Source organism: Cricetulus griseus, chromosome 4 (genome assembly GCF_003668045.3).
Source record: "Cricetulus griseus strain 17A/GY chromosome 4, alternate assembly CriGri-PICRH-1.0, whole genome shotgun sequence".
NCBI classification, from domain to species: domain Eukaryota; kingdom Metazoa; phylum Chordata; class Mammalia; order Rodentia; family Cricetidae; genus Cricetulus; species Cricetulus griseus.
The window spans coordinates 68,257,209-68,400,998 of record NC_048597.1 but is presented as its reverse complement, the minus strand read 5'-3'; the positions used below and the strand labels follow the sequence as shown (position 1 = coordinate 68,400,998).

The window sequence follows — 143,790 nt, the reverse complement described above, 5'->3', positions numbered from 1 at the left end:
CACAAATGTCATGCTTCTCGATCTCAGATATCTTTTGAAAGGCCTGCTCTCCTATACCAGTAGAGGTATCTCATGATTTCTTTGAAAATTTTATATGTTCCGGGTTTGTAGTGATGGCTGAGCAGCAAAATGCTCTCTCTCAGAGGACCTGGGTTCGTTTCTCAGCATCATAATGGCAGTTCACAGTGGTCTGTAACTCCATTTCCAAGAGACCCAGTGTCCTCTTCTGGCCTCTTCAGACATCAGGCATGCAAGTGGTACAAACATATACACATAAAATTAAATTTTTTTAATTTGTAAATTTCAGAATAATAAATCAGGTTTTTATGGAGTACTTAAATAGTATTGCCAGATGCATTGAATCCTAAGAAAAGAAAGGGGATAGCATGTGCAGTGTGGCTAGGCAACAGGAGAAGATAGGTCATTGCAGTTGGTTTGGGGTAAACAGGAACCTAGTAGTTTCTATTTTATTTTATAAACATTACAATAGAGACTTTGGGAGCCCATTTCACATAGAGGGATACTCCCTCAGCCTGGATACATGGGGGAGGGCCTAGGCCCTATCCCAAAGGATAGGACAGACTCTGAAGATCCCCCCTCTATGGAAGGCCTCACCCTCCCTGGGGAGCAGAAATGGTATTGGATAGGTAGGGTGTTAGTGGGGGCAGGGGAGGAGGGGAGGGAGAGGGAACTGGGATTGACATTAAAACAATCTTGTTTCTAATTTAAATAAATAATAGAGATTGCATGTGAAGGCTGGGAGACATTGGAGTCGGTTCTGTATCTTCTACCATTCAGGTCCTGGGGGCCAAGTTGCTCATCTGACTTGGTGGCAGGCATCTTTCCTGCTGAGCTTCTCACTAGTCCCTGGAGAAGCTCTTTTCTACGTCCTCCCCTTGTTGCTACACAGTGATAGAATCTGACGTCTTAGTTACGTGGTTTATTTTGGTGCACAGCTATTAATTTTAAAGTTTAAGGGTTTAATTTTGGTTCAAAACCTTTTTAAGTGGCAAAGGGCAATGACCGTACGAAAAGTGTTACAAGAAATCCTGGAGAAGAATCCAAGATTCCACCACCTGACACCCCTAAAAACCAAGAACATCGCTCACTGGTGTCGCTGCCATGGTTACACTCCACCAGACCCTGAGAGCCTGCGCCATGATGGGGACTCTATTGAGGATGTACTGACTCGGATTGACAGTGAGCCAGGTAGGCCTTGGGCTGTTCCAGGGTTAAGTGTGCTTGCCTCTTTTCAGCCCTACAGCTCACTTGGCATCAGGCTCTTCCCTTGAGTTACGGGTGAGGGAACACTGCTCTAGATGACAAGACCCTTCTTCTTACCATGACACCCCAGACAAGCACACCCCTTCAGAACTGTTCATACCCTAGCGTTTCAAGTGTCGTGCCCCAGCCAGGAATGTTTACTTCATGCCATCTGGTAGGCAAGCATTGTTCCTGTGAGTCTCCTCAGCGTTACTTTGAAGACTCCCTCTTTCTCTCAGAGAGAAGTGACTTCCCCTTCTCTGTGACGTTAGGAACCCCAATTAGGCAAGTGTGCTTATTTTCTTAAAGAAATATTGGGTGATATCGCACCCCAAAACCTGGGGAGGGTGTTGGAGGAGTTTGAGAACAATCAACAGTGTTAGGAAATCTAGTGAAGAGGGCTGGAGAGATGGCTCAGCCGTTAAAGGCCAGGCTCACATCCAAAAATATAGGGAACATAGTAAAGAATAGGCAGCTGCTGAAGATGACACTAGAATCGGAGCAGCATCTGACTGTGCCTTAAACAACAGAAGACGTCAGCCAAGTGCCTGCCCCTGTCTGGGGGAACCTGGAGCACAGAGGGGGATAAGTCTTGTTCTCTGCAGAAAAACGTCCTGGGAGCCTGACGCTCAGTGGCCTTTTCTCTCATCTCCTATGGCATGTAGTATCTGTGCTGAGAGTTTGTCAGCTTCTAGATCTGTGTCCTTGGTGAGCAGGGACCACATGGTCCCTGTTTCAGTGATGCTCTGTACAGCATGGCACATCACTGACACATGTAGTCCGTAAAGCAGGGAGCCAGGAGCAGGTGAGCCACCAGCATCATGCTGCTCATAAAAGCCTGGACCTCACATCCTCCTCCATAAAGGAGTACGCACATGGCATTCTTGAACACAGCCTTGCCATGTCAACAGTACTTCCCTCAGAGCAGTGAGACAGGGATGATTTCTGTAAGTCAAAAGTCTCAGGTGGCCCAGGATGGCCCTGAACACACTGTGTAGCTGGAGATGAACTTGTCCTTCTGATCCTCTTGCCTCCACCTCCCCCAGTTTTGTATAATAGGCACCTGCTACCACACTCAGTGCAGTTCTTTTAACCACACTTGGGGCTTCTTGATCCCAAGTCCTCCTGCATGCTAGGCAGGCACTCTTAACCAACTGAGCTACATCCCCAGCCTGAATAGAAGTGACTTCATGTTCTTCACTGTACATTTCTAAGTCTTCCAGATTTAAAAAGATGAAAAAAACTAGTTTATTGACTCAGGAAGTGGGGCAATGGCCTGGTTTCCAATGGAGTGAATTATGGACTGTCTGTCTCTTTGGCTTTAATGGCAGATAGAATACATTTAGAATAGGACACCTGTCTGCACTTGTACTTCATGAGGCTCTGGCTCTCGTGAGATCCATGGAATTTGAACTGGAAGAAGGGTTAGCTGCCTGCAGACTCTGCCTGCCTCAGACGAGGGTCCTGCAGAGTGTCCGAGCCCAGACCGCTTCCTCTCCTTTAGAGTGCCTGTCATCCTTCTCCACTGCTGACGACCTCTGCCGGAAGCTGGAGGATCTGCAGCAGTTTCAGAAAAGGGAGCCGGAGAATGAGGAGGAAGTGGATGTCCTCAGTCTCTCAGAACCGCTGAAGACGAACATTAAAAAGGAACAGGAAGAAAAACAGGAAGAGATGAGATTCTACCTGCCGCCAACTCTAGGCTCAGGATTTGTTGGTGACATTACACAGAAGGTAGGAGGCCGAAGCCGTCAGATCATGGGCCAGGTGCAAAGTCCAGACACCAGTTTGCCTGAGTGACGTGTGGTTGGCTTCTGCCCAAAGCTTAGGTGTACTCCCACTCTCCCATATCAGAGCCTTCTGCAAGAGCAGTCAGTAATGGCATGGGAAAAGGTTGCCTGTGGAACATGGCTGTGAAGCAGAGGGCTAGACACAAGCTTTGTCCTGGGCTCATTTCTCATCTGCCTCAGGAGAAGCGCTTCTCCTTCACGAGGTGTAGCCTAATATTTCAGTTCGTACTTGCGTGAGCAGTCTCCTCCCAGCTGCACTGCAGTGGTGGAGCATTCTTAGAGAGAGCTCTCGACTCCATGACACCTTGCAGCATTAAGTATTGCATGCACTCTTCTGAATTGGGATTCCATGAGACCCCTTCTTCAGCCAGAGAAGTTCACTTGCTCAGGAAAGAGGCCTGCTAATGCTGATGGAACAAATCTTTCTTCTGCTCTTCCAGATTGGGATCACCTTGCAGCCTGTGGCACTGCACAAGAACACATACGCCTCAGTAGTAGAGGATATGATCTTAAAGGTGGGTGCCTGATGGCAGCAGAGGGACCTGAGCTGTGACCAAGGCTGGCCAGGTTGGATTCTAGGCCCTTGTGAGTAAGGAGCTAAAGGGAACAGAGAGGATGTCTTTTCAGTCCCTCATTTACTTAGGCTTTAAGTTTCTTTTCTGTTTTCCTCCTAGTTAGGACTAAGGCATGCCCCTCTAATTGCTGAGGGTTTGTTGTATTGAGTATAGACCCTCCAGGCCTCATGTGTGCCAGGCAAGTCATCTGCCATGGAGTCCGCAGGGTTCCACCAACGTCAGTGCCTTTTTAGCGCTCATTACGAAGTACCTAGGGGCTGGAGAGATGGCACTAGCTGCTGAGTTCAATTCCCAGCAATCACATGGTGGCTCACAGCCGTCTATAGTGGGATCTCATGCCCTCTTCTGGCATAAAGTTGTCCATGCAGATAGAACATCATCTACATAAATAAATAAAATCTTTAAAAAATGACTTAAAAGAAGTATCCTAGTGTGAGAAGTATCTGTGCTCTTACTATTTTAGAGAGGGGGGAGAACAGCCTTGGCTTTTCCCTGCCTGTCACAAGAAAGAAGCAGCCACAACTGTCCTGTCCTGGGCAAGAGGTTAGAGAAGCGTCAGCTTCCATGCCCACCTGGTCCTTCCCTCAACAGTTCTTTTCCATTCTGCATCCTCTCCAAAAGGGAAGCTTCAGTAGCAGCCCTCACTCAGTATTCTGTTTCCTTAGAAAACAATGTTTGGTTAATGAAAACCCCTTCACCCAGTTTATAATTTCTCAACATGATGGCCTCTGAACAAAATTCAGTTTTTCAGCCAGGCAATGGTGGTGTATGCCTTTAATCCCAGCACTGGGGAGGCAGAGGCAGGTGTATCTCTGTGAGTTTGAGGCCAGACTGGTCTACAAAGCTACACAGAGAAACCCTGTCTCCAAAAACCAAAACAAAACAAAAAATCAGTTTTTCCTGAGACCTTTGAACACTTAATTGGTAGTTATTTCAAAAGTTTGGGTAAAAGATGAAGTATGCTGCTTCCCTCCCACAAGCAAGCCGATGGCTATTTTGTCAATACCAGTCTTCTATTGTAGGCCACGGAGCAGCTGGTGAGTGACATCCTGAGACAGGCGCTGGCAGTTGGATACCAGACAGCATCTCCCAACAGGTACTGCTGCTCAGCTGATAGCAGAGGCTTTGCAGTTTAGTTCCTCTTGAGGGTGTTTTCTTTTACATGTAATTTACATGTAATTTAGTGTAGTAGGAGATAGAGTTGCTGTGCTTGGGACATTAGAGGCAGATTGAGGGCCTCTGTAGTTCTGAGAGAGCCTCTTGGTATGAAAGCCTAGCTGTGCCCTTCCAGCCATTGCTTCATAGACACCTGGCTTTGTTGTGTCACAGGGTAGAGCAGGCAGCACATTCTCACACTGAAGACAGTAACTTCTCCCGTGGCAGACTCTAAGGTCAAGTTTGATAAGTATGTCCTAAGGCATTTGTCATTGCAGACACACTGTTCTTAGAACCTGGGAAACTAAGCTCTGAGTGGGAGCCCTTGAGCTCACTGCCACTTCTGTCCTGATACGGTCATCTCTGCCAGGGATGCAGAGTTCTCTGGTCTAAAAGAATGGTAGCCCACATCCTCTTTTCCTTTCTGTAGTGCTGAGGGCTGTCATAAAATCCTGACACTGTAAGGCAGTACCTGAGGTGATGGGGCACAAATGAGGATGTTAGGTCAGACATATATAGAAGTCTTGAGTGAGAAAAAAGAAGCAGGGACAAAAATTGCCAGGCCTGCTCCCTATTGTCCGTTTGGAAAGAAGAGGAACCATGCTTTCCATGTCCCTGACTGGAGACGTGGGTGGTTTGAGTGAGAGCATGTAAGCTCACGATTGGCTGGCCAGGGCTGCCTCTCGTTTTCTGAGATAACAGATGGCCCATGTTTTCATGGGCTTTGAAGCAAACTTGAGTCTACTAAGACTTAGCAACATTCTCTTTTGCTATCTACTTTGATTCCTCTCTCTGCTCTGCTGACTACTCATTGAGCCAATATGAAGTCCTTCTCGTTCCTGTGACAAGGGGGTAAGATTTGAGTCCTGCCTAGGGCTGGGAAAGAGAATGGCCCCAAGTCATTGCACAGTTTTTGCCGTCGTCTCCTTCAATAAGAGAAAGATCCCTTTAGTAAATTAACTGACTAAATTATTACTGAATGCATTTGACACATTAAACCTAATTATAATTTTTTCTTTTTTTTTCTCTTTTTTTTTTTTCTTTTTTCTTTGGACTAGGGTTCCCAAAGAAATCACAGTGAGTAATATTCACCAGGCAATTTGCAACATTCCTTTTCTGGATTTTCTCACGAACAAATACATGGGGAGACTGAATGAGGACCAGTGAATACAGTGAAGATGGTTCCCAAAAAGCAGGATGGGAAGCTGTTTCTGAAGTATGCAAACTGTGGTGACCCTTGTGTTTGAGGAAAGGTGGTTTCTGTGCATTAAAATGCCATGGCTACCATACCATTCCTTCCATCTAACTGTGTGTCACAGGGCATTGAGTCCCAGGTGCAGCCCTTTAAAGACTGACTTGTTTCCCAGTTCTGGAGGGAAGCTGAATGGACACAACTTTGTCAGCTTGCGTGTCTTTACTTCGTACAGGCTCTGAAGGGGTCTTAGCATGAGATAAGGCATAAGCACAAGGTGCTCCCTCTTTGGAGTGTGCTTGGGTTCACCTGGGGCCCGCTTTCCAGAAGGCAGAGATTAACCTGACACGCTGGTCTGGGGTACTCTAAAGAAGAACAGAGCAAGCAAGTATCTTGGCTCAGTGTGGAAGGGCTATACTCTTGGCCAGTGTAAGTCAGCTACAGAAGGGATAATATGCCATGTGGAAAACCAGAGATCAAGGAGGCTACAGACTGAGACTTTCATGGAATCCCGATGCCAGTGCTTCTGTGACAGCCAGTGTCAAAGCAGTGTTGAGGATCCCAGCAGAGATGACAAGGCATCAAGCCTGTGCCCGTGTAACCCAGGAAACTGTCACTGTTAGTGTAAGCATCATCCACAAAGTCAGGCACTTGGTCAGTGGGGATCTGAGCACTGGGGCCTCATACCTATGTGGGCTGCAGAAGCTCTTGCTGCTGCCTCATGTCCAGGGGCCAGGGGGGCAGCCCCAGGGCAAGCTTTCCTGGGATTGTCCTCTCGGTGAACCTAGGGTCCTGTCCTTCTCTGCCAAAGAGTTTTCCTGAGTGAAAAGGGTTGAAACACCTGTGAGTGCCTTACCATGGGAGAGAACTGCTCTAACCCAGTGTGCCAGTACTTGGGAGCAGAGCCGCTCCGTGAGGGGCAGACAGGAGGTTGGTAGCAGCAGTAGAGTGTGTAGACACTGGGGACTCTCCAGGCTTCTAACTATTATGGGGGCAAAGGAAAGACCTTAGTTTCCGTTGCAAACCTTCTCTTACTCTGCTCAAAGCAAACTTGAAAAGTCTGAGTCAAAGGCAGACTTAACCTAAGCAGCAGAAAGCCTGTTCTCCCAAGTCCTAAGATAGGTGTGTGTCAAGAAATAGAGCGGGAAGGTAGCTGGATAATACATGCCTGAGAGCTGCAGGTACAGAAGGGGTCTTCCCAGCAGGGATAAGGTGAGCACAGTATAGCTGGTATATAACACTTAAGAATTTGGTCTGTAGACGACACAGCAAATTGATAGGCCCACACACAGATTTGTTCAGAAGTGGACAGAGACCTACATGGTAGAATATCCAAATGAGAGCAGATTCATTTACTGTGATAAAAACCTAAAGAAATTGCTTTTGGCTTAAGAAATATCAAATGATTTAATAGTCTCCATGTATGTTAATGTTTTAAGTGTTTTTCTATCATAATGTGTAACATAATTATGTATCATTTTGTCTACAATAAAACTTTTAGTATTTGTGATTTGTTTTATGAGCTGGAAGCGCCATACTTAAATGGGCTCTTTGGAAATCAGCCGTGGTATGGGTCTTTGTGAGTTTAAATTACTCTCTCCTTCCTTCTAAGGAATCTGCAATTGTGTAATGTAAACGGATCATAGTTACATTAAGGTCACATAACAAAACAGAAGACACTTCACTTGGTGACCATGGTCTTAATTATTTCATACAAGCAACTTGGGGTTAAGAAAAATGCATGAATGGGTTCAGTTTCTCAAAAAAAAAAAAAAAAAAAAATCAGAAACCTAGTCTAATAAACTGGTTTATCTGTCGAGGTAAAGTTGGTCTGGAAGCTGAGGTCTGGAAGCCACTCCTGTGACACAGTCCTTTTATTGGCATCTGCAATTACCAAAAGGTGCAGACACTGCAGAACTGAAGGCTCTGAAATCTGTGGCTTTTGGAGGGAATGAGGAGGCATAGGGATATAGTCCTCAGAGGTAGCTTTCTGGGAAGCAACTACACAGAGGCTTAGTGAGAAAGCAGAGCCCTGCAGAGTAAAGTTCGATGGAGCATAGGTCAGGGTGGGTGCCAACAGCCCCTCCCTGGGCCTCAGGTGGGCGGAGCATACTTCATCCAACAGAAGCCTAAAGTCCTGGAGTTGTGTCTTGTTCAGCATGGAGAGGTAAGAGCTTCCTTCACTGTGTGAGAGGACTCAGGGCTTTCTGCTAGTCAGCCTCATAGTGTACACAGCTGATTGAGGCCATTCCGACATGGGTCACTGGTGGTTATGGGATAAATTAATATTGAACACTCTGCTCAGATAAACAGATTAAACTGCTCTTTATTTTTAAAAACTTACAGAATATAAAAATTATTAAATTTTATAGGAATTTTAGCAGGTTTGATAAAGTATTTTTAAACATTAGGGCTGAAGAGATGGCTCAGTTGGTGAAGTGTGTGCAGTACCTGAGTTCAGTCACCGGAACCCACATAAAAATCCGAGAGGCAGGGAGAGGCAGATCCCTTGAGGTCTGCTGATAGAGTCAGCCTCACCTACTTGGTGGCCTCCAGACCAGTGAGAAAAGAGAAAGATACCTGAAAACACACTTCGGTGGTTCTCTGTCCTCTACATGTGTGCCTGCACGTTCAGGAACACACAAACATACCCACACATAAAGGAACACACTGTGTATCTGCACATACTGGAACACACACACACCCCTACACAAACAGGAACACATACATAATGGAATACATACATGTACCTAAACATGCAGGAACACACAAAACATACCCACGTAAAGGATTACACACATGTACCTGCACGTACTGGAACACATAAATACTCCTCGGAGATGAGCCCTGCTGATCCTCGAATGCATTTCTCTGGTCTTCATGCATATTGTGTGTGTGAGGTGGACTCGGAAGAGCAAGAGAACATGGGTGACACTGGTCCTGGTTGCTTTTTGGGTTGCTCATGGAGCTTTGTGGCCTGATGAGGGCTGGTGGAAAGAGCTATGTGGCATATTGCTAAGGTTCTAAACAACCTGCGACCTAGCAGAGGTCAGCGTCACTCCACGGCCACTACAGTGCCAGAAAGGGACAGGCATGCTTTATGCTGGCCAAATGCAACAGGGCCGTGTATCTCTACACGGAGAGAATGAATGCATGCAGTGGGGGGGTTGCTGGGCATATGGTATGGACATTGGCAGAGTTACAGCCAGAGGCTACAGCAGGGCCAAGGAGCACCTGGAAGAGAAGGAAGCAGGAAAGGACAATTCAGGAGCCATGCTTGGTTGACTTTACTGTGCTAAGCATTGCATGTTCCTAGCAAGCCAGCAAAGTGTAGGAGATAGCAGCCTCACTTTCAGATGCAGAAATGGAAGCTCCCATTGTCCCAGCTCCCACTGTGGAAGCAGCAGCGGCACAGTGGTCCCTTTTCCCACTTAAGGGTGTAGGAGAGCTGAATTGGGAAGAAGGTACCACCTGTAACACTGGAGTCAGCTGTAGCCCTCAGCAGGAAGGGCTTGAAGTTGGTAAGGGTCAAGGATATTAGCATAGTCACACTATATTAAAGTCGTTATTGAGAGACCAGATGAATAGGGAAGAATATACTTGAGTTTATAACTTAAGTTACCCAGCACATTTTTGCATTTTAGTAAATGGTTAAACCTGCTCACTGCCTACATGTAGGTGCTCAGCAGGCAGTCTCTTCCCTCTTAGGAACACTGGGCATGCAAACTGACAAATAGATAGTAACAGGACCCTTGGTGTACACATATGGTTTCAATTTTTCCTTCAGAAAGACTAACAGCATTTCCTGGGCTGGCAAGAGGGAGGCTGGGCCTGCTAGCACCTCTGAGGAAATTCTGTGTGGGAAGCCTGAGCTGCCTCCCCTGCCTTGGCTTTGAAGGAAACCCTTACAGTTCTTACCAAACCCTGAAAATCCTCTCAGAAGGTCCTTTCTAATGTCTGAGAGGTGTCTGTGCAAAGGGGAGTGAGCTGTCCCCACAGTGGGGTAGTGAGTGCCTAACCAAAGTTGGAGGCCCGCAGGCAAGAGGTGAAGGTCCCTGTAGGGGATGCTTTCCAGGAATGCTCCTAGCTCCTCACAGGTGTGCATGGTAGTTCCTTCTAGTCCTTGTGTTGTGGGGAGACAACTGAAATTGGTAGCACAGGGCTCAGCCTCCAGAAACATGGGGTGAATGCCATTCATGCTTGCAACATCTCACTCATCCTGGAAATTGTTTCCCTGAAACATGGTCATCTTAGCTGTAAAGTAATTTCGCCACTGTGTGTGTGTGTGTGTGTGTGTGTGTGTGTGTGTGTGTGTGTGTGTGTCCTGGAACTCACTCCTTAGATCAGGCTGCCCTCAAGATCACAGAGATCTGCCTGCCTCTGCCACCACTGAGATTAAAGGTATGTGCCACCATTGCTTGGCTAAGGTTTCTTAATGTAAGCATGTGGACCACTGCGGAAAGATGAGAAAACTACCCGGGACTACCATAGGTTATCAAATAAAATTAACATGCATCTTGGGAAAAACCACCCAAAGTGGGTAACTGGTCTACCAAAGACTTGATCGGTGCCTGTTTCTCAGTCTGGAGCAGTTCAGGTCACAACTGAATTGATCCTCATTTAAAAATTGAAAAGTGCCAAAAGGTAATTTAAAAGCTGAAGTCTCCTTTCCCCCACTGCTTGAGGAGGAGGGCAGAAGAGGCTGAGTGCAGCTGGGGGTAGTCTGCCCGTCTGCCTCCACTCCACACCACACCACAGCCAGAGCCAGCCATACTGCTCCAGTCTGCAAAGGCCAAGCCAGGCCCCCTTCTGGTAGGTCTGGGGGTGCTCCTCAGCTTCCCCAGCAGCCATGAGTCTAGTGGTCACACATGGAGAGTCCGGGGAGCTGACGTCTGAAAGATGGCTGAGGGATTTGGTGTAAATTTCCTCACTTCCGGAACCTAAAAAAGAAGTGTGGCCACATTAGTGAGCTCTTTCCTCCACTCGTCCCAATCCCTGGCTCTGGGGAAAGAATTCCTTGCCCCTTGCAGGAGCTGGCAGTGGAAGTTAACAGAGTGAGCTATGTCACTGCTGTGGGGTCACATAGGGAGCATGAGCTCCCTCTGTCCTTTAGTTGGGGTAAAGATGCTAACTAGCCCTGCAGTCCCGGAAGAGAACGCCAAGCCTCACATGTACAAGCCTTGCTGTACCACAGAGTTATGCCTAAGTCACATAGGTTTTAGTATTTTTTTCAAGGAGCAGGGCTGTGTTGAGGCTGGAACTCAGGGCTTTGTGTATGCTCAGTCTACCACTGAGCTACACTCCACCCTTGAAAGTCATTAGCCCTATTAGTCAGGGAACATGACAGGGGGCAGACAGATGCTCTCACCAGAGCGGGCAGTTAGATACAGTTGGTCAGGCATGGCTGTCCTTAACCATCATGCCATTCCATGCCACCAGAATCTATTTCCTGACCCCTGCCTGGAGAACAACAAGTGTCCATCTTTACAGCCCCAGAAGCACAACCCTGAGTGAGGCTGACCTGGAAGTTGGCCCCAGGGCTGGGGTCCCATCCAGAGCTGTGAGTTGTGATGACTCTGGCTGATCTTGCCTTTGTGGATCTTGAGGGCTTCACTCCAGTCCAAGCTTGGAATTCCTGCCTGCAACAGAATGCAATCACAACCTTGCACAGGGTTAATCATTTCCTGGGCCCCAGCTTCTTAAAAGACTAAGCCCTGTTCACTGCTGGTCCTGCTTCAGTTCCTAATGATCTTTTATCCTCCTATGCAAACAGGACCAGAAGCACCAGGTGCAACAGGCAGATGGGCCAGCTCAAAAAGGTAGCGCTGAGCTAGCCTGCCCTACCATTCTGAATGCTCCACCAAGAAACCTCAGCCACATAGGCTGGAGAGAGCAGTGGCAGAAAATTCTCATGCAGGTGAGCATCAGGCAGCATTTGGTACACACACACTTGCCTTAGAGATAGATAAGCTCCAGTGCTCAAAGCCCTCACAGACTGGAGGCTGTCCTTTTGGATGCCAGGCCACTTAGGAGGGGGCCAAGAGCCAGTGAAAGCTGTCACCTCCTTCATGCCTGCTTAGGGGCAGAAGAAATGTCATCTTAATGCCCAGCACAGCAAAGGTTCATCTGCTTACAAATTGGAAGAGAGGGCTCAACCATACCTAATGACCTGAGTTCATTTCTCAAGACCCGTGTGGTGAAAGTAAAGAACCAACTCCCACAGATCTTCTGGCCTCCACGTGTGTGTCGGGATGCGTGCACATACATGTACATACACACGCCCAACAACTGTTTAAGAAATGAAGGTAAGTGACAGGCTGGATGGATGACTTAGTTACGTGTATTCTCCTCTGGCAAAGGACGAGTCAGTGCCCAGCACCCACATCAGGAGAATCATTGCCAGGCACTCAAACTCCAGGGGACCTGTTGCCCCTCTTCTGGACAGGCAGGCAACTGCACTCACACGCACAGACACAAATACACGTGATTTTTAAGAATACAACAAAATCTCATAAAAATGTGGTTTTTTAAAAGAATCAATTACAGTAATAATCTCAAACTTCCAAACTGGTCTGCAGGTTAAGCTCCCATGAGCCATTTCCCTGGAGGGAAAGGACAGGCTAAGCTAGCCCCATACCTCTCACTGAAGAGGTTCAATTCTTCTATTCCGTGTCAGTGCAATAGGCAAGGAATAATAGGCAATGGAATACTTCCTCTGTATCTTGTCAATGTCTGTACTAAACGGTAAACTTGGTAAGGCAGTTCCTCCTTTGACTATAAGCATAGGGCTTACTCAGCCAGGGCCAGTGCCTGTCTGTGCTAGGCCCTTTCCCTATGCTGGCCCAGCTCATGCCCTGAAGTCAACAAAGGAGTCTTTTCTTGGCAGCATCAGAGCCTCGCCTCACTGGGCAGGCAGATGGCATGGGCAAGGGGACCTGGTGTCTGTTGTGGCCAGCACTCAGTCTTGGGTGTAAGGAAGGGCTGAGCCAGGGCCTGTCAGATAATTTTTGCTTCTGAAGCATCAAGGTTTCAAAGACCAGCTGTCTAAATCATATGCTGTTCTCTTTCTTCTGGGAAGGCAGGGCCTCCCCCCACCCCACCCTAAGCATGTCCTTCTGTCACCAGGCAGCTTAAGTCAGCTGCACTAAGGTGGCAGCAGGGACTCAAGGAAGGGAGAACCTACAGCAGTCCCTGGGGTGGTGGCAGGAGGCGCTCCAGCAACCAGTGCTGTGAGGGAATTGAACAGGGACAGAGTGGACTCATCAGAACCCAGCTACTCATAGAGGAGAAAGGTGCACTATGGCTGGCACCACGATACGGAAAAATACAAACTGCACTGTGCTTCTGAACAAGCATCAGCCACCTCTGTTTGTCCGTTTTGCTATTTGAAACGAGGCCTCAATATGTGGCCTTAATTGGCCTGGAACTTGTTATGCCGACCAGAGCTGACCTTGAATTCATACAGATGCACCTGCCTCTGCCTCCCAAGTCCTGGGATTAAATGGTGTGTTACCACACATGGGTCCTTTTTTTCTTTTTTTTTAACATCTTCGATGGACATGATCAGCCTAGAAGGAACTATGGAAGCAAGGCAAGGCTCTGGGAGGAGCTAGCAAGGTTGAGAGCTCCAAGTTAGCTATATAGGGCTCCTATGCCCATCTGGCCAGAGAAACAAGGCAGATTAGTCCTTCCCAGGTGACCAGAAGCCAAGTGAAGCAGGACCTGTTAGCAGGGACAGACAGAAGTCTACAGAGTCTATGGTACACTATGGTCAGGTGTGGCCACAGACCTGCTCTGGTATCTATGGGGTCCCTGGATCTGGTTTCTGAGTGCCTATAGCAATTTGCTTGGATGAAGTACCGTCTTACAAGATGCAAGGCAGGATGGGATTACTCCAGCCTGGTCTTAACAGAGGACCACCTCTGGGGGGGTCCCAGAGGCTAGATGGTTTGGTTCTGGGGAAAGTCAGTAGTGCTCCTGGGCTTTGCGGTGAGTGAGGGCTGGCAGCCAGTCTCTTGCTATTCCGGCTCTCCAGGGAAGAAAGAGGTTCCAAAGGCAGGGTTTACACTTGGAAAAGCAAGCCCCATATGTCAGTGCTTTTCCACTGCTGGCTGTGAGAAACTGGCTCCAAGGAGGTAGCCAAAGACCAGCTGTCTAAACCATGCTAAAGAGTGAGGGCCTGTGGGGGCTACAAAGTTGTTGCCTGAGGCCCACTCCTTTCTGTGCTGTTTAGAGCCATGTGGCCACACCACCAGCTCAATTCCTCATTTATAGCGGGACAGCCATAACAAGAGGTCCCAGGGAGTGGAACCATGTATGCTCAGTGGAGAACAATAGCAACAGAGCTTAGAGGACGCTGGGGGACACTTGGGCCTACCATGTTTCCCATGTGGGTTAGACAACTTCGCATAAACAACCTTTCCTGGAATATTTATCATGAAAAGGGCTTGCACCAACATCCCCAAGCTGCTCAGTGGTTACGAAGGATGGCTTCTGTTCTTTCTCTGTAAGCCCCACCAATTGTTTGACTCCTGGAAAGACCTCCCGTAGAACCAACCGCTGGAAGGACCATGAACTACTGAGACCTCTCCTACTGTGGATTCAGGTTTCCAACACCAGCAGTCAATTCTGCCTGAGACTCCAGCTAGGCCTTGAGAACAGAAGGCACTAGCAGGGTCAATCAACTTCTAAGAGTTCAGCTTGAGTTAGAGAGCACAAGGCCTGCCCTGCACCACACAGGCCCTTTAGGGGGAAGCTGCTCTGAGCTTTACTTCTTTGGTACATATACAATTCAATCTGTGCTCACAGAGCTTCACAGTGTCCCATCCTATGACAGCCTCATAACTAGTGCATCCCCAATATTAGGATAGTAGGTCTGTGACCATTGACGTGTGCCGAATTATTGTTTTAAAATTTATTTTTAATTATGTGTGTGCATCTGTGCATGGGTATGTGCAGTGAGTGGGGGTGCCCCAGATGCCAGAGGTCTCGGATCTCCTTGAAGCTGGAGCTACAGGCCATTGTTGGACAACTCTGCCTGGCCAGAGCGCTGGAACTGAACCCCCATCCTCTGTAAGAGCAGGGTGCTCTCTGAATCTGTGAGACACCTCTCTGGCCACCATGTTCCAGCCACCATATACCTGTTAGTCCCAAGTTCCCATTCCACCTCCAAGGAATCTAAAATGATGAAATTCCTAAAAGTATTTAAACACCTCTAACAAAGGCAGTAGTAGTGTTTTAAATAGTCCTAAACTAGGGATCCCAAATGAGACAAAAAAAATAATTGGGATATATAGCTGTATGCCTAAGAAAAGGCTAACATACAGCACAGTTATTAACATTCAGACTATCTATTCATGGTCAAACATCACATCGGGTCTAAAAAAAACTAATGTGTGCCAGAGATGGCCCAGAGGGCCTGGCACAAGCTGACAACCTTAGTTGGATCCGTTGGATCCTTGGAACCCAAGGCAGAAGAAGACTCACTCTATCAAGTTATTTTCTGCCTGTGCTCGCTCGCTCTCCCTCCCTCCCTCTCTCTCTCTTACACACACACACACACACACACACACACACACACACACACACACACACACACAAATATATATTAAAGATTTTTAAACAAGATGACAGCAAGAATGGCATCGTGGAAGAAACTGAGTGTGTATGCAGTCATTGTACTTTAAGAATTAGAAAAGATCCATCTGTTTGGGAGAGGTGGTGTGAGGGTGTTAAGGCGGTATCTGTTATTTTTGTCATTTCTAATTTTCCCACTTATGAGTAGAAGGAAGTCCTTAGTTGTCCAAAGCAGAGCTGCTAAGGGAGCTAAGGACCTTTGTGCAGTGGGATCTTGATGAGAGCAGGCCCTGGGCACTGGGGGGTTGGCTTGTGCACAGCCCTCTGTGCTCACCCCACCCGTTAAAGGGCAGAAGTCTGAGAGGGAAGGAGGAGGAACCGGGAAGGCGGGGGGAGGACTCCCTTTTGAGGCATCCTTCACCTTGGATCCCAGGGTAGGGAGCAGCAGAGAAGGCAAGACCATGCCTGCAGAGTCAGAAGACCAAAGAGATGACCAAGAGGCTCCCCTGCCACTCTTCAGATCCTGTGGTATCCAGGCTCCGTGTCATCCCCTCCCCCACCCTGCTTTGGGACTCAGTTTCCTCCCTCCCACCACCGGTGGAGAGATTTCTCCTGCCGTAGCCAGAGACCCACCTATAAGACGTGGTCGCTACCGCAGCTGCGTCCGCGTCCCCGACTGGCAGCACGTAGACCGCCCGGGCGGGGGGCGCCGAAGACTGGCCCCTGCGGCCGCCCGGCCCGGGCACGCGCTCCTGCGCCGCATCTCGGGTCCCAGCGCGCGCGGTCCGCACGCCGAAGTCGCGCTGGTACTGGGTGAGCGGCACGGCGCGGCTGGGCTCCCGCGCGCCTGCCACCGACGGGCTCGCCCGGGAGGCGGTGCAGTCCGCGCCCGGCCCCTCGCTCCCGGGGTCCGAGTAGCCGTGCAGAGTCAGCGGCACCGCTACATCCGAGCGGTCCAGCTGGTTCCAGCGCCGGGCCAGGCAGCACAGCCGGCTGATGCAGGGCCACGCCATGCCGCTCGGCCACGCGCCCGCGCCGCGCGCGCTCGCCCGCCCGCCGCCCGCTCGCCCGCCCGCCCGCTCGCCCGCTGCCCCCGCGCAGCCCGGCGCCCCGCAAGGACGGCCTCCGGGCAGCCTTAAATTGCCTGTCGCCCTGGGTGGTTGAACCCCCCCAGCTTCCCCGAATGTGACCTCATAAATCAGACCTGGGTTTCTCGGAGAGCGAGGCCGGAGGGAGGCAGTTCCTCGCTTTCACTCTGCCTGAAGCTGGGTGAAGCTGGCATGAACAGAGAGAGGACTCTGCTGGGGCTGTGGACACCGAAAGGAGCTAAGCTGTGCCGGGGGGACTCCGAGGTCACCCAGGGTGGAAGTGGGGGGGCAACACACAAGGGGGGTGATACAGGGAAGACTTGGGGCCATGTTTCCTGAAAAACATTGAGTCAACCCAGGACTTTGCCATTTACCAATCCAGTTTTCGTTAAGAACTGCCATTAGCTTCCAGTCGGCCTCTCCCTAGGTTCTAAAACCCCAAAATTGCTTCCGCTGCTTTGCATGTGTGCTATATTCGGGGTTGAAGATCAGTTTAACACAGAGACAACACCAGCTGCCCTGGGAAGCTTTCTGAGTGTATCAGGTCTGCACCCAACCATACAAATGCTGTTAGTTATACGAAATTCTGCCTGAACTTGGAAGGTATCCACTCCAGAGGATCGCGCCGCCCCGGCCAGTTGGTCAGTTCATCTCCCTAAATTCATCAGCTGGAAGTTGTGCCGAACTGGCATACCACTGCCAGTTTAACAGCCCAAGCCTGCCTATGGCCCCATATTGACAAAAGTTAATACCAAAGGTGCATTCATGGGGACCCCGAAAGCATCTGCTCACCCAGAGTAAACTGACTTTGTGAACTGGGAGCTGGGCTCTGGGTTCGTCAACCTGGAAGAAGAAGGCTAGTAGTTATGAAATAAACCACGGGAGAAAGCTACAGACCGCTGCTCTTTCCAAGCCAATTGAGGGTACAGTGAGTCCTTTGATTAGCAGGCTGATATAGGGTCAGAACGCCTCAGAAGGGCTCTTGGTATGGCAGCAAGGCAGGGTAGGGGTCTCATTTTTGTTTGTTTTTAGATAGGGTTTCTCTGTGTAACAGTTCTGGCTGGTTGTCCTGGAAATCACTCTGTAGACCAGACTGGCCTCGAACTCGTAGAGATCCGGCTGCCTCCGCCTCCCAAGTGCTGGGGGTTTAAAGTCATGTTACCACCACCACTGCACAGCAAGGGTAGGGTTTTTAAGTCAAAAGGAAGAAATCACATCATACCAGGGGCAGGCTGAGTCTGGGGTGTTTTTTTTGTTTGTTTGTTTGAGGGGGGGCTATGTTTTGTTTGTATTTTTGGCTTTTTATAATACACTGCTTCACAGCTCGGAAGGAACGACACTTTAATCATATAAGGTCATTTCCTGGAGGAAACTTTTTTATACATCCAAGATACTTTCCCAACAGGGAAGAGGAATCCCTTCCTTCCTTTCTTCCTTCCTTCCTTCCTTCCTTCCTTCCTTCCTTCCTTCTTTCTTTTCTTTCTTCTTTCCTTCTTTCCTTCCTTCCTTCCCTCCTTTTCTTCAGAAGACAAAATATTGTTTTACAAGCTGGGTGAGGGGGCAAGGAGGGGGAAGGTATATTGTCAGTGCAGCCTCACTTCTAGGTCATTTAAGTTAAAATACTGTTTCATGACCAGTGAGATGACTCGGGGTAAAGGCACTGCCCACCAAGCTCAGGGCCCTGAGTTCAACCCCGGGGACTCACAAGACAGATGGAGTACTGACTCCCCCATTGTCCTGTGACCTCTGAGTGAATTATGGTGCATATACCTACACACAAAGGCAAGATAAACAAGCAAATGCGATAAAACATTTTAAAGATGTGTTTATTGTGTGTGTATGAGGACATGTATGTGTGTACACCATATGCAGAAGCCAGAAGAGTGAGTCAGAGCCCCCAGGCTGGACCTATAGATGGTTATGAACTAGCATGAGGATGATGGGACCCAAATCAGGGTCCTCTGCCAGGGCAGCTAGCACTCTTAACTACAGAGCCATCTTTCCAGCCCTGTAAAGCATTTTAAATTAAAATTTTAAAACAGATAGTATAGGGGACAGTAAGCCACACCTGCTAGAAGCTGGCTACAGGTGTGCCTGACCACGCCTGTCAGAACGTGGTCAAGGTGAGGTCAGGATGATGCGTGATAGGCTTTTAAGGGGCTGCAAGGCACATGGGAGCCCCTTTTATCTGGCCTGTCTGCCTTGCTGCCCCTGGCACACTCTGGCTTGCGTTTGGCTGGTGTTTATCTGAATAAAGATATCTTAACCTTACAGACTATGGGTCATCTCGTCATAAAATAGTTTTACAGAAAAGTTATGCTTGGAATTAGTGGTGCCTGTCTATAATCTCAGCACATGAGAGGTGGAGACGGGGATCAGAAGCAAGCTCAAGGCCCACCTAGGCTGCATAAGACCCTGTCAAACACACACACACACACACACACACACACACACACACACACACTCACACACACACACACACACACACACACACACACACACACACACACAAATCCTTTAAATTGTGTTTTTCATTGTCAAGAGATTGAATCCAGGACTTTGTGCACCCTTGAGGTATCTCCATAGACCCCTTTCTTTACTTGTTCATTCATTAAACTTGCATCATGCTAGGGCCGATGCCGTATGCCCTCAAGATTTATTGTGTTAGATGAGAGAAACGTTAGCCCAGATGGTATAAACGGGGAGGGCTAAGGCTAGGCTCACCTGTGCAAGGGAGGAAGGCTGGTCCCGGGGAGGAGTCCGGGAACCATTGAGGGATAGCAGAGGGTAGAGCAGAGCTGGCCTTGGTGGACACACAGGAGTTAACTTTTTCTTGGGTGACAGTAGAGGATGACTTGTATTTCTGGTACTCTGTCAGTGACATTTTCAGTGCCAGCTGGAGAAATAGCCTGGGGCTGGAGAGATGAGGGACTTCAATAGAGCCTCAGCACATGGAGTGGAGAGGAAGGGCTAGGTTCTCGGATTAAGAAGCAAGGCAAGGCGCCGCCGAAGACTGACCTGGAACTAGGTGAGTGAGCTCCTGCCCGCTCCCGACCCCAGACCAGAACACCCCACCACCCCCATCCCACCACCCCCGCCTGAGCCTGCCGGCTTGGGCCAGACACGCCCAGAGAGGGAGGAGCCCCCTGCCCCACCAATCTGCTAGCACCCCATTCTTACATTCCGCCGCCGCAGACTGACCTGGAACTAGGTGAGTGAGCTCCTGCCCGCTCCCGACTCCAGGCCAGAACACCCCACCACCCCCATCCCACCACCCCCTCCTGAGCCTGCCGGCTTGGGCCAGACACGCCCAGAGAGGGAGGAGCCCTCTGCCCCACCAATCTGCTAGCACTCCATTCTTACATTCCGCCGCCGCAGACTGGCCTGGAACTAGGTGAGTGAGCTCCTGCCCGCTCCCGACCCCAGACCAGAACACCCCACCACCCCCATCCCACCACCCCCTCCTGAGCCTGCCGGCTTGGGCCAGACACGCCCAGAGAGGGAGGAGCCCTCTGCCCCACCAATCTGCTAGCACTCCATTCTTACATTCCGCCGCCGCAGACTGGCCTGGAACTAGGTGAGTGAGCTCCTGCCCGCTCCCGACCCCAGACCAGAACACCCCACCACCCCCATCCCACCACCCCCTCCTGAGCCTGCCGGCTTGGGCCAGACACGCCCAGAGAGGGAGGAGCCCCCTGCCCCACCAATCTGCTAGCACCCCATTCTTACATTCCGCCGCCGCAGACTGACCTGGAACTAGGTGAGTGAGCTCCTGCCCGCTCCCGACCCCAGACCAGAACACCCCACCACCCCCATCCCACCACCCCCTCCTGAGCCTGCCGGCTTGGGCCAGACAAGCCCAGGCAGGGAGGAGCTCCCTGTGCCCCAAATCTGGTAGCACCCCACTCTTCCATTCCGCCGAACGACCAAGAAACTAGGAACTAGCGAGGAGACCACCAGGAGCGTCGAGATCATCTAGAGTTGTGGACATCGAATTCCTAGCCCCCACACACCACTGGGCCACAAGAGGAGATAGAGAGAACCCACCCGCACCCACTAAAAGGATATGGGGAGAAGACAGAATAAGATTTCACTCAACAACACAAAGACCAACATGACACCACCAGAACCTAGGGACTCCACTCCGGCAAGAGCTGAAAAGCCCAACACAGAGCATGAAGATGAGATGGACCTCAAAAATTATCTCAGCAAGTTGATAGAGACCTTTAAAGAGGAAACAAGAAAATCCCTTAAAGAAATAGAAGAGAAAACAAACAAAAAATTAAATGAATTGGAGGAAAAGACAAACCAAAAAATTCAAGAAATAAATAAATCTCTTAAAGAATCCAAAGAAAGCCAAGAAAAAACATCCAAGCAAGTGAAGGAAGCTCTTGAAATAGTTCAAAACATGAAAGCTGAAATACACACAATAAAGAAAACACAGAATGAGACCATGTTGGAAATGGAAAGGTTGGATAAACGATCAGGAACTAAAGATGTAAGTGTATCCAACAGGATTCAAGAGATGGAAGAGAGAATCTCAGCCACTGAAGACTCGCTAGAGGATATACATTCATCCACCAAAGAGAACCTCAAGTCCAACAAAACCCTAACACAAAATATCCAGGAAATATGGGACACCGTAAAAAGGCCAAACCTAAGAATAATAGGTGTAGAAGAAGGTGAAGAAATACTGCTCAAAGGTACAGAAAACATATTCAACAAAATCATAGAAGAAAACTTCCCCAACCTACAGAAGGATATGCCTATGAAAGTACAAGAAGCTTACAGGACACCAAACAGACTGGACCACAAAAAGAAGTCGCCCCGACACATAATAATCAAAACACCAAATCTACAGAATAAAGAGAAAATATTAAGAGCAGCAAAGGAAAAAGGCCAAGTAACATATAAAGGCAAACCAATCAGAATCACACCCGACTTCTCAATGGAAACTCTGAAAGCCAGAAGGTCTTGGATAGATACCCTACAAGCACTAAGGGAGCATGGATGTCAACCCAGACTACTGTACCCAGCAAAACTTTCAATCACTATAGATGGAGAAAACAAGATATTCCACGACAAAAACAGATTTAAACAATACATATCAACAAATCCAGCACTACAGAAGGCTCTGGAAGGAAAACTCCAACCCAACGAACATAACTACACTCACAAAAACACTGTCAGTAGTTAATCGAATTTCACCAAACACAAAAAGAAACAGAAGGGCAAAATCCACACGCAATGATACCACCAACAATAAATCCAAAACTAAGAAGAACCAATGAACAATGGACGTTAATATCCCTGAATGTCAATGGTCTTAACTTACCCATAAAAAGATACAGGCTAACAGAATGGATACGAAGACAGAATCCATCCTTCTGCTGTTTACAAGAAACACACCTCAAATTCAAAGACAGGCGATACCTCAGAGTAAAAGGATGGGAAAAGATTTTCCAATCAAATGGGCTCAAGAAACAAGCTGGGGTAGCAATACTAATATCTAACAAATTAGACTTTAAACTGAAAGCAATCAAAAGAGATAAAGAAGGGCATTTCATACTCATCACAGGAAAAGTCCATCAAGACGAAGTCTCAATCCTGAACATCTATGCCCCTAATACAAAAGCATCCACTTTTGTAAAAGAAACATTACTAAAGCTCAAACCACACATAAAACCACACACACTTATAGTAGGAGACTTCAACACCCCCCTTATACCACTGGACAGAACTACTAGACAGAAACTTAACAAAGAAACAAAGGATCTGAAAGAAGTTATGACACAACTGGGTTTAACAGATATCTATAGAACATTCCATCCAAACACAAAAGAATATACCTTCTTCTCAGCGCCACATGGAACCTTCTCAAAAATTGACCACATAGTTGGCAGCAAAGCAAACCTCCACAGGTACAAAAGTATTGAAATAACCCCCTGTATCTTATCAGACCACCATGCATTAAAGCTAGAATTCAACAGCAATACGAATTGCAGAAAACCTACATTTACGTGGAAAATGAATAACTCCCAATTGCACCATTCCTTGGTTGAGGAAGAAATAAAAAAAGAAATCAAAGACTTTCTAGAATTTAATGAGAATGTAGACACAACATACCCGAACTTATGGGACACCCTGAAAGCAGTGCTAAGAGGGAAGTTCATAGCACTAAGTGCTCACATGAAGAAACTGGAGGAAAGTCACATTAGAGAATTGACAGAACAACTGAAAGCTTTAGAGCAAGAGGAAGCAAACTCACCAAGGAGGAGTAGACGCCAGGAAATAATCAACCTGAGAGCCGAAATCAACAAAGTAGAAACTAGGAAAACAGTACAAAGAATCAATGAAACAAAGAGTTGGTTCTTTGAGAAGATCAACAAGATAGACAAGCCTCTAGCCAAACTAACCAAAAGGCAGAGAGAGAGCATGCTAATTAACAAAATCAGAAATGAAAAGGGAGACATAACAACGGACACTGAGGAAATCCAGAGAATCTTTAGGTCATACTTTGAAAACCTGTATTCCACAAAATTGGAAAACCTAAAGGAAATGGACAACTTTCTGGATAAATATCACTTACCAAAATTAAATCAAGATCAGATAACAGTTTAAATCGAACTATAACCCCTAATGAGATAGAAGCAGTAATCAAAAGCCTCCCAACCAAAAAAAGCCCAGGGCCAGATGGCTTCACTGCAGAATTCTACCAGAAATTCAAACAAGAGCTAATTCCAGTACTCCTCAAACTGTTCCACACAATAGAAGCAGATGGGATATTGCCAAACTCTTTCTATGAGGCTACAATCACTTTGATACCCAAGCCTCACAAAGATATGACTAAGAAAGAGAACTACAGACCGATATCCCTCATGAACATCGATGCTAAAATACTCAACAAAATATTGGCCAACCGAATACAAGAACATATCAGAAAAATCATCCACCATGATCAAGTAGGCTTTATCCCAGGGATGCAAGGATGGTTCAACATACGAAAATCCATCAATGTAATCCACTATATAAACAAACTTAAAAAGAAAAACCACATGATCATCTCACTAGATGCTGAAAAAGCCTTTGACAAAATCCAACATCCCTTCATGATAAAGATCTTGGAGAGAACAGGAATAACAGGAACATATCTAAACATGATCAAGGCAATATATACCAAACCAATAGCCAACATCAAAGTAAATGGAGAGAAACTCAAAGCGTTTCCTCTAAAATCAGGAACAAGACAAGGCTGTCCACTCTCTCCATATCTCTTCAATATTGTACTTGAAGTTCTGGCTATAGCAATAAGACAAGAAAAGGGGATCAAAGGGATACAAATTGGAAAGGATGAAGTAAAACTTTCACTATTTGCAGACGACATGATAGTCTACATTAGTGACCCGAAAAACTCTACCAGGGAACTCCTACGGCTGATAAACACCTTCAGCAAGGTAGCAGGATACAAAATTAACTCAAAAAAATCAGTAGCCCTACTATACACAGATGATAAATCCAATGAGAAAGAAATCAGGGAAACTTCACCTTTCACAATATCCACAAGCAACATAAAATACCTGGGGGTAACACTAACCAAAAAAGTGAAAGACCTGTACAATAAGAACTTTGAGACCTTAAAGAAAGAAATTAAAGAAGATACCAGAAAATGGAAAGATCTCCCATGCTCATGGATAGGTAGAATTAACATAGTAAAAATGGCAATCCTGCCAAAAGCAATCTACAGATTCAATGCAATCCCCATCAAAATCCCAACACAGTTTTTCACAGACATTGAAAGAACAATACTCAACTTTATATGGAAAAATAAAAAGCCCAGGATAGCCAAAACAACTCTTTACAATAAAGGATCTTCTGGAGGCATCACCATCCCCGACTTCAAGCTCTACTATAGAGCCATAGTTCTGAAAACAGCTTGGTATTGGCACAAAAATAGACTGATAGACCAATGGAATCGAATTGAAAACCCTGATATCGACCCACGCACCTATGGATACCTTATTTTTGACAAAGGTGCTAAATCTATACAATGGAAAAAAGACAGCATCTTCAACAAATGGTGCTGGCACAATTGGATGCGGACATGCAGAAAATTACAGATAGATCCATACCTGTCACCATGCACAAAACTTAAGTGCAAATGGATCAAAGATCTCAGCATAAATCCAACCACACTGAATCTTCTAGAAGAGAAAGTGGGAACAACCCTTGAACAAATTGGCACAGGAGACCACTTCCTGAACATTACGCCAGAAGCACAGACATTGAGGTCTGCAATTAATAAATGGGACCTACTGAAACTGAGAAGCTTCTGCAAGGCAAAGGAAACAGTCAGTAGGATAAAACGACCACCCACAGAATGGGAAAAGATCTTCACCGATCCCACATCTGACAGAGGACTGATTTCCAAAATATATAAGGAGCTCAAGAAGCTAGCCACCAAAACACCAAACAACGAAATTAAAAAGTGGGGTGCAGAACTAAATAGGGAATTCTCAACAGAGGAATCTGAAATGGCTGAAAGACACTTAAAAAAGTGCTCAAAATCATTGGCCATCAGAGAAATGCAACTCAAAACAACTCTGAGATACCATCTCACGCCTGTCAGAATGGCTAAAATAAAAAACACCAATGACAATCTATGCTGGAGAGGATGTGGAGAAAAAGGAACACTCCTCCATTGCTGGTGGGAGTGCGATCTTGTAAGACCACTCTGGAAATCAGTATGGCGGTTGCTCAGAAAAATGGGAATCAGTGTACCTCAAGATCCAGCCATTCCTCTCTTGGGTATATACCCAAATAGGGCATGTACTTACAACAAGGACATATGTTCAACCATGTTCATAGCAGCATTGTTTGTAATAGCCAGAACCTGGAAACAACCTAGATGCCCCTCTATTGAAGAATGGATTGAGAAAATGTGGTACATTTATACAATGGAGTACTACTCAGCAGAAAAAAGCAATGGAATCTTGAAATTCGCAGGCAAATGGATGGAACTAGAGGAAACCATCCTGAGTGAGGTAACCCAGTCACAAAAAGACAAGCAAGGTATGTACTCACTGATATATGAATTTTAGACATAGAACAAAAGACTACCAGTATATAATGCTCTTCACCAAAGAAACTAGGAAACATGAAGGACTCTAAGGGTTAAATGGTCCCCAGGAATGGAAATGGCATGAACTCCCGAACTAATTGGGGGCATGAGGGTGGGGGGGGGAAGGAGCTGCTACAATAAGAGCAAGAGAAGAGGAGAAGAGGAGAGGAAATGGAGGGGCAGAAACATTGAGTTGGGGGAAGAATAGAGGAAAGAGAGCAAGATGAGAGAAACGATATCAGAGGGAGCCACTGTAGGCCCGAGAAGGGATCAGGAACCAGGGAGATCTCCAGAGACCTACAAGGATGACACGATCTGACAATCCAGGCAATGGTGGAGAGGATAACCTAAAAACCCTCCCCCTAAAATGAGATTGATGACTTCTCTTTATGCCATCCTAGAGCCCTCACCCAGTGGCTGATGGAAACAGAGACAGACATCCACAGATATACAATGAGCCGAAATCGGGAATTTAGTTGAAGAGAGGGAGGAATGAAGAACGAAGGGGTCTGTACTAGGATGGAGAAACCCACAGGAACTGTTGGCCTGAACAAGGGAGAGCACATCGACCCCAGATGCTGTCCAGGAGGCCTGTACAAGACTGATCCAGACCCCAGAACATAGATGTCAATAAGGAGGCCTCTGCACTCCAGGGAGCCTCTGGTAGTGGATTAGTATTTTTCCCTGGTGCAAAAAGGGACTTTGAGAGCCCATCCCATATGAAGGGTTACACTCTGGCCCTGGACACATGGGGAAGGGCCCAGGATCAGCATAGGAAGACTTGGTGGACTTTGCTGAGCTCCCGTTGAGGGCCCTACCCTGCCTGGGGAGTAGTGGGTGGATGGGGTTGGGGGGATGGGCTGGGGGTGGGGGAGAAAGTTTGGGGGTGAGGGGAGGGAGAGGGAGAAGGGACTTGAAATAAGCTTGTTCCCTATCTAGAACTAATAATAAAATAAAATTAAAAAAAAATAAAAAAAAAAAAAAAAAAAAAAAAAAAAAGAAGCAAGGCAAGGACATCTGGAATAGCAAGATGGCGCTTGGATGGTAAAGGCCCTTGCCGCCAAACCTGATAGCTTGAATTTGAGCCCCAGGCCCCATGTGGTGAGAGGAGAGAACCCACTCTTACAGATTCTCTTCTGACCTCCACACACATGATGTGGATTCCGTCCATACAATAGATAAAGTGCAAAGTGTTTTGAAGATGGACTTTTTACTTGTTTGATGTGTTGAGTATTTTGTCTGCCTGTGTGTATGTGTACCACTCTGCGTAGTCCTGGAGGAGGCCAAGAGGTTGCTGGAGCTCCTGGAGCTGGAGTTACAGACCCCTGTGAGCCACCATGCCGGGGCTGAGAACCAAACCAGGTCCTCAAGAAGAGCAGTCAGGGCTCTTAACCACTGAGCCATCTACCTCTCCAGCCCCCAAAGATGGAAACCTTGAAGAGCTTAGGTGACTTCACTTCTTTCACCAGCAGTGCTGAGGTGCACCCAGGGGGCCTCACAACCTGTAACTATCACAGTGCCTCTAGGGACACATTGATTAGATGACGGCACAGAATGCCTGGACTCAGAAGACCCACACCACAACGGAAGCCACAGAGGTTCCTGTTAGGAAATGACACTGGAGGGAGGTGAAGCAGCAGCCAGGGGATTCTTCCCTTCAGGGACAGCATAGCCAAGTAGCACCCAGGGAGAAAATGGTCTTGGAGGCAGAGATCAAACCTCAGCAGAGAGGCCAAGCTAGTGGTGCTGAATACCCACCATGTGCATTTAGGAGAGGAGCCATGGCTGGCCTCATGCAGGCTTGTGTAGGCAGCAGGAGACTCCAGGATACCTGTGGCAAACATGGCCTTCCTAATGCTCTAGCGCTGAACTTGGAAGGATCCCATCCTCACCTTCATAGAACTTAATGTTTAAACTGTGTTTTATTCAGAGAGCCAGCAATTTGGGAAGCAGGGCAAAACCCACCTTCAAAGTTTAGTCTTCTCCCTTTGGTCTTGTGTTCCTTCATGGTCGAAGCCTCCCCCGCCACTGTGTGTGTGTACATGCATGCATATGTGTTGGGGGGGCATGTAGGGGTAAGTGTCACACCACCAAGTCTTGCATTCCTTTGATGAGGGAAGTACTTCTGTGTATGTTTATCTTATTGATTGTTAAATAAAATACTGTTTGGCCAATGAGACAGCAAGTTAGATGGGACTAGGAGTCAAAGAGGATTCTGGGAAGTGTAGTAGAGAAGCGGTGATCCAGGCAGGAAGTGACATAGCAAGGAGACTCATATTTGAGCAAGGAGGAACAGGAAGGGTCCTTTTTCCCATTGCTGCTCCAGCGGCACAATGTGATCCACCTGCAAGGAGGGACGCCAATAAGGCATCAGATAAGATAAGTCTTATAAAATATATAAATTTATGATAATTAAGACTGAGCTAGAAGATGAGAATCCTAGTCATTGGCCAAGCAGCATTGTACCTAATACAAGTCTCTCTGTGTATTAATTTGGGCCCTAACTCAGGTGGGTGGCTGGAGTAGAGCGCACATGTGATGGTGGGGCTTGACAGCTTTTGGGGGAAAGATTTATCTTAAAATTCCTTCTCAATGCTGGTTGGAGAATATCTAGGTTAACACTAACTCAGAGCAAATAGCAGTGTATATTCACTAAGGGGCTTCCACAATGTACATTCCACAGTGAGCTCTTAGGACTCGCCTGTATTCTGTCTCTTGACCAATGCTGAGGTTACAGACATGTACAGCAATGTCCAGCTTTCTACATGAGTGCTAGGGATCGGAACTCCTGTCTCATGCTTCCAGACAATGTACATACATGGTGTCTCCTTTTGTCTTTCTTTTCCCTGCCTCTTTGTTTGGAATTCCCACCTGGCTAAATCCTGCCTGTCCATTGGCTGAAACAGCTTTATTCATCAACCAATAAAAGCAACTCATATTTGCAGCATACAGAAGGACCCCATCACTGCAGTTAAAATCATATGCTGTCACACCCCCACAGCATTCCACATAGCGTTCAGACAAGAAGTTGAACTACCAGCAGCATTACAAAGACCACCATAAAGACAGGTGTACCTTATCCTCATAGGTCAGTGGCAGGACATTGCCCTCTGAATTCTCACTCCTTGGATCAGGCAGGCCTTTGGGGGCAGGAACACTGTGAGTCTTCCCAGGCTGTGATTCTGTGCTCTTCATAGGCACAAAAGAGTAAGCCACCCACCTTAGAACACAATAAGAACCACCCACGACATGAGTCTGCCTCAGATGGCCCACAGCTGGGACTCCAGAGGTCACGTTATTTCTCCCTAGTAGGTTTAGATAATTCTCAACACATCCCATGAAAAGCAAGGTAGACATTCTCCCTATGTTTCCAGTTATAAGTCCCCAGCTAGTGATGTCAGAGTCGGCCACAAGCTTTTTAAACCTTGAAATACAGCTTCATTTCGTAGGCTCAGGGGAGCATAAACTCTCACAAGCATAGTAAAAGGGTCTGCTCAGAAGACATTTAAAACTCACTTTACAGAGGATGAAGAGGTGGTTCTATAGTTAGAAGCATTTGCTGCTCTTGCAGAATCCTGGGGTTAGTTCCCAGTAGCCACATGACACCTAACAAGCCCCTGTGACTCCAGTTCCAGTGGCTCTGATGCCCTCCTTTGACTTCTGTGGGCTCCTTCCTGCTCATGGTGCATATGAATATACTCTGGCATGTACAAATAACAAAATACAAATAAATAGACATTAGAATATTCAGATGTGGTGCCACACGCCTTTAATCCCAGCACTGACGAGTGAGATACAGGCTGATCTCTGTGAATTTGAGGTCAGTCTGGTCTGCATAGTGAGTGCCAGGTCAGTCAGGGCTACATATTGAGAACCTGTCTCAAAAATAAAACTAAATAAATAAACAAATACTCTTTGCCAAGTACGTGCATACATTTCCATCTTGGTTAAAAGGTATGCCATGGGCTGGAGAGACGTCTCAACAGTTCAGAGCACCTGCTGCTCTAACAGAGGAACTGGGTTCAGTTTCCAGTATCCACATGGCAACTCACAACTTTTTATAATTCCGGGGGATCTGGTGCTCTCTTCTGACCTCTGTAGGTTCCTGCACACATGTGGTGCAATACATACACTCAGAAGCATACATGTACACTATATACATACACACAATTTTTAAAGTCAGGATCTAACTATATAGCTTTGGTTGGCCTGAAACTCATTGTATAGACCAGGCTTCCCTCAAACTCATAGAGATCCACCTGCACCAACACACTGACTATAAATATTTATTTTAAAAAGGTTTGGCATTTGATGGGGAGGTCCTTCTGTGTATGTTCATCTTATTGATTGTTGAATAAAGTACTGTTTGGCCAATGAGGCAGAAAGTTAGGTGGGACTAGGAGTCGAGGAGAATTCTGGGAAATGTAGTAAAAAGAAGTCTTGTGATACAGGCAGGAAGTGACATAGCAGGGAGACTCATACATAAGCAAGGGAAAGAAGGAAGTCGTTCCCTTATCTCTTCCTCCTGGTCTCTGCTCTGAAGTTGCCATGTGATCCACTGGCAAGAGAAGGCACTAGCAAAAGGCATCCTCTATAAGATAAGTCTTATAAAATATATAGATTTATGATAATTAGGACTGAGCTAGCAGATGAGAAATTCTAGTCATTGGCCAAGCAGCATTTGTACCTAATATAAGTATCTGTGTGTTACTTGGGACCTTAACATGGTGGTGGACAGAACTTGGGTGGCCTGGCAGAAAGCGCCCACATGGCGGCAGGGCTCAGGCGGTTGGAATAAAGACTTATTGTTACAGCCATTGTCCTAGTTAGGGCTTCTATTACAGTGAAGAGACACCATGACCATGGCAACTCTTATAAAGGAAAACATTTAACTGGGACTGGCTTACAGTTTCAGAGGCTTAGACCATTGTCTGTAGGGAGCCGTCCCTGCATTCTCCATTACAAGATGGCGCCTGCATCCGGCAGGCACCAAATGTAAACAAGTTAATGCGCGCAGGTGCTGGGTAACTTTCCATTCCTTGATCTCTGCCTCTTCCGTGGCTTCATATGGTCCGATGAGCTGCAGCCAATCATGGGGTGACACATCCAAGGCGGCGGTTGCCAGCCTTTATTAGGGGACGGGATTCTTGGCTCAGGGTCTCCGCTTTTGTAAGCTTATGCTCTCTCTCAAGACGCATAAAGCTTTACTGCAGAAGGATCCGAGTGTCCTGTGTTGTTCTTGCCGGCAAGATGATCACACGGGACAATTGTCATGGCCGGAAGCATAGTAGCATGCAGGCAGATGTGGTGCTGGAGAAGGAGCCATCCAGATTGACAAGAGTTCTACATCCAGATTGACAAACAGCAGGGAGAGAGCATGACACTGGGCCTGGCTTGAGCATCTGAGACCTTAAAGTGACACACATCCTCCATCGAAGCCACACCTACTCCAACAGGACACACCCCCTAGTAGTGCCACTCCCCATGGGCCTATGGGGGCTGTTTTCATTCAAAGCACCACAGACATTTTTATTTAGATGACATGGCACTGACATGGCTATCCAGTATGAGTCATCTAAGACTTGGCTGACACCTGACATTCAAGGGATTGTATGAATCAGCACAAAATGACTGACGCTGAATGTCAGGGAACTCCAAAGTAAACAGTGATTGGTGTGAGCTCTTATGTAACTAATTTTGACGGAGTACCACTTTTGAGTAGTTAGGTATAAATACAGCGCTGAAGTCAGAAGCCTGGACCTGCATCTCTCCTCTCTCTCTCTCTCTCTCTCTCTCTCTCTCTCTCTCTCTCTCTCTCTCTCTCTCCCTCCTCTCTCTCTCTCTCTCTCTCTCTCTTTCTCTCTCTTTGTGTGTGTGTGTGTGTGTGTGTGTGTGTGTGTGTGTGCAGGTTTGTGTACAAGCAAATGTGTGCTGGATTATGCCTGAGTGCCTGCTGTCAGCTGCTTGCCTAGTGATTTATGTGGCAGCATTAGGCCAGAGTGAATAAAGTGTGTCTTATCTACTGGTACCTCCTCATAATCCCTTCAACCTCCCATGATCCTCCTCTTCTCCTGACGCTGGAGCATTGTCCCGGGTGAACAAAGCCCTGGTTATTAGTAAGGACACAGACATCATTGTATCCTTAAACACAGCTTTACATCTCTAATTTGTTTGTCTGTGTGTTGATCTTAAGATGTCTCCTTCATCCTGGTGAGGGCTGAACTCTATCGAGTCCTACTGGTGTCATAAGAAACCCTTCCCATGGTTCAGTCCACCTCTCTATAAGTTGATCTGGGCATCTACTGTTCAGGTTTTCAGAAGCACCCAGTCATACACTTGAAGCAGTGTCTAGAAGATGTAAGGACCAAATCTCACATAATCAGATATTGTAGACAGGTTTAAAATCTGTCCTGATAGTGTATATAACCTTTCATTTTTTTTTTAAATTTATTTATTGGTTCCAGTTAGGGAACAAGCTTGTTTCACATGTAAGTCCCTTCTCCCTCTCCCTCCCCTCACCCCCATCCCTCCTCCCCCACCCTCAACGGGGGCTCTGCAAAGTCCACCAAATCTTCCTGTGCTGTCCTGGGCCCTTCCCCATGTGTCCAGGGCCAGAGTGTAACCCTTCATATGGGATGGGCTCTCAAAGTCCCTTCTTGCACCAGGGAAAAATACTAATCCACCACCAGAGGCTCCCTGGAGTGCAGAGGCCTCCTTATTGACATCCATGTTCAGGGATCTGGATCAGTCTTGTACTGGCCTCCCAGACAGCATCTGGGGTCGATGTGCTCTCCCTTGTTCAGGCCAACTGTTCCTGTGGGTTTCTCCAACCTGGTACAGACCTCTTCGCTCTTCATTTCTCCCTCTCTTCAACTAAATTCCCGATTTCAGCTCAGTGTGTATCTGTGGATGTCTGTCTCTGCTTCCATCAGCCACTGGATGAGGACTCTAGGATGGCATAAAGAGAAGTCATCAATCTCATTTTAGGGGAAGGGCTTTTAGGTTATCCTCTCCACCATTGCCTGGATTGTCAGATCGTGTCATCCTTGTAGGTCTCTGGAGATCTCCCTGGTTCCAGATCTCTTCTCGGACCTATAGTGGCTCCCTCTGATATGGTATCTCTCATCCTGCTCTCTCTCCTCTATTCTTCCCCAACTCAATATTTCTGCTCCTCCATTTCCTCTCCTCTACTCCTCTTTTCTTGCTCTTATTGTAGCAGCTCCCTCCCCCCTACCCTCATGCTCCCAATTAGTTCAGGAGTTCATGCCACTTCCATTCCTGGGGACCATTTATCCCTTAGAGTCCTTCATGTTTCCTAGTTTCTTTGGTGAAGAGGATTATAGGCTGGTAATCCTTTGCTCTATGTCTAAAATTCATATATGAGTGAGTACATACCATGTTTGTCTTTTTGTGACTGGGTTACCTCACTCAGGATATAACCTTTCATTTTTAAGATTTATTTTTATTTATGTGGATATGTGCATGGATTGGTTGCCTTTCTGTGGCTATGATAAACACCATGACCAAGACAACTGACAACAGGAAGGTTTTAGATAGGCTTTTAGTTCCAGAGGTCTGAGCCCATTACTACATGGTGCAGAGGCATGGTAGCAGGCAGCCATTGTGGCTAGAGTGGCATGCTGAGAGCTCACATTTGGAATTGAAAACAAGAAGCAGAGAGGACAAACTGGAAAATGGCATGAGTTTTTAAATCTCAAAGCCTGCCTCCAGTGACATACTTCTTCCAACAAGGCCACACCCCTAAACCTTCCCAAACACACCACCAACTGAGAACCAGTGTTCAAATGCAGGAGCCGAAATGGTTTGGAGGTACATGACTCACTCTACACGGGGGAGGCAGGTGCAGGCTGAACACTGTGAACTCAAAGCCAGCCTGGGCTACATAGTGACTTCCAGGCCAGAAAAGGTCATGAACACATGGACCTCCTGTAGAACCTAACACCTACACTGCACACTGTTTATCCTTGCTTCTGGAAAAAGAAAGCAAGTGAGTCCTAGAAACCATCCCCAAGTCCTTACAGACTGGGTGATGAGATAATGACTCTGCCAGGCTGGCACGTGGTCCATCTGGAAGATAGCAGTGAGACAACCCCTTCCTGCACCAAGGAAAAGGAAATGCTTTGCTTATAAAGTTTAAGCACTTCGGAGAGATGGCTCAGAGGTTAAGATCAGTGACTTCTCTTCCAGAGTTTCTGAGTTCAATTCCCAGCATCCACATGGTGGCTTATAACCATCTGTAATGAGACCTGGTATCCTCTTCTGGCATGTAGGCATAAATGCAGGCAGAACACTATATACATAATAAATAAATATTTAAAAAAATAAAAAATAAAGTTTAAGCACTTCACTAAAGAAGTGAATTTTGAGTGCTTTATCAATCTTCAACTTAAAAATCATAGACACTGTACATCAATTATATATGGGCAGTACAAGAAGTTCTTATTGTTTTTTAAAAAGAACATGATGTTGGAGGTTAGAGAAAGGGCCGCAGGACTGGTAAGATATAAGAAGTGGCACTAGGGTCAAAGCACGCACTAAATTCTCAAAGAACCAGCAAATAGTTTTCAAGTTAAAACTTCTAGTATAGCAATGTGACTTATTAGCTAGTGCTCTTGTTTCAAGGCAATGTGTCTGACAGAACAATTCAGTAGTGTGTTTCAGCCAGTAGTTTCTAGGGATACAGCCCATGGGGAGGGAATGCATGCATGGAGCTGATGTGCTCTGCTCACAACGACACAGTAAAGCACATGGCCACCTGGGACTCCTGGGTGGACTGTTGGACTAATCGGGCTACTGGCAACCTGAGATTCCTACCTGCACTAAGCTTCATGTTCATTGGACACTAAGCAATGGAATGAGTTTTTCTGCCCTAACTATTAGCAATTCCTTTTCGGTAGACAATTCCTATTTAAACCGTTCCATTTTCTGTCCAGGCGTGAGACTGAAAAGGCCAATCCAGCCAGCACTAATTGAATGCACAGGGAGACAACAGTCCTCTGAGTGTCCACGTCCTGAGAATTGACTAGTTACTAACTGATGCATGACGTCACGTGTACTCATGGTAGAGACTTGTGCAGTGAGGAATGGCTCGCCAAAGCCAATCAGATGTCAGTCAGAGAATCAGCTGTGTGAGTCCTCTTAGCAAGCAAACTCCTCCTTCTTTCGAATCCCACAAAGGGGAGTTCCGGAGGACAATCAGGACTCCAGTATTCTCTCACTCAAGTGGCACACTGTCTTGCTAGTTTATTAGCTCTTCACTGTCACTTTGATTTGGAGTAGTTTCCTTGTCACTTTGCAATTGTTATGTTCCCTGGGCCACGCATTGGTGGCACACGCCTTTAATCCCAACACTCGGAAGGCAGAGGCAGGCAGATCTCTGTGATGTAAGTTTGAGGCCAGCCTGGTCTCCAGAGCGAGTGCCAGCATAGGCTCCAAAGCTACACAGTGAAACCCTGTCTCGAAAAAAAGAAAAAGAAAAAGAAAAAAGAAAAGAAAAGTTCTCTGAATAAGATGTAAGAACCTACAAGCACAAGGACTGTTGGTCCAGTCTTGGGAACAGGACCAACAGTATGTTTGCAGTCTCAGAGCAAGTAGATTAAAGCTGCTGCTTGGGCGATTTCTGGGTTTCTCCATTTTATTAAAATATTTTCTCTTTCTTTTCTTTTTTATTTTGTTTTGTTTGTTTTTGGTTTTTTGTGTGACAGGGATTCTTTGTGTTGCCCTGGTCATCCTGTGAATTTCTCTGAACCCCAAGCTGGCTTTTATACCAGAGATCTGCATGCTAGCAGAGTGCACCAGATCTCATTCAAGGTGGTTGTGAGCCACCATGTGGTTGCTGGGAATTGAACCCCAGTCCTCTGAAAGAACAGTCAGTGCTCTCAATTACTGATCCATCTCTTCAGCCCCACACCCTGTTTCTTGCACTCTTTTTCAGCTAAAATTTTCCTCTTCTTTATTTTGAGAGAAAAGAGGACTGCTCTGTGTAGTCCTAACTGTCCTGGAGCTCTCTGTGTAGACCACGTGCTGGTTTGAACTCGCAGAGATCTTCCTGTCTCTGCCTCCTGTGTGCTGGGATTAAAAACATGCACCACCACCGCTTGGCTAAAATATATTTTAGGAGAATATATTTTCGTCATATTCTTTCCTCTCTTTTTATTCCATCTGGAACATGCATCAATGGGATTGTGTACCCAAGTTCAAAGGGACTCTTCCCTCCTTGTTTGAGCATTTCTGGAAACATCCATGCATCTACACCTCAGTATGTGTATATGAGTGCTTGCTGGATAAAAAGTATGAATGTCTACAGAGACTGGAGACACAGCTCCGGTGAAGAGCACACATTCCTGCAGAAGAACGAACGTAACACACTTCATTACATGCCTGGAGATGCACATCTGCCTGCAACTTCATCTCCAGGACGTCTGATGCCCTAGTTTGGCTTCAATAGGCACATGCACTCTCATGTGAAAACACACATACATACACGCAATTAGCTGCCACAGGGAGAACACTGAAATTGCTCCTATTTATTGAATTGTGTTGTACTTACTGTATTATTAAATATACTCACCATCTTCCTGAAAATAGCTTAGGCTTTCCTAGGAATAAACAGGAACATATCTTTTCATAGAATAAACATTTCTCTCAGAATTCTGGATTTAATATTTTTCATCATTTCAAATGTCAGAACTTGTGTGTTTCACATTTCTCTAAAAAAATATTAGGAGGACACTACCAGGACATTCACTAAGGACAGCTCACAGGGTTGCAGTAACACAGCCAAGGCTTCAGAATCCCTGAGCAATTCTACTGACTTTGGTGATATGAGGCTGCCAGGCATGACGACAGTGGCTGTCAATGTGCGAGGAGCTGTCCAATGGATAAGGTCGCATCTCATCCTCTTCATGAAGAGGGAACCCAGGTAAGAGAAGGGTTATATTGTCATGAAAGGAAAGGAAGGATGGCATCAGTTCCCTAATGTCACAAAGATGCCCCACCATCAAAAGAGCTCGAGTACACATCCTGTTAGGACAGTGTGGGGGAGTCATTTCAAAGAACATTGTAAACGGAAACTACAAGTTTATGGAGTGTGCTCCCGGGAAAGACTGCATGAGACCCCAGCACACTGCCTGCTGAGTTTCTCTTTCTTCCTCTAGTCTCTGAGACAAAGAGGACCTGGGGTCTAAGAAGTGCTTGCTTTCCCTCCCTCCCTTCCCCCCCTCCCCTTCCCTCCCTCCCCCCCTCCCCTTCCCTTCCCCTCCCCTCCCTCTCCCTTCCCTCCTCCCCCCTCCCCCTCCCTCCCCTCCTCCTCCCTCCCTCCTCCCCCTCCCTCCATATCTCCCTATCTTTCTCCCTTTCTTCTGTTCTCCTTCCCTCCCCACCTCCCTCTCTCTTTCTTTCTCTTGATCATATTAAAAAAAATGACTTGACTTAACACCCAGAACTCTGGAGGACAAAGCCATGACCAAGTTTGTAGAAAATAGACGTACCTTGAAAGACAACACAAGACCAACTAACTGCAAAAGCAGGAGAGAGGAGGGCTCCATCACCATGGGCATTCTTCACTCACTGTCCTTTAATACACTCTTTTAGTGACCATTTTAAATAACTGTTGTCCTAGTTCTAGGATTAAGTAAAAACAACTGAAGATAGAATGATGCATTTGGCGCATGGTCCCAGGGAACAGCCTATCACGTCAGACACACCATGGTGGTAGGATCTTGAGGAAGCTGTTCTCATTGCATAAAGAGGAAGATGAAGCCTTGTACTCGGGTGACATCTCCAGTTGTTAGGTGTCCAGGACACAAGGCTAGGGCGTGGATGCTGAGAAGTTTGGGGTGGATATTCCCACCTCTATGGGCCTAACCATGATAATACCTCACAGCATGGGCAAACACTGACCTGAACTAATCACTTACAGCTGTGCCTATGGCAGTCCTTCCTTTGAGGGTCCATATACTGTCAATTTGATATTAATCGTCACAGATTTTTATTGCAAAAGTGGCAGGGAATTTGTCTTAGGAATGCAAAGTTACAGCAGAAATGTTTAAAAATCATTCTCTTTATTAAACATAAACTATTCATGGCATAAACATTTATGTAAAAGGTCAAGAAAATAGCTTGAAATTATTACATTTATGGTACTTGTCCCATCACTGCTTAGAGGACAAAGAAAGCCATAAACACTCACTAATATTTAATGACCTACCTAAGGAAAATGGAGCTCTGTACATGAATAGAGGGTCTATATCCTCAAAACATAGGTGACCAAAACTGTCACCATCAGTTCAAGCATGACCATTGAAGTGTCAAAGGGAACCACTGGATGTGAAAGAGTCTTGTCTTAGCAATAATTGTACAGGCCGACTTTCTGCGATTAGATAGCAGAGTGTAACACTTCCAAAGAGCAGAATGTTTAAATAGGGCCTCTGTGTATGCTGCCCTCTAGTGGTAAATTAGGCCTCTGTGTAGTTATGTATGCTGCCCTCTGGTGGTACGTTCTCAATGCTATCTATCTAATGTAGAGAGGGAGCAAAAGGGTCAAGACCATGCTGGGGAAACCCACAGAAACAAATGACCTGTGCAAGTGGGAGCTCACAGACTCCAGACGACAACTGGGGAAGCTGTATTAAACCGAACCAGGTCCCCTGAATGTGGGTGTCAGTTGGGGGACCTGGGCAGTCCTGGGGTTGCTGGCATTGGAAACAGTATTTATCCCTAGTGCATGAATGGGCTTTTGGAGCCCATTCCCTATGGAGGGATACTCTCTCAGCCTAGATGCAAGGGGGAGCGCCTAGGTCTGCCCCAAATGATGTGACAGACTTTGATGATCCCTCACGGGAGGCCTCACCCTCCCTGAGGAGTGGATGCAGGGTGGGATGGAGAGATGGTGGGGGGAATGGGAGTATGGGAGGGAGAGGGAACTGGGATTGGTATGTAAAATAAAATTGTTTTTAATTTAAATAAAAATTATTTTAGAAAAGGAAGTGAAGGAACTTATACAAGTCCTTAGGACTTTTTTTTTTCATGCCAGGAACATGGAGCATCTTTGTTTCTTTTCCTGTTAATGTGATAACAAATTGTGGGAAAACAACTGATTTGAAAGCAATTTATTAATTTATTGTTGTTTTGTTTTTATGTTTGTTTGTTATTGTTGTTTTTATTCTTCTCCCATACATTGCATCCCAAGTACAGTTTTCCCCTCCCTTCATCTCCCTCTTCCCAAACCCATCCTCCATTTCCCTTTTTAAAAAAAGGAAAAAGAGCAGACCTCTCAGTTATATCAACAGGATATGGCATAATGAATTACAACTACACATAAACCCTCATATCAAGGCTGAATGAGACTTAATGGGCTCTCATTTGATGAACACAGTGCACCATGGAAGGAAGTTCTAGGGGCAGGAACATGAAGATGCTGCTCCCACTAAATCTCCATTCCAGAAGCAGAGAACATGCCACGGCCATGCTCTGATGGCTCTCTGGGTTTTGTGCCATGGAATTAAACAAGCCCAGAGAAGGGAACTACATGGATTTAGGGTATATCAGCCCTACCCTACAGAAACCATGTTGAGATTTTCATCTGGAAAAAAAAATTAGTGTTTGACTTTGGTTCTTATGACAACACTAAATGCACCCAGATTTCTTCCTAGAATATCACACAAAGAACAGTTGGCCTGGTTCCTGATCAGGTCCATGTTTTTGTTTTGTTTTGTTTTGTTTTGTTTTTATGAGCTTGACCTCCATCATCTCTGCATTCTTGTCTTCCAAGCTCACAAGAGAATAGCCAATGAATTTCTGCTTTCAACATGCTGGGCCTTTACTTGCCCCAAATCTCCACATTCTCTTTTACAAAATACAAAATCAGTCTCAGGAATCTAAGATTCATTTTGTTAGGTTTACCAAAACAACAGTGTCAGTCTTGGCTTGATGTTTCTGTCACAGCTGTGGTGATAGAATACTCTAGCATGCTACTTACATGAGCACTGATTTAGGTGACTGCATATGGGGGAATAATGTGGGAAAATTACCAATACAGAGCCAGATAAAAATACAAGGGATTTTAATGGGGAAAAAGCCTTACTTACAGAGTGACCTAGCCAGCCGGCACAGCAGCAGTCCATACAGCAAGCCGAAAGGAAAAACCGAACATGAAACCAGCTACCTGAATGCCCCTCACTCTACGTCACTCTGATCACGCCTGCACGTGGTCAGGCACGCCTGTAGCCAGCTCCTAAGCAGGCATGGCTACAGCATCCCCTACAATTGCCCTTTTAGTCTAAAAGAGGATTAAAACTTAACAGTGTAAAGTATCCAAAATTAACAATCATAAAGGTGAAATATAAGAAGACACAACAATCTGCTTATGTCATATCCTATCTATTTTAACTAAACCCTAAAGTCATTGGAAAGAGGTGTCCAAGCCTGAACGCCTCCTTCCAATCCCAACTATAAACAATAGGAAGCTATCCTTAACTAGGTATATACACTATCCTAAGTGACAACAATGGGGCAAAGGGGGTATAGCATTCTCCAAGTTACTTCCTGCTGAAATGGGACGATGACAGCCTTGTTGGATCCTGTAGGAAGAAGATGTTAGTATAGTGAAAGTCTTGAATGTATCCAGTCCATGTTAGATGGGATTCGCTTTATTGAAGATCTCGCTTGAAATCCTCAACTTGATTGAAGTCAGTACCCGAAGCTCTGGCTGGAGTGTCAGTTAAATGGAGAAAGTTGGATCCAGTGCAGTTGAGAGGTGTGACCCATTTTCTTTCCGGGGTGTCAGGGATTGCAGTCAGGCAGATCTTCATTGGCTGTGTGTGACACAAACATAAGTGTTAGCAGAGAAATGTTTGCTTGTATATGTATGCATACTGGGAAAGGCAACCATGGGTGAATAACGATTACAAGAGGGTATACACCTTGAAAGAAAGAGCCAAGAAAAGACAAAGACAGTCCCCAAATTCTTCTCTTATTCTGTATTACATCAATTGGCTTCTTAATATAATACAGAAACTCTAAAATTTAGTTAAATAATGTGCTTGGACTTTAGAGGAGGAAAGCCAAATCCACTTCTAAATCCAGCATTGGTTTAATTGAATAGGGACTAGGAAATAAAGAGAAATAGAGTTCTCTGAGAGACAGAGCTGTAAAGTTTACCGTATGGCATGTTCCTTTTGTTTGATGCTTATAGCTACCTTCTCTTCTTAAGTACCTACCCATGCAGTGTCCTTTGCCTTCTGGAGATGAGTTTTCCTGTGAAGATAAAAGCAAAACACTTCCCTTTCCTTTGGGAGGTTTCTATTTAGTTTATAAGATATACCTTAGTAGAATACCTGTCATTTGTCCTTGTCAAGAGGTTTTTCCTTTTCCACTCGAATCTTGATCAACTTTGATGGTATCCAAAGTTTTTCTTCTCCTGTAGAAACCAATGCAAAACCCCTACCCCAACATAACACATGTCCTGGTTTCCATACAGAGGTTAGTACATCTTTGAAGTATACCGGCTGATTGAGTTCAGCAGTTTTTTCCATAGTCCAGTGTCTTTCTGTAGCTGTTTGTCCTTTTTCATTGGCATTAAGAAAGTTTAGTGTTAATAAAGCATTATGCAACCTGTGTTGGGGGGGTTGACTTCCCAGCCTATCTCTGGAGCATTTCCTTAAGTGTTCTATTAGATCTCTCAACCACTGCTTGTCCTATAGGATTGCGTGGTATACCGGTGACATGCTTTATGTTATATTATTTGAAAAATTGTTCTAATTTTGTGGAGACATATGCTGGAGCATTGTCAGTTTTTATTTGTGTAGGTAGACTCATAACTGCCATCACCTCTAGCAGGTGTGTAATAACAGAATCAGCTTTTTTAGAGTTAAGAGCAGTAGCCCACTGGAACCCTGAGAATGTATCTATAGTATGATGCACATATTTTAAATTTCCAAATTCTGTAAAGTGAAAGACATCCATCTGCCAAACCTCATTTCTCCGAATGCCCTTAGATTACAACCTGCTGGCAATGGAGTTTGATTTTAAAAGGAACAAGTAGGACAGTTTTTCACTATCTCCTTGGCTTATTGCCAAGTGATAGAGAAGTCCTTTTTTAAACCTTTGTTATTTACATGATGATTCTTATGAAATTCTGAGGCTTCTAGCACACTTCCAATTAATAAACAATCAATCTCATCATTGCCTTGTGCTATTGGGCCTGGCAGACACGTATGGGATCTGATATGTGTAATGTATAGAGGATTGCTTCTGTTTCTGATTGTTTTCTGTAATTGTAAAAACAGTAAGGTTAATTCTGTATTATCAGGAACGAACTCTGCAGTCTCAATGTGTAACATGACTCTCTCTGTATATTGAGAATCAGTAACTATATTAAGAGGTTCTGTGAAATCCATTAAGTACCATGAGAATTGCATATAATTCTGCCTTCCGTACAGATGTATATGGACTTTGAACTACTTTACTTACCTCACCTGCTTTATAACCTGTCTTACCTGATTTGTTGGCATCAGTGTAGAAGGTAAGAACTCCAGAAATGGGAGTTTGTCTTACAATACGTGGAAGAATCCAGACTGCCTCTTTTTATGAATTTAATTCTGTCAGTTTTGGGATAATTGTTGTTAATCGTTCCCAAAAAGTCAGTAAGAGCTATTTGCCAATATTCATTATCCTTCCACAAGGAGGAAATTTCTTTATTAGTTAAAGGTACTATTATTTCTGTTGGATCTTTTCCAGTCAGTTGACAAAGTCTTAATTTGCTCTTTAAAATCAAATCAGAAATCTTTTTTATATATGTCTTGAACTTTTTATTCTGTTTATGTGGGCAGAAATATCCACTCCAATATAGTGTCTTCCCTCTGTATCAGAATCCCAGAAGGATATTCTCTGGATGGCAAGATAACCAGAATACAGTCTAAATCAAGGTTTATGTGATCTACATGTGCATCCAATATTCTGTTTTCTACCCATTGTAACTCTTTTTCTGCCTCAGCGGATAATATCCTCAGACTGTTTAGGTCCTTATCATCTTTAAGGGCCATTTTTAAATGCTTTAAGTCATGTCCTTCTACCCCAATAATCATCTGTAATTGAGAAATTTCCCCTAATAATTTCTGAAGAGAATGAAGAGTTTGATAACAATCTCTCTTAATTTGTATCTTCTGTGGCCTGATTCTTTGTAAATCTATCTTGTAACCTAAATAGTTAATAGAATCTCCTCTTTGTATCTTTTCTGGGGTAATCTGTAACCCCAATCTAGGCAGAACTTCCTTCATCATTTCAAACATATGTTCCCAAGTTTCCTTATTAGAATCTGATAAAAGAATCTCATCCATGTAATGATAAACAAGAGATTGTGAAAATTTCTTACAAATTATTTCCAAAGGTTGCTGTATAAAGTGCTGACACAAAGTAGGACTATTTAGCATTCCTTGTGGCAAAACCCTCCACTGATATCTCCTAACTGGCTGAATTTTTAGAGTTGGTACATTAAATGCAAATTTTTCTCTATCATTTTCCTGTAACGGTATTGTGAAGAAACAGTCTTTTAGATCAATGACTATGATAGGCCATTTTTTAGGTATCAAGGAAGGCAATGGTATTCCAGGTTGCAGAGAGCCCATTGGTTGAATTACCTTATTTATGGCTCTCAGGTCTGTCAGCATTCTCCACTTACCTGACTTCTTTTTGATAACAAATACAGGAGAATTCCAAGGACTGGTAGATTCCTCTATATGTCCAGCTTCTAGATGTTCCTGTACTAACTTTTCTAAAGCCTCTACCTTCTCAGAGGTCATAGGCCATTGTCCTACCCAAACAGGTTTATCTGTAAGCCATTTCAATGGCAGGGCCTTTGGCTCCTCTGAAGGTCCATCATTTGTACCTAGTTTCTGTACAGCCTGGATGGTTGGTAACCGTTTTCCATAGCGTCTTACCAGATCTTTTTTACTATGTAAAGATTGTACATAATTTGTAACCGACACTGGAGGAATATTAATCTGAGTATTCCATTGCTGTAAGAGATCACGACCCCAGAGATTTATAGATATATCTGCCACGTATGGTTTCAGTCTCCCTTTCTGTCCTTCCGGTCCAATGTAGACCACCGAGTTAACACTCTGCCGAACTCTAGATAGAGTTCCAGTTCCTAAAAATTGTACATTTGCCTCTTTAAGAGGTCATTTCCGAGGCCAAGACTTTTGGGTAATAATAGTCACATCTGTCCCAGTGTCTACTAAGCCAGTAATAACTTTATTATTAATTTTTACTTTCAACTGAGGCCTTTTATCATTAATAGAAGTTTGCCAAAATATGCGTTTCTCATTTTGTCCATTCACATTTGATTCCTCATCACTATTCAAACTACCATCTAGAGCAGTATCATTTTTCACAATAGGCAAAGAACTATCTATTCATCCTGTGAGAGACTGTCTTCCACTGCTACTGAGAATGACCGGACCTTTCTTGATGTGGGTGCCTTCTTGAGGCCTGCCTCGGGGTTTCCCAGCCTTAACGGGTTTCCTTGCATGACCCTGGTCGATCTACATTCATTGGTCCAGTGTCTGCCCTTACCACATCTTCTACACAATCCAGAAGGCAGTGGCCTTACGTATGAGGCATTGTTAGAATTCATTTGTCTACAATTTCTCTTGGTATGTCCCATTCTACCACAGATGAAACATCTAGGTTCCTGGCGCCTTTGTGGTTTCCTGGAGAAGGCTCTTCCTACCCAAGGTACTGGTTCATAGTAGTAGTAACCTCTAGTCTATTGGTACCTATGTTGACCTCTATAAGGTGCTTCTCCTTCCCAAGCCCTGCTTCCTCACCTCTAGAACTTTTAATCTCCTGTTGCCTTTTTAAACCTTTCGAGATGTCTTCTCCTACCCAAGCTCCATTGTCTTGCACATTATAGTCAATGTTGGCTGCATGCAAAACCCATTCTAGTGGAGCTGATCTGATCTTTAAAGGCAAAAGTATTCTTTTGCATATTAGGTTTGCATTTTCATAAGCTATTGTATATATAATTGATTGTCTTGTTTCTGGATCTGTTACCTGTAATTTTACTGCCCTAGTTAACCTTTGTAAGAAGTCCTGGAACTGTTCTGTAGGTCCCTGTTCTATCTGGTATAAGAATTCTAGGCATTCTCCTGGCTCATGAACCTTATCCCAGGTGTTTAATGCTGCTTTCCTGCATAGGGACAGTATATGGTCATCATATTCAGCCTGAGCCTGTGGGTTAACATAAATACCCTCACCAAGAATCTTACGGAGGGGGGCTTCAAAATCTTCCTTTATGCCTTGACGCTCAAGGAGCTTCACTTCTTCCCTGAACAATGCCTTCCATTGGATTTGGCATGAATTCTCAAGTACAACTGCTACCAATCGTTCCCAATCTGTGGGTGTCACCCTGTTAAAGGTTGACAATGAATGTAATAGTTGTTTTACATGTGGGCTATGGAGACCATATGAGACAACTGATTCTTTAATATTTTTAGGATCCTTCAGCTGTATAGGTTGTCATACATAAGCCATCTGTCCCTAAGGGTGTTTCTTAGAAACTGGCTTTTCTACCATGGTAGCTGGGTAGACTAATGGTGTACGAGGAACAACCTTAGAGGAATAGTCATGATACCTGGGTGGAGTAGGTGCCTCAGATTGGAGTGATTCTGCCTCTGAGGCATCCCAATGATCTTTAAGCCTAGTAATGATATCTTTATGAAAAGTTTTAAGCTCCTTAATCATAAAAGACTCCAATCATATTAGTGAATCTGTAAATTGCTATAACTGCTCCTCTACATGTTTTTTCTAGGTCTTTAATACAATTGTCCTTAGACAGCATCTGGATGGTATGGAAACTGCCTTCTAGGTATTGGAGTCTAGATTCGAGGTCATGATTTGTTGATTTTGAGTCCTCAGCAATCAACCATATGGACCTATCTAATCTGTCAGCCCTGTACTGTAAATTATCTTTCAAACATTCAAATCTAGATTCAAATTTGTGATCTGCTACTTTAGATCCTTCAATAATTGATTGAATGGCATTGCACAATTCTTCAACCCTATCCTGGGTATTTTGCGCCTTTGCATCTAGTTTCTGAGTAACAGTGTCTATCTGAGTTTCTAGCTGCCTACAGATATTCTTTAGTTTGTCATGGTCCTCTGACAGCCTAGCCTCTAATGCCTCAGACATGGGGAGGATCTCTCTCTGTTTATCTTATCATAAATATACTGCATCTCATCTTGGGTAACAGACAGCTCTGTCTGTAGCATATGGGACACAGAGCCAAGCTTATCACCCAATTTATGTTCCACTTGCTGCACAATTGTGGTCTGACCTAATCTGTTTTCCAAAACCTCATTGCATAAAGCTGTTATTTCCTGCAAACAGGTGGTGAGGTTATCTTTGTCCATGTTCCTGAGACTTCTGGCTAGTAATATTATTTGTACCAGCAAGCTAACTGCCATTATGGCATATAGTCCGGTAATTGGCAGATTAGCATCCTCCTCAAACATTGAATTCATGTAATAAGCAAAAAATATTACCAATTTTAGCAAATGATAAATATTCTGCCATAATTTTACCTGATTTTTACTTCAGATGCAGTAACTACCTTTGACCAGCAGGTGATGGCAGCGTTCAGCTACTTGGTGCAGCGTTTGGCAGAGGTCGGTCAGGCAAGATGGTGGCAGTGGTGGAGAGAGGTCACAAAAGTGGCTGCACTTATCTTAGAGAGTATACAGCCTTGTGGCCACAACCACTAAAAAAGATGCGGCTTTACCACTGCTGTGTCAAGGGGAAGCCAGCGGCAAGGGGAAGCAGAGGACCATGCTGAAAGCCAAGGACTACTTCCGAGGCCTCCTGGCTAAGTGCAGGAGGCCTCCGGGCACTGGTAGGCTGCAGTCTGAGCCGGTCTGGTGCCTGCAGCTAGAAACTCCAACAGTAATCGTGCGGAATTGGGGAGTCTGTGGATATCTCCCACCTGGACAGACTGTTTTGAGCAGCTCAGCAGCAGCTGGAATGCACTTGTGTGCAGGTCACAGCGGGTCAGCTGCGAGCCAGGAGCACCTGTGGAAAGAGGGTGCTTTCCCGGCCTAGGCCGCAATCCCAGTGGGACCCTCAGGCTGTCCCAAATGGAGGTTAGGATTACAGATTACAATATCCCACTCCTGACACCAGATAATGTGGGAAAATTACCAATACAGAGCCAGATAGAAATACAGGGATTTTAATGGGGAAAAAGCCTTACTTACAGAGCAACCTAGCCAGCTGGAGCAACAGCAGTCTGTACAGCAAGCCAAAAGGAAAAACCAAAAATGAAACCAGCTACCTGAATGTCCCTTACTCTATGTCACCCTGACCATGCCCTCACAGGCGTGGTCAGGCACACCCGTAGCCAGCCCTTAAGCAGGCATGGCTACAGCACCCCCTACAGGGGAATTCTGTTGTCAGGAGATGATGGGGCTCATCAAGCTGCTTACTCAGGTAAGAAGCAGAGAACACTGAATGCTGACACCCATCGAGCTTTCTCCAGGAAACCATGGAACCATGGACAAGGCTTGGTGCAGCCTACCTGGGGTGTAGTTCTTCACACCTCAACTTAATCCATATTTTCCTCACAGGCATGGCAGAGCCTGACCTAATTGAGATCATTCTTCACAGTTGCGCTTGGAGTCTTGTCTCATAGATGATTCCAGGTATAATTGAATCAAAAATAAATGATAATGACCCACAGGTTGAAATTAACAATTAAAATTTGGAGAAAATTATCTAAGGGCTTGAAGAGATGGTTCAATGTCTAAAGCACTTGAGACTTGACCTGAGTTCAGATCACCAGATCTTCCAGACAAAACAGATAACGATAGAAATGAGGACATTGTAGCTCAGGCATCTCTAAACCAGAAGCACCTCCCCAGGGGTAGAAGGTAGAGGCAGGAGATCACCACACACTGTGAGTCAGCTATCCAGATGCATGAGCCATAGCAGAGAATAAAAGAGAACCTGTCTCAGATAAGAAGTGAGGCAAAGACCAAACATGGATGCTATCTTCTCATTAGGCTCAAACCTCCTCATGTGACCCCCAAACCTGCATACCATCATTCATGCATACACACACATTGTATATGTCAAAGCGACACACTCAAATGAGCACATGTGCATGCACACACATGAATACATGAGACACTTTTCTGTCTCTCTTTATGAAACCAGGTCTTTATCTCAACATGGTGAGTGCCTTGCCTATGTACTCACTGTCTTCCTAGAAAGGTTCTAAGAGAAATTCCTAGATATTTTTAATTCCTAGAGAAAACATACAGTAAAGAAAATGTTATCAGTATTATCAGTTTGCTGCTTATTTAAATTTTTCCTCCTTATCTTTCTCCTCCCCCTTTTTTTGAAACAAGAGTTTCCCTGAGTAGACCTGGCTGTTCTAGAACTAGCTCTGTAGACCAGGCTGGCCTTGAACTCAAGAGGTCTGCCTGCCTTTGCCTCTGCAATCCCAAGTGCTAAGATTAAAGGCATGTGTCACCATGCCTGGCTATCTCTTTTTTCTTAAAAATGTATTAATACAATGTATAATGATTACAGTTTAATCTCTTCCAACTCTTACCAGATGCTCCCCACCTCCTGACCTACTCAACTCCAAAAGTTCATGTGATTTTACAGCATTCATCAAATCACAGTATTGTAGACATGAAGAATGAAGAAACTTACTTCAGGAATTAAGAAGATAGCAGTTATGGGTTGGCAATTGTGGCTATGATTGTAGACATAAAAATGTCCTAATCTTAATTCTATTGGTTTTTAATTAACAACTTTCTCCTACCTTGGACATGATTATTGCCTCAATGACTAATACGTTGGCATCTTGGTCCCCATGTGGCAATACTGAGAGGTGGTTGTACTTGTAAGAGTCAGGGCCTACAGTGAAGCCACCCTGCTCTCTGGGACCACTGCTCTCTGCAGGCATTAAGTTTGTTTTTACCTATAACCTGCTCAAGCCTTGCAGGAGGATTTTTTTTTTCAGAGAGCAAGACTAGTCCCCGGTTATAATGTCTGGCTTCCTGTCTGACCATATCTCTCTCAAATATGCCCCCAATATGTCATTTACTGTGGTGTGGCATTAACAATTTGGCCCTAACCAGAGTCCAAGTTCTTGAGACAGTATATTGCCTCTTGTTCATTGACCACTAAAACAGTTAAAAACGGACAACAATCCAGTATGTAGGGTCATGAGAGTGCATTAGAGGTTTGGGAAACAGGATATAGTATTGTGAATCTAAAAATATCTCAAACATTATTTTAAAAGCTAGCATACAGATGGACAGTAAATGTGTGTCATTTTGTCAATTATGACATGAGCCTTCCAATCCTGACATCACAGTTGTCAGCCACCCTAACTACTGCAGAATCCTTAGGTCTCAGTGGTTGGTCTTCCAACTGCTCTGGCTGTCTTTGGTTTCTAGTGCCAAGGATAGAGAGAAGTTTAGTCTATTGAAAGACTCTCCATTCAAGGCTTCACTGGAAAGGTATTCTCTTAAGAACTAGTTCTGATCCTTATGATAGGTGGGTGGACTCGAATTATTCTGTCTTGTTTTCTCCAGATCATGTGAACTTGTTCTCCACTCAGCACAGCCCTCATGAGAAACAAATCATTTTAATGAAGTTCAGTGCTGATCACCTCAGAAAGGAGACATTATGATGTCAGGGGCAGAGGTCCTGGGAGGCGTGGGAGGAAAGTGCTTATAAATGAACATGCCTGTCCAAGTTAGGAAAGAGGATTTGTGCTCTGCTGAACTTGGTCACTTTGCCCAATATGAGCACGAAGGCCAACTGAATAGCGGTAGGACCTCAACCAAATATCTAAGAACTTTCTGGTTCTCAGAAAAATTTTAATGTTTCTGCATTTATTATTGTTAAATCTGAACTCTGTTTTACCTAAGATAGTAATGGCTTTTCCAAACATCCTTATGTACTTGAATTTACATGGAACCACATCTGAATTATTTGGGCCTTCAGGCAAATTAGACAACTGTTGTTTTCCACAATATATGACTATCACTCTGGCAAATAGAGGGGATATGGTTGGTAATGTGGAAGTTAAAGTGCGTAAAGGAGTATTTCAAGTCAGATCCAGATTTCTTCTGAGTTTGTGTCTGAAATTGGGGTGTTTTCAGCATTATGGACTTAGCCTCCACCTCTGAGAGGAAAGCAAGCCGCACAGCTATAGCCTGTATTGTTTTTGTAGTCATTTGTTTTGTTGACCTTAGCCATTCTGAGTGGAGTGAGATGAAATACAAACTTGTTTTGATTGGCACTTACCGAACTGATAAGGAAGTTGAACACTTGTTGAGATGTTTGCTAGTCAAAACTATTTTATTTGAATCTTTCTTGAAGATTGTATCACAGTGACTTTCATGAACATATACTTATGAAAACGTATAAATAAAAATTAATATATCCATATATGCATGTATATACAAACATACATATATATCTCAGCAAGTCCAAGTGAAAAAGATACAAAATGAAAACAATGATTTAGTTATATTTAGAAAACTACGGCACTTGCCACATTTCTCATAAACTTTATCCTGCTGCCCTCTGACTACTGGTGGTGACCTCTGGCTAGCCTGCTGATCTTTGTTCTGTTAGTGTTTGACCTGTCACAGGAGAAGCCTCTTTACTGAGATGGAAATTCTAAATGGGAAAGTCACAGATTCGGAAATCAAGAATCAAACCCTGAGGCTCCATGGAGCAGTGGAACTCAGAAGAGGCTGTATCAGTAAGAAGTGTCACCTCTACCTGTACAGAGATTTCTTGGTTGTGACAAATAGTTGGTATGTTTTACTTCAGATTCCTAATTATCAGAGGTTACAATGTGTCACCCCTACTGTGGGACAACCCAAGGGGATTTGCCCTTATGATTTTACAAATGTTTTGATTCCTTACTTATTTAACAACCCATGGAGCCCTTGTTTTGTCCAGTGCCCTAGTAGAAAATAAAACTAAGAATCTATACTAGCAGCCATGCTTGTTTGCACATATCAATAACACAAACATTTTGGGGTGTTATTAGCAAGATCAACTAGATCTTGCTATTGAGGGGTGAGGGATAACAAATGGCAACCTGGGAGGGAATGTTTGAGAATAAAATTTTGTTGAGGTACATTATTCATACTTCCAAGATGGCTTGTTGATTTAAAAATCTCTTAACAAGTTCGTGGAATTTATCCACACACTCCAATTATAAAAAAGCAATCCCAGTGCAAAGAATACTGGCCCTTGGGAAGAAGAAGCCCACGCTGGGTGGAGGAGAGAATTACTTCCCAGAGCTGTGTTCCCACAGGGATGCTGAGAACATGGATGAAGAGTTGGAAAGACCCAGCAGTTCTGAGCTGTGATTGGCTATTACACTTCCTGGCTCCAAACCCTGTCTCTGTTGCTTTGGGCTATTAGCCATCCTGACACTTCCTCACATAGCAAGTGGGGTTAATAGAGATTAGCTGATGTTGGGTTTTTTTTTTTTTTTGAAACAAGATTCTTTTACATATCAATCCCAGTTCCCCCTCCTTCCCCTCCTCCCTCGTCTTTCCCTCCATCCCAATCTCTTTCTGCTCCCCAGGGTGGGCGAGGCCTTCCATGGGGGATCTTCAAAGTCTGTAATATCATTTGGAGCCAGGCCTAGCCCTCCTCCGTGTGTCTAGGCTGAGAAAGTATCCCTCTGTGTGGAGAGGGCTCCCAAAGTCCACTCGTGTACTATGGATAAATATTGATCCACTACCAGAGGCCCCATAGATTTCCCAGACCTCCAAACTGACATTCTCACTCAGGGGGTCTGGAACAGTCCTATGCTGGTTTCCCAGCTATTAGTCTGGGGTCCATGAGAAACCCCTTGTTCAGGTCAGCTGTCCCCTGATGTTAAGATTAAATTGAACAGCAATAATTTTTAGGTTTCTTAGAAAATGGCAGGTAGCTATCCATCACTTCAGAGCAGAACGCATGACCTGTTCTTTAAAACTAACTGTTGGCTTGGTTTTAAGGAAGTGTGAAAGCTGAGTACATCATTAAAATAAGGCCAAATTATTGAAATGAATGTTTCCTCTCTGTACATATGAGAATGGATAGTTAAAACAGTATGTTTCAAATACATAGTATAGTCTATACTCAATGCAGATGTGGAAAAGGTACTGTCAGAGTCTTCCAGAGGCACCCTGCCCTCAGTGAGGCTTTATTGAATCCCATCTGCCCAACTTGCTGGGCTGTGCCTGGAGTGATAGAGACAGATTGGTGCCGATTTGCTCACGCCATGAGCACAGCTCCCCCATTTAAAAAACAAACTAACACAGATCTTCTTTAATTCTTTTTTAGGTATAAGATAACCTTTAAGATAAAATACATCATCCCTCTGACTTCCCTCTGGATTGGGGACGGTGTGGTCACAGACTATGTAGGCCCCAATCAGGCCAAGAAATCCATTTTCCTAGGCTGGCCCATGGAGAACTTCATCGCCACCTTCCGGTAATAACCAGAACTTGTTCCTTTGGTGGCACTGGGTGTGTATGGAAGGACACAATAGACTTCATATTATCTAGTACACACAGACAATTTAAATGTAAAAACTGTTCTAAGAACTTAAAAGTAAAAAACCTATTTTAATCTGATTGTATGAACACTGTCTCTTTATAACCCACTGCATTATTTTCTAAGGGATATTTCAACATGTTTTCATTTTAAAATGAATCAAAAGTGGGAGTCACTTAAGGAATATCCTAAGATACTGATCTTTGGGTTTTTAGCAGAAGAAAATTTCCTGGTAGCCAGACTGAAAGGGTGTACAGCTTCTACAGAAGGACGTATAGGGAGGAAGGCTGTGACCTCTTTTCCAGCATCTTAGATAATCAGGTGTTATCCTACTAGTTGAATATGTTAGGTTTGTTTTTCTTCAGTAATATTAACTATGCCAGTCAGCATCAAAAACTCCTTTGATGTCCCAAAATTATCAGGATCTTACTGTACTAAATTATATTTCTATCATAAATGTCAAGAACTGCAAGTGTGTGTTTATCAAATTATGTATTTGATGAGTACAAACAAGAGGTGAGACTGGCATTATTAGACCCTCAGGGGTGACTTGTGGGGAGCAGGCTAGTTCCCCATTCTCAGGCCACCATGTAGATAGGGATTGTCAGTGTGTCCTAGAGTGCTCTCAAGTGACACTGATCTGAAGGACTCCCAGGGATTGCATGGCAGCACAAGCTTCTGTGGACAGCCACACAGTAGCACTTATACTAGTGACCACATGAAAAGTTCATCCATGAGGTCCACTGTTCTTTCCTCCCATCAATCCTCCTGCAGACCTCAAGCCTCATCCCAGAGTTCCCTCTGCAATACAAACCTTCATGCTCTGTAACATACTAAATGGGGCCACAGCCCAATCTCATCCCAGATTTCTCTCAGCTAACACACATGTCTTCATGCTTTGTAACATTACTCAATACAGCCTCAGCTCATTACTTAAGGAAAACATTCCCAGAGATTTTTTAGGGAGAAATCCATGACTGTGTCATTCTTTCAATCTTTTCTATTTTATTACTGATTTGTCAGATTATTACATTTTATGTTGATTGTTTCCTCATGTTTGACATGTGATAAAGCAGTTTAAATGCACATGTGTAATGAGTTTGATGAGAGATTTCCAGGATTGGTTCTTACATTGAGTGACTGAACTTTAGATGTGTTCTTTATGTGCTAGGTTGGTTGTTTTTAACACTGAGTATCACCCATTTGTAACAATGCATGTGACTCAGTGCATTTCATCTCTATTATTTTCTTTATATAACTTTGTGTGAGGAATTAGAAGTGGTATACACATACATTGGGGACCCTGTGGATGGCTGGTAGACCCCTCTGATGAACACAACCCCAGAATAATACAGATGGGAAATCAGGAGCACTTGGGGAGCTGTTAGTGGTGTAAGCAAGAAATGTGCTCACTGTTGGGGAAAAGGACAATTGAATGGTTCCACGGGAAGTTCAACAACTATTCCATGTGACTCGGCAGCTCCAATCCTACTTGTAGACTCTTGGAAAATGAAAACACACAATTACATTAAAAACTATGCACAAATATCTTAATAGCATGGTTCACTACTACCAATAGTGTAAGAAACTAAATACTCAACCATTAAATGGTTAACAGAAATGAAACACTTTCAGGAAGTGTTCAATTTTATATATCTCTAGTATGATCCAATGCAAACAAATCTGCATTTGCAATCTCCTCAATCAGCAGGAACACACAAGGCTCAATCTCCCTTTTATCTGTGGTAAGCATCAAGCTCAGAGCAGTTGCCTCACCAGACAGGGGCCAGTTAGCATGGATCACACAGCTGCAGTCAACCAAGTTCCCCACTACTGCCCAGCTCCTGTCACTAGCAGGTCCTCTGTCAAGGGGCAGGTCTGTCAGATTCCCAGATGTGTTCAGGACACTCACTTGATAACCACAGACCACAGGATTCTAATATTTGGTCATGAAAGATACTCTTCAAATTCAAACATAAAGGCTTTATATGATTTTATTTTTTCTCCATCTTTATATTACAGGTCTGTGGGCCAAAAAAGAGATTGGTGTTGTTTCCTTGGAAGGTAGTTTGTTATGCATTTTTAATTCTGTAAATAGTGATGAATGAATAAGAGTCTGTGCAACATCCAAGTCTGTTCCCCTCGTTCTGACTAGAGCTTGTTATTCTGTCCCTAGTCATCTTCTTGGTTAGATGGTCTCTGGTGTCTATTGTAATTTACCTGTGTTTGAGGAAGTGTTGGCTGACATTCTCATAAGCTCCTCTTCTCCCTCCTTTATGTTGGAGCAAAGATTATTCTAGAAGATAATAGTACTGTCCAGACACATCACTCAAAGCAAATGCTACTTTTTGTTCATAAATTATGTAGAGAGTCATCTTCAGTAATGCACACAGGAATGTTTGAGAACTGGCACTGTTTCCTGAATGTCAAAACCTAAGACTTACCCTTTCATTCCAGACCGTGTTTTTCATTTGATGTGCCACACTATTTCAGCTTAGTTCATCCATTTGCCTTAAAAATGTTTAAGCACTGACAAACTTGATTAATGAACAAGTTCATTTCATACCTTTGTCTTTTTTGTTGAATTTGAGCAGATCTATTAAACAAACAAAGGAGAAGTACCACGGGATGAGTACTGCATTGGAGATATTCACAGATGGCATCCTGAGCTCAAACTCTGTATGTACCTTAGACTAAAATGTTATTGTCCTATAGTGGTAGGTGCAGAAAAGGAAAAGGGGCAAGGAGGAGAAGTCAGGGGAAGAATGGGGGGAAGTGGGATGAAAAGAGGGAGAATTAGAGAGATAAAATGACAGGACATTGAAAGTTTAGTCAGTGCTACCAGGAAATAAGTATTTGCTTGTACACAAATGCATCTTTGCCTGTATAAAACTACTACTAATTAACATGAAGCAAGGGTAAGCCATGCTAGCTACATTACACAGACATAGCAAAATGGGTCATACCAAATGACAATAAATTGAGGGTTGGTGGTGTTCTTATATTTTTGGTTGTGAGCCTAGCCTTTAACAGCTAGCCATCTCTCCATCCCTGGTGGTGTTCTTATAAAACCATTTTCATAAGCAGGCATTTATCACTGGACTTTTTCCAAATTCTAAGGGCTCAGAAGCTGATTAGTTGTTGCTATTTTCTTTTCAATTTTTTATGTAATTCTTAATGTTAAAATTTCTGTGTAAGATCTCCCCTTACCTGTAGGTATAAGGATAAAATTAAGAGTAGAGTTGAGAACTAGGCTGGTTTAGGAGAGTGGTTCTCCCCTAAATTCCACATCCTCAGGAACCACATGAAATAGACTAGATTTACCGCACCTTGTATGAGTCTCCTGTTAAGTCTTGAATCCAACCAGACAGCTGTTGGTGACTGCCATGACGTGAGTGCCACCATCACAGCTTTAGAGATACCTTATCAAACTGCATAGCTATTAGTCTTCACATATGAGTAGGTCTGTTGTTTGCTTCCCCTGCTTAGTAGTTTTAGTGAAAGTGAATCCTCAGGGAAGAAGCTTTCCAGTCAGTTCCACCTCAGATCCACTTAGTCCTTGTCCAAAGTGCATGCTGATTTATCTATAGGGACTTGTCTGTAAATCTGTGGAGGCAGCTCATGGCAGTAGCAATGGTCCTATATTGTTCTGGGAGTCTTGTAGACACCCCACACAAACAACCCAAAAGGAAAATTCTCATTCCCGGTACAGGGGTTTTTAATAAATAATTTATGGCTCTGAGTGGAAGCATTGTGACCCCAAATGGTTTGACTAATACATTATATTTCACTTACATGTATGTAATCTAAGTAATTCTTAGACTTTTTCAAGCATCCCAGATGTTATTTACCCCTCCTCTCTCCCTCTGCTTCTGTATCTTACCCCAAAGGAAGTGTACCCTGCTCTGTTTTCCCCCATTTCCCACTTCATATCACAGGTACCATCCTGTTGTCCTCTCTAGAGCTCCTATCACAGTCCCTCTTTCCTTTCCTGTTTTCTGAAGTTACTCGAGTCAGGAACCACAGAAGAGAGAGAACATGCAGTCTGTCTTTCCGGATCTCTGTTACAGCACTAAATATAATATCTAATGGTTTCATTTATTTACCTTCAAATTTCAGCTTTTCTTTTGCTGTTGTTGCTATTATCTTGTTGTTTTTTTTTTTTTTCAAAACAGGGTTTCTCCGTCAGATAGCCCTAGCTGTCCTAGCACTTGTTCTGTAGACCAGGCTGGCCTCAAACTCAGAGATCTGCCTGCCTCAGCCTGGGATTAAAGGTGTTCATCAGAGCTCCCAGACCCCAGTGTTTCATTTTTTATAACTACATTGTGTATATATACCACATTTTAATTATCTATTTATTAATTGAAGGACATTTTCATTGTTTGCCAGGTATTCTGACCAGGGCAGCGATGAACATGGCTGAGTAATTATCTGTGGAGTAGGATAGCTAGGTCTTTGTGGATATTCCAAGAAGTGGTACATCTTGTTATGTGATAGATTTATTTTTGGCTTTTTGAAAATTATCCTTACTGGTTTCCATAGCAGTTGTCCCTGTTTCCAATCTCACAACAATGGATGAGTGCTCCCATTTTTCTGTTTACAATCTCACAACAATGAATGAGTGCTCCCCCTTTTCTGTGTACAATCTCACAACAGTGAATGAGTGCTCCCCTTTTTCTGTTTACAATCTCACAACAATGAATGAGTGCTCCCCTTTTTTCTGTTTACAATCTCACAACAGTGAATGAGTGCTCCCCTTTTTTCTGTTTACAATCTCACAACAGTGAATGAGTGCTCCCCTTTTTTCTGTGTACAATCTCACAACAGTGAATGAGTGCTCCACTTTCCCCCATCATTTCCAGCACTTGTTGTCAGTTGTTTTCTTGATTTTAGATATTCTGACCAGGTCAAAATGATACCAAATTTGTTTTTGTTTTACATTTACTTAATTGTTAAGGACAATGAACAAGCTTTAAAGCATCCGTTAGCCATTTTTATTTCTTCTTTTGAAGACTCCGTTCAGATGTACAACACACTTTTCAATTGTGTCAGTTTTTTTTCCTTGACACTGTTTTCTATAATCTAGATATTCTCCTCTGTCAGATGAATGCCTGGCCGTGATTCTCCCCCTCCTCTGCTCTTCATCTTCACTCAACAGATGGATTCCTTGGCTGTACAGAGGTTGTTATCCATTGTTGGCCTTAGTCCCTGGGCATCTGGAGTTCTATTCAGAAAATCCTTCCCCACACCTACATAAAGCACTGCCTGTTTTTTCTTCTACCACTTTCAGCATTTCAGGAGCCACATTGCGACCTTTGATCCATTTAGATTTAATACTTTTGGGGGGTAATAGATCCCATTATAGTTTCTCTATTTCTGCATGGGGACATCCAGTATTCTCAGCACCATTTTGTTGTGGTTTTGTTTTGTGACACAGGGTGTATAGTTCAGGCTGTCCTGGGACTCTTTGTACAGAGCAGGCTGGCCTCAAACTCAGAGATCTGCCTGCCTCTGCCTCCTGAGTGCTGGGACTAAAGGTGTGCCCACCACTGCCCCACTCTCAGTGCCATTTGTTAGAGATGTTTTGATGTCTTTGTCAAATAGAGGATGGCTGCAATTGTGTGTGCTCATGTTGAGGTTTTTGTTTTGGCTCTGTTGGTCTACATGTTTGCTTTGTGCCATACTATATATATTCGTCTATCTTGAAATCAGTAATGGTAAAACTTCCATCATCAATTCTTTAACCAGAATTATTTTTGTTGTCCAGGATATTTTGTGAATTCCGTAAATTTTAGTTATTTTTTTTACATTTCTCTGAAAAACGTTGTGGGACTTTGATATGGGTTATATTGACTCTGTAAGTAGTTTTGTGTACAATGGATATTTTCATAATATTCATTTTACTAATCCACGAGCGTGGGAGGCCTTTCTATTTCCTAATGACTGCCTCAATCCCTTTCTTTCAGAGATTTATAGTTCTCATTTGGGGCCTTTAGCCTTCTTTGTTAGATTCATCCCAAGATACTAGATTTGGGTTTGGTTTGTTCTTTTTCTATATTCTTGAGTTGTATCACAAAGTCCTTGATTTATGCACTTTTTGATCTTTTTTTAAATTAATCTTTATTTAAATTAAAAACAATCTTATTTTACATACCAATCCCTGTTCCCTTTTCCTCCCATCATCCATTAATTATTCCTACCATCTCCTCATCCCAGCCCCCATCCACTCCTCAGGGAAGGTGAGGCCTCCCATGGGGGAATCATCAAAATCTGTCCCATTATTTGGGGCAGGACCTAAGCCCTCCCCTGTGTATCTAGGCTGAGAGAGTATCCCTACCTAGGGAATGGTTTTCCAAAGTCCACTCGTGCACTAGGGATAAATGCTGGTTCCACTGGAAGTGGCCCCATAGACTGCCCAGGCTCTCCAACTGACACCCATGTTCAGGGGGCCTAGATCAGTCTTATTCTATATTCTTGAGTTGTATCACAACTCCAGCCAGCCTGGAGTCCTTGAGCTCCCACTTACTCAGTTCAGCTGTTTCTGTGGGTTTCCCAAGCATGGTCTTGACCACTTTGCTCATCACTCTTCCCTCTCTACAACTGGATTCCAGGAGTTCAGCTCAGTGCTTAGCTGTGAATCTCTGTCTCTGCTTCCATCAGCTACTGGATAAAGGCTCTATGATGGCATTTAAGGTAGTCATCAATGTCATTATAGGGGAATGGCATTTAAGGTACCTCTCCACTATTGCTTAGATTCTAAGTTGGGGTCATCCTTGTGGATTCCTGGAAATTTCTCTAGCGCCAGATTTCTCGTTAAGCCCATAATGGCTCCCTCTATTAAGGTATCTCTTTCCTTGCTCTCCTCTGTTCTTCCCTCAACTCTACCTTCTTGATCCTTCATGTTCTCCTGACCCTCACCCTCACCCTCTCCCCTTCTCTCTCTCCTCCCTCCCTTCCCCCATCCTTCTCCCCCACTGCCCCAGTCTCCTAATTTACTAAGGAGGTCTTGCCCCTTTTCCCTTCTCAGGAAGTCTATTTATGTCTCCCTTAGGGTCCTCCTTGTTTCCTACCTTCTCTGAGGTTGTGCACTGTAGGCTGGTTATCCTTTGTTCTATGCCTATGTCTATTTATGAAATTATTTATTTATGTTTGTCTTTCTGTGTCTGGGTTACCTCACTCAGGAGGGTTTCTTCTACTTCCATCCATTTGCCTACAAATATCAAGATGTCTTTTTTTTAACTTCTGAGTAGTACTCCATTGTTCAAATATACCACATTTTCTTTATCCATTCCTCGGTCCTGACTATTACAAATAATGCTGCTATGAACATAGCTGAAGAGATGTCCTTGGTATGAGTGTACATCCTTTGGGTATATGCCTAAGAGTGGAATTGCTGGATCTTTTGTTAGACTGATTCCCATTTTCCTTAGGAACCGCCATACTGATTTCCAAAGTGGCTGTACAAGTTTGCACTCCCACCAGCAATGGAAGAGCATTCCCCTTTCTCCACATCCTCTCCAACATAGACTGTCATTGGTGTTTTTGATTTTAGCCATTCTGATAGGTGTAAGATGGTATCTCAGAGTTGTTTTGATTTGCATTTTCCTGATGGCTAAGGATGTTGAACACATAAGAAATTGCTCATTTTGATATTTTATCTTATGCAATTAGAACTATAAATTTGCTCCTAAAACTGCCTTCAGTATGTCCCAGATGTTCCGTTGTTCTGTTTCTATTTTCACTTAGTTCCAAGGTTTGTTTTTATTCATTTCTTGATTTTTTTTTGCTTTATCTACTTATCCTTCAAATATGAGATATTTTATCTCCATGAGCATTTTTTTACTTACTAGGTATTTGTTTGCTATTCATTTAAAATCTGAGTTCATTATGCTCAGATAGAATGAATACGTTGAGTGATTTCAGTTTTTCACAGTATCTGAAGAATTGTTAATGACCCTTCTCGTGATCTGATTTAGCAATAATTCTGCGGGCTTCTAAGTACAATATATATTGCTTGATGTTTGTATGGAATATTCTATGTCTTTTAAATGGCATTTAGTTAACTTTAAATGTTTTCTCTTTAGGTTGACATAATTATATACATTTATTAAAGTACAACTATTACAAAGTATACCATATACTTCAGTATATATTCACTTGTTTGGTAATAATCACTTATGTGTGTGTGATATGGTATAAATACCACAGCTCTTGAATGCTTAGCAATCTCCCAAGCAAAACTACTGTTTTGCTGTGAACTCTTAAGATGCAACATTGGTGTGTGTGTGTGTGTGTGTGTGTGTGTGTGTGTGTGTGTGTGTTTCTGCGTCAGTGACTGTGTGTATAGGTCAGAGGACAAGCAGATTTGGTTTTCTCTTCCTACCATGTTTTCCAGGAATTTATCTCATTCACCAAGCTTCAGAAAACACCTATTGTATTTTGAATTCACTAAGGCTTTTGAGCGATCCCCATTAGATTGCAAAACTTCTCACTGGCTTCAGGCTATATGAAGGAAAGAAAACCATAATCAATTCTCATGCTTCTATATGCTTGTCTCTGTCATTATTTCCAGTAAGCTTTGGTCAGGGTATGGTAATAAGTGGGTGAATAACTGTTAAATCAAGGGATTTCACCTTGTTAATTGGTAATACTTTTCTCTGTGTTTTCTACAGGCGTTCACTGTAACAGCAACACATTTGGACACAGTGAATGATATAATCAGGAAGTTACAACCATTGCTGGGAATACCTGTGAGTGACCCCAAAACTCTATTTACTTGACTTACCAACTTTTATTTTTGTGGTCCATACATGTTTAATGCCCATATAAACAGCATCAGCAGATACCTGGTTATTCTGTGTCAATTTGCTGTTCTTTCATCTCCACTTGAAGAAGCACAGACAGCCAACATGTTACCTGAGCCCCTATGTAAGCACTACTCTATTATTCTGTGAAATTTCACGTGAATGAAAACCCATAGCATGCTGGGCGTGGTGGTGCACACCTTAGATCCCAGCACTTGGGAGGCAGAGGCAGGAAGAAATCTTTGAGTTCAAGGACAGCCTGACCTACATGGTTCCAGGACAGCCAGGGCCATTACACTTATAAACCCTGTTTCTTGAGAGGGGAAAAAAAGAAGAAAGAGCCAAAAAAGGAGAAATAAAAATAATAGAACAATAAATGAAACACATGTGTATGGTCAAGTGCAAAACCAACATGAATTTTGATGTGTATGTTTCATATGAACATATTGTATATATATTTTTATATATGCAATGTTTGTACATATGTTTATATACCCATGAACTACTTGTTAATATCACTTTCCAAATGTGTTTTTCAGTTGCTGTTTCTGTATTTTCTTTTCTATTTCCTACTTTTTCATACTATTTTGTTCCTTGAGGACTGTTTCAATAATTGCTTAATAACAGGTTTGATACACAATTTGAATTATCATGTGACTAAAGCCATGTGGCCTGCAAGCCCAACAAATGATGCCTGAATTGACTGGTAAAGAGGGTAATGATGACTGAAAGAGACCATGGACGTAGTCACTTAATTATTCCTTTACTCGTGCATTTTAATTTGTGTGTGTGCATGTGTGTGCAGGTGTGTATGCAAGTGTATGTAGGTGCGTGTGACCATCAGGTGGAAATGCATGTCAAGGACAACTTGATGGATTTGTTCTCCAGGTTTGGAGGCAAGCACCTGTACTTCCTGAGCCAACTCTTCCCACCCACTTATGCCATTGGCTTGAATACTTGTTTGTCATGTTTTGCTTTGCAGTGTATCTCTCTCTAGGCTGTGAGGGGACTGCTGTACATGGTTGGCATTGTTGGTGGCAGACATGGGCATGTCTGAGGAATCCAAACCCAAAAGAGGAATGTCCAAAGGACCAAATCATTTTAAAAACCACTTTTGCAGGATCTTTCCTAATAAGAAATTTTCACTGTGAAAATTCCTTGTTGTAACAACATATCTAAGATTTATATTTAAATTTTGTTGGAGTGATAAGATTAAATCTCTTGAATCAGTATATGGCATAATTAATCACTTCTACATATGTGTATAATGAAATAGTTATTTAAAGCATACAGATTTTTATATTTTATAGCAGACATTTTAACATTGATATCCATCATGCATGATACATGTGTCTTGATAAGAATTGACTGTTGGGAGTGAATCATATGGTTCTCCTTGGGTACACTGACTATCAATGAAATAAACATTCACACTCATGAATTTTTTGTGTAAATCGTTTGGTCTCACCAGCAAGAAAAGAAGTGTTTTAATGTAAAAGCCATGATTATTTGCTCATATTTGTATACATGATTTGTGGTATTCTAACTCTTTTTATTAGCATATTAGGGAAGTATTTTATTAGATCGTTCTTTCTGCAACAATTTTGGGGACATTACTGTATCTCTCCCCATTCCTCACTGTGTGTGTGTGTGTGTGTGTGTGTGTGTGTTTGTATTTGTGTGTGTTCTTGAAGAGCACATGTGTGAGTTGCCCTTGCGAGCCCTTCTAATTGAGTCCTCACTCTGCAAAACCAAGCTGTAATTTTAATGAGGAATCAAAACATCTTCATATACTAATAAACAATAATACCTTGTGAGGAGTATTCATTCCATTCCAGTGGAGCTGTGATATAGTCCAATAGGTTCTATATAATTTAAGTATACTTGTTTCAAATGTATTCCAGGTGTGGACAGTAATTCTGTGGAACTTACTTACTTCATTGGGACTATTTTGGCTGCCAGACCCTTGCCCCTTCCCTTTGCAGAAAGGGGAGTCCCTGAAGGAAACCACATGCTGACTTCACACTCCAGTCTCCTCCAGGCCTCTCTGGCCTTTGTCTCTTTTGCTCAGACTTGCTGAAATTCCAGGATTTCAAGGTTAAATTGGCTTTGCCATCATAGTCATGGTGAGAGCATGGCTCTTGGGCAATAATTTATTTAGAGCTGGATCATGTGATGGCAAAACTCAATGTTACTCAAAGAGCGTAGGAAAGCAAGTGACAGGGATCTTGGGATGCTTTTTTCCTACCTAGAAACTGGGAACAAAGTGAATTTTAAAAAATTCCTACACTCACAAAATAGTGACAGCCTTATTGCTTTGTAGCTTCTCAGCTCTTTGTGCAAGGGAAGAAGAAAGCAGGGACTTTTGTGTCTCTGCAAACTCAGGGAGGGGACTGAGGCCTCTGAACTCTCTCCACTCTTCACTCACAGTGACAGACACCTCATAGAACAGAATTATTGGCCGCAATATTTTCTAGCTTTAGAGACATGGAAATGGAAAGAAAGTTTGCACTTCAAGTGTCTCCTGAGAAACATGCTTGGTGACACTTGTTCTTCTGTCTCCCAGAATGCTGAAGAGGATTACCAGCTGTGGTTCTCTTCTGGCCAGGAAGAAACGCCATGCCCACTTCTTGGTAAGTGTGTGGCATCCTCTGAATTCAATCTTGTAACTCTACACTGTCAAAGTTTGTGTTGTTTAGTCTCAAGATTTAATACCCTTAAAGAAAATTTCCTATGTGAGTGTGTTCTATACATCTATATGATAAAGGTATATGATAAAAAGACATTTATGGGAATTTGTTTTTGCAATTGGCTTTTAAAATATATTTTATTTAGTTAAAGTAAAATTCCATCATTCCTTCTCTCACATTTCCAGTTGTCACTCCCCATCCCAAATGAAGGGATTCCTCTCTTTAGCTCTTTTAGTTTTTTTGTTACATATACATACAAGAGAATAGAAATATTAATACAATCTGCTGAGTCACTTCAGTGTTTCCTGCTTCTATACAGTTGGACTTCTATACAGTGTTTCCTGCTTCTATTCTTGGACTGAATACTTGGTATCTGAAAACCAATCAGAGGTCGCATCCCTGGGGAAGGCTAATAACACCCAAAAGTTGTTTCATTGCTTGTAGCTCTTCACACAGTTGTGGAGTTTCATGAGATTTCCCAGATTCACGTTGTCATGTCAACTATCCTATTTATATTTTTTAAATTCACATTGGCATACCAGCTGTTCTATTTATATTTTTCAGGCCATCATGTTGCTGCGATTTCATGACTGTAATCTTATATAGAGAAAACACAATCTCACAGCAGTATTCCTAATTATCTGGCTCTTACCATCTTTCGCCTTCTTTTTCCATGATTTCCCATGTCTTAGGCATAGGAGTTCTGTTGTATGTGTATCCATTGGTGCTGGGCCCCCAAAATCAGTTGTTCTTTTCATTTGACTAGTATTAAGGGTTCCTGCTACTGCAGAAGGAAGCGTCTCTGATGACAAGTGAAATCTATACCGGTCTGTGGATGTAAAGATAAATTTGAGAATTCAGTTGTAATTATTATAGTTTAGGAAATGGCAGCAGCAGGTCATCCTCTAGTATCCATGGTCACATCAGTGTGGAGTTGGCTAAGTTTACAATATCAGTTACACTTTCCCTCATGTTTACCAGAACTTAATACTTCTAGTTACAAGTGCTACTATGACAGCCTTATAGATATCCCACCATGCTGGTCATTGGTGTGGTTCATAGGCCATTGACTGAGTGAACTATTGAATGCATCCCAGTACCATAAAAATTCTAAAACAGTGAATCTCAACCTTCCTAATGCTGTAACTCTTTAAAACAGTTCCTCATGTTGTGATGTCCACCAAACAGAAAACTTTTTTCATTGCTATTTCATAAATGTAATTTTGTTACTGTTGTGAATAATAATGTAAACATCTGTTTTCTGATGGTCTTAGGCAACTCCTCTGAAAGGGTCATCAAGGGGTCACAAGTCACAGGTTGAGAACCACTGGTGTAAACAGAGGAGACTTTCAGGTCAGGTGCAGTTCAAATCATCAGAGCCCCTTGTCCAAAGTGTAAGGTAGCATCAGCAACGGGAATTAACTTCAACTTCTGGACAGCATGCCTCATTTAGCACTTGTATTGAGTAATGGATTTATATCCTTTTCAGCCCTTTTCTCTGGCTCCTCACACTCTCGCCATGTCCATCTCATTCATTCCCCATCAAATACATTAGCTTTTCTTCTGTAATTTTTCTTGCTGTATGTGTATGCATACAAAACTCTCTAAGCCTATTTAGTGTTACTCAAATGTGTATCCAATCCACTTGAGTTTGGATACCCTCTCAGGAGCACATTCCTGAAAAGCACCGAGTCTCCCCCTCTCTGCAAACATTCATTGCCTGTGGTACTTGATGTACGTGTGAGGCCTGGGATAACCCCCACACCCTGGCCTCTCAGTTGGTGTTTTCATTCTTTCAATTCCATTTAGGCAATCAAGTTGTTGAGATTTCGTGGGTTCAGCTTCCCCCACATATAGAAGACACAATTTCCCATCACCCACCATGCTCCTCCCTTAGAGCCTTCCTTCTCTTCCAAGGACATTTTCTGAGCTTTAGATGGAGAAGTTGCATTGTGCATGTACCAGGTGGGGTGTGCACTCCATAGTCATGTCTTCTCTAATCAGTTATGGATTTCTATGTATCATAAATCTCTTTATGTACAAGGTCTTTTTGTAATATAATTAAGAAAGTTGTTAAATGAAGTGAACCTTGATAATAAGATTTTTTTTCATATAATGTTTGTTGTCCCTGTTAGAATTCAAGGAGTACCCAGGACCAAGTAAGGCCAGCTGCAACCTCACATTTCATAACACTTTTAGCTTGTTTGATATAGGACAAGATGTTCCTATGTCTTTCAGGGCAGCTTTAAAACTTTTCCACTCTCTACCTCAGAATCTTGTGTTCTGGAAATACAGGCATTGGCTAAAACACCTGGCTATTTTTGATTTTTGTATTGTTGACATAATTGTAAGTCTAATTAACAAGAAAATATGTGCAGAGAGAAAGGAAATCCAGACTGCAATTATATTAATTAAATAGTATGCATTAATTTGTTAGGATTTCATCTTGATATAAAAGTTTGCAACAGCTTCATACAACACAGGTTTCCTGAGAAATACTAAGAACCTTTATTCCTGGTCACCACTTAGCAGACATTTTTAGCTACATTTCTTAAATATGCCTAGGTCTCAAATGTGCATCAGCTGCTGACTGTCCCGAAGCCCGGGTTGCTGTTACTATGCTCATTCTACAGTTTCCTGTGCCCTAAACATTGAGTGCTGCTGCAATATTTGGCCCAAATGTAGCATTGCATCTGTGCCAGATGGAAGGAAATGCAACCGCTCACTGTGACAACGGGGATGAAGAAATGGATGGAAGAGAGTTTCACTCAATTCCTAAAACACAGAAATCTATAGTATGGAGAATTCTTTGTACAGTGAGGAATGAAAAGCACAAATGAATAAACCAAAAATTGTAAACCAGGGTATGGAAGGAATATCAGGCAACACAAACCCAACATATTTCCTCTTGTGTGAGGGATTACTGAGATGGAAAGGATGAGTGTTTAAAAGGATTAGCAGAGGTAGGCCTACCAAAGGTGTATAACTCCAGTGGAAGTCAGGAAAGTAGAACACCATAAAGAGTTTAAAGGATAATCGTAGCAGAAACCACTATGGTTTGGTGCTCCAATGCTCTGTGCATTCCGTGCAAGCCAATAAGATCATATTATTTTCCTCTGTGTTTTTAAAGCCATGTGCTTAAACATCTGCTTCACTAGAGCATTCTCAGTGGACGCTAGATACTTTAGGGACAACAGCCTTCTAATTCCAAGAGCGTGGGGAGAACTGTAGCGCACTGCAGTGTATTCACACACTCACAGGCAGGGAGGCGTGATTACTCATCATTGTTTGCATCAATCAATATTAAGAATTTTTTTTGTGTAGGACATGAGAATCCATATGCTATCAAAATGAATGAACTTCGAAATGATGCATTTATGGCCCTGGGTCCAAGCAACTACAGCGCTTATCTCAACATCCAAAATGTGATCCAGGAGCTGCAGGACCCTCATGTGCCAGGAAAATTCATTATAAAGCCCAAGGAGCCACCCAGAGATAATCAGCAGAGCAGTGAGTATCTTCCCTTCAAGTTTTCATGTTCCATGGCTTTTAAATCCTTCTATTGCCTTTTTTCCTGGGACATTTCCAATGATACCCAACTAATAATCACTTTTTCTAATAAAAGGTAGTATTAGCTTGTAATATATTTCACAAGAACAGATATGTGTGAATGCAAAGCTAACTTCCATTTTTCATTCTTCATCTCTCAGCTTGCACAGTGGGAAGTCAATAAGTTTTTTTTCTAGAATTATTTAATTACCCCAATGTTTCCTGATACAGTAGCACATATTTCTTTGGTCGTCTCACTTAAAACCCATTTTATCAGGCTGGGACAACTGAATGTATATTTGAGGAAGTAACAATTGAGTGTTGATTTCTGTCTTTCCTCATTGAAGAGCTAAGTATGTGGTTCAAAATCAAATGACAGATTTTATTTAATAAAAATAAAGCTAAAGATGGAAATACATGTGGTAGATTAGAAATGAAAAAATCAGGTTAGAAGAAATATGAAGGTTGCTTAAAAGCATTCAAAATGTCCTTTCCCTTATCAAACATCAGTACCTGTCAACATGCAGAAAACTCCTCCAGAGTGTAAGGGTGGCTGTGTTTTCTCCTTTCATGTTGGTTGGGTGTACATGCCAGTAGAATGAGAGCCTAACTTCAGGACCATGGACAGCTGCTATCCCAAATGGAGAAGAGCAAAGTGTTCTGTTTTGTCCAATTTCCCTAAACCCATCTATATTAGTGCAGACATTATTAGGGTTGGCAATGAGATCTGTGGTGAACATTATTATTACAAAGGCTTCTGAGACCATGCATTGAGCTGAGCAGTGATTTAGGTGAACTGTATAAATAGTACACGATTTTTATTACTTCTTTGAAAGTTTCATATAGTGTGTTTTATCACATTGAATCACATTTTCCCAACTGTTCCAAGATCAACTCCCCCTCTGCCAGCACACTCAACTGTTGTCCTCTTCCCGCCTCCTTACAACAGTTGTTCTCCATGTGGTGACCATTTAATATACTTTCTTGTGTTGTGTTGACTCCAACCATAAAATTACTTTGTTGCTATTTCATATCGCTAGATTTGCTACTGTTATGAATCATAATCTAGATATCTGAAATCGACTCCAAATGGGTCATGACCCCCAAATTGATAACCAATGCCTTCAAACATAACAATATCAAATCAGATTTGTGTTTCCCATGTGCCCTTGGGTAGGGGTCATCCCCTGGTACATGGTCCAGCTCTACTACAGGCCACACCCTTAAGGAAAACAGAATCTCAATATTGTAGCAGCTACCAATGGCCTACAGTGCATGGGACTTTCTGCCTCCCTCCCTCCTTGATGGGAATGGGGCTTGGATATATTGTAACAACTGTTCAGAGTTCATAGCTGGAAGTGCTGTGTTGTCTACAGAAAAGGTTTTGTTGACTCCAAAACAAAACTGCTACAAATTTGACCATCTTTCTGCCCTCTTTTTGTGATGATGAGGAAATAAAATATAGACACAATATTTAGGGATCTGCCTTCCAAAGACACTTATTCTCAGCACATGGGCCAGTTGAGGAAATCTGTGTTGATTATCATCAACTGCAAAGACACTTCTCTGACAGGAGCTGTGTGATGCACTGATCTATGCGTATAAAAACACACAATTAGGAGTCACTTTAACACTATTCACAGTTAGCATAATAATAGCAGTAGCATTTCCACTATGACCTCTGACCCATGTACCAAAACAGGTGCCTTGTATGGGGTCCGTCTTGTCTATTGGATTTTAAATCCATTCAGAATGAGATTGGCAAGCCCCATGTCACCTATGACCCTATTGCTCCACTGACTATACCCTTCCAGAGCAGTGTTATAGTAGTTCATAGGGTCACAACTGGGAATTTCTGCTACTTTTCTCTTCCTGTAGTGTACATACACACAGTAGAGCTGAATTAAAGCAGCATATCAGTTTCAGATGAATTCTCTGTCTCTATGAGTCCAGCATCAGAGTCTAACCCAAATTCTGAAGGGTAAGCAAGATCACTGGCAGTGGTCTGTATGTTTGGGGTCTGTGAGCTCTCTCAGTCCAGCAATTTCAAAGTGTTAACCTATTTCTGGCATTGGACTTTTTATTTGTTAGCTTGTAGAGTCTAGTAGGGGCATTATTACCAAAATATAAGATAACTCTACTTAAACATTTTTATAAATAAATGTATATATTTCTGGAAACATATAAAGTAATATATTTTCATATCACATTTTCAAAAACATGTTTAAGATTAATTACCCTTTCTATGAACTCTGCTATTCTGCCTTCCCATACTTACTCTATTTAACCTTTGTGTTACATTACTCCCGTTTCCCCATATGTTCAATATCCCCTGTTTTGAAAATTCCCTGCCATAGTCCTCACTTGGTTCCCAGCTTCTGTATCAATTCCAAATAAAATACACTTATCTACAGTTTTGAGTAGCCAGCTTACTGTTAGGTTCCAGAGCCAAGATGAACTAATTACCCTCCTGTGTATTGCCTTGTACAGTGAGCAGAGTTGATTTAAGGAGTAACCTCCCCAAAAGCCATGTGAACATTTAAATGATAGTATTTGGTGGAATTGCAACATCTTCTACATGACCTATCTGGTCAGGTTTACCTACTTAGCATATGGGACCATTTATGCACATGTTATGGTGCTCTACTGAGAGACCATCAGACTTCTGAAATGATGACCTCCGTTCTCCTCAGATTCAGAGAAAACAGTTAGGAGATTCTCCCTCCTAAGTCGGATATTTCACCGAGGAGCGTCCACCTGCCAAGACTGTGCGTGTTACCACACTGCAGCCCCAACTCATGGTCGCCTCTTTAATAATCCTCTAGGGGCTATTTGTCAAGACGGCAATCTGCCGACATCAATTCTGGTGAGCATGGTGTTTTTCTTCTGTGGCCATCTGAGCAGGAAAGTCTACGGATGGGGAAGCATTCTCCTTAAATTGTACCTAAGTTGACATCATAGACAAACATCACTTGGATACAGAAGTCTCCATTATCACTCTTTAGGAAAACTATCCCGAGATTGTTTTGATGAGTCATGGAAAGCACAACAGGAAAATACCTTCTAGTTCCTTCTGTCTGAGTCTCACATCCAGTTTCTTCCTTGAAATCTACACTGGTATCAGGCATAATTCCATGGCCATTTCACTATTGTCTGATCATTCTTCCAATCTAAATATCTGGCATCTTTTGGTTTGCATTCTAAGAGCTTAAATATAAAAACTTAACATTTGCTAAATATTAATCTTCTCATCCTGACAAATTATGTCAAAAAACCCAAATTTAGGCCTATGCCATTCTAGAAAGTAACCAAATTGTCAGTAGAAACACAGAACACCCAACACCTTCACCGTAGTGATGTCTACACTGCATAGGAACCAGTCTATCTCATCAGACTCACGAATGATAGTAGAGTAAACCTTATGTAAGTCATAAAATGTGGCAGTAACCATGATGTCATCATCCAGCCTGTGGCAATTCAATAACTAAAAGCCCCAGTCGCACTGTGTATGGTACCCAAGTTTCCATGGTAAATCACAGTCTGGATAGATTGTGGTTCCCATGGTTTCCTGGCATTGCCAGCATCATCCTATCCCAAAAGCTGAAACTAGGAAGACAGATCAGAAGGAGATGACGGGCTGACTCAAAGAAAATACAGTTAGAAAGGGGCCCTTGTAAATGTCGATTTAAGCCTTGTTATAAAGAGCCCGGGACATAATGAAAGTAGGAATAGGGTCATAACCAGAAAAGAACCCAAAGGGAAATGGGATGACACACTGGGAAAGGGCATTCATAGGAAGAACAGGAAAGTACAAGAGACGGTGTCCAGGCCTAGAGACAGATTGGTTTAGAGCATCCATCACTGCGGATGAAAATCTGCTTCAGACGTGTTCCCAGTTCTCAACATGAACTGCTAGAGTGGTTCCCAGAGAGGAACACCTGTAGGATCACCAGATTCAGTCGGGAAGAGACTGGGCCTGGCATAAGCTTTTGAAACCTCCATCCCAACCCGAGTGACACATTTCTTCCCACAAGCCACACCTCCTAATTTTCTCAAATAACACCACTCCCTGGTGACTGAACATTCAAATACATGGCCCTGTGGGGCCACTCCCATTCACACCACCACACACCCCATTGCTCTGGGGCTCATGAAGACTCACACTGCTGCTCTGCAAGTGTGGATCTATAATGGCAGGTGCTCATCTTTTCCCACACAGGATATGCTGTCTCTCCTGGAGGAAATCGGACCTGCGGTTGAAGGCATTTTCAGAAAAGCAGGAAGTATTACAGAATGCCAAGACGTTAAGGAGAAGCTGGATTTGGGAGAAGAAGTAAATTTGAGGGAGGAATCCATCCTTGTTGTGTCATCAGTTCTAAAGGTAGGGGAAGTTGCTTCAATCATTTAATTATTCATGCCTGAGAATGATGACAGGCATGGCCAGTGCTAAACAATTTGCAGAACTCACTAATGAGTACTCAGTCAGCAGCAACCTGAACTTCCCCTGAGTTCTTTTTTGTTTGTTTGTTTCGTTTTGTTTTGTTTTTTCAAGACAGGGTTTCTCTGTGTAGCTTTGGAGCCTGTCCTGGCACGCGCTCCGGAGACCAGGCTGGCCTCGAACTCACAGAGATCTGCCTGCCTCTGCCTCCAGAGCTGGGATTAAAGGCATGCGCCACCAACACCCAACACCCTGAGTTCTTTATAAGCAGTGGATCAATGAAATTTCCCTTGGTGTAATTTTTTTTGAGTGGCGTTATAGAACTGCTTCGTCTCATCAATGAACTCTGCAGCCATTGCCCTAAAAATCCACAGAAGAGATCTATGCTCTGAGAGGATTTGTGTTAATTCACATGATGCGAAATTATAACTGATGTCTCCAAAATTCTCAGATAACACCGTAGCTACTGGGTCCTCTGCCTCCAAACACTGGGACCACAAATAGAGAAAATCATGGCACAGCTCTAACTTCTACAATGGTTTTATATCATTAATAGTAAATGGAATCTGTTGTGTTTATTTTCTCCCTTCTTCTATCGTTACATACCCTCAGCTCACAATTAATATTATGAATGAGCAGTTACTAAATTACATAATCATGATAATTAATCAGAGGGTATTGCTGAAGACAGACAGTAATAAGCATTTTAATGATATGTAGAAGGACCAGCATAAACACAGTATTGGGAAGAATCTGAAAACTCAACAAGAAATCACCTTTTCATTGAAGAGATAAATTAAGACGAAAACTCAAGCTGGCTTCTAAGTCGAGCTATCTTGCCTCAGCTTCTTGAGTTCTGGATTTAAACCTGCATGCTGCCAAGCTTGCCTCAGCATCACAGATTTGAGGAGGTGGATTTGCTAATTTATGATTTAATCGTCACCTTTACAAAGTGACACACTTCCTATGTACCACTGAAGCACCCAGCATGTTGATAGGTTAAATGTGATATTTAATGGTCCAAATCTGAAATTGGCCTAAATTTTGATTGTCCTCTTTAAAGATTATTTTGTACAATGTCTTGTTGGTATTTTGCCAACAAGCTGCTACTTTAATCCTAAGGACCTGAACTTGTACACATTAAGGAATGAATCATGGCACTACTGTTACTCCTGGAGAACACAGGTATCGGAAGACAGAGTCCAGTCCTCACCTGTAGTTCAAGACAGCATTTAGATCACTTGCTTTAGAACCTTTCTGACTAGGAAGTAAAAGCTGCATTCAAAAGGAATAAACAAAATGTACATGTTAATTTATTGAAAATGTAATTATTTTGAACTAATGCATCAGCTTTGCACACATCCTAGAGCAAGTTTGACCTGGGAAGAGATTCATCTTCATCCCCACCACCACCTACACTCTACTCTTAGGTATCTAGGTTCAGTACAGTGAATCCAAACCCCTCTTCTGCCTGTGCCAGTCAGTAAATCTCAGACAAGATTCTGTGTGGAGTGCAGCCCAGGGAGCTTTGAAAAGATTGGGGTTAAGCTGAATACTTCATTTGATAATTCCCTCAGTAATTTTCCAATATAAATCTTTCATAAGAATAATGTGTCTTTTTCATCTTTGTAAGGATTTCCTTCGAAACATCCCCGGAGGAGTATTCTCATCTAGCCTCTATGATAAGTGGATGGCGGTCACTGATCAAGACAATGAGAAGGAAAGAATATCTTCCATCCAGAGGTAATGATGAACTCTTGATTTGGAACACAAAACGCAGACCATGTATTCTTATAAATATGACTAAAATCATGCCCAGCACCAAAGATGTATTTAGTCCACACACAATGTGCATCTTTTTAAAGGAGAATTACGTCTAAGCACTTCAGAGTAGCAAACCCTGTAATCTAAGCATGAGACGGGCTGTTGTGAAGCTTGTCCTAAGTTCTGAACCAGAGTAAGACTTATTCAATGATTCTAGGACAGCTGTGGCTACATTATGAGACAGTCTCAGAAAACAAAACAATGTCTTACCACTACGATGTATGGTTTTTCTCCTAGTGCAATTGGTATGGAACATTTACCGATACAAACAGTCTGAATATATGACCCGAGAGAGGAAATTCACTGTCCCATAGGACATACTTGGTCATCCAGTCTATTAGTGAAATGGTTTCAATAGTCTTAAATGGTTATTGAACAGAGAGGTCCATGTCCAGATATGGACTGAATTCTATGAAATATTTCTGTCTCTATAAACTCCTGGAATGAACTCTCAGATACTAGATAAGATTTAGCCTCTAATCTCCACACAGAAATGCTTTTTACCTAAAAATAAGGATTTATTTAAAATTCTATTGTTTCATTTACTAGTTTTTTAGTAAGTTTCATGTTGCCATGAGAGTTTTAAATATATTTATATTAAATTATATTTGAATAAGTTTTGTTCAAAATAAAATGTAGAACCTTTGGTTAAAACAAAGCAATATTTTAGGACATGTTACTTGTTTTTTTTTTGCAGATTTTTTTATTTGAATTAGAAACAAGATTGTTTTATATGATAATCCCAGTTCCCTCTCCCTCCCCTCCTCCCCTACCCACCCTCATCTAAAACCCTATCTATCACATATCCTTTCTGCTCCCCCTGGATGGTGAGGCCTTCCATAGGGTGTCATCAGAGTCTATCGTATCCTTTGGGATAGGGCCTAGGCCCACCCCCTGTGTGTCTTGGCTCAGGGAGGTTACTGTTTCTTTTTAACCTCAATTAACTATATGATATACAATTTTTTTCTGTTCCTTTTCTCCATGTTTAGAACTTAATTAGTAAAATTTCCCATTTCAAAATAACTTGTTTCTGTTCAGTCTTTTAGAGCAACTGCCAACACCAAACGTGGTCCTCTTGAGACAGCTGTTCCAGGTCTTACATAGCATTGAGAGACATTCGTCAACTAACTATATGACATCTTATAACTTATCTGTGTGTATAGCACCAAGTGTTCTGTGCCTACCTAACTCCAGCATGTTGGAATTCAGAAAAGAAATCGAAAAACAGGTAATGAGATATATATTTCTGTGCTTTGGTTTGGTACAATGTTCTGCCCTGGTGTTATGCAAGGAAGGTTCTCTTATTCATTTCTTCCCATTCAGAGAGACAGTAGAGTAACCATTTCTGAGTTATGCACCTTCCTCATCCTATAACAAAAGTAGATGAAACTGTCTGGATGAATTGTTCACCTTCATCCATTTTTGGAATTTCTAACCTGTCAGTGATTTGATTGGTCCCATTAATTTTCAGCCTATGAGAAGAATATTTAAAATCGAGTGCCTGATCCAACAAATTGTTTACTTCTGTGAGGAATCAGAAAAGGAATAAAGAAAGGCTAGGGGCCTACCCTAGTATCCACCCCTAGGCCTTGCTTCTTCAAGCATACCTTCACATTAATCCAGGACCAAGGCTTCAATATATGAGCCTCCTGGGGAATATTGAACACTAAACTAGGGCACAGTTCATCTTTGACAATGGAACAAGAAGCCAAGCAAAACTTCCAGAATTTCCTGGAAATAAAAGTGGCTAATCAATAGACTAATCTCAACTAAACAGGAAGCCTGCTGAACACCAATGTGTGGAGGCAATGACGGTGACACCAGGTGTGTTCTTTCCAGATGTCGTCTTCCTACACAGAAGACCCAGGGAGCTCTGTTGCCCATAGTATACATAATTCATGTAAAACCTGAAGTTCTCTTACTTTTCCTTTAATTTGGTGGTTTGCAAATCTCAACAACAAACTCTACTTTTCACCCCATACTTTCTATGTGGGTTTATTAATTCCCTTTCTCTTTGTAATGACACAAATACCCAGGAAAGTGGGGGAGATTGATTTAGCTCAGTTTGACCTGATACAGTCCGTTACATGTGAAGTACAGGGCCAGGGACATGAAGTATCTGTACAATTGGCTGTGCGGTCAGGAAAAAGTAGAGAGCAAGGGGAGGAGTGCTAACCTGGCTTCATTCACTCCCTTTCTGCTCATTCTGACTTCGTATGCAAAGGTTGTACATCCTCAGTCGGGATTAGTCTTCGTCCTTAATTACTCCTCTGTACACATACCCTCACAGACAGACCTGGAGCTGTGTCTTCTAGGTGAATGCAATGCCATTCTAGTATGACGAAGCTTGGTACTTTATTGATTATATTTTAAGATTTGTCCTGAATACTATTGTAACTTTCACAGTTCTTTTTAAAAGAGAAACAACTTCATATACGTTATAGCAATTTTTATCAGAAATTTGAATTTCAAACTTTCCTACCTCAGTCTTCGATACCAAATGTGATTTCTAACTATATCAAATGACAGCATGCCATTTCTGTCCTCTGTTGTTAACAGATTTCTCTTGTACAGTTTTTTATTGACAATTTTGAAAAGATATTTGAAGACAACACCAATACACACTTAGGTGAAAGCTCAGTGATACCTAGCAATGGCGAGGAGACGTTGGATACATTCATTGGTTTGTGTGAAACGGACGCTGCCCAGGATGATGAGAGAAGCTGTGACAGTGAACAGACTCATCCCAAGGATGGTGCAGAGCCGCAGTGTCCGTCTGCTGCTCCTCACGAAGGTGAGTGCTCAGGTCAGAGGCTTCCTACATTCTGACAATGAAAACCAGGGTTGGAGGATAGTCACGCATTCAGTAGAAGCTGTTTCACTGACAGCAGCATCAAGACATCCTACGTTATCACAGAATTTGACAACTTTTTCCAATAAAACTGTACATGGAAGCTGATCCTTGTACATGGTCGATATGCCCTATTGAAACCTATGTGAGGTGCCCAGTAGGGACATGTTGTATTTATCTGCTCTCTTTCCAGTGGTCCCAGAGAACACCCCGATTACTAGTGCCCTTTGAAACAATTTGAAAGAGCCAAGATGTTTGAGAAAAATTATTACTCCATTTAGCATCAAAGAAACATTGTAGCAAACAAAGCCTTGTGGTCCACCTTCTGACCTGTGTTGTTAAGTGTCCAAATATTCTGTAAGCCTTCTGATGCCATCTCAAATACAGAAAATATGTTATTTTCATAAAGATTAAGCAAAATTATTGCATTATGTGTTTTCACTGTTGTATGGAAGCCAGCAAATTTCCCCCTGAATCAGCCGTTAGCATCACCAAAGCTCAGCTTTTAAAGCAGCCAGCAGCATTTCCCTCTTCAGAGTAGAGATGAGAGTCAGAACAGAGGACACAGCCTTGAATCCCTTCGTGTTTCTGGCATTTCTTGGTTGGATGATATTTGACTAGTTGCTTTGGGAAAATACTTACAAAATGCATTATAGCCAGAAGTGAGGTTTAGTCTAGTGTCTGGGGGATGTTTATGCCAGGATGATATATCTATGTTTCATTCAGCGGTGAGTGTGGAACAACCTCTGGATCCTAGACCATTAAATGCCCAGTGCTCTACAGAAGGAACAACTGCAACATGATGTCTAAGGCTCCGTCTGGATCCATCCACCTGGAAACCAGCCTGGGATTTCCTCACTGGAGACTACAATCCTCACCACCATATTTTGCTTATCCCTTTAGTGCTGTATTAGTCTACTCTCAAATACTTTTCAACAGTGTTTCCAAGATTTGTTGGAACATGATTTAAATCCTGTTCTTGTCTGAAATAATTGATTCTTCGACAAAAGGATGGACAGACACCAAAAACTAAGCGCCTGAAAGATGCTCTTAAACTTCCTTTACCTGATACCTGAATAAGCATCACTCGGGTACCAGTTCATTACACGTGATTGTCCCTTTTCCTCCTTCATTATTTATATTTGAAAAGACCTTTCTCCAAAATATCCCTATTTCTATATAGTTATGTTTACTATATTGTAAGAATTCTAGTTAGCATTTGTATTGAATTTGTTTCATTGTATTACCTGTATTTTTATTGTTATAATAAATATTCTAGAATCTAATTGCTTAGAAAATGTTTTGAGATTTCCAGTAACTCTTTAGAAAATGCTCAGAGGGCCCTTATGTCTCTTCTCAGTTGTAATTAATATGCAGTAATATAGGAGCTTAACTGAGTGTATGTCATGGGCAGATGGCTTGTTACCTGCCCCCTTGTCTATGACAATTTAGTCCCCATTTCTTCATGTTGTAGAGTAAAACTATACCAGCAAAGGAGGCCACTGATTTTCAAGCACTGCTCCCTTCAAGTTTATTAATATCCCATTTGTCACAGTCAAGTATATTAATAACCCACTGGTTAAGGTCTAAAAGGAGAGAGTTAAAACCAGAATTCATGCAGGAGTTGATGACAGAGTCAGCAGAAGTCCAGCTGCTAGGGTTGAGAAATGAGGCCTTCATGGTTCTGGGAGGATCTTACTTGGAAAGTGTCAAACTGCTGGGTCAACTCAATGTAAACTCACTACAACACAACATTTTTTTTCAGCTTTAGGTATTTACTGAATGCATTGGAAATATATTCCAAAGGAACTGAGCTACATCCTAACCTTAGGGAATAAGTTAAACTTCTCAGTGATAAAAGCTTATACAAAGTTGGTTTGCTGTACTCTCCTGCATTTAACAAATAAAAATACAAAACTGTGTAGAAATCTTGTCTTTAGGTCATCAGCGGAAACAGTGGGTTTTTGGAAACAGACATATGCATCATAAAATCTGAGAATGTTCAAATCAAGAAATATGTGCTATGAAATTGCTAAACACAAAAGAAAAAAGCAACATTCTTGTGTGTATCTGCATATGGTTAATTCTGGTCGTTTGCTATTTGAAGAAATATTCACTTAAAGAAAGATTAAGAAACTATGATTAGAGTAACTTTTCCTTCACAATGAGCAATAGAAATCATTTCCAACTTTAACTTGTAAGACCTTATGAGCATGCCCATGACAACATACAGACAGAATAAGACAGCAGAGTAACTTACATGCAGAGTTTGCCATTTGGGAGCGGTCTCTCCATGTGAGGTGATAATATTGATTAGTGAACAACTTTTTAGAATTATTAACTAAAGTTAAGTATTAGCTGTCCTGGCAAAAGTTGTAATACAGTGATTGCTGTGTTTGGGGTAATCAATCCATTGGTTTGTTTGTTTGTTTGGGTTTTTTTTTTTCCAGTGTGGCCATATCTGTCCTGGAACTTGCTATATAGACCAGGCTGGCCTTGAAGTCAGAGATCTGCCTGTCTCTGCCTCCCAAGTACTGGAATAAAAGAAGTGTATCACCACTGCTGGGCTTAAGTTTTTTGTTTTGTTTTGTTTTGGTTGTTGTTTTTTTTTGTTTTTTGTTTTTTTGTTTTTTTTTTTTTTTGGTTTTTCAAGACAGGGTTTCTCTGTGTAGCTTTGGAGCCTATCCTGGCACTCGCTCTGGAGACCAGGCTGGCCTCGAATTCACAGAGATCCACCTGCCTCTGCCTCCGGAGTGCTGGGATTAAAGGCGTGCTTCTCAACTCCAACATCCAAGTAACTCATGACTGCCCGAAACTTCAGATCCTGGGAATCTAATGCACTCTTATAATATCCAAGGGCAACCCACTCACCCTCGTGTGTGTGTGTGTGTGTGTGTGTGTGTGTGTGTGTGTGTGTGTGTGTGTGTTAAGTAAAAACATAAATCACATTTTGAAGAATTGTGGGTATGGGTAGTAAAGAAATGTCAGTTTGGAGTGGAGAGTGTGGGCATGAATTCTCGTGGTATCAGAAGAAACGCCATCATTTCCCCCCATGCAGTGTGATATTTGCTATGTTCTTACCATTCACTGGCAAAACTGACTTCAAACTAAATTTAGTGAGAGGGGATAAAGAAGGAGACTCCATTGTCTTCAGGGAAACAATTAACCAGGAACACGTTATAATCCCAGATAGAAGCACCAAGCACAGGTGCACCCATTTTCATGAAAAGTGGATACTGGACATTAAGAAACAGATGAGGGCCAGGCGATGGAGGCACACGCCTTTAATTCCAGCACTCAGGAGGCAGAGGCAGGTGGATCTGTGTGAATTCAAGGCAATTCTGACAAGCTCTCAGTGTGTCCCAGATGGAATCCCACTAGAATTCTCTGTTCTGAGTACAGCCCCACCCCTACCCCAACCTACTGGGTAAGTCACAGTCCTGTCACTATTGAATTAGGGAATCATACTTTCTCTATGAATGGAGTTTGGGATTCAGTCCCTGCAGGAGTGCAGAAAGCCCTTCCTGCTGGACATCTGTGTGTGCCATTGGAGTGATGGGCTGAATTCCAGACCATACTTCCAGGAATTCCATGTAGCTTGCTCCAGGTTTGGGGGGTGAGGGTGTGCCCTTCTCTTTGGCTGGATGATGTCAGATGCAATATCCCTGGCCCTCCATCTGGCGCTAACTGTGCTCTGCCAGCTAGCTGTGTGTTCCTCCTCCTTTCCCTAGTTCTCCTGCACTTCCTGAAAGCATGTCACTGCAGCTGGAGCAAGGTCTGTCCTGTGGATCCCATGAGTGAGGACAGTGACAGGCAGCCAAGATCCATGGCCTTATACTCCAGGACAGTCTCTGGTTCTTTTTCACAGCCCAGGTCCCTGAGTTCAATGAAGGGGTCTGTTTACCCTAGGTGAGCGTTAACTCGGGAGTTAGGTTGCTGAAATCTTCTGGTCACACTGAACTCTTGTCAGAGGCCATGACTTCCAGCTTCCTGAATTACAATAGTGAGATTCATGCAGCACAGAATGGTGAGTTTTAGGAAGAGGTTTTACTGCAGGTTGCGTGACTGCCTAGTAGAGGCTAAAGTCTCAGACTCACAGAGGTAAAAACCATCTCTGGGAGTTAACATGGCTTCTGTTTAAATGAAATTGTACTACCAATGCAACTGGAAGTAAAGAGGAAGACTGTAATCAAGGTCTGGAGGAGTCCCTGAGAACACAGGCTGAATGGAAAAAGGCAAGCCTTGCATGTAGTCTGCTACATGGCTGAGACTTGGAAAAGGCATCATTGAAGTCTGTAGATGGAAGTTTCTGTCCCATAGCCATTTAGTCCCAAATAAACACAGAGGCTTATGTTAATTATAAACTGTTGGCTGATGACTCAGGCTTCTTATTGGGTAGCTCTCTTCTTATTAATCTATTTCTATTAATCTGTGTATCTCCGTGTGGTCTTGGCTTACCAGAGAATGCCTGGACGTCCTACCTTCCCAGTGGCTACATGGCATCTTGCTGGTGACTTGCTCTGTGTTCCTCCTTCCAGGATTCTCATCTGTGTTTTTATTATTTAGACCAAGTAAGAACCCATTTTACGGAAGTCCAACTGAAAACCATGAACCCTCCAGTGGAATGCCATTGATCTGCACATATGGTTGGGGACAGTGGGATGTATGAATGGAAATTTCCAGAAAACAGCTGTATTTGCAAAAGATGCCTTAATTGGAGCACATACCTTTAAATCTAAGACTGGAAACAAGTCTATATTTATCCAAGTTATTTCCTTCATTTTGGGGTGTGGTATGGCTGGTAAGTTCATGAGGGTCATGTGTATGTGTGCTCACATGTGGAGACCAGAGGTAGAAGCCAGGTATTTTCCTCAGTGGCAACCCATTTCACTTGGTGTGGTGGGTTCACCCATGAGCATGCATTGCTTACGCAGAGAGAGCCCCAAGAGTCCTGCTCTATCCAGTTATGCTCATCCCTTTGAGACAGGGTCTCTCACTGAACCTGGAGCTCATCAATTGGCTAATCCAGCCTGCTTGTGAGCCCCAGATGTGTGCCACCACAACAGGTTTTCTATGGGTGCTAAGGATCCCAACTCAGGTCCTTGTTTTCATGGCAGGAACTCTTCTGCCTGAGCCATCATCTAAGCCCCCTCTTCTCTTAGCAACAATCTTGACCTAGAAAGTAAATCCTTAAAATTTTATGGATGTGTCACTCACTGCCAGAGAAGTCATTTAGGGAAATGTTTGAAAGTGCTGAAGCTGGTATTTCAGACTATGTCAGAGAGAAAATGTCAACTTTCTACTGTTGACCAGTCCAGGAAAGGAAGTCAGAACCAGTACTAAGTAGATGCCAGGCCAGACATAAAACCAAAGCTCCTTCAAGGTCCCATCAGATCTGTTGAGGGTCCCTTACCAGGTTCCAGGCATGAAGGATGTCATATTTAATGAACAAAACAAATTGCCAGAGAGCACCAGCATTCCAAAGGAGCAAACACCATTTACAAACTAGAGATATAAACGTTTATTTCACAACTCTGCCATAATTTGCTAAGGAGACATGTACTGGGAACATTTAAAACACTGGGGTGGCTGGATGCGGAGTCTTCCAGACAGCAAGGAGCAGATGTACCAGACTGGCCAGTTTTGCTTCACTTAGAGCCACCTCCTTTCTTGGGGCCATTAGTCCTTATTTCATGCCAAATTTTCACTAGAGGCTCCCTGTTCTTCCAAATGAGTTCATGACCATAAGTGATATACCATCTGGAGAAAGACAAATACTTCAATGTTCAAACAACATGACATGCAAACCCAAGCATCATCACAGCACCAAGTGACATCAGTTTTTTGTTTAGGGTATTTTTTTTTTTTTTGCTTTTTATGTTCATTAAAAAGAATATTTGTAGCCGGGCATTAGTGGCGCACGCCTTTAATCCCAGCACTCAGGAGGCAGAGGCAGGCAGATCTCTGTGAGTTCGAGGCCAGCCGGGTCTACAGTGCCAGTGCTAGGATAGGCTCCAAAGCTACACAGAGAAACCCTGTCTTGAAAAACCACACACACACAAAAGACAGTATTTATTTTCTGTGAGTGGGAGTTTAGCCTGCATCCATGTCTGTGCAGCATGGATGTGCAGTGACTGGAGGACAGAAGAGAGCACTGCATCCCCTGGCGCTGGCACTGGGAACTCAGGACCACAGCCACGCCACAAAGCTGAATAAACTCGGTAATCTGATATAAAGCTTTGCTGTTTATGATACAGAAAGGATAAAAGCAGGATGGGCCTGAGTTGCTGTTTGGAACTATGTCACAGCTTTATACAGTTACTTAAACTTATTTTTCTGTACATTTTATTTGTGTCTTGGGGAGGAGGCACTGATGCCATGGTCTGTGTGTAGAGAGGTCTGAGATCATCATGTATGTCCCAGGGATGGGACTAAGTTTGTGAAGCTTTGTGGAAAATGCCTTTACCCACCTCAGAAGCTCTAAACTGTAACCTTTTTATTCACTGGAAGTTAACCATCAAGTTTCCTTGTTTGTTTACTTATTTTGGAGACAAATTCTCACAATATAGCCCAAGCTGGCTGGATGCTCACAATAATTCTGCCTCCCAAAATCTGGTAATAGAGGCATAAACAACCATACCCACCTAGGTTTTTCTCATTACAGACTAGAGGGAACAGTATGTAAGAAAATCATGTGCTCCGCATGTGAATTGCTTGGTGTGTTAGCCAAGGTCTGACCAAAAGTACACTGAGAATAAGAAGAACTGTCAGGGGTGGTATTTGCTAACGAGGACTATAGTCGTATATCTGCCTCCTGAATTCCACCTGCTCACACATAGAAGGCCTACCAATCCAAACTCTGCCTGCAGGCAAGGAGCAGCGAAGGTCAAAGCTATAATTCTTAATTTGCTCAGCCCTCTGACTAGGAATCACCGAAGAGAACACACACTTGAGAATCTCTGCCCTAACTAAAGCACACAAAGTAGGAGAACCCACACCTGAGACCCCGTACTCCAACTACTGCTCACAAACAACCCACACCTGAGACCCCGTGCTCCAACTACCGCTCACAAAGGACATGCCCCAGATGCTGAGTGACACTGGATGAAGCATTGGCTATGGAGTTAACTTAGGGCATCTTCAGTCTTCCAGGGAAAGGGCACAGGCCCTGAGGATGTAAGGAGCCGATGGAGAACAGCAGCCTAGGAAAGCCCTGCTCCTGAAGCCCTGACTTGTATACTTATTTCTCCAAACAGACTCCATGTTCCCAGAGGCAGACTTGATTGACCTCATCCTTTCCTAGACCTAATTTTAATATTTAAGGCAATGGGCATTCTGGCCATGCTCTTAATACTAGCAGAGGTGCAGAGGCAAGAGGCCAGAGGTAAAGGCAGAGGCAAAAGGATCTCTGTGAGTTTGTGGTCAGTCTGGTCTACATATCGAGCAGGTTTACATAGTGAGACCCTGTTTCAAAACGGGAAAAAAAAAATACAAAGGATTTAAGGGGTGGAGAGATGGCTCAGAGGATAAGAGCACTTTGGTGCCCTTTAAGACACAGGTTCACCTCCCAGCATCAACATAGTGACTCACAACTGTCTGAAACTCCATTTACAGGGGATCTTCTGCCCTCCTGTGGCCTCTGTGGTCATGTCATGAATGTGGTACACAGACATACATGTAGGTAAAATGTTGATACACGTAAAAATACACTTTAAATAGTGCTCGATCTGTTTAACATTGGAAGTAAAACAGTGAAATAATGTTTTAACATGTCAAAAATACCTGAAAATGCTTTTTTTTTGTAAAGGGCTTGACTTATTCCAGAATGTTAATTCCTGCTTATGAAAGCAGGACTCGATGGCACACATCTGTAATCCTAGCACTTGGAAAGCTGAGGCATGAAAATTGCCCTAAGTTCAAGGACAGTTTGGGATGCATATTGAATATGGGGTCAGGCAGGTACTACATAGAAAGACCACATCTTAAAAACAAACAAAAGACACCAGTTAATAGGCAAGTAACAACATTCTCTGGAGCTAAAGGAAGATTCTCTCATGAATATTAAGAGACAAGGGCTGCCCCAAGATCAGATGTAAAACCCTTAAAGTGAGTCCAGTCTTTTGAGCAGAGCCCAACACTTCAGTCTGACAGGTAATACTCGATTATACTCCTGATCCTGATACTCGGGGATGTGGCAAAGCCCAAGCATCAGGGCATTGAACTCAGGCCCCCACACGTTAGGCTGTGAATCACCACCGAGGTACAGCAGTGTTGAAGTTACTCTTTCCAGATGCAGCAGTGCAACAAGCTGGTGCTCTGCAATTACTGCTCTATGACAAGTTACCTACTCCTCTTTTTTTTTTGGGGGGGGGGTGATAGGGGTCGTGTTTGAAACAGGATCTCTCTATATAGCCCTGGCTGGCCTCAAACTCATAGAGATCCACCCCATCTGTCTCCTGAGGTCTGAGATTAAAAGTGTGCAATTCCACACCTGCCTCAAGCTACCCAGGCTTTATGCAGTTTCCTAGTCTGAAGAATGGAACATCTCAGAGTGTTTGAAGAAGTTAAATTAACCCTTGGGCCATGGAGTTCTGTGAGCATCAGATTTAACACATCACTCAGCAGGTCTCTACAGCTCTGTTGTGATTCCATGGTACAGTGTGTGGGGTGTGCATGTGTGTGCATGCACATGTGTGGGTATGTGCATGCACGGGTGTGGGGCATGGACACACGTGTGTGGGCATGTGCATGCAGGGTGTGGGTCAAAGGACAAGTTGCAGGACCAGTTCTCGCCTCCCACATGTATCCTGGGGATTGCACTTGGGTCATGAACCTGGGCAGTACACACCCTTACTCACTGAGCCCTCCTGACAGCCCAAGTTTCTGAATCCTTTCTAAACACAAAAAAGGTGAGTCCTGGATATGACTGAGATGCAGGACATGAAAAGAGCTGAAATTACAACAGGGAAGAGAAAGGATCCCCCTGTTTCTCAGATCCTGGACTTTAATGTGTATTTGATACAATGAATTTCAGAATAAAAGAAAATACAATGTTTAGAATAATAACAGCCCAGCAGGGGGAAAGATGCTATGAGGATACATGGAAAGTACAGATAAATTTAGAGTTCCCAAACCAGAGCCACTTTTCTAAGTCTTTGTGTCTCAGACTGTTATAATTAGAGCTAGAACATGAATGCGCCATTCTTTAATCACCATGGAAATGATACGTGGCAAAGCAGCTTCAGCTCCACCTAGGGCAGCACTGCTTCACTTACAAAGACTTTCTGTTCTGTTTTAATTCAGAAAGAGCCAGTTTCCTGAAGTTCAACAGGGCATGTGACTACACACCACATGTGCTCAGTCTGGTGTGCTGCACAAAGAGGCCTGGGGTTTGTATTTAAATGTCTGCTCTCTACTGCAACACCAGTCATGCCTGTTTCTATTGTTACACAGGAGCCTCAGGTAACTAGCTTGGTACTTACATGTACCACATGTTGGGTACAATCCACACTGGAACATGGCCCCACACCAGCTGCTACCCAGACATACTGAGTTCTCCCACACATGCAGTGCAGGGAGAGAAATGGCTGCAACAGCTCTGTACATCAGTGAGAAGGGACAGTCAGAGGTGGGGAGAGTATGCAGCTCAGCACCTGAGCATACTCAAACTTACATTCCAAAGAGAGCTCCCCCAAGATGTGCTGCATGATCAAAAAATTTCCATCCCAGGATCATCCCAGCTGTATCCATAGCAATGATGGCTTTTAAGGCCTAGAAGCCAGGGAGAGAAAAGAGAAATGGGATGATTTTCCACCACCGAAATTTAAGGGCAAGATTTCAGTCACTGCCTGAACAAGGCTATGGCCAGAACTTCATTTGGGTACTTACATTGCCTGCTGTGAAGGTGAAGACCGGGAGGAAGATGATGGCGAGTCTCCCTTCTGGGATCTTGGTGCAGACTGCTGCAAGCACAGTCATGATTGCTCCTGACTGCAAGGTAATGAACACAGTGGTGAGGACAGCAATACCATGTAGCTCTGGGTAGGCTGATGCATGCACTCTACATCTGGAGGGGTGCTAGCACACATCTTTAAAACATCCCCCCATGAATGTGTGCAGTATCAGGGAAAGGGATGCAGCTGTCACACAACACTGCAAAAAATCCCTGGAAACAGACTACACTGTCACTATGCAGAACTCAAACATACCACAATGAGCATGTGAATTCTTAATAAGCTCCAAGGATAGCATTAAACATGCAGACACGGAAGGAAGACTGTCTAACAGCTCTCTAACTGGCTGGAATGAACTATGGGGCAGTTTTGTTTTGTTTTTACAATTTAAATTTATAGTGACTGTGAGGTATTTTTCTGGATTATACCAATTAAATAAACCTCTCTTAATGCTAATCATAATACTAATTCTTCTGAATGGTGGAATATCTCAAAAAAATCAATCATAATTCCTTGTTTACATTAGCTCTCCTGATACATATTCATTCAAATAATCCTAACATACTACATACTGGAGACACAGAGCAACAGTTCCCACCTTCATGGACCTTACAGCATAGCAAGAAAGACATCTTAGAAAAATAAGCAATTCTAAAATCAGAAAGGGAGGTGCTGTGTGTCAAGGCAGTACATGGAAAACCAGGCTCAGAGCAACCAGCTGCCCCAAGCTCAGGTCCGATCCCAGCCAAGCAGAGGAAGAGACAGAAGAGCATCCTGGAGAACAGCACAGAGAACCAAGGCTAGAAGTGAGCTGCACAGCTTGGCAGAGGACTACAGAGAATCCGAGTGTGAAGTGCAGAGAACAGGGTAAAAACACAGCATGGCAGGCACTTAAACTTCCTTTTCTAACACAGGTCACAGCAGACACAGTACTGTCTATTAAAGGAACAATGTATTGAGAACAAATCTTAGTTGTCTATTAAAAATAATAAAATCTCCACTGAGGGACACGACAAAGTACTTCCCTGTCATTATTCTCAAGTATTGGGTCAAAGAGACAAATTGTGACAGTCTGTAGGAGTCTGCAGTGTAACATCCCAGCACACAAAAGACAGAGTGGAAAACATCAACTATGTCCAAGAGCCAGCGGGGCTATGTCAGTGCTGACCCTAGCAGTGGTGAGGCGTGGTTACAGAAGACACAAGCTAGGAGGATAGACCTGTCTCCTTTGCAATAAGAATCATAGCGAAAACAGACTCCAGCTAAAGAAATCAACGAATACTATTCCCAGCTGAAGATATGCTAGGGGGAGGTTGGTGAACATGGTATTTACATATCTAAAACATCTTCTCATAGACTATACATTGATTTTAAAAGAAAATGTAGTATAGACGGTGGACAATATCTGAGACAGGGACCACAGATGGGGCAAACAGACACCATGTACTTGTAGTCCCGGTACCTGAGGACACCCAAGACATTCCCACCCAAGACAGACAAGCTGCCTGAATCTTGAGGAAAAAGACAAATCCACAATAGCCACCCTCTTTTGTTCAAAACCACTGGTGGCATAAAAAACAAAGATGACCTGTGGAAATGTAACGCTTTTAGAAGCCCCGAAAACCCTAACAACTAAATGCAATACATGAGCTTAGGGGGATCATCACTGAGAAAACTTCCAAAATTGGAATATGGATGATAAAGTTTAGTGCCGTAGCTATTTAATAACGGTGCTGTTTCTAGGAAGTATACACTGAAGTATCTAGAAACAAAGAGACACAATGTAAGAAAGCTGTCCTTGAGGATGGTAACTCAACACACTGAAGCACTTGACACTAAAGCCTGACGACCCGAATCTAGTCCCCAGAACCAAAAGCAGAAAAGAGAACCAACCCCCAAAAGCTGTCGTTGGACCTTCATATGCACACATGCACATGTTTCCAGGTGCACTGTGTCTGTCTCTCTTTTTACACATGCACATAGATGCACGCATGCTCGTGCTAGTGCTCGTTCTTTCTCTCTCTCTCTCTCTCTCTCTCTCTCTCTCTCTCTCTCTCTCTCTCTCTTTCCACACACACACACACACACACACACACACACACACTGCTCAAATGGTTCTGAAAAGCCTAAGTATGGTTAGAGAGGAAATGATGACATAAGGCAAAGTGTTAAGAGCTAGCGGATCTGTGCTAAGATTTTAGAGCTGGTTTAAATAAATAAAACAAAGCAGAGAAGTAAAATCTTCATGATTGAGTCAGGCAAAACTTTCTTCACTGCAACACAAGGGACCTCTAATAAGTAAATTAAACTTTGTGCAAATTAAAAGCATACTCTTTGAAAGACATTGCTCCCTGAAAAGACAAAACAGGCTTTAAAAAAAGTTTGCTGGTTAAAACTCTGATAAAAGCAGGCAAGGTGGCATACACCCACAATCCCAGCACTTTGGAGGAAGAGGGAAGAGGATGAGGGGTTTACAGTCAGCCTTAGCTACATAAGTATGTTTCAAATAACAACCTAACAACGCACTTGTTTCCAGATTATATCAAGAATACTGAGCAAACTTAGTTAAAAATATTAGTGAGCAAAGACAATTCAAAGATGATGCATGAGGAACAAACATGAAATCATCAACACCAGTAGCTATTGGGAAAAGAAAAATCCCACCCTGCCACAGCTGTGAGTGGGTGAAGTCATGGAGACTGAGGTTCGCTCTCACACTCGGCTTGCAGGAAAGCACACAACACTGCAGTCAGTGTGCTGCCAGTCTAGTTCCTAAACACTAACTACTCTACCACATGATCTGGGCAGCCAACTCTGAGAAATGAAAGCACATGTCCACACCAGGAGCTGTACGGAAAACCTTCACAGCATTTGTCAGTTTGTTTCATGACTTGTAGCTCTTGCTGACTTGGACCACTCTATGTAGATCAAGCTGGTCTGGAATCCACAGAGATCCACTTCCTCTGCAACCCCAGTGCTGGTATTATAGGCCTGTGCCACTATGTCTGGTCCAGGGACCGTCTCTAGGTTGTGGTCAGGGCACAGTAGCAGATTTAAATATGTAATGAGAATTATCTAATTCTAGAGTAGGCTCTCATTACTCTGACATACTCTTCCAAGGTGTACTATATTCCAATAAGTACACACAAATGACCAGCAGTTAAGATACAGAAACAGGCCAGGTACAGCAGCTCACACCTTTAATCCCAGCGCTAAGGAGGCAGAGGCAGGTGGATCTCTGAATTCTAGGCCAGCCAGGGATATAGTCAGACCATGCGGCAAAAACACAAACAACAAAACAAGTTTTAAAAAAGGAGGAAAGAGGGGCTAGAGAAATGGCTTAAATGTTAAGAACACTGACTGCTCTTCCAGAGGTCCTGAGTTCAATTTCCAGCAACCACATGGTGGCTCACAACCATCTCATAATGATATCTGGTGCCCTGTTCTGGCATGCAGACATACATGGAGGCAGGATGTTGTATTCATAATAATAAATAAATAAAATCTTAAAAAAAAAGGAGGAAAGAACTAGTTCCACCAAGTTAGACTCTGTCCTCCACACCTAAGTCCCAGACCACCCACACGTGAAATACACAATAACAAAAGTGAACTGAAATGGCTGCAGTCTGAAAATTTCCATTTTACAAATGTATAAATTCTAAGTTTGACATAAATGTGCCAAAGGAATCATTTCCATGTTAATTTATTGGGTTTTTACTGTTACACATATAGTAACAGCAAGCTTACAGTGTATGGAAGCTGCATTCACTTGCAACTGTCTTTTTGTTTTTTTATTTTTTTATTTTTTGGTTTTTCGAGACAGGGTTTCTTTGTGGCTTTGGAGGCTGTCCTGGAACTCACTCTGGAGACCAGGCTGTCCTCGAACTCACAGAGATCCGCCTGCCTCTGCCTCCTGAGTGCTGGGATTAAAGGCGTGTGCCACCATCGCCTGGCTCATTTGCAACTTTCTTATGAACAATCATTTCTCAATGAAATTTAAAATTAGATAAAAAAATATTTACATTAGATAGGGAGGAAAGGGAGGGAGGAAGGAAGGAGAGAAAGAGAGGGGAGGAAGAACAGAGGGAGAGAGAAAAGAGAGAAAAGAGGAGGAGGAGAGGGAGGGGAGGGGAGGGGAAGGGGAGGGGAGGGGGAGGGGGGGGAGGGGAGGGGAGGGAAGGGAGGGGAGGGGAGGGGAAGGGAGGGGAGGGGAGATACTTACTGCACCAAGTGAAGGTCCATATCTTCCTGTGGCAACTTTACACACATAACTGACAAAATTGGAAATAACACCTATGAAATAAGCCACATTTCAACAATTTAAGTATAAAAATGTACTTTTTCCCTTTTAGACATACCAGAGATTGAGCCCAGGGCCTTCTGCACACCAGGTTAGCCTTCTACCACTGAACTCTGTCCCCAGCCCTAAGTGTCTGTATTTTAGTCTCCACTCCAGTTTTAGTGACTGGTTTACTTCTCTTCTTTAGCTGGTGTATTGCTTTGTAGCCCAGGTTTGCCTCAACCCTGCTATCCTCCTGCCTCAGCCTCCTGACTGTTGGGCTTACATGTAGGCGGAGTTTCTTTCCAGCATGGTCCCACTGCCGCTTTGCCTTCAGATACACTTCCAGGCTACTCAGCAATAGTGTAAGGTTTCTATTTGGATCAATCTAAGGGTGCCAGTATGAGCCCCACCCTCCCACCATTTCAGCTCACTTATACAATGTCCTCAATGATGTGCCCTTTCTAAGACTACACACACAGCTTACTGAGTGACACAGGTATCCGCTCTACCTCTCAGTCACCATTCCCCTAATCTACAGCATGAAACAAGTCCAGTACCCAAACTTAGCAGCTATCTTGGATCCCTGGGCTCACCTCCAGATATCTGGGGTCTATTAGGTCCTGTTGGCTCTTGTGCCATTTGAACTCAAAATCATTTTTATTTTATTTGGAGACAGGGTCTCACTATATAGTCCTGATGAGCCTAAAATTCGCTACAAAGATCAGGCTGGCCTCAAACTCACACAGTGAACTCCTGCCTCTACCTCCTGAATGCTGAGATCAAAGGCATGCACCACCACACCTGACTCTGAGTTTTTTGTTTGTTTGTTTGTTTTTTTGGTGGAGAGGGGATTTGAGACATCCTTTCTCTGTGTACCCCTGGCTGTCCCGGAACTCACTCTGAGCTCAGAGAGTCACCTGCTTCTGCCTCCCAAGTACTGGGATTAAAGATGGACCTCTCGAAGTCATTTCTGAAAACAGTTCCTAGGGGCTGGAGATAGGGCCCAGTGGCTAAGAGCATGGTGACTCACAGCCATACGTAACTTCAGTCCTGGGGACCCACCCTCCTCTGGCCTCAGCGGGTGCTGCATGAATGTACTACATACACATACATGTGGGCACAACACTTAAAATGAAAGTCAAACTTGATCAACTGTCCATTCTGCAGTAGTGGCAGCCTGAAATCCTGTACTACTATTTCCCAGTGAGATATGCAAAAAGACACCATCCAGGACACCACTGGGAAGCGATTCTGTGCCTACATGCCATTTTACAGATAAAACAGGGCACACTCACTACTGTTTTTGTTAGGACACAGGGTCTCATTCCGTAGCCTAGGCTGGCTTCAAACTCTCATGAAATCCTGTGCCCCTGTCTCCCAAATGCTGAATTGCAGGCATCAGTGACCACCACTCCCAGCCAAACTCACTAATTTTTTGGTGCTAAGGATCCAATCCTAAATCATGTGCATGCTAGGTAAGGGCTTCGCATCAGCCCAATACAAATTACTCTTAGCAGTCACTCTGGTGCTAATCTAAAGGTATCTGGCAACCGAACACACTGGGGGAAATGAGCCAGATGGCTAGGAGGTCTGGAAACCATCTATCAGTAAGATGGCTGATCTGAACTACAAAACCAGGGTCCAGTGAGATGAAAATGTTATGTTTAAATAGTACTGTATTCTGAATCTCTGCTTTACTCACTGAAAACCCAAGTAGTTATTGGGAACCTATCAGATGAGAAGCAGGGAATAAACAATTCCATTTGTCTATGATGCCCTTCTGTCCACAATTGATAAACAAATCCATCCCAAGTCTTTGCTGCATACAGACTAACACTGCAATCAAGCCTCTGTCCCCTCTTCAGAGAAGTGAGTATTACAAGCCTAGTGTTCTCAGAAGAAAGCCATTACCTGCAGACAGGTACACGGCCACAAACTGTTCTTGGCCAAGAATGTTCACGATGCTAGAGGAAAAGCTCCACAAAACATACATGTTGGCTGCCATGTGGAATAAGGAAAAATGACTGAACGTTGACAGCAACATTGGAGAACAAAGAACCTCTGCAAGAGAAGAAAGAAAGTGGTAAACATACAACACCAGGCCATTAACTTTATTCATTTTAAGCTTGTCTCATTATTGTTATGAAATCAAACAAAAGAATCCAAAACAGTTGGTTAAAAGTATAAATAAGATGGTTTTAAAAGTGCATTTCCTAAGGTTAAAAATTACCTTAATAAACATGTTTCTACTTGGTAAGCAGCCATAGGTCACCCTAAAGTACAAAGGATCTTGTCCTTATCACCAAAGCATGAGGAAATGATTTCAACTACAGACACAAAATTACATTTAATATTCTCCTCAAAGAATAAGCCTGCAGTGATTACAGGTTTTAACTTTTAACATTTTAATTTATTCTTTAATTTAAGTGTATGGGTGCTTTCCTTGCCTGCTTGAATATCTGTGTATCCCTGGAACCCAAGGAGGCCAGAAGAGAGTGATGGATATCCCGGAACTGAGGTTACAAGCAGTTATGAGCCACCACATGGGTGCTGGAATCAAACCTGAGTCCTCTGGAAAAGCAGCCAGTATTCTTAATTGCTGAGCCATCTCTCACTATGTAGCCATAGATGACCCAGAATTCTCTATGTAGTCCAGGCTGACCACAAACTCAGAGATCCTCCTGCATCTGCTTTCTAAGTGGTAAGATCAAAGGCTGGATCACCATGCCTGTCCAGTTTTTAATTTGAGAAAAGAGAAGAGAAGAGGAGGGGAGGGGAGGGGAGAAAAGGGGAGGGCAGGAGAGAAGAGAAGGGAGGGGAGGGAAGGGAAGGGAAGGGAAAGAAAGGCACCTACTATATGTAAAGTACCTTTCAGGCACCTGGGAATTACAGCAGGGGAGAGACAAGGTTCTTGTCCTCAAGGAGTTTACAGGCTCTACCTTTGTCCTTTGTGCATAATTAATGACAAATAACTTATTCATGTAACATTCCAATTAATATAAAGCATATTTTCCATATTATTTCTACATCAAAATAAATTCAGGTGAGTTAAGACTTACTTGAAGCTGGATTGGATGTAAAATATCTCATCATGGTTCGATTCAGCGACGGCACCCTCCATAGGCAGAATACGAGAGTATTTGCAGCTATGATACCTACAACACAGAATTGAAGGATGTTAAAATCAGAGCCAAGAAAGTCCGATCCAGTCCACCTGGCGACGCCCTGCCACAGTTACATGAGTGTACTATGCATTTGGTGAGGGGTAGTTTGTGCTGAAGAACACAAACCATATCAATGCCTTTCAAGTGTCAAAACTCCACATGGTGGTAAATCAGGGTTTTTGTGGAAAGCACAAATGCTCTAAGAACTGGCTTTCTTTTTACAAGTTATTTATTTATGGTAGGCCCACACATACAACTTTCAGAGTCATTCTTGCCTTCCTTGCTGCTGCACTATTGCTTTTGCTGCTCTATTGCGTACTCCAGGCTGGCCAGCCTGTCAGCTTCAGGTATTTTCCCTGTCTCCACCCCTATCTCCCTGTGCAGTCCTAACACATCCAGCCTTCTTTCAGTTTTCCCCTGGTCTCTAAGGATTGACTCAGGTTGTCAAGCTCAAGGGGTCTAACTTGGAGGCTGGCATCTTCCCTGCCACCCCATTTTCTGAGACAGGGTTTTTCTGTATAGCCCTGACTGACCTGGAACTCAATCTGTAGACCAAGCTAGCCTCAAACTCACAGAGATCCTCCTGCCTCTGCCTCCTGAGATTAAAGGTATGCACCACCACACCCAGTTGAAGCTAGCATCTTACTCAGAGTCATCTCCCTGGCCCAGGAACTTTCTGCACCCAGATCAATATTTTTTTCCTTCAGAACTGATGGGGGAAGTCCTTCTGTATGCTGTGAATATGTTTCTCTTATTGGTTGATGAATAAAGCTGTTTTGGCCAATGGACAGGCAGGATGTAGCCAGGCAGGAAGTATAGGTGGGCTACCAGACTAGGAGAATTCTGGGAAGAGGAACAGAGAGAGTGGGTCGCCAGAGAAAAGCCATGTAGCTGTTGAAGAAGAAAAAGGCCAAGCATTACCCGTAAGTCAAGACTACGTGGAGATACACACATTAATAGTTATGGGTTAATAATTAAGAGAGAGCTAACCAACAAGAAGCCTGTGCCATCAGCGAAACAGTTTATAATTAATATAGGCCTCTGTGTATTTTTATTTGGGACTAAATGACTATGGGACCAGGCAAGACAGAAACCTCCCTCTACACAGAACAGTTTACTCTTCTCAATAAATAATCAGATCTATAATAATTGTTTGATGATGGCCAAACCAGAAATAGAGGCAGGAGGATCAGAAACTACTAGGGTACAAACTCACGATAGGGAGGCAAAGCCCACCCCAAAGGACCACTTCTGCCTAAAAGTTCCACAGCCTCCCCAAACAGTGCCACCTGCTGCTTGGGGCCCAACACATGAATCCATGAGTGACATTTCAAACTCAAACCACAACATCTGATAAAAGCCCAACAGGCAGCTATGAATGTGAAGAGCAGGAGAAATACTCTTCTTGGGGTTGTGTTGTGGAATATTTCTCTGCACTGTAAATGTATGTCTCTACCTAAGGCGTCTTCTAATTAGTTTAATAAAGAAATGAATGGCCAAAGACTAAGCAGGAGAGGACAGGCAGGAATTTCAGGGAATGACAGGAAGATGGAGGAACCTAGGAGGGTTGATTTCATCAGAGACTCTGAAAAAGTCGGATACATGGAACAAAACAGAGATCACCAAGCCATATGGCAGAATGTAAAACAATAGGGACAGGTTAATTTAAGTTATAAGAACTAGTTGGAAAAAAAGTCTAAGTTAAGGCCAAGCTTTCATAATTAATATTAAATCTCCATGTAGTTATTAGGGAGCTGAAGGTCCCACAAAACAAAGTCTGACTACATTTTTAAAGGCTTGTTACAATTAGTGCAAATGTGGGGCACGTAAATCCACATAGGACCCAAAAAAGCTGGAAAAAAAAAAGTTGTGAGTAGGCTTGATGCTTGTGGCTTACAGAGGTGTAGCTCTTCTAAGGGACTCTGCTACTGAGCACTTGCAAGGGTTTATGAGCACCTGACAGGGCACTACTTGGTGGCAGTAGACTAGGCAGAAATGCCAGCCACAGCATGAATGGAGAAACTTCCCAGACCTGGAGCAGATAGACTAGCTCCAGGCCAGGGGCCATGGGCATGAGGCTCTCTACTCTTCACCAATCCAAAGGGAGCAGAGCCTGCAGCCAGATCACATGCTAAGTGAAGCCATGCAGCAAAGACCTAGCTCTACTTAGCAGTTTAAGGTTTGGCTCATATGGTCAGAAAATGATACAAGTGTGTAGTTGCCGGTGCTTAAAAAGTTAGGTCCAGATTTAAAAGAAACTTCTGAATTGATATAATATGCTTAAAAATGCACTTAAATGCAAAAGCAAAAAAATGAATATAGCCATAAAAAATAAATAGTTTAAAAGCAATAAAGTCCTTAAAGAGAGAGTAAAGTAATATTAAAGGAAAAAGCCACATAAAGATGGAAAATGCACAGGGTGTCTGGATCCTGAATAGTACTTTGTTGACTTTAAAATTTTGAAATGCTAATAACAAAAAAAAATAGCTGCTGAGAAACATTTGATTATGGAAACTGCTAAATTAAACCAACCTATTTTGAGAATGTCTTAACTTTGGAATGGAAGTCAGAAAATATGTTGCCTTGAGAAAAAAGATTTTCTTTTGTTTCGACTGGAAACAAAAAACTATGGATTTCATCCAAATTAATAAAGACCAGATCTGATCAGGGGATACCTCCTGAAAATATTGGCTACAGACATGAAAAATAAAACAAAAAACAAACAAACCCTACAAAACAGGTGATGTACATGCTGATCCCTCTACGTGGGAACAGCTCTGAGACTGGATGAGACATGATTAAATCTTATTGGCTACAGAGTCCTCATGACTTATTATAACATATGACATGGATAGAAGTTTGGCTATACAGACCAAATAAACTTATAAAATTGACAGATGCCTTTTACCTCCTCAAACATAAAGCAAAAAAAAAAAAAATCATCGTTAGCTGACTTGTGCACACCATACATACCATACTTCTGTTAATAAAGATGTATATTACCTTTAAAAGTTTGGGTGCTTTCAGAAAAAAAGGACCAGATACCAATGAAGACAAGTAGTCCAAGTGATCCTGCCTCAAAATGCCTCTGTTGCAGTTTCCTCAAAATTCTACAACCAGTACAACATCAAAGCTGCGAGCTGAGATGGTCCAGCCTCACACACTAGCCCAGCAAGGACTTCAGATAAACTCTACAGTTTCCTATCACACAGAGACTAAACAAAAAATAATGCAGCTAGCTCTCCCAGGACTTAACCATTATCCCAATTTTCTCAGGGTCCCCTAGAGATGCCATCACCCCCAAATAGCAGGAAGCAGTCTAGAATATCCAACATCCACATTCCCAAGAGGGGGTAGGTGATTTTTGGCATTCAATGGATTATGGATGTTTATTATCATTTAGTGGGGTTGGTTGCAACTTGTTGTTGGTCATGGTCAGGAAAGAAGCTAAGCAAAGGAAATTAGATTCAGGGATCTCTTTCTGAAGAAAAAAGGGGAATTTAGTATAAAAAGGATGGGATAAAAGGGTGAATTGTTGAGTCTACTTTTGAACTAAAAAACAAGTCTCAAATATTTTATATTGGTATGGATTTTTGTATATTGATACAAATTTAAGGTTATTTTTGTTTTACTGTATGTATGTTTCTACTCTTGTTTAAGGTATTGTACGTATGCAGCTCATTTAGAAACATAAAGCTTTAGTCCTTGAAAACTATTTAGGATAATAAAGACAAGTTAGTAGTTAGTCATCTATAACAATCAAACTTATAATCATCTTAGGTATGTTTTGTTTGTTTTGTTTTGTTTTTCGAGACAAGGTTTCTCTGTGTAGCTTTGGAGCCTATCCTGGCACTCGCTCGGGAGACCAGGCTGGTCTCGAACTCACAGAGATCCACCTGCCTCTGCCTACCAAGTGCTGGGATTAAAGGCATGCGCCACCAACGCCTGGCTTTTAGGTATGTTTTCTAGATCAAACAGATATATTTTAAATAGAAAGATGGTCTTCAAAAACATCATAGACCTACAAAACATGGAATTCAAAATGTTTTAATAACAAGGCTTTTCATGACAGTGAGACATGTCTGCTCCTGGCAGCACCAATTTACTTCAAAAAAGAATGATGGGAATCAAAGAACCAACACAAAGAATTTGCTTTTATTTGTGGCAAAGTTAGCCACTGAGCAAGTAACTGCCCTTGCCTTGACTGCTGATAGTATGCTGTCCAAACTGGACAAGGAGGACAAAAAGAAATCAGTTGCCAAACATTGCCAAGACAGGTAAGACAGTCCTTCAGAATATCCTGCTTCACAGAAGTCTATCAGATACACTGGGCGTTGGTGGTGCACGCCTTTAATCCCAGCACTCGGGAGGCAGAGGCAGGCGGATCTCTGTGAGTTCGAGGCCAGCCTGGTCTCCAGAGCGCGTGCCAGGACAGGCGCCAAAGCTACACAGAGAAACCAAAAAAAAATGTCTCGAAAAACCAAAAAAAAAAAAAAGTCTATCAGATATGTTAATCCTGTAGGCTGAAAATTAATGCCCCCAACATTGTAGAGGAACTTTGGGTGACTGTCCATACAGCCAGCTGTCTTTGTCATTTCTAAAGTTTTGAAAGTTGTTTGCTCTGCACTTCTGTTTACTCAGGTAATGTATATCCTTTTCAGGTCTCTCATAGGGGTTGAAGACTAGATAATTATCATTGTCTTCATTACCAAATTCAAAAAAGAAACCTACAAAAGAGATGTAAAGGTTATAAGGTTGAGAAACACAAAGCTTTAATTGTTTACCTAAGATGTTTTGAGGTCTCAAAGATATTTTGATGGTGGTAATAAATATTAAAATAAAAATAGTTTAGATATAAGACTTTGAACTCACTAAGATAGGATAGATAATATTTCCTCCAAATTTTCAAAATACATATGGATTGGACATTATGAATGTAATTCTTACCTGAAAATTGTCCTCATTATATGATTTTTTACTATGTTAAAGTTAAAACCTTTCCTTTTTATGTAGACAATACCTGATAATTGTTCTTATTATATATAGTTTTACTGTGATTGAGTTAAACCCTTTCTTTTCCATTTAGACAAAAAAGGGGGAAATGTTGCAGAATATTTCTGTACACTGTAAAGATGTCTCTGATTAAGGCACCTTCTGATTGGCTTAATAAAGAGCTGAATGGCCAATAGCTAGGCAGAAGAGGATAGGCGGGATTTCCAGGGAGAGAGGGGAAGAGGAGGAGGAACCTAGGAGGGTGGATTTCACCAGAGACTCTGAAGAAGTTGGACATATGGAACAAAACACAGATAGCTGAGTCATGTGGCAGAATGTAGAGAGACAGGTTATTTTAAGTTACTAGAGCTAGTTGGAAAAAAGCCTAAACTAAGGCCAAGATTTCATAATATTAAGTGTCCAAGTTGTTATCAAGGAGGTATTGGTACCACAAAACAACATCTAACTACATTTAAAAAAGTTTGTGTGACCCCCTCACCCACCCACCCACCCAAAGTCAGGATGAAGATCTGAATGAGAAAGCAGCCAAAATGAAAGGCACCAGGGTCAAGTCTAACTCTGAAGAATGCTACTTCAGGCTTCTCCTTTACCTCACAGACTCCAACAGAGTACATAAAACTACTTCCTGGGCTGAGGACTGGCTCAGTCAGTAAAGCTTCCTGTGCAAGCATGAGTCAAATCCATGTAAAAATAAAAATAAAGCTACTCATGTAATCCCACTTAGTTGGATGGAGACAGGAGGATCCTAGGGTTTTCTGGTCACCCAGTGAGCTCTGAGTTCAGTGAGAACCCTGTCTTAAGTTGGGGAGCAACTGAGGAAGAGGCTTGACATCAACCTCTAGCTTCCACACATATATTCATAGATACAAACACAAACACACACACACATACACACAACCCTCTACCTTTTCCCCAAGCAATTGAAAGCCTAGGAGATAGTTCTGATTAAAACCAAGAAAACTTCCAAAGCCAGGTATGCTATACCACACCTATAATCCAATCAAATAGGAGTCAGGGACAGAAGAACAGTGCAAATTCCAGGCCACCCTGGGCTATACAGTAAGACCCCATTTAAAATAACAACAATAATGATACATCCCAAAACTAACAAATTAAAAGGGAGCTTTCTACCCTATCTTTAAAAAGTGACTTTTCAAAAACAGCCTGAAACAGAACAGCCACACAGGGATGCCAAAGCAAACATCAGCTCCACGAAACTGGAGTTCTTCCCTAACACAGACTCCACAGTTAAAGATGGTACACAGTGCAGGCTCCTCACCATCTGCTCATATCACACCTAAAGCTAAGGAACCCAAAAAAACTTCTCTGGACTCAGAAAGCAAATGCATTCCAAACACTCTGCTATCCAGACTTGCTTTATCTGACACCCTACCATCCGAATTCAGGACCCAACAGGATCAGACTTCAAGGAATCCCACAGGAAGAGCTTGGTTTCCCAGTGAGAGACTTTTGCCCACTAGTGCTTCCCTGCTCCCATTCCCTATGTGTGAGCAATATCAAGAAAAGTTCTCAGACAGCTAAACAATCTCTAGGTCACAATTTGTCACATTTTTTAAAAACAAAAGCTGAAACTAAATAAGCATAACCCACCCACATACCCCAGAGAACATCAAAAGTCCCAGAAAAGAAAGTAGGAGAGAGTAAGTCTATAAGCCCTGGGTTTGGTTCCTGGCACTCACAGAGTGGATCACAACTGCCTGTAATTCCAGAGAATCCAATGCCCTCCCTCCTCTGACATTTAAGAGCTCATGCTCGCACATGGTGCATATATGTACACTCAAATAAACACACATAAAATAGGTAACATTTTTAAATTCTGGAACAAAGTTAACTGATCAGCAGCCCAAATGCTGCAAAACTAAAGCACTACTAAGTAAGTCTCAGGTGACATCAGACGGCACACAGACCATTTCCTCAGTTTTCTGAAATCTTCTGCAGTCTGTTGGTGACATTTACATTTACTTTATTCAAACTGCTTCATTCTCAAGCTGTGCCAGGTGTGTGGTAATTACTTCACTGCTTTATTCTTCATGAGAAATGACTCATGTAAGGGGTGGAGTGGATTCTGTAATTAGTGAACTGCTTGTACAGCAACGGACTGAATGCAGATGGCCAGCATTCACATAAAAAGCAGCTGTGGCAGTACACATCTGTAATCCCCATACTGGGAAAGCGTAACAGGGAGATCCCAGACCTTGCTGGCCAGGCAGCCTATCGAAATCAGTGAGTTTGCAGTTCAGTGCAAGACCTTGTTCCAACGACTAAGGTGGAGAGTGATCAAAGATGACACTGCATAAACTTCTGCCCTCCACCCACACAAAATAAATGAATAAAATTAGTAAACATAAAAAACTAGAAGGACCCCAGGAAAGAATTCTGATTTTTAATCATTTTGGGGTTTTTTTTTTGGACACAGGAATATGCTATGCAACTTAGGCTAAGCTAAAACTCAAAGAAAGCATTTAGCTTAACACCCAGAGTGCTGGATTCACCATGCCCAACTTGTGTGTGTGTGTGTGTGTGTGTGTGTGTGTGTGTGTGTGTGTGTGTGTGTGTGTGTGTGAAGTAGCACAGGCTAGGCTGGCATCACTACGTAGTCAATGATGACCTTGATCCTCAGCCTCCACCTTCCCAGTGCTGGGCTCACAGACAGGCACTATCACACTTGAAAATATAAAATATTAAGTATTGGCTTCAGGGCTCTCTGCAAGCTAGACAAGCACTCTACCAACTGACCTACATCCCCAGTGCCTGACATTTGTATTAGCTTTAACTATACATATGTGAGTGTCTGAATGTGGGTATGTTCACATGCAGGTTCTTGTAGAGGCCAGAGGTGTTGGATCACTGTGGAACTGGAATTGCAGGTGGCTGTGAGTCACTGGATGTGGGTGTTGGGAACCAAATTCAGGTTCTCTTAAGAATGGTATATTCTCTTAGCTACTGAGCCATCTCTCCAGCCCCAATCCTTTGAATGAACTATTACTGACATGAAAAAAAAAATCGTTTTTGAAACAGTCTCACTATATAAAGCAAACTGGCCTTGAATTCAGAGATCCACCGTAAAGTTGTGTGGAGAGGGATAATGCTCTTGTACACTGTAAAGATTTGTCACTCTTACTGGCTTAATAAAACATGATTGGGCAATAGCCAGGCAGATCATATGGTGGGGCTACCAGACTAGGAGAATGCTGGGAAGAGGGAGACAGAGAGTCAGGTGCCAGGCAGATGCAGAGGAAGCAAGACGAGAATACCTTACTGAGAAAAGGTACCAAGTCACGTGGCTAAACATAGATAAGACTTATGGGTTGATTTAAGTTGTAAGAGCTTGTTAGTAAGAAGCCTAAGCAATAGGGCAAACAGTTTATAATTAATGTAAGCCTCTGTGTGCTTATTTGGGACTGAACAGCTGCAGCATGGGGTGGGACAGAAACTCCATCTACAGTTGTGGACCTCCATGACCAACTGAGCAAAGTTTTATAGTTTGATCACAGACCTTTTCATATACTAAATGGGAGAAAACATTAAGGTCCTCAAATATGTTGCCACTGTGAAATGCGATGAAAATGCTAGAGGAGGGCTGATGAGATGGATGGCTCTGTGCTTGCTGTTACACCTGACAGCCTGAGTTCAATCCCTGGGTCACAGTTTAACAATTCCTGATAGCCGGCCTCTGACTTCCACATATGCATGCGGTGTGTGTCATATGCACACTTCACATACACACAAATAAATAGACATAACTGGGGGGGGGGGAACTATTGCAGATCTGCTACCCTAAGGCAATGTTGCTAATTTTGGTTGCTTTTTGAAAACAAGCAAACAAAATATGTTAATCTCAGGGGAAACAGATGTGCTCCTACAGACCATATTGACTCATCAGTTCTACAGCTTTGGCTATGACAACTTAAAAAGTCTTATCGGTTGATTCAAGATCCCATTTTTGAACAGACTTTAACTGCTGCTACTGTGTACACACAGTATATGTGGATCTCACTGTTGTCCTTAAGATGCTTACATTTACCTTCAAGATAGTTGGTGTTATTAAGGAGAAAATGGCAATGAATTCAGAAAAACAAAAGCACTTTGTAAAGAAAGCATGGCAATCATAAGCTTGAAGACCACATCAGGTTCCAATAAGGTGAGGAAAAATGAACCTTCATATAGAACAAACAGTCTAAATGAAGAAATATAAACACTCTTTATCTACCAAGAAGTTAAGGGAAACAGATTACCAATAAATCTAACCCTGTTTGAGAGTAATTAGTATCAGACCACTCTCTAGAAATCATGTTGACTATTTATGTAACTGTACAGAAATTACAGATCCATTTCCTTCCAGACAGCTCAGAAAGTAGAGACCCCTGTGACTTGAGTAATGTCTTCTTTGGCTTCTTTCTTGTTTTCTGTATTCCAGACTGGCCTCAAACTTGTCATGTACCCTTAAGCTTCTGATCCTCCTGCCTCTACCTCCAGAGTGCTAGGATTACAAGTATGTGCCACTTCTCTGGGTCTGTGCAGTGCTGCAATTGAACCCAGGGCCTTGCTAGCCAAGCACTCTATCAACTATGCTATATCCCAGCATTCCTTCGTCTTCTGTGAGGAAGATAACAGTTACCCATGAACTATTTTTTGTACTATTTTTTGGTCACTACCATGTTATATACAAACTAGAAAAGTTATCCAGAACATCGTGAAAACATTTATGCCAGATTTTTTTGTTGGTATTGGCAACACCTTTTGATAATGCCTTGCTAAATAAGACAGACTGGCCTTGAACTCTGTCTGTGTCCTCCTGCAGATGTGGGCCATCACACCCAGCTCCCACACTATTTTACACTATTACATAGGCATGTTGGTACAGACAGTCCCTGTCTTCTAAGCCACCAGTGAGCATGGTATGAAAGCCATTGCCTGTGACATACTGTACCTTTTGTTCTGATTTCTCTTCCCTTGAATGGCTAAAACGTGTAAGCTAACACAAACCTGTCACAGTCCGCTGGCCATCACTTAGGCTATTCCACCACTTGTTAATCTAAAACAGAAGGAAAATTGCATATAACTCTATATGAAACACTTCAGACTAAGGGGAAAGGCAGGTGCTTTTTTCTTAGGACTGAAACTATTTAATAAAAAGAATTATTTATCAAACAAAACATTTTCTTGTATTACATAATCTGCAGAATTCTTTAAGAAAAAATTGTGTCTGTGACCAAGAAATCTATCAACCCAAATTTATCAACAACTATGATGCCTTTGGTCACAACATTTTTCATTTTAATTTGGAGGACAGGAAACTTCTTTAATAATATTAATTTTGTGTCTCCTAAGCAGCACGATCCTTTATAATTTTTAGAGAAACAGTTTACTGTCCTTGATAAGTAACTAATTTCATCCAATTTCAGTATTTCCCTTGTTGTTCCCACACAATTTTCCTTTTAACATTCCAAAATTCTTTTCACAATTCCCTAATTGCAGGTATAAATATAAATGAGTAACTATAGGGGAAAAAAGAGCTAAACTTCAAAAAAGGCCCAAAATAATGTATGCAGTACTGAGAACATACTGTTAAACACAAAACTGAGAATTTAATGATAGGATAAGAATGCACTACAAGGCCAAGACTACAGAAAGTTAATTAAAGATTCAAATCAAAGCTGGGTGGTGGTGTCGCAAACTTTTAATCCCAGCACTCAGGAGGCAGAGGCAGGTGGATCTCTGTGAGTTGGAGGCCAGCCTGGTCTACAGAGCGAGTTTCAGGACACCCAAAGCTACACAGAAACACTGTCTCGAAAAACCAAAGACAAACAAAAAGATTCAAATCAAGCTTATACTGTCTGCTTCTGTGCTGTGCTAATGGGGAAAAGTTTAAGTCTGCATTGGTGTCTGTGATAATCTCCACAGAAGACATTTACTTCTAAACTCCAGATTCTCCTAGAATAAGATGATAAAGGTTAGCTAGCAGTATCATCATGAAGCCTACCGAGAGAGTGACGCATAGAGCTACACTACAAGATGTAGAGAGGAAGGTACTATCAGTATAAATTGTTAACTAAGAGTTGGCTGTGATGGCAAAAGCCTTTAATCCCAGCATGTGGGAAGCAGAGGCAGGCAGATCTCTGAGAATTTCAGGTCAGCCTGGTCTACATAGTGAGTTCCAGTACATTCCAGACTATACAATGAGATCCTATCTAAAACAAAACAAAATTAAATTTAAAAATCAAAACAAAACAATTTTTAACTGTTTCTCCAAGGAGCTAGAGAAATGGTTCAGTGACTAATAGCACTTGCTTCAAAATTATGAGGACCGAAGTTCATATTCCAGCACTTTTATAAAAAGTTCCAAGAGATCCAGTAGCCACTGCTGGTGTCTGATGTGCGCAAACTCATGTACATACACACACTCACACACACACTCGTGCATGCACACACGCACATACACACTCTCTCTCATACACTCACATACTTTCTTCCTGCATGCTTGTGGGCACACACACATAAGATATGTATCTTAAAACAAAACAAAAAAACTTAAGAAAAAAGTTACAGCTAGGTGCTAGGCATGGTGTCATATGCCTGAAGTCCTAATTATTCAAGAGGCTGAGGCAAAAGGCAGGCTTGAGCCCAGGAGTCAGTAAGCCTAAGCAACAGGGCAAAAACCCATCTCAAAACAGAAAGAAGGGGCTGGAGAACTGCTCAGTGCTTAAGAGCACCAGCTGCTCTTAAAAGGGACCTGGGTTTGATTCCCAGCACCCACGTGGTGGCTCACAACCACCTGTAACTCAGGTTCTAGGGGATCCAGTGTCTTCTTCTGACTTCTGTGGGCACCAGGCATGCACATGGTGCACATACATACAGGCAGGAAAGGCATTCATACACATAAAATAAATCTTCAAAAAATGAAATTCAAACTATACTTTTTACTAAAATTGTCACTTTGTTTTTTGGGGTTGTTGTTTTTTTTTTTTTTTTTTTTTTTTTTTTTTTGAGTCAGTCTCACTGTTGAGGCGAGGCCTGACTGCCCTGACACTCAGAGGTCGCCTGCCTCTGCCACCACACCTGGGGCCACACTTTTAATGTAGTAGTACCTCTCACTACAGAACATAAGAAAAATCTTACATTTTCAGAATATAGTTTGAAATATTTAGGGACTAAACATGCCAATGGCTTCTTTCTAATAATCTAGTAAGGGAGGGGAAAAGATATGAAAACTAAAACTGGCCATGTGCTGGGAACCACTGTTTGGACAATAACAGGCTACGGTATTATTATTCTACTTCTCAATCTGCAAATGTTTCCATGTTTAAAATGTTTAAGTAAAAACTATTCTACTACTCTAGGGCTGTGATGTGCCTGGCATGCACAGTCCTGGGCTCCATCCCCAGCACACAGAAAACAGTGTGCTAGTGCACACCTACCAGCCCAGATCTTGGGAAGAAGAAGCTGGAGGATTAGAAACTCAAGGTCATCCTTGTCCACATAACAAGTTCATATTTGAGCTCTTGTCTCAAAAACAATGCTAACTATGAGCCAGACTTTCATATGGAAAGAATTCAAGTCTAAAAAGGAATGACACACTTGAATGCATGTGATCCCACTACTGTAACTGTAACTGTGGGAGTCCCCAGAGTTGCATGTACACTGGTGCAAACAAGTGTCTAAGAATCTGCTTTCTAACCAAGAGCACACTCTGTTGTTGAGGCTTTCCTCAAATTCCCGGACTCGGGTATCTCCAGGTAGCAGGGACAAAGGCCCATGCTACCGTGCCAGGCTAGGCCTTCATCTTCCACATTTACTCAAATTGTTTCAATTTTCTTTAGTAAACGTGGTTTTTAAATACCATAACCTACCATTTGTTTAAGTATTATAAAAAAGAAAGCTATTTTTGAATTCAGGTTTTATATACATAAAATTCATTTTCAAGACTTACAGAGATAGTCAGCAGTTGAGCAGTGTGCTGCCCATGGCCTCAGTACCCAACATGTATTGACATGTAAAAATACTATATCTACAAACCTTTGTAAGACCTCAGTTCAGAGGAAGAAGACCACCAGTCCCATACACAGTAACTACAACTCTGCAAGCTCTGAATCTGCATCTCTTTCTGGCATCCCATCCTAAACACAGAACATAACGCGATGGGAATTTACCAGTCCATAAACACCATGTCAGAGCGGTGTTTTAAAACTCACTGGATGGCTGTTTATAAGGACCACGAGCACACATGCACATGTGTGTGTATGCGTGCAGGTATGTGTATGGATGTGCACACATACATATCTATTTTTTAGTACCTGTGATCCTATTACAAACTAATTTAGCAGGGTGAAGAAAGTGAACACCAGCTACTATAGCAGGTCTAGAAAAGAGCTCCCAAACCTTTAACTCTCAATGATGATTCTGACACAAGTGGGCTGAAGGACAAACTTGTAATGGTGTCGATTATAACACTGCCAGAAATGCATTAGTGAATACCTATTGTGGTTAAAGGACACAAAAGAAGAATGCTATGTCATCAACTTCATATCTATGGATGGACTGCTGCCATTAAGTAAGGAAACTTTCTAGAGCCAGGCCTCAGTAGGTAAGACACTTACTGTACAAGTCAGCCGACCTGAGCTCAAACCCCAGAACCCATTATAAAAAGCTGGGCATGGTACACATGCCTTTATTCACAGCATTTGGGAGACAGAGGTGGGTGGATCTCTGAGTTCCAGGCCAGCCAGGACTATAGAATGAGACCCTGTATTAAAAAAAAAAGTTCTGTGACCACCATTTGAATACCATGGCACTCACTCCCTACCTTTCTCCAACACACACAATAATAAAAGTTTAAAAATAAATAAAAAATACTTTCTAAATAATCAGACTTTTTTAAATTTTGTTTTGTGACTACTTCTTTTAATAATCAGACTTTTAAATGTGTGGCTACCTAGGATAAAGAAAGAAATGTTTATTCTCACCTCCTTTCTGAGGTCTCCTTCCTTTTGTGGCCGTATGCTATCCAACCAGTCAGCTTTTATGCCATCAAAATAACTCTGGACTCTAGATTTCAGTGACTCATATTGCCAGATAGCAGCTGATCCAAATGCACAGCCTGTGAACTAGAGAAAATATTTAAATCATCTGAAAAGGAAGTATATTTCACAGATAATATCCCACCTAGCACAGTAAAACCTACCATGTTGCTTTATCAAGCATCCAGAGGCCTAGTTCTAACAACTCTCCAGATAGGATAAAAATAACAACTTAATGCCACTTGAAAAGCTACATGAGGGGCTGGAGAGATGGCTCAGTGGTGAAGAGCACTGACTGTTCTTCTGGAGGTCCTGAGTTCAATTCCCAGCAACCACATGGTGGCTCACAACCACCTTGAATGAGATCTGGTGTGCTCTGCTGGCATGCAGGCAGAAGAATGTATACATAATAAATAAAATCTTAAAAAAAAAAAAAAAAAAAAAAAGAAAAGAAAAGAAAAGCTACACGAAATAGGAAGTCCATACATGTCTTCCTCAAAACTTATGTAATGGGGCCAAATTCTGAAATTTGAATTCACTTGGCCAGCTTCTCAGTCCCACTGAGCCCCACCCCTCTGTTCTTACAAGAGCCCGTCCAGGGCAGTAGATGAATACAGAGCTAGCAGGAAGCTAGGAAAATACCAGGGCATGAGCTCTTACCCCAATAGTGAAGAAAAAGGGCTTCACGAGAGTTCGTATAGGGTAGGGAGACGGATAAAAGACTGTTTCTTCCAGAGGTGGGATCAAAGCACTTCTCTTGTATGCTTCACCACTTGACCCTGTGTCTGATCTTCGAGGTTCAACCTTCCTTGGTGCTTTTCTAAATCCACATTTTTGCTGAAGAAATAGGTTAAGCCTGTGGAAGGTGGGTAGGTGTCTCATTAGGCACAGTGCACCTCACAGACAATAATCCCTAGGAGCCTCCACTTAGCCTGAGCCATCATCATCTCACTTTGTAAGTTAAGCCTGTGGAAGGTGGGTAGGTGTCTCACTAGACACAGTACATCTCACAAGCAATAGTCCCTAGGAACCTCCACTTGGCTGAGCCATCATCACCTCATGTTATTTTCATAACAATCCAACAAGAGGCAAGACTCCTAATCTCAGTAGGGTTCTTTTTTTTTCCCAACATAATATTTTTATTGATTGAGTTTCACATAATGCACCCTGATCACATTCACTTCCCCATTTTCCAGTGTCCAAATCCTGTCCCTTGTTACCTACCCCAAAGAAAGGGGAGCGGGGAAAGAAAAGAAAAAATACCAAGTTCATATGCCTACGGGAACACAGTCAAATTTCCATAAAGAAAACTTTAAACAAAACTTGAGTCCTTCCCTACCCCCTCCTGCTAGAAGCCATCAACTGTGAATTAGGAATCCTTAAATCTCCTGGGAAAAATAAAACAGAAACTACAATAGTTCAAACAATGTACCACTGGGCTATTACTTTGTAGCAATCAGAAAAATAATTCCTCAAGTCTCCATATTGGTTCTGTTGTCTGAGGGGAAAAAAAAAAAAAAAAAAAAAAAAAAACTATGGCAGTTGTATACTGTTTCTTTTTGTTTCTATTTTATTTATTGTGTGTGCTCTCATACCGCCACCCCAGGGTTGAAGGTCTCTCCTTCTACCTAGTAGAGCCATAATCTGTCAGCTTCAATCAGCATACAACTTTGTTTTGTCTGAATTTTGGTCATTATGAAGTGGGATTCCTCCCACCTCTCCCCTTATTTCACTGTTTTAGGAACACCAACCAACCACATTCAAAAAGGATTTTGTTGAGTCCTTATTGCTTGGCTTTCTCAAAACATCTGACACTACTAACCACGGCCTCCAGTCCCAGCTATCTATGAGTCTGTGTGCTCTACTCTTCAAATTGATCTTTCAAACTGATGGTTCTACTCCCAAACTCTTTAGTAGACTTCACTCAAAGGCTCTAAATTACTTTATTTATGCAAACTCAATCCATGCAAGTTCTTGAAGTACATTTTTCTTTTGCTGTTTTTCTCATCACACCCTCAACAGGAGGCTAAGGAAGAATATCGAATTCCTGAGTTGCCCAGGCTACACCTGAAGGCCCTGGTTTGGTTTGGTTTAGAAAGAAAGGGAGGGAGGGAGGGAGAGAGGAGAAAGAAGAAAGTAAGGTGGAGGGACTGAGATATAAGTCAGTAGACCACTTGACTAACATACATGCCTGGTCTGGGCTCAATCCCCAGCAAAGCACAAACCAGGGATGGTAAAACACACCTGTAGTCCCAGCACTCAAGAGATGGAGAGAGGCAGGATGGCTACATATGCAGTTTGAGGTCACTTTGAGCTGTGTAAGACTATGTCTCAAAATAAAGAAACAAAGCCTTTTGTTCCTACTCTAGTCCCCTCCTTCATGCCTGAATTACATTTAACAATTTGATTTCAGGCTATCTACTTATTCGACCAATGCTAAGTCAGCCCTAAATAGCTCTAAAATATCTTCAATGCTATGAACTCCCTTCAGTGACAGCTATCAGTCTGAAAAGCAAAAGCACTGAACAGCCAACCCCAGACCTTCATTTTCCCAGCCTTCAGAATGCAATGTGTCACATTATCCAGAATTTGTTCTGCTTTTTGTAATTAATTTATTTTTACATTCTAATCCAAGTTCCCCCTCCCTCTCCTTCCACTCCCCCCCACACACACACACACCAACCTCTCATCTGCTCCTCAGAGAGGGTAAGGCCTCCCCCAGGAAGTCTACTAAGTCTGTCACAACATCTCATTGAGGCAGGACCAAGACACCTCTCCAAACCCCACACACCTGTGTCTAGGCTGGGCAAGGTATCTCTCCATATAGAATGGGCTCCACAAAGTCAGTTTGTGCATTAGTGTTAGATCCTGGACCTCATATATTGTCCAGTCACACCATTGTCACCTATATTAAGGGAATCTAGTTAGGTCTTATGCAGATTCCCCATCTGTCAGACCAGAGTCAGTTATCTCTCACTAACTCGGGTCAGCTCACTATCCAGAATTTTGAATAAATTACATATCACTAGTTTCTGTCTGTCTTCTGTCTGTCTCGCTGTCTCTCTGTCTCTCTCTCTGTCTCTCTCTGTCTCTCTCTCTCTCTCTCTCTCTCTCTCTCTCACACACACACACACACACACACACACACACCTTCTTCCAGCTTTACTAAGTATGTAATATCTAAAGCTAGAGCATTTATCTTTAAAGACAAGAGAAAGATCAAGGAATTTACACTTATACCTTAACATTTTGGAACTACAGAGCGAAGACAGCAACACTTCCTCCCCTCAAAACATCGTAGATAAGTAACTACCATTTATCTAAATCACCATCAGTTTCACAGTCAAATGAATCCCTAAGTGATGATTTTTTAAAGCTTTATTCTTGTTTTAAATTTAATTATGTGATGAGTGTTTTGTCTGCATGTCTATACAACTCATGTTTGCCTGGTACCTGTGGAAGCCACAAGAGGGTAACCGGTTTCTAGGACTGGCATTACAGGCAATTTGTGAACTACCATGTGGGTGCTGGAAATTGAACCTGGGTCCTCTAGAAAAGTATCCAGTGCTCTTAACCACTGAGCCATCTCTCTAGTCCCAAAAGCTTTATTTTTATGTATGTGGATATTTTGCCTGTATGTATGTTTGTGCATTCATGCCCAGTGCCAGCAGAGACCTGAAAAAGGTATTGTATCCCCTGGAACTAAAGTTCCAGAAAATTATGAGCAGTCATGTGGGTCTGGGAATCAAACCCAGGTCCTCTGTAAGAGCAGTGAGTGCTCTTAATTGCTGAGCTATCTCTCCAACATTCAATGATTTTAAAGTGCAAAAGTAAATAAATCTCATAAATAAAGTGATAAGTAATCAAAACAAGCAATGTCACTTTGGACCAAACCAAAGGGTCATTACCAGAAGGCATCCATTATACAGATCTAAAGTTGAAGCCCAGTACTACTGGTTTCTCTTACCAGAACAAGAATTAGAAAGGATATGAATCCAACAGTTTAATTTTATCAATCAGTCTTTCTCCTTTTAAGATAGGGTTTTATTGTGGCTTAAAGTGGCGGCGCTTTAATTCTTGACCCTTGAATCTCAGACTCCTGAGTACTGGATTACAGGGTTGTACCACCATATCCAGAAAAAAACAGTCAATTCTAACAAAAATTACCTCTGCATTGAAATCAAAATTCTGAAGGTTGAAAATGACACTGAAACTCTAGAGTTAAAGAAAAGACATTTAGTTTTACTCATTCAGATGAGTACTAAAGTGGAAAATAATCTACCAAAAATAAGAGGAAAGCTGGAAACAAAGCTTCTTAAACAACGTTTTTGTCTATGTGTATGAATGTCTTACTTACATGTGTATCTGTGTACCATGTGCATGTCAGGTGCCTGAGGAACCCAGGTGGCAGATCCCCCTGGAGCTGCCATGTGAATGTTGGGACTTGAACCAGGGTTCTCTAAAAGAGCAGCCAGTGCTCTTAACCTATGCCATCTCTCAAACCTAAGGCCATAACTTTAATAGAAAACTCATATCCATGTATTGTTGGCTAAATGATGTCATTACAAGTAATGTTAATATAAACTATTTTTACACATGTAAGTATAAATATAACTTAAACATACATACAGGTTGGCACTGTTAATTAACAAAGTTGAGAAGAAATAGCCTAGTACTCAAATGGACAGATGTGTCTACACTCGGTTGAGAAGAATCATTCCACTTAAAAACAAGTTTTTGAGGGGGGGTTGGAATTCTACATACCCTCGCTACTTTGTGTTTTGTTTCTGAGACAGAATCTTGCTATGGAGCTTTGACTGGCCAGGAACTTGCTATGTAGACATAGCTAGCCTTGAATTTGCAGGATCCACTTCCTGAGTGCTGGAATCACTATTGTGAGTCACCACACCTGGCTCTGTATCAACTCTTAAAGGCCAAGATTATTTTCTTGAAACACATCTTGAGTTAACAGAGTGAAAAAGAATAGGCCTGATTTACCACTTTGTAACTTTTTATAGACTGTCATTTAAACCTAACAAAAGTAACCCACAGAGGTGCCGCAATCAATGATTTGCTTCCCTCGAATTTCATCCAACTGGAAAATTATGTAAGTTTCTACTTTCAAACTTAAGTGTCTGAATGATTTTTTGTTTCTAGTGAAAGAGCAAATAATAAGTATTTTAGTACTTGTGGGCTCCTGAAATCTGTCATATAATATAAATCTTCCAACTTGGTATATCACCACAGAAAATGTTTGTTAAATGCAAATTCTTGGGCCCTCTTTAGAGCCACATGGCCTAGGCCAGTCTGCATGTCAATTACAGAACCACAGTAACTGAAAACTGACTAAAGATTGCAAAGAAAGAACTCCCACTCCCTAGTAAGTCTGGACTTGGAGAGACAGGTCAAAGCCAGTACTTCAGGCCACCCACATTCTCACCCAATGTATTTTCCCATGCAACCTCAAGAATGTCACTTTCAGGGTGTCCGGTCCATATAAATCTTTAACACCACATGAGGGGGGGGGCAGTTAAGGGGTGCGGGATAAGGCAGGGTCTCAAGTAATCCATGCTGGCCTTACAGTCAATCCTACAATCTCCACCTCCCAGGTGCTGGGATTACCAGCCTGAACCACCATAGCGGACTGTACTGTTTTGAGAAATTCTGTGTGTAGACTTACTGGAGAGTGTGCATGCTAGACAAGCACTCTACCAATGAACTCTATCCCAGAACTGTTTGTTACTAGCAGTTCCTTGCTAATGAAGGGAGAGAGCACTCTTTGCGGCCTTTTCCCAAAGCCATTACAGCAGATCAACATGATCACTGAAATCTTTAGTCACCTCCAACTGACTGCTCTAGCTCCACCTGTTAACTTTTTTTTCCTATGTCTTTTATTAATAGCATGGTCTTATGCTACCCAGGCTGGCCTTAAACTCCTGATCACCCTTACAAGGATGTCCGACCATACCAGGCTGTTTAAGCTTAATGCCTGAAGAACCATGTCACCCTGGGTCATGGAAACTTCACTGTTAGGCTACACTGTCAAATGCTGATGAACTTCACATGGGGCAGCTTACAAAAAAAAAAAAAAAAAGAAAAAAAATCCCGGTTCTTCCAGCTTTATCATCTATCTTCCTGATTCTGATTTTGGGTGGTACCTGGGAAACTCTACAAAACAGCCCAGGTGACTTTAATTTACTTACTTATTTTTTTTTATACAGGTCTTCCCCAGGCTCCTGCTCCAGACTACTGAGAACTGAGATTACAGGCCTGTGCCCACTCTCTGGTGAATTAAGACTAGGTGGTGGTTTCACCATGCTGAATGAATCTTAATTATTTACCACTGGCTAGCCTTCATTAGACGGTATACGATTTCAGGTTCCTTGGAGTAACCGCCCCATCAAATTAGGTAGAAATCGCAAAGTTGAAATCCCTGGTTGAAATTTCAAAATCAAAATGAGTTCTTCAACTGTTGAAGAATTCCTCTTCTATTACACTTAATGCAAAATCGGCCGGCCAGGGAAGGCCATGTGGTTCCCCTCGGCAGTAGCAGGGTGACTTTCCTTTCGGGAGCCACCAATCAACACCTGAGTCTCATCAGACCTCTCTCGGGCAGGTCTGTATTGTCCCGATCCCTTGCTTTCTGCGTGGGACCCGGGTGGGACCCGGGCTTTACGACTGCCAGCCACAGGGCATGAAATCAGACTTCAGCCACCCCGCCAGCTCGGCGACTGCTCCACTAAAAAGCGGGTTCAGTATTTTTTTTCCTCTCGAGAACATGAGCGGGACACGCAATGGGCCCTCAGGAGTTAGCTCGCCTTCCACCAGGTCGCTCGCAATTAATAGGAAAGACTTGGGGAGAAGAGCTGGGCCGGGCTGGGCCAGCCCCGCGCGCGCCCGGGCCGGGGCGACACCCTCAGAAGCGAGAAGGGAGCCAAGCACCCAGGCAAAGCGTGGCGGAGGGGAGGCAACTCTGGGACGAACTCGTCAACGGTGGAGAGAGCCCGAGCCCCAGACGGCCCCGGCCCCGGCCGCCGCCGCCGCCGCCTCCCCGCAAGGATGCTGGCGGCCCCTGCTCAAGGGAAAACTGCGAAGCCGGAAGCGGCAGCCATTACCTGCGTCCGAGCAGCCGCGGGGCCCGGGCCGCAGAGAGCTCCGGGCAGCCGCCGACCACGGGAGGCGCCCACGCCTGACCGCAGCCCCAGCCTCGCTGTGCCCAACCTCGCAACGCCATCTTCCCAACCTCTGCCCCACCATGGCCCGACCTTACCAACCCCAGCCCCGGAACCACTTCCGGGGCGAAGGAAGCACACAGCGCGCGGGGCAGCAGCCTAGAGCGCCACCTGGAGGCGGAACCGGTTCCGGCCGGCCGCCTCTCCAGCTGGGAAGCCCCCCGGTGAGAGTGGCCGGGGACATTGGAGTACCGCTGTGTATATCAGACGCCCTCGGGTTATTACATTTAATCACAAGACGCCGTTTCACAGTGCTCCCGAGGCTCCGAGAGGTGAAATGACTTGCCCGAATAGAACTTGTCACTTGTCGTGCCTCTCAACCACTTCATGTCATCATAATAAGAACAGAGCTCGGACCGTTAACCCGAACTGAAATTCCCGGCCGGGCTGTTTTCTGCCACCGCATCCCCCATGCTTTAGTTGCAGCCATCCCCAGCCGTTGGTCGTTTTTTCAAAGGTAGTGATACCGAAATTGTTGGAGTCTGAGCCTGTACACTGGCAACCCTAACAAGCCGGGCTTGGCCACCTGTCTTCAATAGGCCAATTCAATAGTCAAACAGATTGTGAAAACAACCAGGATTTTTGTTGCCTCCAGAAGATGTACCTCACATCAAAGACAGACGCAATGTCCAGGTGAAAAGATGAGAAAGATCCAAGTAAATGGATATGGGAGACAAGCAAGTGTCGCCTCCCCTGAGAGCTGAAAAACAGACTTCAAAACTAGTCAGAAGAGATAAATTAACCATGCTGTGGAAGGGAGTGATTCTTCAAGAGGACATTACAATTTTATTATTTTTATTATTTTGGAGATGCTAACTATGTAGACCAGGCTAGCCTCCTTACAGAGATCTGCCTGCCTCTGCCTCCCAAGTGCCAGAAGTAAAGGTGGTCCACAGGCTTCCTTCCTCCTAAACACCGTTTTTTTGTTGTTGTTGTTTTGTTTTTCTATATATACCACAAGGTTTCCCCCGCCTCCACTATTCTAGATTCTCTTGCAAATAGTCCTGGCCATGACCAGCTTGCTGTTTTTTTTCTCTGCTCTGAACTCTTCCATATACCACTGGGTATTCTTTCTCTTTCTCACAATAATACCCACCACCACCATAGTGAAGCATTTATCTAATTAGTCTTTATCACTAAAAAAAAAAAATCAGGAGTCAAATACAGGTGTAAGAACGTGAAAGATCAGAGAAGCAGCAGAGCAGCTACCAGTGGCCTCCTATCTCTTCCCTTCCTCCATCTCTCTCAGCCCCGCCTCACTACTTCCTGTCTCCTATCTGTCCTCAGTCCTCCAAAACCTCTTGGTCAGCTAGTGGCTAGTTCCACCCTCTGACTCCAAGCAAGCTTTATTGTCAAAATACGATCAGAATATCACTCATCATGGAGTGGCCATTTCAGTGTTTTTTGTTTGTTTGTTTGTTTGTTTGTTTGTTTTTACTGCTCTGTTGCTTACAATGTAAAGTTGGGATCTGGTCGACCATGTGCTCAGATGGACTGTGGGAAGTAGGCATAGGTGATCTCATACAGATGCTGCTGGTTTGGTTCTGATGACAGCACCTTACAACAGTGGGAAGTCTTCTATATTTTTATTTATTTTACAGTACTAAGTACCAGTATTCTACTGCTGAACTACATCCCAACCTTCACATCTTTTCAAGAAAACAAAAGAGAAAGGGAAATACTGCCCCTCCATAATTTCTTTTAAAGATGAGCAGTGGTGACACACACCTTTCAGCCCAGCACTTGGGTGGCAGAGGCAGGTGGAGCTCTGAGTTCTAGGTCAGTGTGGTTTACAGAGAGTTCCAGGACATACATACATATATATATATATATATATATATATATATATATATATATATGCCCTCTGGTCAGAAGGGGGCAGGAGAGGACAGAAAAACAATATACTCTTCCTGCACCCACAATGTGCACTTGTCAAGGGATATTTCCATCATCCTAGAAAGTTCCCTCATTAAACTAAATATTCTTATGTTTATTTTATGTATATGTTTGCCTGCATGTGTGTCTATGCACCATGTACATGCCTGGTGCCAGAGGTCATAAAAGGATATCATTGTCCCTGGAACTGGAGTGCAGATAGTTGTGGATGCTGGGAATCGAACTCATACGACCTCTGGGAAGAGCAGTTGTTAGGAGGAGTCCACCAGAGATAACCATTCAGGCACTGTTTATAGACAATTGAAAGCCTTTATTCCAGCTGGCTGGGACTATACTCAGGTATTCAGGGACCCAGGTATAGCCCTGAGTGTCCAGAGCATGGGTTGTTTGAAGGCAAAAACCACATCGGGAAATTTGCAGAAGCAAGCAGTTTAACAGAAGCTAAGATAAGCAGTTAACTGGAGGGGTTTCTGTAGTAGAAGCAGGCAGTTTATCAAAACAATTGTAAGTTAGCTTGGGTATCTTGACCTTCAGTTCTGAGAAGAGGGTTTGGTAATTTTTCATGGAATTCTGTTCCGATGTCTTCAGGACTGTGGACGGAGCCAGCCGTACAGTCCCGGGTCCGATTCTGAGTGGAGGTGTGTGGACTAGGGAATTTTAATTACCCAACGAAGCTAATGATGAGACAGGAAACACCATATCATCTCAGGAGGGGCAAGTGATTCTGTTACCTAAACAACTCTTGGTCAGGGCAGAGTCTTCAGCTCAGGTATGGGCCTACTCAAGGCTTAAGCTACAGAGATGCAAATTAGGAGGTATATCACCTTAGGCCATGGTAAACAGTAATAGACTAGTGTTAATTAACAATACAATGGTGACCCGGAGCTTCCTGTTTACAGCAGCCAGAGCCTGGGACCCAAAATATTCCATAACAGAGATATTCAGTCCCCCACAGAATTCTCTATCAAGGAGATCAAATTCTAGCTAAACCTGAAATGACCTTAGCAAGAATACAAGATGGAGGAACCTCAGCACTCTTTCTCTGTCACACTAAGTACTCTTAACCGCTGATTTGTTAGACCCCCGAAAACTCAAGTATCCGGGGTCCCAGGCCACGTTCTCGGTCACCCCAATCACCAGGCAGATTCGAGAGCTTGCTGCAAACTGCACGAGGCTTTATTGTAATTTAACGAGCTAACCCCATGTTAGCTCGGGTCTTTGACCCACCCACCATGACGGATGGCTAGCAAAGACAGTTTGAAGCCGCTGTGCACAGATCTTTATAGGGCAGCGTAAGGGGAGTGTCTAGGGGTACGCACAGGCTCAGGATTGGTGTGCCTCCAGGCTTGGAGGGCTTGCCCTGTGTTGATTGGTCAACTGGTTGTTATGGCCCATAGGTCCTCCCAGGGTGGTTGCTATACTTTGTGCATCATTGCTGTGCGCTTGTCCGCTTGTCCAATTGTCCGTAAAGCACACCCAGGGTCGTAAAGCATAGCGCCACCAGCTAACTTCTGATTGGTTCCTTGTCACGAGGCAGGCATCTGACTTTCTAGTGTCTAGGACAAGGTCATAGAAGCACGTGTTCGGCTGTTATGGCTGCCAAAAGGGAAGCTGGTCCCTTCAATTTATCTCTCCAACCTCCACTCATGTATTTTAAGAGTCAACCCAACTCCTAAACCTTGGCAACCACTTATCTTTTTAAAAATTACTTTTGTTTTACTTTTTTAAAAAGTACCATAGAAATGGAATCAAACAATACACATTCACCCAAGCATATATTTAATTTCACTGGATAAAATTGCTGAGCACTGAGATGGCCAGGGTTGTGGTGCAATGCTTTTTCCCCCTAAGGAACAGCCAAATTATTTTCCACCATGATTTTACCATTTGACAGTCCCCAGCAGTGTGTGGGCACTCTGGCCCTCCCCAGCAGTGGGTGAGCACTCTGGCCCTCCCCAGCAGTGGGTGAGCACTCTGGCCCTCCCCAGCAGTGTGTTGTAAGCACTCTGGCCCTCCCCAGCAGTGGGTGAGTACTCTCGCCCTCCCCAGCAGTATGTTAGCACTCTGGCCGTCACTAGCATTCTAGTTCTTAGGACTGTCATTTTTGTTTTTAGCAATTCTAGCAGGTGTGTAGTTTCTCATTTCTATTTTAATAACCATTTAATGCAAGTAATTTTCTCTTTAATAAGATTTGTTTGGAGACACAATATTTCAAAGCACTGGGATTGTTTCAAGGAAAGTAGATCCAGAATCCTTGATAGAAAATTTGATGGGAACAGTTATCTAGATAACATGTGTAGGTATTTCTTGCCTCTGGTTGGAAGAGCAGGAAGAGGACAGAAAATAATGTGGGCTCCCCATTCAACTCCCCCACTTCACGTCATTTGCGTGCACTACTGTTTACAGTATTGTGGGAAAGAGTTTCCCTTGGAATCCACTTGATTTCCCCAAAATGATAGATGGGAATTGATTCAATGTCAAACCTTACCAAATGTTATAAAATCCTCTCCTGCCAAAACATAATTATCCTACTATAGTCGGACTTTTTTTTGTCGGGAACATCTGCTCCCCAATAATGACATGGAGACTTATCATTAATTATGAAAGCTGGGCCGATAGCTTAGGCTTATTCATAACTAGCTCTTATAACTTAAATTAACCCGTATCTTTTAATCTACTTTCTTTTATGTGCTCGGTTACCTTTACTCTGCATTTTGCCCACGCTGCTCCCTCTGCATCCTGGCATTTCTGCCCTTCTTCCCAGTGTCCTCTGTGCCTAGAAATCCTGCCTAGCTATTGGCTGTTCACCTTTTTTTTAAAAAACCAATCAGAGTGACACATCCTCACAGTTTACAAAAAGATTCTCCCACCACATCCTCTTCTAAGAACCGAACTACCCAAACCCCGTTAGTTACTATTGCTGGATCCTTGCTAAGTCCATTTTCTGGAATTACCATCAGAGCTTGCGTGAGAACTATGGGCAGCTGAGCTAGGTAAAAACCCACGTCTTCCTCTCCTCTGATTTTATAGAGCTGACAGACTGCCGATCTTTGTGGGGAGGGGCTGGAGTGGCAAGTCTGCTTACTCCTCGGTGACTATAGGCCCTCCTCCCTAGGGCCGAGGCTGCCCAGGCGAAGCACTGCACAAATCTTCTGGGGTTGAGGCTGCAGAGTACCCCCAAAGACATATTCCAGCCTGAGGCCCCGGCTCCCTTCCGGTAGCTGAAACCGAAAGGTCCTGAGGAGAGTGGCAAACATCAGGAAGAGCTCCATTCGAGCAAGCTGCTCCCCAGGACACACCCGATGCCCTGGAAGCAGAGGGAGGTCAGAGGGTAACAGGGGACGGTGTCCGTCCTAATTGTCTTCCCACTTACCACTCCAGGACCCAACACTGTGCCTGATACCTGCAGAGAAGGGCAGGAAGGCCTCATTGGCCACAAAGTTTCCATCCTTGTCTAGGAAGTGGCCAGGGTTGAACTGTTGAGGGGTCTCCCAGCACTCGGGGTCATGCAGCACGGAGGCCAGATTGGGCAAGATGATGGTGCCCTGCAGAGAAGAGCTGGTGTGGCTCAGGGAGGCGAAGACTGCCCAGTTCCCAGCTTTGGCCTGAGGCTAAAATAACCCCAGTATATGGGTGGGGGTGGCCAGGGTGCCCAGGTCTAGCAGGCAGACCCTCAGTGGCCCTCCCTCCAGTCACACACCCATTAAGGAGCTGGGTCTCATTCCTCCGGATTCACTGCAGCCCGCTATGGGGGGAAAGCAAGAATGGAATGAAAAGGTGTGGGGGGAGGGAGAAAGATCAAGTGTTGGAAAGACAGAGATGGAGACTTGGCTGGTCAGTACTGGGGAGAGGAGACCATGAGAATGTCCTCATCTTCACAGTCACCACAGCCCCACTCCTAACCCTTACCGACCCTGCAGCCCTAACCCAGTGCCCACTCTGTCTCACAAGTGAGGTGAATGTGTGACTGAAAAGAGACTCACACTGAGCAAGTGGGAGCAGAAAGAGTCAAGGCTTCAGCCCCAATGACTTATGCTTCTTTCCACGTGGACCCTGAGCTAAAGAGAAACACCATGAGCAGCTAGGGACATAGCTCAGTGGTCCAGCGCTTGCCTAGCATGCACAAGGCCCTGGGTTTAACCCTGGAGTCCTGGCACAGGAAGGAAGGATGGTGGGAGGAGTGAGAAGGGAGGCAATAAAAAAGATCCAGGGGAAGAAGAATGGGGGTTAGTTATGGTCCTAGGTCTTAGGACACTCAGCTTCAGGAGCCTGGTGAAGGCTTCCTACCCTATGGGTTATTTATTAGTGCCATAGAATGAGGCCAAATATAACACGGGCACCAGGAGACTGACTCCTGGCTTTAAGTTTAAAGCCAAACCAAAACAAAAACTTCTGAAGACCTTGAACTCTGCATCCCAAGCAAAAACTGATGAAGAGTGCAGAAGGGCAGCTGACATGAAGGCTTCTGGGAGACACTGCTGTTGAGGTTGCTGCAATACCTGAGCTGAGGGAATAGGCCAGGCTCTAGCTCTGAACCAACAAGACACCCAGATCTGGTCACTCTGTGACTTTACACAGAAGTGTTGGGGAGGCATGTGTTTCCCCTAGTGCCTGAGTAATCTGTATGTGTTCCCGTTACAGTGCTGGGAACTTCCCTGGGTCTCTGTCTGAGATTAAATAGCCAGATGCATTGTGACCACCACTCCATAGCCCGCCCCCCCGTGGTGTTGGGAAATAAACCCAAGGCTTCACTCATGTGTACTCTACCTCTAAGCCACACCTCAGCCAAGTCATTAATTCTCGTCCTTCTGATTAAGAGCCTTAGCCTTTAACAGCTGAATCATCTCTCTTGCCCAACTCGAGCTCTTAGTAATCACCTTCAGATGAAAGAGCATTTGCAAAGAGGCTATTTATGGTCTCTCAAGCATCCCATCCCAAATGATATCCAGCGCCTTGCAAAGCACTGATTGATCTTAGTTCATGGAGCGGAGTCAGAACACCCATATCCACACATGAAAAGCTAACGTGCCTTTCCCCCGATTACAAGAACCATCTGCTTCCTACTGGCCTGTGGAGCCTTGGTTTCCTTATGTGTCAGATGAGGCTATGAGGCTGTGAGACTCACATATGGGGCTTCCCCCATGGAACAGCTGGTGGTGGGGTGGGGATATGACCTAGACTGTGACTGCTAGAACCATCTACTCCATTCTGGCCTGTCCTCAGAAAAAGGCAGTTTGAAGTTCACCATCACGTAGAATGTCTGGGCAGAGGCATCTTGGAGAGCATCCATTGTGGCGGGTCTGTTGCTGTTACTTGGTTGTTGAAGCAGGGTGTTGAGTACTGTTAACTACCAACTTAACAAAATCTAGCCTCCCCTGGGAGCTGGGCCTTCAGGTTGGCTGTGGGGATTATTCTGATTATATTCATGAAGGTGGATAGACCTACCCAAGTGGGTAAGGTAGCACCATGTCCTAGGCAAGGTATCCTGGTCTGTTAAGGGTAGAAAAAGCAATCCGGGCACTGACGTGCATTGGGTGCCTTGCCCTCTGCTCCTGACTGGGAGAATGTACCAGTTCTCTCAGTTTGGCACTGCCTTGACTTTCCCTCAGTAATGACCAGCGTCCTCTACAAGACCAAGTGCTCTTAACCACTGAACCATCTCCCTAGCCCCTAGTTTTGGTTTTTGAGACAAGATCTCATATAGTCTAGCCCAGCCTTGACTATGCAGCTGAAAATGACCTTGAACTCCCGATGTCCCTGTCTCTATGTCCTGAGTTCTGAGATTACAGGCATGTACTACTGACTTATTTGTTGGCTTATTTTGTGTTATTGGCCATTAAAGTTAGGGCCTTGCACATGGTGGGACTACATAAAACATGTGTGGACAACAAACACTAGAAAGAAGTATCTTAAGATACCCCTGAACCGGGGCCCCTGGTGGTGGATTAGTATTTTTCCCTGGTGTAAGAAGGGACTTTGAGAGCCCATCCCATGTGAAGGGCTCTTGCCCTGGACACATGGGGAAGGGCCTAGGCCCAGCCCAAGATGATGTGGTGGACTTTGTGGAGCCCCAGTGAGGGCCCTACCCTGCCTGGGGAGTGGAGGGTGGATGGGGTGGGGGGTAGGTCGGGGTGGGGTAGGAGAGGTGTGGGTGAGGGAAGGGAGAGGGAGAAGGGATTGACATGTGAAACAAGCTTGTTCCTAATTTGAACTAATAAAAAAATAAAAAATAAAAATAAAAAAAAGATACCCCTGAACCACACACACACGCAGCAAACTTTGAGATTACCAACAACTACAATCTATCATAGCCACATCCCAAATGCCACAAGTGACTGACTGACTGATAGCTGTCAGGTTGGCAGAGCTGTAGCAAGTGGCTGTGCTGGGCAGGGAGTGCTTCCTGGAGCTGCTGTGTCTGGCATGGCTCCACTCCAGGCTCCTTACCTTGGGCATGTAGTAACCATGGATCCAGGTGGACGTCACACACTGACGCACAGCGCCCACAGCCACAACGCTGCTGTGCCGCTGCACCTCATGGAGAACGGCTCGGGTGTAGGGCAGGCGCTCTCGATCCTCATAGCAGATGGCCTTCGAAGCACCCAGCACCTCGTCCAGCTCCTGCTGCACTCTCTCTGTAGATGGCTCAGTGAGGGCCTTGGGAAGATGCCTGTGGCCCAGCCTCCCTGCCCCATCCCAGTTTTCCTCTACCCAGAGACAGCTGCTGAAGTTCACAGCCTAGGTCATATCCCCACCCCACCACCAGCTGCTCCATGGGGGAAGCCCCATATGTGAGTCTCATAGCCTCATCTGTCACATAAGGAAACCAAGGCTCCACAGGGCAGGTACTTTTGCCCTCACAGCTGGTTATAACCTGGTTTGTTCCTTGGAGAACTCCAGCTACCTTTGTCCTTCACAACTGTGATCTTAGCATTAACCCAGAGCCTGGCACTTAGTAGGTGCTGAGTCATTACTGAATGAGTGAAGCAAAGTTTCCCTGGCTACATCAGTTCTGAGAGGTAGAATGATTTCCCAAGGTCATGTAGCAAGTCACAGGCTGGCATTTGAAATCCCTCATGTCTGACTCAAAGTTATCAACGATCCCTGTGCCACAGAGATGAGAACAGGACCCTACCCCCCACAGCCACAGAACAGAGTGATGGGGGCATGGTGCCTGAAGCCAAATGCCACCTGGGGACAAACAGACTAGGGAAGTTAGGCAGGGTATAACTGAGGGCACCCTACCCTGGATGGCTCTGTGATGGACCAGGTATATGAGTGCCCAGTGCAGTGTGGTGGCCGTGGTGTCGGTGCCTCCCAGAAACAGGTCAATCACTACTTGGATCAGGTTCTCTTCGTTGAATGTGGAGACAGGGTCATCCATGGCCTGGTGGGGTGGGGAGAAGGAGCAGCCCTGGCGCTAAAGGTTCCTTGTGCACAGCCCTGTTGTCTTCCTGAGGTCTGGCTTGTCCCAAGACTTATAGGACCAGAACTTCTTGGGGGTGAGACCCCTTGGAGGGCCTGAGTCCTGGGACTAGATTGGCTTCAGTAGGGGACTGTTGTCAAGTTCTGCCCCCTCCATCTATGCCCTCTGCTTTACAGCCTACCATCTTTAGAGAAGCCAGCTTTGACCCGGAAAGACCCTTTCTTAACCCAAGTTCCAAGGTGCCCATAAGTCTGCAGAATGAACCAAGCATGAGAAACAGAGCTCATGGCTGAGAAATGAGGGACAACCCCGGAGCACAGTCCTTCAATCCCTGTGCTCCAGGCAAACCTTGGTGATTTGTGACAGGTAGCAGTTGATGAAATCCTTAGGCGCCTCAGGTGCCCTGAGCTTGTGCCTGATGATCTCATGGTGGATGAAGCCCCTCACAGTCTCATGGTACTGAAATATCTTCTGGTGGGGTCCTGAGAGGTAGCGGAGGGCCCAGGGAAACATGTCATATAGCTACAGAGAGAATGATCCACTCAGGGTTTACTCAGGCACCAGTCCCAACTGAGTCAGGACAACTGAGCACTATACTAGGGGCTCCAAAATGGGCTGGGTCTCTGACTTAAAAAGCTCAGGGATGCCTTTTTATGTGGAGAGCCCCAGATTGTCTACATAGAAATGAGAGACTGGGGAACCCAGAGTCAGGCCCAGCCTATGTTTACCCTCCCAGCCAGACCCTGACTAAGGCTCCTGCCCAACTTAGATCCGGACATTCCCATGGCCTGCATACCAGCCTCCCCAAAAGCCAATTACCCGTCGCCAAATAGTGCTGGCAAAAACTAGGCCAAGGTTGATGGCTTGAATTAGTTCCAGGAAGATGGGCTTCTCTGAAAGGAAGTGATGGCCAAACACTAGAGCCCCAATCACTCTTGTTGTTGATTGAACGATAGGAACCCGAGGGTCGAAGGGTCTACCTGTGAGGAGAGGGGCAGGGCTCAGTGTGCAGACTCACAAAGAACTCTACCTCAGCCTTCATCCAGCCCCCAACACTGCCATTCCTTTACTTAATTCATTCTCATCCCTCATTCAAGCATCTACCAGGGACTTCCCAATACTTCTGTGGGCCATGTTCTAGGAGACGCTGAGAGAGGCTGACTAGACACATAACATGGTTCAGGCATGTCACTATAAGGAAGAAGGTGGGGTGGGAACTAGCTGTGTCTAGGATTCAGGGAGAATTTTTTTTTATTCCCAAGACAGGATTTCTCTGTGTGGCCCTCGCTGTCCTAGAACTCATTCTGTAGACCAAGTTGTCCTCAAACTCAAGAGATCTCCCTCTTCCCTCTTCCTCCCAAGTGCTGGGATTAAAGGTGTGCACCACCACCTGGATTTCAGGGAGAGCTTCTTACATCTTTTGAAGCCTGAAAGGGTAAGTATGGGTTCCCCACAGGGAAGGAAGGGTTATGGCCTACGAAAGTTCAGAAGGAAAATCAACATGTACACAAGGCTGGCGCTATGAAAGGCCCTGGGTGTTGACTGAAAACAGATCTGGCTTTCCACTTACTTAGACATTCTGAGATCTGTGTCCACTCACCTTGGGGAAACTCAAAATGAAAACCACTAGTAATGTTCTTAGGCTTCAGGGGCACAAAGCACACACGTACATGCACACATACACACATACCACACACACACCGCACATGCGCACACTGCAAGTGCATGTTCACAAACGTGCACACGAACACACACACACACACACACACACACACACACACACACACACACCTCTACAGGGATATGCATGAGTGAAGGGAGGCACAGCACAGGGTTAGGGCGAGCTTGCCCTGGCCCACTTCCTCTCACCCTGCTCCTGGTGAAACACCTTAACCAATTCTGCTGCCTCATTCTGCAGCTGCAATTCCAGCATCTGCTTGCCAAGGCCCAGCTCTCGAAGAGTCATCAGACAGAAGCGTCTCTGTTGCCGCCAAGTATGTCCATTGCTGCAGATAACACCTGGGCCCGAGGAGGGAGAGATGATAACCACTAGCTCCTATCCCCAACCCCCAGGCAACTCCACCAGACCTAGAGAGCAGACCCTCAAAAAAATCACCTTCTCAACCTGTGCGGGACGGCTGCTCTGACCAAGAGAAGAGGGGCATTGTGGGATAGTGGTCAGTGAGCCTAGGATTCTTAGGTTGCCTATCCCCAGCCCTCCAGTCTGATTCTGTCCCAAGTCCCTACAGAAGTGAAGGAGGAAAGAGACAAAGAGGCCCAAGTGGAGGATGAGAGGGACAAGGCACTTTCTGAGATGGCAAAGTCGTGTGCTCTCTCAGGTATACTGGATGGCTTGTTCTCCAACACCCGGGAAAGTGACAGCAGTTTTCTAACTGAATATGAGCACACTGAGGGCTGGAGCATGACGCCGACTGGCTCAAGGCTATGAAGCCAGGAAGCAGCTAAGCTGGGCTTGGATACAGGTCTTTTTAGCATCTCCCCTCACATGGAGGCGTGTTGAGTGTATCTCCCTGGTCACAGCCCTGTCTATCCACAGTCCTCAGTAACCCTCGTCCTCTCGAGTGCAGTGATGCTCAGCCACCTTCCCCCTCCCCCATAAGAAGAGCAGGCTCACCCTTTTCCCCAAACAGGTCTCTGAAGAATGGGGTGAGGGGTCTCCCCGAGAACTGTTCTGAGTTGGAGACCAGGGCTTCCTTCACCGCCCGGAAGCCACTTAGCACCACGATGGGTGTGGAGCCCAACCACACAGTGAACACACTGCCGTGAGTCTGAGCCAGCTGTGGAGAGACCAGGAATCTCATGGTTGTACGTGAAGCCCCCTGGGATTGCCCTCTTGGCATGAATCCCTGCCTCCCTGCACCCAACACTCAACTTTTGATGTACCTGCTTAGAGCACTTACCCACTCCTCAGGACAGAGCCCAGGGTCACAGACTCCCTGGAGTCGGGGGGCTCAGTGCTCACACCCCATCAGTCCTGGGAATGGGTGTGTTCTAGTATTGCACATGATACAAACAGCCTACATTTCCCGGCTCAGCTTCTCCTGTACTGCCTGAACCAGCCCCCAGCCCCCTCTTGTCCCATACCACTTCCTGCGTGGTCTTTATACTCCATTTTTACCACCTCTGGATGCCCCTGCATTTGGCAGGTGAGGAAACCAAGGCTCAAAGCTTCAGAGCTGACAAGTTACAAGACCAGAGTCTCCCCAGTCCCACATTCGGCATGAATTCTTGCTTCTATCGCCAATGTCCCTAGGTTGAGAAGACAACGTTTCTGTCTATCCCTTTAGGGCCTCACACTTGAGGTCCTGCCCCATACCTGGAACAGAGTATCTGGGTGCAGCTGAAAGTTTAGTTGCCATAAATTCCCAAGGAGAGGGAAAGGGAATGGGCCAGGAGGAAGGTGGCTCCTTTTCCAGCAGAAGGCAGCAAGCTTCAAGAGCAGGAAGGAACCAGCCAGGAAAGTCAACCCACTGAACAGGGAGAACATGTCTGCGGACCTGTGTCTCCTCTCCTTTCCTTTGCTCCCCGGTCAGGCCACCTTACTGCTGTCTACTTTGGCTTTTATGCTGTCAAGCTGCTTGGTGATGGGAGGCAAACCAGCAGAGAAAATCCATTAGTCACACTACTCAGGAGCCATGTCACTCAGCAGGGCTGCAGGGCTCTAATAGGGGACAAGTTGCAACCAACCTTTCTGCTGTCACATATAGCTCCATCTTGGGGAGGCTTCCTCAGCCTCTGCCCAAATGGTCTGCTAACTGACTGTTAGCCAAAAGGATGGAAGCAATAACTGAGAATGGCAGCATCTCTACAGACACACTGCTCCATCAGGATGTGTGAAAGCTGGGCTCTCGTGCCTGCTCTCCACTCAGGTGCGCAACAGCTTCTGACTCTCTCCAGCATGCCCAGCTCTACCTGTTCTGTTCTCTGCTCAGCACCCATCCTTCACCTGTCCGGGATCCCCACATCTGTCAAAAGTCATGTTCTGGAGCCTTTTGTTCTGACTGTCCTGGGAGTAAACATTTGGGGGCCCCTTGCCTCAGTTTCTCAAGTGTGATAGAATTATACATTCATGTTAGTTAACGCCCTCTCAGAACTGTCACACCAGAGCCCAGCAACAGCACAATGCCACACTCCAACTGGGAACACGGAGGCTATCTTAGTCAAGACTATTGGCAACAGAGCATGGACATGGTAGGGCATGGTAGATACAAGATTAGCCGCAGAGTTCTAGAGATAGACAGTGGTGGTGGCCGCACAATGACATGAAGGCACTTTCTGCCACTGAATCACACATTTAAGCATGCTAAATTTTATGGTATGCATAGAGTTTTATTGTATTTCTAGTGCTAATTTTATATTAATTTATTTTATATAATTAATTATTTTATATAATTTTATTATATAAAATTAATTGTTTATATAATACATATAAAATATATAATAAATATTTAAAAATTAATTATTTTATATAATTTTCTGGAGAATGTCATACAATGCATACTTTTTTTTTTAAAAGCATACCTACCCCCCACTCTCACCTTTCAACTCCTCCTGGTACTCCCCAAACACACCCCCAAACAACTCCATGTCCTTTTAAAATGATTTTTTAAAAAAGGCTATTTATTATGTATATACAGTTGTCTGCCTGCATTAGGCTTACAGGCCAGAAGAGGCACCAGGTCTCATTATAGATGGTTGTGAGTCACCATGTGGTTGCTGGGAATCTAACTCAGAACCTCAGGAAGTACAGCCAGTGCTCTTAACCTCTGAGCCACCTCTCCAGCCTCTAAAATGAGTTTTGATTAACCTATGGGTCCTCATTGTGTGGATGTGGAACAGGCTCTAGAGCATAGGCAACCCCCGGGTGGTCATACTCCCAGAGAGATGGTTCTCCTTCCCCCAGCAGCCAGCAGCTGCCAGCTCCTCAACTCGAAGTGAGGCTTCATGAGCCTGCACCCTGTTCATGCTGGAATGGCTCTATAGTGCACAGGTAACTACAGCTGTGGTGAGCTCATGATGGCAACAGCCATGCACATCTAGAAGACAGCCGTACACTGCACTCTGGCTCTTCAAAGCTGTACCTTCTCATCTATAATGTCCGGGGGCCTTGCAGGGTATGGAGCTGATACAGACATCCCATTAGGGCTGGGCACTCAGCAGCCACTCATTCTTAACACTTTGACCAGTCACCAGGGGGGTGGGAGGAGAAGCTTCTCCCATTATTGTGTTTTGTTTTGTTTTGTTTTGAGAAGAATCTCTGGTAGCCCAGGCTGCCCTCAAATTTGCTATATAGAAGGTGATCCTCCTATTTACACTGGGCAAGTGCTGGAATTACGTGTGTGTGTGTGTGTGTGTGTGTGTGTGTGTGTGTGTGTGTGTGCGCGCGCGCGCGCACGCGCATGCGTGCACGTGCTTGCCTCTACCTTCCGAGTGCTGGGATGACAGGCAGTGCTACCATGGCAGGCTTTGTGCTACAATTTTCAAAAGGTCAGGAGGCCAAACTGGGAGGGAGCTGGAGTCCTTTCAACGGGTAGACATGTAGACGAACCCATTCAGCTTCCTGTGCCCAGGACTTCCCTGGCATCTCCACCTCCAGGTTCTCGACTGGATGTCAAACATTGTTCAATTTGCTGGTCTCCAGGGAGGTGAGCTGAGACAGTGAGATAGGAACCTTACACACAGTTAACACTGAGCTGCCTTCCCGCTGAGTCTTGCCTCCTTCCCAGAAATGTTCCTCCGGAGACTACAGGTCTTCACCAGCTGTCTTGGCACACTTGGGAGGTTGAGGCAGGAGGACTGTGAACTGGAGGCTACCCTGAGCTACATACTGAATCCTTTCTAAAAACAAAACAAAGAAGAGACTTCTGCTCTCTGAGGTCTTCCCAAGTGGATTTCACCAATGTTTAGCCACCACTTCCTCACACCGCATGTCTCCCTCAGAGACCCTGGCCTCATTCAGGGTTGATCTCATGGCTGTCAGCCTCACCTGTCCACCTCAGGTATTTACAACATGGCCAGCTCAAGGGATGGATAGCATCACATTTCCCCTTCTTGGGGTTTCTGTGTCAGACGTTGCTCAGTTTTAATCACAGAGTGATACATTTACTGAGGAAGGACTTGGCAGTCTGTGAGTCCCGATCCCTCAGTGTCCTGTTCTACATGAGTACATACATGATGATCCTTTCATGTGACAACTTCCTCCTGTCCCTACTGCTATGAGAACTCGAGCCCAACACTTGTTCTCAACTGTAGTATCTTATCATGGCCCAGTACATAGTACCAGCAATTCAACTGAGCTTTTATGCTGGCAGTCTGGGGGTGTCATGAGGGGTACTGCTGAAGGACATCAGAGTTTCATCAGGAGCTTTGGTGTAATGAAGACGTCCATGCAGCAGCTGAGGTGATGATTAGGCTCCAAGGGACAGAAGTGAGATACAAAGATGGCTCTGTCATATGCCTGCATGTTCTATCCAGGCACCTTCCATTCTGCTGTATGGAGCAGGCATGCTTCTCAGAGCCTTCTCAAATCAGATACAACATTTAAAGGCTTTTCTTGAAGGTGGAAAAGCTATCACCCTCCTGGGAAACATGCCCACGCAACCCTCCCTAGTGTGTTGACCTGTGGCAGGCTTCCTCCCTCCCTTGCCCAAGGGTTACAGTGTTCTTGCTGCTGGGACACACATCTGCCCAACACTCCCTAGTGTGTTGACCTGTGGCAGGCTTCCTCTCTCCCCCGCCCAAGGGTTACAGTGTTCTGGCTGTTGGGACACATATTTGCCCAACCCTCCCTAGTGTGTTGACCTGTGGCAGGCTTCCTTCCTCCCTTGCCGAGGGTTACAGTGTTCTGGCTGCTGAGACACATATCTGCCCAACCCTCCCTGGTGTGTTGACCTGTGGCAGGCTTCCTCCCTCCCTTGCCAAGGGTTCCAATGTTCTGGCTGCTGAAGGCAGGACTCTTTCTAAAACAGAGACATACCCAGCACCCTGGGCCACCACATTTCAGAAATGGCAGGCCACAGGGGCATGGAGGCTCCCAAGAACAAAAGTCTTTATTACCCAGATGAAGTCACTGAGCTGTGACCACAAGGTTCTCCTTTAAAGGACTCTCCATGTGGCATGTGGGTTACATAGGTATAGCTGCCAGCAGGTTGTACCAGGCCCTTGGCAGACTCTTAGTCAGCTATGATTGCTACCCAGGCCTTGGGGCTGTTTCCTTTTTAGAATTCTGAACAAGAATGGACAGAACTCAGACTGCCTCCCATGCCATTACTGTAAAAATTTACAGTAAACCAGGGTGCCCTTTCTGAGGCATCCACACGAATTTCTAAACTACTTCTATCTGAAGTACCGGGAAGGATGTTTCACTTCTATTTAAACTCGGCAAGGTGAAGTCTCTTGCAAGAGGTGGGAAGACTAATTCAAACCCACGTCTTCTGTCTCTAATTCAGTGTTCTCTCTTCATGGCTGCCTCCAGCCAGGGCAGAGGAGGCCCTGAACAAGACTGGTAAAGGGAACTCCTGGCAGTGAAGAGGAGACGTAGAGGAGCCCAGAGCCTGCTGTGCTTGTGGTATACTAATCCAGATACAATATCTGACTCTGCCAGACTGCTACCCTGCAATTAGACAATCCCTCCTGAGAGCTGCTGCATCTGGGATCCCTCTCCCAGTGCCAGAAGATGCAGGGTCCTGGGGATGACCACTCCTTCCTCTCTGCCTATAGACTCTGTCAACCAAGAGCCCTTTCCATGGGACTAGATAACAGTGGATATGGAGGATTAGAACCTCAACCGTGGCAGCAGTCACTCCCCTCTATAGACTGTCTCTCACTATAGAGGCCCCAAGCTGTGTCCCCCACTAAGAAGGAAGAGGATCAATAGAGGTGGCACAAAGACAGAGTGCTAGACAGAGATCCCTAAATTGACCCTCGCACGCACAAAGAGGAGTTATTTCTTGTTTGGGTTTCATTTGTATAACATACCCCATATGAGTTCCAAGAACAAATACAAGGGGCCTGGCTCCTCCTTCTGGTTATGATGTGAAGTCTCCAGAAGAGAGAAGCCATTTCTGGAGAAGGTTCGGAGACCTAAGGATTCCTAACTTAATAAAGTCCACAAACTGGACACAGTCTGAGCTTGTCCCCCCTTAAGTTAGGAAGTTATAGACAAGAAGGTACAGTTTTGAAGAGCCAGAGTACTGTGCACTGCTGTCTGCTAGACGTGCATGACTGTGGTTACCTGTGCACGATGGAGCCATTCCAGCATAAGTAGGGTGAAGGCTCACGAAGCCTTGCTTCTAGTTGAGGAGCTGGCAGCTGCTGGCTGCTGAGGGAAGGAGAATCATCTCTCTGGGAGTACGACCACCGGCAGGTTGCCTGTGCTCCAGAGCCTGCTCCACATTCATACACATGAGGACCCCTAGGTCCATTTTAATAGGACACACTCAAACACACTACAACACTGACAATGAGTGTCCAGTTGTGTAGTTTGCGGACATGCCGTGAAAGGCTGCCAGCCTGCTGCGAATTCCATGAAGAGAATCTACAGGGTGTTCAGTGGAATTTCAAACTCAGTTTTGGAAAAAGGGAGCCAAACAACAAAAGACTTCTCCTTCGTGCTATGCTCCAAGGTGTATGAGCTCAGGGTTCAGAATAAAATGTCACATCTGAAGGTATGGAGATGAGTCACTGGCATCCCCCTCAACCATAGTCAAGTCCTACCCACAGTGCTTTCTGCTGTTGGAGGCTGGAGAGGTGGCTCAGCAGTTACAAGTACTTTCCCAGAGGACCTAAGTTCAATTCCCAGCACAGCTTACAAGTACCCTTAACTCTGGCTCCAGAGGATCTGATACCCTCTTCTGGTCTCAATGGGGTGTCCACACACATGCAAAAAAAAAAAAAAAAAATCAAACCAAATCCAAAAACAAAACAAAACAGCATCCAGAGCTATAGAAATACTTAACAAACAGAATGTCTGTACTGTAAGCAGGTCTTAAGATACTAACTATACCCAAGATAATCAAAAGGAGAGAGTCTTAGCAAGGGCAAGGGAAACAAGCTGAAATAAACGCATGATCCAGAGCTCCTGAGCTCTCTCTGCTTGAGAAGCAGAGTTTTCCTGGAATCAGATTCTGAAATGGATTGGACTGCCATGTGCTAGGCACAGGACCAACAGAACTATGGCAGGTGCAGGGACAAAACAATGATGACTTCCTGTGAGGACAGCACAGTTCGACAGGGGTGGTCTCGGGGCAGGGTGTGGTCCTATAGGAACGGGTGATGCTGTATATCTTCCCAAAATATCGTTTCTTTTTTTTTTCTTTTTCTTTTTTTTTTCCTTCGGTCTTTCAAGATAGGGTTTCTCTGTGTAGCCCTGGCTGTCCTGGAACTTGCTCTGTAGACAAGGCTGGCCTCAAACTCAGATTCAACTGCCTCTGCCTCTGCCTCTGCTTCCCAAGTGCTGGGATTAAAGGTGTGTGCCACCAATGCCTGGCAAGGGGTCATTTCTTTCAATCCAACATTGCTTTGCCTAGCTAAATACAAATGCCAGTATAAATGGTACATGTCTGATCCAGCCCTGCATTCTCCACTCATTCGGAAGGGACAGGCACAGAGGTGTTTTTGTCTCCAGTGCCAAACAGTGCCTGGCACTTACTGAATGTTCGACAAATATTTTTCAGGGCTGGAGAGATGGCTTAACCATTAAGAACACTGGCTGCTCTTCCAGAGGACCCAGTTTCAATTCCCAGCACCCACATGGCAGCTCACAACTGTTTGTAACTGCAGTTCCAGGGGATCTGATACCCACACACCAATGTACATAAAATTAAATACATGATTAAAAATAAATGAATACATATTTTCCAGTGTGGGGAGGGAAAGAACATACTAAGGGCTCCAGGTACTTGGAAACGATGAGAGAAGAGAATGGTGGGATGAGAAGTTACGAAGCTGAGGTCCTGAGGACTGGAGGGAAGCCCAGTGGGATGGTGTCAGGGGTAGGGCCCAAAGCACACTGTTCTTAGCAGAGGTCAGAATGGCTCCAGGGCAGTGGCCTGCTAGACTCTGTCAAGGGCATAAAAATGGGCCAGAGATGTGTCCCCAAACCTTGAAACCAATTGTTCTGCACAAAGTCAGTATATTCACCCCAAGCATTATGTGTCCACAGGCCTAAATGGATGATGCTGGGGCTGTCTGGACTGGGTGACGGGGCTCCCCTTCGGGAAGATGCTGAACCAGAGTTGTGGGGGCCTTGTACTCAATCTGGGCAGCAGCTAGCTAAGCTCTCCCAAGATAAGTCCACTCAAGAGGGAGGAAGGGACTGAGCCATGGGTGATGCTGTACCCAAGCCAGAGGAAAATTCCATGGAAAGGGGACCTGTACCCTTTTCTCCTTCCTGGGACCTGAAAGTGACCTCAGCATGGTTCTGATCTTAGGTGACCTCAGCAAGATGGAGGCTTTGCAGGTCGTATATACTAATATCACTCATACATAGAGGCGGAGGAAATTCTAGACAGCACCCATTCCAGCACTGGTTCCCACTACTGAACAGGATAGACTTCTGCCGGGGTCAGGCTGTTCAGACATGACCTCCGTGTGCTTCACTGTCTGCTGGGGGTACAGCTTGACGGCGGCATCTTCATTAAAGTTTTATGTCATTTAAGTCACACTTGTAAAATGGTTGAGAAGTTTCAGTCAATCAGCCTAAAAATGATTGGGACAGGGTTTACTGCACAGGCTTTACCCAAATTTTCCAGCAGAACAACCCTACCCCACCCACAGCAGATTGCTGCCTACAATCTCCAGGTCTGGCCCAGATAACATCCTGCTCAACTTTTCACCCCCTTCCCAGATCTAAAAACCAAGAACAGAGGATCCACTGAGAACTTCAAGTTTAGAGGTTGGGAAAGTGGCCTGGGTTCACTACATGCTACCATAATAGATCATGGTTAGCTGCTAAAAGGCATGGGTCTACTGTTAGCCGACAGCCTACTGTACTCAGAAACAGAGCAGAAACTGCCTTGAAAATCCCAGTACTCAGGAGCTGAGGTAGGCAGATCTCTGAGTTCAAGGCCTGGCTAGCCAAGACTACACAGTGGGACATTGTCCCAAAAGAAACATGCAATCAAACAACACAAATGTAAAGACATGCAAAAAAAGAAAAGCTGAAACCACTCCACTAACCAACAAAACCGGACTAGGCTTACCAAGAGCAGTCAGTAGCTATTTTGTCACCAGGTTTCATCCCAGTCTTAGATTTTGCTTTCTGGTCCCAACATTCCAAATGCTCAACGATGCTTCATTTTTCCTTTGTGAGTTCTATTACCTAATATACTAGGCAACTGTCCCTTAAGATTTTAGGAGTAGGGTGGATGGTGGTGATGCACAGCTTTAATCCCAGTACTTGGGAAGTAAGGCAGGTGGATTCCTGTGAACTGGAGGCCAGCCTGGTCTACAGTGAGTTCCTCAACAGCCAGAACTATTAACAGAAGAAACTCTATCTCAAAAACCCAAAATAAATAAATAACATTTTTGTGAGGGTGAAATATTTGATCAACCAGCATTTTTTTCTTCCCTGCAGCTTATCTGATGGTTCAGGACACTGAGAGAGTTTAGAGGCTGTAACTGTAATATGACAAAGGGCAGAGAGAGGGAAAGAGTGATAGTAATAGCATACAGCACCTGGGAGTGACTGACTCTAGAGCAGAACATTATGGGTTAGCTCAGCAGTGCAGCATTTTTCTGTCATGAGTGATACCCAGTAACACCCCGCCCCACACAACCTTCCTTCTGAAGGAAGGGTCCAGAGAGTGGAAGATGAGCTGAGGGCTGCCAGTCAGGAAGGCTACTGTTTGATGTGCCTAGCAGGACCCTCGGCAGCTAGTGAGGGTCGGTACTAAGAGAAGCCACACTCACATCTGAAGGTTTGTCCCTGTACTGGAGAGGAAGAGATACAGACATAGAAGCCAGGAAAGCACTTTTTTGTGGAGTGAAGCAGGAGGAGCAATACAGATACAGGTAACTAAGCCATGAAAAAGAACATAGATTAAAAGATATGGGTTAATTTAACTTATAAGAGCCACTTAGAAACAAGCCTAAGGTTTTTACTGAGTTTCATAATTAATAAGCCTCAGTGTCATTATTGGGGAGCCAATGGTCCTGACAAAAAATTCCGACTACACCAGGCTGGCCTTGAACTCAGAGACCCACCTGCCTTGCATACTGAGTACTGGTATTAAAGGTGTACACTACCATGCCTGGTTTCTGTTTCTATTTTGCAGAATAATTTGAGTAGTGTTGGCATAAATTCTTCTTTAAATGTCAGGTAGAATTCTGTGCTGAATCTATCTGGACCTGGGTTCTTTCGGTTGGGAAACTTTTAATACAGCTTCTATTTTACCAGATGTTATTGTCTACTTAAAGTAAATTGTTTATCTAATATCAACATCTGTAGGTGGTATGCATCAAGAAATTTATTTATTTCTTTCAGGTTCTCCAATTTGGTGGACTACAGATTTTTGAATCCTTAAAAGCTGTCCTTGAACTTGCTCTATAGACCAGGCTGGCCTTGAACTCTGAGATCCACCTACCTCTGCCTGGGATTAAAGACATGTGCCACCACTGGCCGGTTCTAATTTCTTTTATGTTTGAATTTAGTGCTATATGAACTGATTTTATTGTGTCCTATAGGTTTCAGTAGTGAGTTGTCCAGTTTCCTGAGTTTGTGAGCTTCCTGTTGTTGATATCCAGCTTTAATCTGTGGTGGGCAGATAGAACGCACTTGAATTTTCAGATAGGTGTTATTCAAAATTTCTTCCATATGTTGAGACTTGCTTTGTGTCCAAGTTTGTGGCCAATTTTGAAAAAAATTTCTATAAAACCACTGAGAAGACATATTCTTTTATGTTTAGGTGAAATGTCCTGTAAATATCTGCTAGGTCCATTTGATTTATGTTGTCATTTAACTACAGCATCTCTGCTTTTATTGGATGACCTACCTATTGTAGAGAAGGTATTGAAATTTCCCACTATCACTATGTGATGGCCAATGTGTTTCTTTTATGAACTTGGGTACCCTTGTGTTTGGTACATAGATATTTAGAATTACAATATCCTAAATGTTGTGGGAATTCATTCCGCCAATAGTTTGGGGATGCCTGCTTTAAAGGTGTGGCCTCTGTCTTCGGACTTACCTCTTTTAAGGGAGAGGAGTTGTCTTGATCAATCTCTTGCACTCTGGTTCTTGCTTGGGGTGAGGGAGACCAAAATGGCAGAGAGGCAGCTACTGATCCGCAGCAGCTTCAGCCCTTCTCTGTATTTTGTGAGTTTGTCCTTTTCATTGCTACCCTTTTAATTACCTCTGTGAGTTCCCACTACACCTAGTGGCCAGTTTTTTCCCTTGATGAGTGTGTAGTGTCCTTCCTTATCTCTTCTGATTAGTTTTGGTTTGAAGTCTATTTTGTCAGATTTTGGCTGTTATGAGTCATGGAGAATTTCTTGTCTGGTTCTGTCTATTTGGTGTTCTGTGTGCTTCTTTGATAGGCACCTCCATTCTTTAGGTTAGGGAAATTTTTTCTTGTATTATTTTGTTGAAAATATTGCTATTATTCATAGATTTGGTCTTTCACAGTGACTCTGATTTCCTGAATTTTTTTTAGACTCAACATTTTCTTTGACGGCATATCCATTTCTTCTACCTTGTCTTCAATGCCTGAGATTCTCTCTTTCATATCTTGTATTCTGTTGGTGAGGCTTGCCTCTGAGGTTTTTGTTTGATATTCCAAATTTTTTCAGTTTAGTGATTCTATTATTACTTTCATGTCTTGAACTTTTCATTTCATTCATAGACTTCATTAATGTATTTATTCATATCCTTCTTAGGGTCCTTGAGCATATTCATAATAGCTATTTTGAAGTCTTTGTCTTGTGCTCCAGTTATATCATATCTTTCATGGACTCCTGTAGCAGGGTTGCTAGGTCTGGTACAGACACATTGTCTTGGGTGGTAATGATTATGTTTTTCTGCTGGTGTCTGGGCATCTGAGTTTGGGATGATTGAGGTTCTAAGTGTTGATATCTGGTCTTGTCTTTATTGGGTGGGTGTTCCATTCCTTGGTTTCTGCTGCCCTCTCTGGCTCTCAGGAAAGAATGGCTGTGGGTTGCTTCTGAGTTCCTACCATGTATGGCCATCTTGGGCCCCTGGCAGAATGTGTTTCTAGGCATTGAAGGCTGACACAAAGGAATGGGAATGGGCTAGATGGGGGGACTGAGAGGGTGCCCAGGAAAGAGGAAAGCTAGGTCCACTGCAAGGTTTGCTGGAGTCATGGGGGGGGGGCAGAGAGGAAAGATGGGCCCCTGAGAGTGGTCTACTACAAGGCCAGGGATGAGACTGGGGAATCCGCAATGGAGGACAGGAAAGAGAATAGAGATCACTGACCCAATGTCTAGCCTGGGTTCTCAGGTAGACAGTGTTTCTAGCTTTGACAGCTGGCTCAAAGGAGCCAGAGTGGCCTGGATGGGGGTGTTGACAGGATCCATAGAAGGAAGGAAATCTGGGTACACTGAGAGGTATGGTGGAGTGCCCAGAGAGGGAGGGCAAATCCCAGCAAATGGTTTGTCACAGGGCTGGAACTGAGACTGAGGACAGGAAGGAGTGAAGATGATCCACCGGATTCCCAGGCTGGCAAGGCTAGCGGGGTTCCCAGGTAAAGTGAGTGCACCTCCAGGTAAAGTGAGTGCACCTCCAACTGCATACTGGCAGTTGACACAAGGGAATGGGATAATGGTGGTGGGCTGAAAGGTTCAGCAGGGTCCCCATGGAATATCTATCTATCTATCTATCTATCTATATCTATCTATCTATCTATCTAATAAGCCAGGGTCTTGCTGGCTAAATGGTTAAGCCTCAGACTATGCTAGCCAGGACTTGACCATTATCCTAATTTTCTCAGGGTTCCCTAAAGATGCCAGTGCCCCCGCCCTAGACAACAGAAAGCAGTGTAGAAAACACAGCATCCACATTCCCAAGAGATGGGGTGGGTGGTTTTGGTTATTTGATGGGTTATGGGTGTTAGTCATTGTTTAGGGGGAATATAGAAATATAATGTAGGATTAAAAATACAACTATTTAACCTCAAATATTTTACACTGGTACAGATTTTGGTATATTGATACAAATTTAAAGTTATTTTTGTTATACTGAATGTATGTTTCTACTCGTTTGGGAAATTATTTGCAACTCAACTAAAATGTAATGTATAACTAAGAAATGCAGGTTAGTAGTCACCTACAATAATCAAACTTGTCATAACAGGTATGTTTTAAAGATTAAACAGAGATATTTGGATAGACAGATGGTCTTCAAACACTTCAAAGATCTACAGAATATGTCATGTAAATGTTTTGTTAACTTAGGGCTTTTCATGACAAAGAGATATGTCTTCTCCTGACAGCACTAATTTACATCAGAGAAGATGGTGAGCAGCAAAGAAACTCCACATGGAATTTACTTTCATTGTAGCAAGATTAGACACTGGGCAAAGAAACTGTTCTTGCCTTAACTGCTGACAGTATGCTGTACAAACTAGAAAGTAGGACACAAAGGAAAAAGACTGTCAAACTTTACCAAAATTCCTGCTTCCTGGAAAAGTCTGTCAGATATTCTACAGGACACACAGAGAAGCAACTGCTGAACTTTGCCAAGACTAGGCAAGACAATCCTTCAAAATTCCTGCTTCATAGAAAAGTCTGCTAGGTATAGACCTGTAGGCCAAAGATGGATGCCGAAACATTGCAAAAGAACCTAGACAGGGTAACTGTCTAGGCAGCCAGATGTCTGTTGTTTCTATAGGTTTGGAAGTGGCTTGCACTGAGTTTCCTGTTTACTCAGGTGTTGGAACCCAGCCCCCATGGGTTGTTTTCCAGCATAACCACAGGTACCTCATGTTTTCCTGACCTCCCTCCACTGGGATCAATATCCTGTTGTGAACCCTTTGACCTGGGGTTTTTGTAAGTTTGTATATAAGGCTGCTCCACAATAAAGGTGAGAGACATTCTCTCAGAAAAGGACCAGAAGTCTTGTTGTTCATCCAAATCTCCAGACTTTCACCCAATACTCCGACTTAGTGGCCAAGAGCAGCCACAAATGGAGGTCCCACCGAGATCAGGAAAGAAAGGGGACCCTGAGAGATCACCCTCAGAAGGCTGGAAAGCAAGTAAGGAGTTGTGAGGGTGGATTGCAAAAGGTATAGAAAATAGGTACCTCAACTCCTGAGAGAGTTGGATTGGCAAAAGGTACCAGAAAATATGTACCTCAACTCCTAAGAGAGTTGGATTGTAAAGGCACTGGAAAAGGGGTGCCTCAACTCCTGAGAGAGTTAGATTGGAATAGAGATTACAGTCAATCACACAGATAAAGTTTAAAGAGACAAGGTACTAGTAAGATTTAATTTTAACTTTGGATTAAGCAATAATGCTAAGAAAATTATTAAAGAAATTCGGGAAATCCGCCACTGAGGAATCCCTCCTCCAGAGCTACCCACCAGCAGCCAGCTGACCCAGCAGCCCATGCTTTTGTCCACTTGAGCCTGCTGCGGGCTCTAATTAGCCAGCAACGATGTGGTATGCACAGGCTGGCTGGAGAAATTGCCTCCTGAGAAAAAGTTGGGGCGCTATGCTTGAAAGAACTCTGACCTTCAACAAACAAGAGCTCCAAAAGAGGTTTATGTTTGATATCATTACCAATGAGCACACCTTCTACCTGGTGGCTGAGAAAGAGGCTGACATGAATAGGTGGGATCAGAGCATCTGCCAGATCTGTGGCTTCAGTCAGACTAAAGAGAGCACCGATGCCCCAAGAAAACTTTCTTTAGTCAGTCATAGTCTCCGCTCTTCTCCAGCTGAATTCAGCAGCTCCAGTCATCACCTGCTCTGAGAAAGAAAGTCTTCACCTCAGCCCTTTCACACTCTAGTCAGCTACCTGTGCCAAGCCACATGCAGCCTGCCTTGTCCACCAGTGCATCTCAGGAGTATCAACACTTGCACCAATGCATAAAATGCAAGGAATTCCAGCTTCTCTCAGAGCACCAGACAGGAGAGTGATACAGCCGCACAAAAACTTGCCCAGGGCAATAGTCACTGTACAACACTGTCATCAATGAGCTCCCTTTCAAGAACAAAAGAATGCTATTGTGTTGTCTTCGAATCGTTTAATTGCTGGGGAAGGAGCAACAGTTGTTAAAGTATAGGTTACTTGGGAGGGAAATTTCTGCTTTTTTTTCCATGGAGGGTTAAGAGCTGTGGATTCCTTCCAGACTGGTATGGTTTCATGGGGCAGGACCCCCTGAAGCAGTGGCCCAGGTGGTCCGAATATTTGTTTTCATTTAAATTTGGTCAGTTAGAAATGGTAGTGGTCACAGTCAATCACTTTTAAAAGGAAAAAGGAGGAATATGATATAGAAATGATACTTTGTATTGGAATGGATCCTCATTTGTTGATACTTTGTATTGGAATGGATGGATCTTCATTTGTTGATACTAGTTAGGTTTTCTATATATATAGATGTTCTTCATACCATTCAAAGACCAATATGGCATTTAAATGGTTTAGGGTTTTTCTTGACAGTGAAACACAACTGCTCCTGGCATACCAATTATATCTGAGAGGAAGATAGGCATCCAAGAAACTCTATTTTATAGAGTTTGACTTTGACATGGCAAGACCAGCCTTTTGGGCAAGAAGCTACTCTTGCCTAAACTGTTTCCAATGCAGGACAGTTTAGACTTTCCTGCTTAGCTGAGAAGTCTGCCAGACACATTGTGGCCTGTAGGCTAAAGTTGGATGCCCCAAGGTTACCAAGAAACTTTGGGTGACTGTCTAGGAGACAAGGTGTCTCTGTCAGTTCTAGAGTTTATATATTATCCTTCTATGGTCTTTGATGGAGTTGAAGATTGATAGTTATAGTAACACATTAAGATAGAATGGTTAAAATCTTATAGTTCTTACTTGGTAACTGTTTTGTTATATATAAAGAAGGGGGAGATGTTGGAACCCAGCCCCCATGGGGTCTCTAAGAGTTGTTTTCCAGCAAAACCACAGGTACCTCCTGTTTTCCTGACCTCACCCAACTGGGATCAATATCCTGTTGTGAACCCTTTGACCTGGGGTTTTTGTAAGTTTGTATATAAGGCTGCTCCACAATAAAGGTGAGAGACATTTTCTCAGAAAAGGACCAGGCTTGTTTACCTCATCTAAATACTGTCCATCCTGCCTTCCTGCTTCTTCCATGTCTCTCTCAACCCCGTCCTTCTTCCCAAATCTCTAGGCTTTCACCCAATACTCGGATTTAGTGGCCAAGAGCAGCCACAGTCAGGTAATATTATACCCTTTCTGGGTCTTTGATGAAGTTGATGACTAGATAGTTATAGTTTTACTTTTCCTTGGTTATGATAGAAAGTAAATTACGTACAAAATTTTGGACTCACCAAGATAGGATAAAGAATGGAGTATTTCCTTTGAATCTGTCAAATACAAATAGATTGGCTATTGTAAATGTTGTCCTTGCTTGGTAATTGTTCTATTGCATAACTTTAACAATGTTAGAGTTAAAATCCTTTCCTTTTTATTTAGACAAAAGGGAAAATGTGTGATATTTGATTACAATGTATAAAAATATGTCACTCTGATTGGTTTAATAAAAAGCTGAATGACTAATAGCTAGGCAGGCACAGAGGATGCTGGGAAGAAGGACGGGGTTGAGAGAAACATGGAAGAAGCAGGAAGGCAGGATGGACAGTATGTAGATGAGGTAAACAAGCCTTGGGACACATAAATTGATAGAAATGGGTTAATTTAGGTTATAAAAGCTAGTTAGGGGCTGGAGAGATGGCTCAGAGGATAAGAGCACTGGCTGCTCTTTAGAGGTCCTGAGTTCAATTCCCAGCAACCACATGGTGACCCATAGCCATCTATAATGAGATCTGGTACCCTCTTCTGGTATGTAGATATACATACGGGAAAAATGTATACTGAATGAATGAATGAATGAATGAATGAATGAACGTATAAATAAATAAATAAATAAATAAATAAAGAGGTAGTGAAGGAACCGGCTTCCCTTTTGGCAGCCATAACAGCCGAACACGTGCTTGCCATAAACCTGCCTTGGTCACTTAGAGGTCAGATGCCTGTCTCGTGACAGGGAACCTTAGTCACTTAGAGGTCAGATGCCTGTCTTGTGACAAGGAACCAATCAGAA

The 143,790-nt window shown here is 43.7% G+C and overlaps 5 protein-coding genes across 9 annotated transcripts in view; 2 read left to right on the top strand and 3 right to left on the bottom strand.

Annotated features, from left to right (window-relative positions):
* Positions 1 to 7,482, top strand: part of Yeats2 (YEATS domain containing 2) — an 85,273-nt gene extending 77,791 nt beyond the window's left edge. For 3 of the 4 annotated variants that reach the window (XM_027413081.2, XM_027413082.2, XM_027413083.2), the window contains 5 exons: positions 1,008 to 1,209; positions 2,768 to 2,994; positions 3,491 to 3,565; positions 4,648 to 4,721; positions 5,839 to 7,482. In XM_027413081.2, the coding sequence (XP_027268882.1) occupies positions 1,008 to 1,209; positions 2,768 to 2,994; positions 3,491 to 3,565; positions 4,648 to 4,721; positions 5,839 to 5,947 (687 nt within the window). In that variant the 3' untranslated portion in view covers positions 5,948 to 7,482. Of the gene's footprint in view, positions 1 to 1,007; positions 1,210 to 2,594; positions 2,743 to 2,767; positions 2,995 to 3,490; positions 3,566 to 4,647; positions 4,722 to 5,838 lie in introns of those variants that run through there. The other variant, XM_027413085.2, reaches the window with a different exon arrangement.
* Positions 7,483 to 10,834: 3,352 nt separating this feature from the next.
* LOC113835352 (MAP6 domain-containing protein 1) lies at positions 10,835 to 16,561 on the bottom strand. Its single transcript, XM_027413080.2, has 3 exons — positions 16,182 to 16,561; positions 11,494 to 11,611; positions 10,835 to 10,912 (listed from the first exon to the last, which is right to left on the bottom strand). Exons 1-3 carry the CDS (start codon positions 16,559 to 16,561, stop codon positions 10,835 to 10,837), a joined length of 576 nt encoding a protein of 191 aa, XP_027268881.1.
* Positions 16,562 to 35,386: 18,825 nt separating this feature from the next.
* On the top strand, positions 35,387 to 78,422 carry LOC103163260 (rho GTPase-activating protein 20). Of its 2 annotated transcripts, XM_027413077.2 has the most exons (14): positions 35,388 to 36,696; positions 50,431 to 50,615; positions 52,147 to 52,296; positions 54,382 to 54,423; positions 54,954 to 55,038; positions 61,032 to 61,109; positions 63,730 to 63,796; positions 67,178 to 67,363; positions 70,096 to 70,268; positions 71,622 to 71,783; positions 73,474 to 73,583; positions 74,703 to 74,892; positions 76,224 to 76,458; positions 77,242 to 78,421. In XM_027413077.2, the coding sequence occupies exons 1-14, from the start codon at positions 36,652 to 36,654 to the stop codon at positions 77,316 to 77,318; spliced, it is 1,785 nt and encodes a 594-aa protein (XP_027268878.1). In that variant the 5' UTR covers positions 35,388 to 36,651; the 3' UTR covers positions 77,319 to 78,421. The 2 variants fall into 2 exon arrangements, with proteins under 2 accessions (XP_027268880.1, XP_027268878.1); XM_027413079.2 differs by lacking the exon at positions 50,431 to 50,615 and having other exon boundaries at positions 35,387 to 36,696; positions 77,242 to 78,422.
* A 3,590-nt stretch (positions 78,423 to 82,012) lies between these two features.
* Parl (presenilin associated rhomboid like) lies at positions 82,013 to 115,238 on the bottom strand. Its single transcript, XM_027413076.2, has 10 exons — positions 115,081 to 115,238; positions 108,626 to 108,821; positions 107,912 to 108,052; positions 103,935 to 103,983; positions 93,810 to 93,905; positions 92,662 to 92,811; positions 90,691 to 90,761; positions 86,404 to 86,505; positions 86,189 to 86,286; positions 82,013 to 82,275 (listed from the first exon to the last, which is right to left on the bottom strand). The coding sequence occupies exons 1-10, from the start codon at positions 115,197 to 115,199 to the stop codon at positions 82,164 to 82,166; spliced, it is 1,134 nt and encodes a 377-aa protein (XP_027268877.1). The 5' UTR covers positions 115,200 to 115,238; the 3' UTR covers positions 82,013 to 82,163.
* A 4,767-nt stretch (positions 115,239 to 120,005) lies between these two features.
* On the bottom strand, positions 120,006 to 125,032 carry LOC100751593 (cytochrome P450 2J5). Its single transcript, XM_027413374.2, has 5 exons — positions 124,868 to 125,032; positions 124,339 to 124,480; positions 123,541 to 123,728; positions 120,497 to 120,638; positions 120,006 to 120,400 (listed from the first exon to the last, which is right to left on the bottom strand). The coding sequence occupies exons 1-5, from the start codon at positions 125,030 to 125,032 to the stop codon at positions 120,189 to 120,191; spliced, it is 849 nt and encodes a 282-aa protein (XP_027269175.1). The 3' UTR covers positions 120,006 to 120,188.
* Positions 125,033 to 143,790: the final 18,758 nt, after the last annotated feature.

Excerpts from the sequence above, each read along its gene's own strand:
- LOC113835352 (XM_027413080.2), bottom strand. The coding sequence starts at position 16,561 with ATGGCGTGGCCCTGCATCAGCCGGCTGTGCTGCCTGGCCCGGCGCTGG. Across the intron at positions 11,612-16,181 it reads GTAGCGACCACGTCTTATAG|GCAGGAATTCCAAGCTTGGA; the intron begins GTGGGTCTCTGG and ends ATTCTGTTGCAG. Across the intron at positions 10,913-11,493 it reads GCCCTGGGGCCAACTTCCAG|GTTCCGGAAGTGAGGAAATT; the intron begins GTCAGCCTCACT and ends CTTCTTTTTTAG.
- LOC103163260 (XM_027413077.2), top strand. The coding sequence starts at position 36,652 with ATGGATAAGGTCGCATCTCATCCTCTTCATGAAGAGGGAACCCAG. Across the intron at positions 52,297-54,381 it reads AACTTCATCGCCACCTTCCG|GTCTGTGGGCCAAAAAAGAG; the intron begins GTAATAACCAGA and ends TTTATATTACAG. Across the intron at positions 74,893-76,223 it reads GAAAAGAAATCGAAAAACAG|ATTTCTCTTGTACAGTTTTT; the intron begins GTAATGAGATAT and ends TGTTGTTAACAG.
- Parl (XM_027413076.2), bottom strand. The coding sequence starts at position 115,199 with ATGGCGTTGCGAGGTTGGGCACAGCGAGGCTGGGGCTGCGGTCAGGCG. Across the intron at positions 93,906-103,934 it reads TGGCCAGCGGACTGTGACAG|GTATCATAGCTGCAAATACT; the intron begins GTTTGTGTTAGC and ends TCTGTGTTGTAG. Across the intron at positions 86,287-86,403 it reads TCACCTTCACAGCAGGCAAT|GCCTTAAAAGCCATCATTGC; the intron begins GTAAGTACCCAA and ends CCTGGCTTCTAG.
- LOC100751593 (XM_027413374.2), bottom strand. The coding sequence starts at position 125,032 with ATGTTTCCCTGGGCCCTCCGCTACCTCTCAGGACCCCACCAGAAGATA. Across the intron at positions 124,481-124,867 it reads ACCTGTCACAAATCACCAAG|GCCATGGATGACCCTGTCTC; the intron begins GTTTGCCTGGAG and ends CCACCCCACCAG. Across the intron at positions 120,639-123,540 it reads ATGGTTACTACATGCCCAAG|GGCACCATCATCTTGCCCAA; the intron begins GTAAGGAGCCTG and ends TCTTCTCTGCAG.